Genomic DNA, 144179 nt, shown 5'->3' on the forward strand with positions numbered 1-144179 from the left:
CTGCCCCCTCCCAAAGTGACACACCTTAAGGTCGCTATCATAGATTAGGTAAACCCGTAAGGCAAGGTCACTCGGTCACAGCCGACCAAGAAGACCTTATCAAACGTAGCCTAATGGAGGAATTAGACAGCAATCTTGTCCAACTCCAACAGTCAAGCAAAAGCACCCACGTTTAAATCGTGGACCTATTCTGGTGAGATCATCAGAGTAGTATGTGGTGACGACTGAGTGGCTGGAAAAGGTTATAGATGACTTCAAACCGTGGGAGGAAGCATCACTAGCTGTTGTAAGTCAGGATAAGCTCCCGAAGCTTACCAAAGCCTCTCTATGGATCTCGGGGGATGTTACTACCACTTCCGATGTCTCAGAAAGAGTGCTGCAGAGGCTAACGGCGTAAAGTCCAGACATGTCAGTTACGAGATAGTGCACCTTCCACCACGAGGTAAAGACTGATCCGAACGGACACCTGTTCGTCTTTGGAATCGGAGACGAGGACATGGCTGTCGTTAAGAAAATACCAATGAGGCTGAGCTACGCGTCCACCTCATTGACTCTTAAAGCAAGCACCAAAAAAATGAAGGGCACCTCCTCGAAACCAGGGAGCTCAGCTACTCGGCAGCCGGAGATTGTCACTGAGCCTGAGACACCCATGGTCCACAGCAGGACGACGACCATCAGATGGTGGTCGACAAACTCTGCAGAGGAAGCGCAAAGTGACTAATACTGCCGCCTCCTTAATTGAGGAGGAAATGAGCGCCTAAAAGAATTAGTACGACACCTTCGCCATGGCCAAGGACATCGGGAAAAAGGTAATTATTATTCAATGCAATCTCCAACACAAAAAGGTGGCAACGGCGACAATCTGCCGTCACCTGGATGTAACGGAGAATACAATAGCATTAATCCGAGAACCTTGGAGAACTAAGACCAAAATAACTGGTTTTAGCAGTCTAAATCGTCAAATCTTCAGCTTACAAAACAACCGACAATAGAGAACAGCAATATATGTTCCCAGAAAAATCAAAGCCTTCCCCTCGTGAAGTTTTGCACCTCAGACATAACTGCGGTTAAAGTAAATTCCCATGGGCAAAAGGCAAAAATAGAGAGTTAATACTAGCATCGGTCTATCTACCCTCAGATGCAGCCACCGTACCACCAACAAAGGAGATGGAAGATCTGGTAGACCATTGTCTCAGCCAAAAGGTAGCACTTATGACCAGGAAAAACTTATGCTGGAGAGTTGGTTTTTTAACTGGCCATTGTAACTAAGCAAACACCTCCAGATACTGGGGCTAGTAGACACACCTCTGTGCAGGAAGTGTAAACGAGATGACGAAACTGTCGAGCATGATCTATATGAATGGCTGGAGTTTTCGTCAATACGAGAATATGCGTTCGGCGAGCCTTGACCTACACGTGCCGACATAGGGGAGATGTCCCCTGGTTATTTTTCCACGTTCCTGGAAATGGTAGAATGGACAATGAGCTAAGGAGGACAGCCCCCTGGGAGGATGCGCAATGGGTCAATTGTGGCCTAAGTGCTGTGGGCTTGACTCGCCCTTCTTACTCTAAAGATACAGAGATAGTACGGGACTTTTCCGGTGGGCCCGGTAGGCTAAAAAAGGCCGGCTTAGTAGAAAATTATCTAAAGATTTAGCCGATCGCCCCCCCCCCCTCTTAACACTGCTGGATCCGCCGCTGTAAGGGGATGGGTACGTATTTTTGGCTGCAATGCTATTCAAATGGGATTCATTTTTTTCGAATCCTGAGAAAACTAATAAGTATTTTTGAAAAATTTAAACGCAGAATGAAAGATTAAGTTATTAGCGAGGGCCGAAAGTCCCCGAGAGCTTCTATAATGTTTATTTTAATGTAAGTCAGACAGTGACAATCAGTGAAAATTTTAAATATTTGATATGACATCGGGAATATTTTGAGTTGTTGATTAAATAATATTGATATATAGTGTATTTGATAAGTAATTGATTTAAGACGTGAACTTATTAAATAGTTATTTTCCTAACAAGTGCAGAAAGTCATACTTTTCCGCACGCTACTGCAGTTTGCCGAACGACGCGAAGTGGGAGTTCGGCAAGCAGTCGAGTGCGGAAAAGAGACTTTCTGCAAGCGTTAGGAACAATATTTTTTCTACGAGTCTTTAAAAAATTACCAAATCTTAATCAATTAATTTAAGTAATATGAAAATACATACACAAATTAACTCTTTGACAAGGTTGTCAAAACCAAAGCTTATGTCAAAATTATTTTATTTCATCGAATTCTCGCGTTAATTTCATTCAAACATGAACACAATAAGATATATTTGAAATAAATTAGTAAATAATATCTAAATATTAGTTTATTGCATGTATTATAATTACTTTAAGGCCATATTAACAGATCTAAATTAAAAAGTTAAAAATTAAAAAAGTTATTTATTGTGTATTATTTGTGGAAAATCCAAGCAGAGAATACATCAGGATAATATATTCTGTGATCCAAGTATTTTGTTGTTAAAGATGTTCAAAATTGTAAGCGTTTCATAGTAACAATATATTATTAAAAAATCACTTTAACACTTTTCCTCGATTAAGTATTAGTTTTTGTTGTACATATAAATTATTACAATCACTGAATACATAGTTAGTGAAAAAATTATCACATTTATTAACTGAACTAATAATTTGCAATTATACAAATATGTAACAGTTATCCAAGAACATCCAAAAGCCATCTCTTTAAGTTAATGATGACATTTTCAAGTAGAATGACATTCTAGTAATGTTTACATTATATCCATACCAGTGTGAATTTTACTACACGTAATTTGCCGTGTAAAGATAGAAAAAGTAGGGATAACTATAAAATCGGTGCCGCCCAAAATCCCGACAGCCAAAATCACGACAGCCAAAATCCCGACGGCCAAAAAACCGACAGGCCAGAATCCCGACACGCCAGAATCCCGACAAGCCAGAATCCAGACAGGCCAAAATCCCGACATGCAACAATCCTCGCATAAGTAAAGATTCCGACTTTTGTTTAATACTTTTAATACAAAATACTTTTGTTTAGTAACAAAAAATAAAAAACAGATGTCCATAAACAGAAAACAAGAAATAAATGTAATTGTATGTTAAAAGAAACTTATCAAACCTGTCGGGATTCTGGTCTGTCGGGATTTTGGCCTGTCGGTATTCTGGCGTGTCGGGATTTTGGCTGTCGGGATTTTGGGGTAGACCCCTATAAAATATTTGCGAATTATGTACCGATGGCCTTAATGAAAATTAATTTTGTCTAACAATAAAACACTGAAAACTTTTGTTTTCACTATCTATCTTCGAGCCTTAATCTATCGATCTTTTGACATAGGCCTCCCCGTCTCTTTTCCACTGGTTTCTATCCAGAGCTGTTGTAATCCCTGCATCTCATCTGAGTCCTTCTTCTTCCTCTCTTATGTTTCCATGGTCTTCTTCTTCATGTAACATGTCCTTTCAGAACATTAGTTACCATCATAGCTATCCTAATTTTATTCACTGCCACCCTAAATAGCGTGCTTGTATCAACATCATACCAATCTCGCAAGTTCTTCAACCATGAGGTTCTTCTTGCATAATTTCCTTGCATAATATTTTGTAGCAACCTATATTTGGGACCTCCCATTACATGTCCGAAGTACTCCAGCTTTCTCTGCTTGATGCTTTTTATGATCTTAAATTCAGATACTAAAAATAAATAAAAGCTAGATAACACGGAATTGAACCAGGGACCTCTCGATCTCCGGTCGAACGCGCTACCACCGAGCTAAACTTCCTTTGCTTTGACAGCTTACAAGATTTCTCATACATACTGACAAATTTAAAGTAAATATACTTACTATTATTATAAAATATTTTATTCCCGACGAAGACAAATGCAAAGACACAAAAATTATAATAAATAATACATTTACTTAAAACACTAATATATTCTTTTAATGACTTATTTGCGCTGATATTTATATATATATATATAATTTGAAAGATTAGCAACGAACTACATAGTCTGTCTGCGCATGCGCCAGGCAAGTATAAAATTTCACCCTCGATCGTAAAGAAGTATAACTTCAAAAAGCTTTAATATAAAAAATATTAAAATTTTTCTAAAGAATATTTAAATGATACATCACTTTACATAATTTCAAAACTTTAAAAACCAGAATCCACATTTACAAGTTGTTTAACAAAACAATATTTTAGGTTAAGAATTGGAAGGAGTAAGAACAGAATGTCAAGAAATTAAGAAATTCTTCCCAATAATTTTGTGAGCCTGTGCGAACTTAAAATCCGAAACAAAATCCTCGAACGTCGAGAGGGTATCCCGGACACGTTCAGGATCTTCTTTCTGTACTGCGCGAACACCGAATTAAAAATCCGGAGGGTGTTCACAGGGAAAGAGTCGACCTCCGCGAACGCTCAATTTTGTAATGCGCAAGCGTTCTCTCTCTTGGTACATTCAGGGTATCCAGCGCGAGCAAAGCTAATGTTTAGCTAACGATCTTCTCCCTCTCCTATAGCGCTACAGCCCAAGTCGGGTCCTGGCCTCCCCCAGCATCCGCCTTCAAGTATGTCTGTCCCTAGCTGCTCTACACGTTATCCATCCTCCACAAAGTTAAAAAACTATAGGGTCTTTCAAGCTGTATTCGCGCGGCAATCCCGAACTTACCCAGAAGGAGAATACCTGCGCATTACAAAATTGGACGTTCAATAAGGTCAAATTTTTCCCTTTGAACACCTTAACGCACATCTAGTTGTGCGTTACCTTTTTCGCTTTCCGGTGACATAGCTATAATATAAATATCTGTTCGTTCTAACTCTGTTGCTTCACCAAAAACAAAGTTAGAAAAGTATAGGTTCTTCCAAGTTATGCATTACATTTTTCGCTTTCTAATGGCACAATTATAATAATATTATATATTATAGATATGTTATATTTTAAAATATAGCAGATATTTTATATCTGCTTGTTTCAACTCCGTTGCTACACCAGAAACAAAGTTAGAAAACTATAGGTTCTTACAAGTTGTGCGTTACCTTTTTTGCATTCCAATGACACAATTATTATAATTTCGACACCCCCATCGAACAAGGTTGTAACTCATTTTTAGCGACTTTAAAGGAGAGGCAAAAAACGAAAACATTAATTTTTAAAAAATTGTAGCGAAATTATTATACTATTTTACACTAATGGTAGGGGAGCAAAGTATGCTAAATGTGCAGTCACTCGAGCGCTTTGGAGACCTAGTGGGTTGTGAAAAGTAGGTCCTAAAACCAAAAAAAGTTAAGTAAAATTCTCCATTTTAGTGGGCGCTTGACATTTTTAAATTTAATTTTCCATTTCCAACAATCGTTTTTTCCGATTATAACGCCATCTATGCATAATTCGAAAAAATGTTTCCAATAAAAGTTACTTATTTTTTCGTGAGGAATCTAAATCTGCAATAAAAAATAGGGGCTCCTATTTAATATTTTAAAGTAACCCCCCACCCCACCTCCGTAGGGGGTCGTGTTTGGTGCCATTCGATAGATCTTTTAAAAATATTAAATAAGTTTATTTTATAGTTTTTCGATCTGATGTCTATTTCGCGAAATATCGCGGGATTCGTATTTAAAATATTAAATTTACCCCCCACCCCTCTCCGTGGGAAGTCGTGTTTGGTATCATTCGATAGATTTTTAAAAAATATTGAGCGCATATTTTTTAGATTTTCGATCTGTCATTCATTTCGCGAAATATTCGCTTTTCTCTTGTGAAACTTTGGGACTCACCCATTTCCTTACGCCCGGCTCATATCGTCAGATTTTTGAAATATACACTCTTTTGCATGTACTTAACTTACCTTATCTTAATCTGACAATTTCAAGCTTTTTTTAAGGATAGATTTTTTTTCGGGCCCCCCTTAACGAACTCCCCTGTGTTAAGAGCCAATATATGGTAGATGTACATCTGCAGGATACCAGGTTTCTCTCCATATGATAATCTGACGCGCTCGAGTAACTGCAAAAATCCCCGCTTGGGCTCCCCTACCATAATGTGAAATGATATTTATAACATAATAAAGAATTACTGTGAGATGTATGCTTTGTAATTTTATTAGCTATTGAAAATCTTGAGTTTGATTGAGATACAACCTTGAGATTAAACATGAGTATTAGTAGAAAAAGGTTGTAACTCGCCTAACAACCATTTTACCTTAGATTAACGAAATCGGATTAGTGAAAACGATTAACGAAATCGTCTTCGTTAATCTAAGCATTTTACACTCTCCGTGTTAATTATTTTTCCCGTTTAACTATAAAAAGGTTGTATGTTTTGAGTTATTTTGAATATAGCTAGGAGAAAATTAGTTTTTATGGTATATTTAAACAAAATATCAACTCACAGTTTACACAATTTTAATTGAAAATTATAAATTTTACAATAACAATAATATTTTATCACTATGAAAAAACATGGTATAAAATATCTCAAACTTTTTCATTTTATTGCGTATCTGTAAATATTTAATTTTAAACCATTTTACTTTATTACTTTACTCTTTTACTATTAATATCTACCTCAAAATTACCATGTGTGTCCCTAAATAGGTTAAAATTTAGAATTTGCTTCTGATTTATTTCAGTTACGGATTTAGGCTTGCCTGATGCTTTGGCATGTCGTATCATGGTTATCCATTGGTGTGGAACATAATATTATTATTATACGACTTAATGTTTTTTCCGTATTTCTATAAGGGCATGCATGAAATCACCCTGGTTTTGTGAATGTGTTATTTCAAAAAATACATGTGTATGTGTAATGTTAATATTAAACGTTTTCACTACATAGAAGTAGGTAGCACACACTATTCTATACTTATTTTGTCCACCACAACTATCAAAAAGGAAAAAAAGTCTGTAAATCCTTTTTTACTTACATTTCGATAAATTGAGTTGTGAGATGCACCATATGTTTGAATACTTTATAAATTAAACATACGTGCAACAAAGTTGTAACTCATTTACTTACAAACCCTGTTAATCATAAATAGGTCTGGATCCCGCGTATGAAAAAAAGTTGATTAATAGCAAGCTGAAAATTTGTTAATAGCTTAATGGTGTCTAGTCGGATAAACTTCAATATATGGGAACACTGTAACAGGGGCAGTTTTAATTGTGGAACAGGTTAAAAATTTGGAACGGTCAGACCACGAAAACGGCACATTTATTTTGTCCGACATAACAGACTTAAACTCTCCGAACAGAGATTAAACTTTCGTGCAAAAATCAGACTGATATTTATCACCTGTCATAATTCCTGTCATTTGACATATTATACATGTTCCACTCATTAAAACGCCTATTTGGAATCTTAAAAAAGGTGTAACTTGAGTTACAACCTTGTTCGATGAGGGTATCAATATATCTGCTTGTACCAACTGCGTTGTTTCACCAGAAACAAAGTTAGAAAACTATAGGTTTTCCAGTTATGCTTTACCTTTTTCGCTTTCCAGTAATCCACATTAAGTTCTATGATATCTCTTGCGGTTCTCCCTATCACCTAAATCCAATCTTCTAACCTAAATTACTTCGACCATGTAGCCAAAAGGACGAAGACTATGGGACTATTGGTAGTGCAAGAAAAGGTAGAAGACCGAAGAGCAAGATCGCCAACAAAATGGGCAGACCAAATAAAGACTCTGGGATTCACATATGAATGAGTCCATCTAGCACAGGATCACAGCAAGCTAACAATATTTAGAGTTTCACCACGCTCTAAAAAGAGCTCGTAGGGTTAAAGACAGCTGCTTTATAGTCCCATAAAAGGCACAGTGTACAACTCTTAAAGTATATGCATTTTCTACTCGTATGAATTACTTAGAATAATTATGAGATATCGTAATAAATAGAGATTATAGATTATTCTGCCAACTTTTAATTACAGAAAAAATGACAATCTATCTGTATCAACAAGCAGTTTATAAATAAAACAACCATGGGAATATTCTTCCATGAATGGAAAAAATTAAAAACGAAAAGAGAAAAGTTTCTTTACCTCATTCGGTACCGTAGCCAATTATTTTTAACCTGAATTATACAGTCAAACCAAATCAGCATTGCAATAGGTTCATAATGTTTAGCTAACGATCTTCAACTTCCTTATTTTTGTGTTACTGCTTTTTTACCAACTTTGGTCATTTTAATTGTGGGAAGTCTACTTTATTTACGTTTACGAGTTCGAATGTGTAACGCAACATTTATAAAGGTGGTGGTTTTATAATACAGGGTGATTGATTAGTGGGGTAAAGCTCAATAGATCCGCTATAGTGATAGATAGCAATAAAAGTTAATAACAAAAATTGTAGTCAACTGAGCTTCACATTACAAAATTAGTTAGAATGTTACAAGGTGTTCGATAACACAGTGGCAGACAAAACTTATGTTTTTTTAAATAGAACACCCTATGTTTTATTTTATATTCGAAATCTTGTTAACTTCTCCATCACAAAAATATAAAAGTTTGTTATGTTATACAGGGTATTTACAAAGTTATAACCAATTTTGTATGAAAATCATAACAAGTTCAACTCCCTGTATAAATAAAAATAAGCACAACAGCAATGGTTTATAAATGCCATATTTTTTATTTATTGTCAAAATTTTCAAAAATTATTGACATTGTTAATTTTCTTTATATCAAGTACAGGGTGAGTCAGAACGCAAGTACATTATTTTCTCAGTAATGTTAAATGGAACACCCTATATTTTATATCATTATTAAAAAGAAACATTACCGTACTTTAATGTTTATATAACATTCCCTACCTATGTCCAAATTTATTAGTTTTCGAGATATTTTCATTTGTCAGAGCAAATTATTTTAGGTGTCTAAATTTATCTAAATTTTAAGTAAGCCATGACTGAATTGACAATTGTTGATTACTGTTTATCAATCCGGTAATCAATGTAACAATGTAGCAAATAAAGAAATAAAAATAATGTATTAGTAAAAATTTTACGAAAAAAAAAACAACCACAACATGGAACAATTTTGAAACAATTAAAAACTACTTTTTTATGTAAATGGAAGAAACAAAGAAAGAAAATTAGTAATAAATTTTACAAAAAAAACACACAAACACAAAATAAAACATTTTGTGGAAACAATTAAATGCTACTTTTGTATGTAAATGTAACAATGTAACAATTAAAGTCGAAAAATAATTTATCAGTAATACATTTTCCAAAAAGAAACATGTTTGAAAAAATTAGAAGCTACTTGTAATAAAATATTTTTAATGTTTAATTACATAAGGTGTTCAAAATTACCTCCTAACAAATTTATGCACGCCTAAAAACGATCATTGAATGAGCTACTTACTCTACGAAGCATTTGTAAATTAACACATCGAAATACACTTTGTATTCTATTTTTCATCTCATCCCTTGTTGTTGGAGGTATTTTATAAACTTCATTATTAACGTAACCCCAAAAAAAATCAGTCCGCTTTATTAAATTCTGGTGATTCGGGTGGCCACGATACTGGTCCATTAAAAAATGAAAATATCTCGAAAACTAATAAATTTAGACATGGTGAATGTCATCTAAAAATTAAAGTACGGTAATGGTACTTTTCAATAGTGATATAAAATACAGGGTGTTCCATTTAAAATTACTGAGAAAATAATGTACCTACTTGCGTTTTGACTCACCCTGTATTTGTTACAAAGACAATTAGCAATATCAATAATTCTTGAAAATTTTGAAAATACGTTAAAAATATGACATTAATAAACCATTTCTGTTTTGCTTATTTTTATTTGTACAGGGAGTTGAACTTGTTACCATTTTCATATAAAATTGGTTATAACTTTGTAAATACCCTGTATAACATAAAAAACCTTTATATTTTTGTGATGCAGAAGTTAACAGGATTTCGAATTTAAAATAAAATATAGGGTGTTTTATTTAAAAAAAGTTTGGTCTGCCACTGTGTTATCGAACATTCTAACTAATTTTGTAATGTGAAGCTCAAAAGTGGCTAAAATTTTTGTTATTAACTTTTATTGCTATCTATTACTACAGTGGTGCACCCAGAATTTTCCTCTAGGGGGGGTTAACTTGGGGGGGGGGAGGTTGACTTGGGTGTGGTTCGGACAAATAATCCATGACAAAAAATCCCCACAAATTATAAAAAATCCCCACAAATTATAAAAAATCCCCAGACAGAAAATCACCGGACAAATAATCCCCGAGCAAAAAATCCCCACAAAAAATCCCGGACAAATAATACCCACAAATTTTTTTCGACAAAATATCCCCACAAAAAATCCTCATGAAATATTTGCTATCGAATAGTTCTCTAAAAGTTTTCCCGTGAACGCAATCGACTCTAATGTTTTTCAGCCTCAGTGCATAAGAGTTAAAGCAATGGCCATGAAACCGCTTTTCGGCACGACAATAATTATTAAGTAATTAAGATTAAGCATGAATTATTGTAATTTAGATTACCAAATTTCGAATTCCAATTATATGCCGAAAACTTCAAATTTTACATGACAAACGAGTGTGAGTTTTTTCAAAAATTGTGGAAGATATGGCGAATGAGCTCTGTGGGAATCATGTTGTAATTATTCGCTTAAATCTTTTGCTGACTCTGCCTTGAATAACTAAGTTCAAAACATTGTCTATTATCTGTGTGCATCCATGAAAATTTTTTGCGCTATAAGAATGTTTAGCTTTGTTATGAAAACGCAGAACACAGGTTTTTGACATAGCTTTTGAAAGCTTTTGAAGCAGGTTTCTGAAAGGTTGCTTGGAGTGAATTGAAACTGATGACTAAATATTTTTCGTTATGTATTACTAAAAAGATTACTACCATCCGCCGAAGAAATAGTTGGTGACTACCAGTGTGATTTCAGTCCCGGAAGATCGATTTTTGATCAAATATTTACTATTAGACAAATGCTTGAAAGGATTGGGACTATAATCAAGACGTGCATCAGTTCTTTGTAGATTTCAAACAGGCTTATGATTCAATTAATCATCTTACACCATGGAATGCAATGGTCGAGCTGGACGTACCCAAGAAACTAACTGCGGTAACGCAAATGTGTGTAAGTAACTTCTTTGCACAAGTTAGAAGAGGTGGGGAAATATCAAATGCTTTCTGCGTAAATTCTGGACTGAGGCAGGGAGATCCGTTTGTCCCCATTGTTGTTTAACCTGGCCTTAGAATATGCCATGCGAAAAATTTATCCAAAGATCAAACCAGACATAGCTACTCGGGGAGAGGTCAGATGGGAGAAAGTATGTAGGACGGACTAGAAAAAGGTGGAAAGATGCAGTCAGAGAAGATCTGGAGAAAATGGGAGTGAGACAATGGGAAATAGTGGCACAGGACCGACACATGGAAGGTAATAGTAAACTAGTAAACCACTCGCAAGGATACTCGAAAAGTTATAACGCCATTGATGATGATAATAACTAAATATGTTTGACGTTAAATTTACAAAAATTAACAGGTTTTTTGAATTACAATCAAGATTATCGTTTTCAGGACCAGGAGTTCTCATCACGAATAGGCAATGTTTTGTACATAGTTATTCAAAGCAGAGTGAGTAAAAGATTTAAGCGAATAATTACAACATGGTTTCCACAGTCTTAGCACATTTCCCATATCTTCCACGATTTTTGAAAAAACTCACTCGATTGTCATGTAAAATTTGAAGTTTTCGGCATGGAATTGAAATTCGAAATTTGGTGATCGAAATTACAATTCATGCTTAATCTTAATTGCTAATCATTATTTTCGTGCCAAAAAGCGGTTTCATGGCGATTGCTATAGCTCTCACGCATTGAGGCTGAAAAACATTTGAGTCGATTGCATTAACGGGAAAATTTTTAGAGAACTATTCGGCAGCAAATATTTCTTGGGAATTATTTGTCCTAGCTTCGCTTGGGCACCAAAATTTTTTTTGTATTGTTTCTGAAAGGCAAGTTACATTTTCATACTATTCTTTATATTTTTTTATGTCCCATGGGAGGGGTTTTAACCCCCAAAACCCCTCCCTGGGTGCGCCACTGTATTACTATAGCGGCTCTATTGAGCTTTACCCAACTAATCAATCACCCTGTATAGTGTACATCATATAGGTGTACAGGGTGCGGCATTAGTGGAAATTTATTATTCTAACTGGAAAATAAATCAAAACATAACTTAAAAAATGATTTTATTGACATTTCGACATTTCGAAAAAAAACATAGCATGTGATTTGTCTTTAAAATAAAAAGATAACATGCAATGGTGACAGTAAAGTTCTTGTGTTACATGTGATTTCATAGTAAATACCGAGAAAAAAGCAGGAAAAACCTCATGATACTATCCCGACATTGTAAGTATTTGGTCTTACATTCAGTTTACACTCAAAATAAAGTCGTCCCAGTAACGCAACTCATAAATATTGGCAATATCATTTTAACGTCTTCTACTTTAAAATGTATAATAATATATGCCTGAAATGTCGATATGAATGAGTCAGAATAAATTAAATTATTAGAAGGATTTTTTTACTAAGCAACAGCATATTGTTTTTTAGTTTAGTAATATTTTGTATTTTCATAACGACGTCCGAAGTCGAAACGACAATAAAATCATTTTTTAAGTTAAATTGTAGCTTATTTCCCAGTTCAAATAATAAATACAGGGTGTCCCAAAAGTAGCGGAACGGTCGAATATTTCTCGAAATGGACATCGGATCGAAAAACTGAAAAATAGTTTGAACATTTTTCCAAAATCTATCGAATAACATTAAACATAAACAAAAATCCCCACTCCACCCCCTGGAGGTGGGGTGAGGGCAACTTTAAAATCTTAAATAGAAACCCCATTTCTCTAATTTTTTTCAATTGTGAGCTATAATCAGTAAAAACGATTTATCGTGATACCATAGGCAAATTATAGAAACGATCTAATATCTCAAGAAATAAGTACACTTCCAAATGCAAAGCCAAAAAACACGTGTTTAATATTTGCCAAAAACCTATCGTATGACACCAAACACGACCCCCACTCCACACCCTGGAGGTGTGGTGGGGGGATCTCTAAAATCATAAATAGAGACCCCGTTTTCCCGTTTTCATTGCAATTTTGGATTCCCCATCAAAGAATAAGCAACATTTTTTTATTCGAAACATTTTTTAGAATTGTTGACAGATGGCGCTATAATCGAAAAATGCTACTTTTTAGCATATTAAAAATTTGCAATTTTTTTTTTCAATTAAAATGATATAATTGCATTTTAAAACATAGTTTTTCATTCCAACCAACTTTTCATAATAACAATTTTTGATGTTCTGAAATATAAAGGTACTTTATTTTGACATACCTACCGTGATACAGTCCGTCTAATTTACTTACCGTTGCACGTCATTATCTACGCCAGAGATCTAAGTTGACATAGTTGCCAAAGTATAAAAAAATCCTGAATCCATTTTAAATCAAATACATTACATAATTATTGTAAACGTGGATTATACAACAAAACAAATTAATATTCAACGTAAATAAGTAAAAACTTAAGAAATAGAGAACAAGAATTAAAGTTATAATCTTTTAAGATTTGCAGTGCAAGCGTTTTTGCACTGCATTGTTAATAATTAAAAAACGGCTCCAACTCTTGGCATGAAGCCGGTAGGTTTCTTTGTATATGTCTACAATAACCTAATATCACAATATCACATTATTGCAATCACAGAATCTTGGCTTCGGGATGGAGTACGCAGTAGTGAACTATTTCCTGAAGACACCTACACAGTTTATCGTAAAGATCGAAGTTTTGGCAAGTTTGGAGGAGGAGTGATTTTTGCTGTAAATAATAACGTGTGTCATTCAGAACAACATAGTGTAGTGTTTCCTATAGAAAAAATTGATGTTTTATGTGTTAAAGTTTTCAAAACCAATATCAAACCAATCTTCTTTATAACAGTTTATATTCCACCTAACGTGACATTTAGTGAGTATTCTGATTTTTTTGACTATATTGAAACTTTCCATGAAACTCATGAGGTCGTTTTGATTGGAGATTTTAATTTAACAGATCTTGCGGCATATTATGTTAATAATAGTCAAATAACTCCTTTAATTAATAGATTTGTTCAACTATTAAACTATACAGATTCTGTACAATGTAACAAAATAAAAAATATACATGGAAAGATATTAGATTTGATTGTAACACCGTCAGTTTTTAGTTGCGAAGTTACACCTGAAGTCAATGCCTTAGTTCCTATTGATTATCATCATCCTGCTTTAACTTGTTATTTTCCGTATGAAGTCAAAGAAGATGAATATTTTGTTCCGAATCAGAAACGTCTTAATTTTAGAAAATATAACGTAAATAAATTTAACAAACTTTTAACCGAAATGGACTGGAGTCATTTAAAACATTTTTCAGATGTAGATTCTGCTGTAGATTCGTTTAGTTTGTCTCTCCAAGAAATTATAGATAAATGTGTTCCACTTAGTTCAACTAGATCTCAAAAATATCCAGCATGGTTTACATCTGAAATAATCGCCAAAGTTAAACGTAAACATCATTATCTGAGAATGTATAGACGAAGTAAATATTGTTTTTACCTCCAACGAGCTAAAGATCTCAGGAGAACTATTAAATTAGAAATACAACTAGAATATAAAAAATTTATTGAAAGATCCCAAAATTCTTTTAAGTCAGATGCGAGACAATTTTGGAACTTTGTTAATGCCAAAAATAATAAATCACGGATACATGGTCTGATGAAATACGGTAGTGATAAGTTTACCACGAGTCAAGATATAGTAAACGCATTTGCAAACTTCTTTAAGAGTGTTTATATTTCTGATAGTAATAGCTCTCCTTCTGTTACATCTTATTTTAATTATAATCCAAGTTCTTACTTTAATATCGGTAAAATTACCAGTAACGATATTATAGAAGGTGCAAAGAAATTAAAAAATAAATTTTCCTGCGGTCCTGATAATTTTCCTGTTTCGATACTTAAATGTCACGTCGAGTCATTCATAGAACCACTTGTTGTAATTTTTAACCTCATTCTTAAGACAACAGCATGGAAAAATACAAGCTGCGTGGAAAAATACAAGAGTTTGTCCTATTTTTAAATCAGGTTCAAACTCTGATATATCTAACTATCGACCTATCGCTCTTATATCAGCATTCTCTAAATTGTTCGAAATTATCTTGACAGATTACTTGTATGCTCATGTGCGTTGTTTGATTACCAGCAGTCAACATGGTTTTGTGAAAGCTCGGAGTACGGCAACAAATCTTTGTATATTTACAGAATATGTTTCGTCAGCTTTAGATTCAAGACAACAGGTGGACGTCATATACACTGATTTCAGTAAAGCATTTGACCGAGTCTCACACAATAAATTGCTAACAAAATTAGATCAGTTTGGAATTTCCAATAACTTTCAAATATTACTGAAATCATATTTAACTGATAGGAGTTTGTTCGTAGAATATCAAGGCTTTCGATCTTTTCGTTTTGTTGCCACGTCTGGAGTACCTCAGGGGTCAAATCTGGGTCCCTTATTATTTCTCCTTTTTGTTAATGATATCTGCTCCATCGTAGACTCTGAAACACTGTTGTACGCGGACGATATGAAAATATTTCGCAAAATTAACCATATTTCCGACTGCGTTAAACTTCAACAGGATATCTCTGCCATTAATGAATGGTGTTTCGATAATCAACTATCCTTAAATATAAAGAAATGTAAAGTAATGTCCTATACCCGAAAGATCAATAACATATATTTCGATTATAAGGTCAACAACATTTTACTGTCTTTTACCTCAGAGTTTAAAGATCTTGGTGTTATATTTGACAGTAAATTAACATTCTCAACTCATATTAATACCGTGGTCTCTAAAGCAACCAAATCTTTAGGATATATTATTAGAAGCTGCAGAGATGTAACGTCTGTGGAAGCTTTGCGTAGTTTATATTTTGGACTAGTTAGTAGTAAACTTAATTACTGCAGCGTGGTATGGAATCCTAATCATGCAGAACTTGTCTCTAATCTTGAATCTGTTCAAAAAAGATTCTTAAGATATTGTTACCTCAAAAAATATAACAGATATCCGGTTAGAGGCTATAGCTATAATTTACTCCTTTCTGAGTTTGGATTCCATTCACTGCGTAAGCAGCGTGAAATAAACGGCCTAATATTCATCTTCAAAATTGTCAATTGCCTAATTAATAGCGATGTTTTGCTTAGTCTTGTAGACTTTAATGTACCACGAGCTGTGTCACGTTCAGGTGTAACTTTTCATATTTCGGTGCCTAATTCGCAACATAATTTCTATTGTGCGATAAAAAGTATGTGCAGAAGTGTCAATAACTTAAGATCTGTGGACATTTTTTTTCTTAGTTTTAACATCTTTAAACGCGAAATACGCAATAGCTTATCGAATTGATGTGCCATGAAAATGAGCCATGTTATTTTTCTTTATTAAGGTCTTTGTTTATTATTGTGTATGTGTATTAACAACAGAAACATTTTTGGTTATTCTTTATTTTATTTTATATTTTGTCATCAAGTGTTCAGTCAATGTATGTAGTTTTCTTATGTACACCTTTATGGGTTTATACCTGGTGGATGTATATTTCAATAAATAAATAAATAAATAAATAAACTAAAAAAGTTGTCAGATACCTCGATTATTCCAAAAGTCGTGATGAAATTAGGTGAAATTTATATTTTTATAGTAGAGGATCTTTTTATAGTAAAGTAAATAATAAAAACAGTAAATATAATAAAACAGATACTTATAGTAAAGAATATAAACAAATATGAAGTGTCATCCCCGCAACTGTCAAATAAATGTTACTAATTTATTCTAAAATGTCAACTTCGTTCGATTACAGTTACAGTGTGTTCCGAACAAACGTGCTTCATAAAAACGCTTTATACGCTGTGAGCTCGTACGTAGAGGGGATATTTATAAATTCGCGAGCGCCGGTAGTGGCAAGTCTGTAAACGTTTACCGGAAATTTGACATAAATGTCAAAGTGATTAATTTAAAATTAAAATTAAAAACATTAATTATAAAAAATCTTAGTTGGTCAAAGCTTTGGTATATATTTTTACCTTAAATATACTTACGTTTTAAATACTGAATTTACGTTTTTTTAATGTTCCGTAATACGTAATTATAAATTAATCTATTAATCTTAGCGACATCTACACGATAATTGTGAAAGTATCCGAAGTAAGAAATTAATATTTTATCAATAGAACGTCAAAATGATTAGCAAAATCTTAAAAAAATCTGTTACAATTTAATTACTTTTTAGCGTTTTAAATATTAAGTGATAACAATTAAATAATAAATTTAAAAATTACCGGTGAAAGTTGAACTAGCAGTCCGCTAGGAGCGACACCAGCGAAGCTCAGAGCGTATACGCTCTGAGCTTCGCTGGTGTCGCTCCTAGCGGTTACTAATTCAACTTTTACCGGTAATTTTTAAATTTATTATTTAATTGTTATCGCTTAATATTTACAACGCAAAAAAGTAATTAAATTGTAATCGATTTTTTTAAGATTTTTCTAATCATTTTGACGTTCTATTGATAAAATATCAATTTCTTACTTCGGATACTTTGACAATAATCGTGTAGATGGCGCTAAGATTATAATAGATTATTTATAATTAGATATTACGGAACATTAAAAAAACTTAAATTCAATATTTAAAACGTAAGTATATTTAAGGTAAAAATATATACCACAGCTTTGACCAACTAATATTGTTTATAATTAATGTTTTTAATTTTAATTTTAAATTAATCACTTTCGACATTTATGTCAAATTTCCAGTAAACGTTTACAAACTTGTCACTACTGGCGTTCGCGAATTTGTAAATATCCCCTCTACGTACGAGCTCACAGCGTATAAACCATTTATACAAATTAAATGAAATATATTATTGTGTATTTCTTTAGGTTAGTTCACATTAATAGAAATCTTCAAATATTATTTCTACGCGTATATAATAAAATATGTCTAGTGGCGCTGTAATTCCAGTGTACTCGACAAAGTGATCCTAAAAAAGAACACACCTACCGCCTAAATATTTCGTGTTGGTATCATGCGACGTCACAGCCTATGACGCGGATGACGCAATGACGTGCAACGGTTAGGCTACGGCTCTACGGGCTGGAAATTGACGCTAGCAGTAGCTGCAAAACGAACTTACGGTTCCGCAGAACGGAATAGGAATAGCCGAACTGTACCGACTACAGGACTTGTGCGTAGTCGGTTCAGTTCGGCTATTCCTATTCCGTTCCGTGGAACCTTAAGTTCGTTTTACGGCTACTGCTAGCGTGAATTTCTCGCCCGTGGAGCCTTAGCCTTAGTAAATTAGATAGTATACGCTGTGAGCTTCGCTGGTGTCGCTCCTAGCGGACTACTATTCAACTTTCACCGGTAATTTTTAAATTTATTATTTAATTGTTATCGCTTAATATTTACAACGCAAAAAAGTAATTAAATTGTAATGGATTTTTTTACGATTTTGCTAATCATTTTGACGTTCTATTGACAAAATATAAATTTCTTACTTCGGATACTTTCACGATTATTGTGTAGATGGCGCTAAGATTAATGGATTAATAGATTAATAGAACATTAAAAAAAGTTAAATTCAGTATTTAAAACGTAAGCATATTTAAGGTAAAAATATATACCACAGCTTTGACCAACTAATATTTTTTATAATTAATGTTTTTAATTTTAATTTTAAATTAATCACTTTGACATTTATGTCAAATTTCCGGTAAAGGTTTACAGACTTGCCACTACTGGCGTTCGCGAATTTGTAAATATCCCCTCTACGTACGAGCTCACAGCGTATACCTACCTATCTGGTATAAAATTGATAAAATAATAGCTGATGGTTGAGTTTTAGATTTTAGACTATGCAGAGATTTATGAAGAATAACTTTTTCCTAAAATTAACAATAAAAAAGTTTCCCATAAGTAGGGTCCTAGTTAGGTATAAGAGCTCAATTTTTTTTAAATAAACAATTATTAGCGACTAAATCTGTGAGTAGGTATAATTTTTACTTTGACTTGAAGGTACCTACCTATATAAACTAACAAAAAAGTTTTATAGAAATATAAGTTTGTTTGAATTTTTCCGAAACAAGAAACGTTGCATATTTTCGTTCTATATATTTCTTCCCTAATACCCAGATAGCACATGACATCCCGAGGAGGTCCGTTTCAGGTCCCAATTAAGTCCGAATGTACGGGGACCTCAATCGGACGTTCCCAGGAATTACAAATCCAGACGTCCCCAGGAAGTACGATTACGGACGTCCCCAGGACGTCTGTTTCAGGTCCGCTAAGTCAGAATGTAATGGGACCTTAATCGGACGTCCCCAGGAAGTACGATTACGGACGTCCCTAGGAATTACGAATCCAGACCAGTTCAGGAATGGATCTAATAACCTTCAGTTATTTGCCATTTGCAGTGTTGCCATACTTTAATTGTTTGATTCTTGTATAATTCCAATCAATGGTATAATATACAAGAATAGTAAGATTAATATATAGAGATAGATTTATAATCTAAACAAAACTTATACAGTTTATCCTCATTTATCAGTTGATCTTCCTTTTTATAACAGTGTTGGTTAACTTTGAATATAATACTGAATAATTTAAATTTCAATTAATGTCTTAATAGTAATCATTGATAAAAAGAATTTAAATTATCTTTTGATTTAAAAACATTTATACAGTTGATCTTTATTTATCTTTTTTTGTAACAATTTTAATGAACTTAAAATGCCTCTTTTGAGTTTTTTCTATCCAGTATTTACACTGATATTATACTATTTACTTTTCCAAACTTTATTTTTTTGGTGCTTCAAAACTATTGAAGCAGCTATTTTTAAATGTAACTTTATGTGACGTGGTTATGTTTGTGAAAAAATTGAGGATACGGCAACGGTGTCATATTATGTCAAGCTAGAACCCTGCCTGGCCAATCATAGGATAGGGATTAGATTAACCGTTAATAGGGCTTTTCATTCACAGTCATTTGTTTCGAGCTTCTGTCATATGTTGTATAATCTGTATATAATATTCGTATACACAGATTATACAACATATGACAGAAGCTCGAAACAAATGACAATCGATGAAAAGCCCTATAGAAGGAAATGTTAGGTTCTATTCATTCTATTCTACAAAAGATTAACAACTTTCTAATGCAAACAGAGAAACAGAGGAACAATTTGTACAGCTAGATACAATACTTCAGCAAAAACCCGATTTTAATCATGGCATAAGCGTTTTTATATAAGGTAGGAACTTAGGTATATTCTTTTATCTACGATTGTAGGTAAAAGAATTATCAAAATTTGGAGGAGAAGGAACATAAAAAGACGTCTTATTGTTTGTTAAATTTTAATAAAAAATTGTTTGATATATAGGTAATAGGTACCTATGTGTTTTTTCATTTTAAATGCAGATTTCATCTTTAAAAATTATGAGTAAATTTATATAAAATAATTTTAGACTTTTTTAACATTGTTTAATAGTAATTAAACGCCATGTTTAAAATTTCTGAAAACATTTTACATAATGCCCTAAAAAGGTTTGGTCGGAGGTTCCAAGGAGGTTTTGGACGACCGTCCCAAGGGTGTTTTAGTCGGACGTCCCCAGGAGAGTTCGGTCGGACGTCCTGGGCACGGATGATTTTGTAACATCGGACGTTCTCGGTACGTATCGAGGATTTCCCAGGACCTGAAATGTACGTCCTCAGGAGGTATGAATGTCCTAGTGGTACATCCCGGGTACGTCCCAGGGATGTACTTGTGCTGTTTGGGTAGGAGTCCTGTTTATCACAAACACCTATCGAAGCATCAATAACAATTTTTTTCAAGCAATCCATTAGTAAACTGTGCCACAATTGAAAATAGTTAAACAATTATTGTAATAGGCAATTTATAAAATTAATTCAAATTCCAGGGTGTCACTAATTTTATGCTGAGCAGTGTATTTTTAAAAGGATTAAAATTTATATAATTTATACAGTTTAGCATTCTGCCATCTATGGACATGTATCGTAACCGCCACAACTAAATACTTGTCACATTATAGATTGCTATAATACACGAGGGCATGGCTCAGACAGTTCCCAACATCGGAAGCAGATGTCTCTTGGAACTTGACAAGGCGCTCGCCTCACGCCATTTTGTTTTGTTTGCTTTTCTTCTTGATTTCTTGATAAAAAACTATAAAAAAATCATAACTTAACCTAAAAGTGGTGCATTTTGTAACCATCGTTTTTGTGTATTGTTTAAAGTTTTCAGTTGCAAAGTGTAGATCTCATAAATATAACACTCTATTTTGAAAATGGCAAACACAAACACAGACTTAACGGAAGAAGACGCAGCAGACCTACAGTTTCCAAAAGGTAAGACTTTTTCATTATAAAATACGGAGCTAGTTAGTGGAATTTTTCTATTCAAAATTTCAGACGATGACCTCTCAACATTTAGTAGCTGTAATATTTTTGACAGCAACGATTCAACCTATTGTACAAATTGTTTAAACGAAATACAAAGTAAGTACATTCTATGTGAGAAGTGTAAAGTGAATATCTGCCTCAGTTGTTTTTCCAATGGAGCTGAGTTTTCAGACCACAAAAATGACCACGATTATCGTGTTTTGTCTACAGACTTTATTTTATTTGAAAATTCTGACTGGACTGCTGAAGAAGAGCTTAAACTTCTGGATGGGATCAGCAACTATGGGAATTGGTACCATTTAGCACAAGAACTTCCAAATAGATCTGTGAACGAAATTATAGAGCATTATGATTATTACTATCTCCAAAGAAATGGCTGTGAGAGGTTTCCAAAAGCAAAAGTACCAGATGCCGCGTTATTTCCACAGTTAGTAGTTCCTTACAGATTCCAGCTTAATCATTCCGATGAACCTCCAAGATATTTATCAAACACTATTGGCAATAAGTCACTCGCAGGATATAATCCAGCTCGATCTGATTTTGAAATTGAATACGACAAAAACGCAGAGGATATTCTTTCAAATCTAGAAATAATAGACGAGGATGATCCAATGTATGACCTTCTTACGAAATTACAATGTTCTTTGGTTGAAGCTTATAATCGCAGGTTGAGAACGAGGTATCGATGGCATAGTTTAATCAGAGACCATGGACTTCTGTTGATCAGGAAAACTTACTCGTGGTTAAAGAGGTATGAATTTACCATTCACAAAAATGTTTATGAAAAGATGATCAGGTTTATGCAGTTCTGTGAACCTACGTATTTTGAATCGTTGATGGAAGGCCTGCACCGAAGTGGAGAATTGAAGCTTCAGATTGCAAGGTAACTATTTTTTTTATTAATCTGTTGTTATAGTCACATATTTTTTAGCTACAGGCTACATTCCCATTTATCACATTTTATTCTTATTGTAAAGTGTTTGTTGTTTTTTTTTTTTCGTTTTATATCAATTTGTTTTCTTAGTTTTATAGAGCAATAGTACTTTTATCAGTATATTATAGAAATATACATTATTTAACCCACATTCTTCAAGTGCCATCTCTGCAACGGAGGTCAGCAATCATCATAGCTATACATAATATATGTACCTACCATAAAAAGATAACAGAAAAAATAAATCTTTCATTATGAGTCTTCCTTTCGGCATATAGAGTTTTCGGTCGAGTGATTTCAGTGATGCTATTTTGATAAAACCTCAAAAATGCAATTTAAGTAATAGAAAATCATAGCACGGATAATTGGGGTTCTACTGTACATCTGTACATTCTCTTAGGTTGAGCAGCCACGATATTCTGCGTCTACTTAATGTAGTGGGAATTTATTAAATACAATATTGGTAGTTTTTTTAGGATGGTGCTTTATTCAGTGAAGTTTATAATAGAAAATGCAAATAGTTTTGAAAATCGACTTCTTATAAAAAGAATGGACTAACTTGGCCGGAGATAAACTTGGTACAAGAATGTGCAATAACAAACAAAAAGTTTAAACATTGTTTTAAAGTTGAACACTATAGAAAAACTTCGTGGTTATGCGGGTGTGATAAACTACATTCTTTTTTTGTTTTCCATGTTTAGTGTTTTCAAAGAATGAAACTATAATTTCAATCTCGGTCTTTGGATGCCATTAAAATAAACGGATTTTTAAACAGCTTTGACAAAGCGATTTCAATATTCGTAACTTCATCGTCCACCTTCACCACCGAAGAAGCGCCATCATTCAGTAGGTATCATATTCTGCACAAAACAAAAAGTGTGACATCCTGATTAATCGGGACAAAGATAGGTTTCATTTTACAGAACATCTTTTGGCGAGGCCCCCAAAAATTTTTCGCCTGCAAATTCTCTGCTGCCTATGTCTATAGAGTCTGTAAGCGGGTCATCTATTCTGACTTCCATTTTGTTGTTTTGGTAAATGTTTTCCGTAGTTTTTATGATATTTAGTGAAGCTTTTCTATTATACAGAAGATAGATTACATCTTTGAGTCTAACTCTGTCAAATGCTTTCTTCAAATTAGTCAGACACATAAATGCTGGTCTATTATACTCTAGGGACTCTAGTACCATATTCTTAATGGAAGTTTCTATACTGCAAGAATTTAAGCAATTAACATTGCAGTCGCAGTCGCATTGCAACTGAATAAAAATGGTATACATTTTTATTTTATAGTCGTACTACTCCGTAGAGTAACTAGGTGCATTTTTCCGTTGGAACTTTACCAGCTGCAGACGGGGGATGTGAATTGCATAGTGTAGAATTCCTTCCCTCTCGTCTTCACTGCAGCATCCATTTGACTTGCAAATTGTAGAAGTCTTGGAGGTGTCACCAGGAAAGTGTACCAATAAGTTTTCAATTTAAAAATCTTTTAGTAATATTTTTAATATTTTCAATATTAGTAATTTACTATTAGGATTGAAAACTACTTCGTCTTTCAATGCCAGATGGCGCTCGCCACCTACTATCATCACTTCAGTTGCAATGGGTGGGAAAACCTCTCGATGCGAATCAGTTAAAATATGGAGAACAGTGCCTACGTTCTTTCCGATGAAGGCTCCAATAAGAGCCGAAAATCGCGATTCAAGGGACTGGATTGCACTCCGTATTCTAATTGAAAAGTAAGATTGTTTTGCCTTCGCATTGCAACTGAATAAAAATGGTATACATTTTTATTTTAAGCAATTACCTTCAAGGGTTCTGTGTGTTATATAGTTTATCTTAAATCTTTTATTGTTTATTTATGTAGTTAAAATTCTGTTAAAAAATAATCTTAGTTGTGAACCACCATACTGATATAGACAGTATTTTACTTTACCCAAATTAAATTTTGAACATTACAATAAGCAAATAATCACTAAAATGTTTGTCATATACAGGTTTATATCTTAGATAGGATCTGGATTACTTAGTTTTCACTTTATGTAGTATTTTAAAGTTTTCTTCTAAATTTGCTACTAAGAAAAGGTACAACTATATCTACTATATGAAGTTATATTCTAAATTTTATTGAATTTAACGTTAATAATACAATCTTTAGTACATTTGCAATGTAGTTTTATCCGGTCTAAATAATTCCTGCTTTCTTCCTGAATTCTCGTAGTTCTTCTTCTGTAGGTTTCAGGAATTTGTCCTTCCATACTGGCAATATTATATGATATGTTAAAGTACATATTAGTAGTACAGCTACAGGAAGTCTACTTCTAAATTTGTGCAATAATTTGGTTTTTGTAGACAATGCCATATTTTTATCTGAATTGTCAACTTGAAGTAAGATGTAAAATGTTTGGAATTCTTCTATTTAATGTAAGTTTTATATGTTATTTTTATAGTGGATTAAACCACAATTATTGGTTGTAATGAATATTACATTTTTAAAAGAGAAGGGAAAATGATATAAAAAGTGGCAAGAAGTGGTTTTACCAGATCGGACATAGATCTTCAAAACTAGATGGTCGCCAGAAAGGAAGAGAAAGTAGCAGTAACAAAAGCTAAAGCAGAAGCGTATTCAAACCTATACGATCAACTTGATACCAGGGAAGAATACCAGGGCGAAGCAAAGATATATAAAATGGCCAAACAGAGAGCAAAGAAAGCAAGAGATTTTAATCAGATTAGATGTATCCGAGATGAAAATAATAAAATACTAATTCACGAAAAGGATGTCAAAAAGAGATGGAGAAAGTATTTTGACAGTTTATTAAATGAAGAATTTGACAGACAGCCTGTGGAGTTAACGGAGACAGTAACATCAATAGTTACCAGAATAACAAACGAGGAAGTGGCTCAAGCGCTTCAAAAAATAAAGAAAGGAAAAGCAGTCGGACCAGATGATATTCCTGGGGAAGTATGGAGAGCATTGGAAGAGACAGGAATAGGTTGGCTAGCAGGTCTATTTAATAGAATTATGGAAGTTAGACAAATGCCAGACAAATGGAGAAGCAGTATATTAGTACCTGTCTACAAAAACAAGGGAGACATACAACAATGTGCAAACTACTGGGCTATAAAACTACTTAGCCACACCATGAAAATATGGGAGAGAGTAATTGATAGACGGATACGTGCAGAAACCGAAATATCCGATAATCAATTTGGCTTTATGCAGGGCAGATCAACAACAGATGCAATTTTTATTGTAAGGCAACTGATGGAAAAATACAGAAATAAAGAGACCAACGCTCATATATGTTATTCATTGATCTTGAGAAAGCATATGATACAGTTCCTCGAGAGATTCTGTGGTGGGCACTCAATAAGAAAGGAGTCCCTGGCGAATATGTAAAGATTGTGAGAGATATGTATGAGGGAGTAACGACTAGTGTTAGGACAGGTGTGGGAGAGACTGATAAATTTCAGGTGAAAGTAGGATTGCACCAAGGCTCGGTGCTTAGTCCTTATTTATTCTCATTAGTTTTGGACCAGATAACAGCGAAACTACAGGGTAGCATTCCATGGTGCCTAATGTATGCTGATAATGTAGTGTTAATGGGAAATAGTGAAAGAGACTTAGCACAAAAACTGGAACAGTGGAGACAAGCTCTGGAGGAAAAAGGTTTAAAACTTAGTATGACAAAAACAGTATTTGGAATGTTCATTTAAAGATGGAGCTACTACAAATAAAATGGTATCTTTGGATGGTGAAATGATTGTGAAAAGCAATAGTTTTAAGTACCTAGGATCGGTATTACAGAGTAATGGAGAAATATATGGAGATGCATGCAGTAGAATTAGGGCTGGATGGATGAAGTGGAAAGAAGCGAGTGGTGTGTTGTGTGACAGAAAAATTCCAATGAAGCTGAAGGGAAAATTCTATAAAACAGCCATAAGACCGGCTATGATGTACGGAACTGAATGTTGGGCAGTGAAAAAGAAAGAGGAACAACGAATGCATGTGGCGGAAATGAGAATGCTTAGATGGATGAGTAGAGTGACAAAGAGGGATAAAATTAGAAATGAGTATATTAGGGAAAGTCTAGGTGTGGCACCAATCGATGCCAAAATGAGAGAGCATAGGTTTAGATGGTGTGGTCATGTTCAACGTCGAGACGTTAATATCCCATTACGAAGAATAGCTGAAGTGCAGATTCCTGGAAGGAGTAGGAGAGGAAGACCAAAGAAGACCTGGGGGAGACGATAAGGCAGGACATGATGGTAAAGGGGATTAACATTGATATGACCCAAGATAGAATTCTGTGGAGAAATGCAATTAGGGATGCCGACCCCGCATAGGGATAAGGCAAAGAGAATGATGATGATGATGATGAATGAATATTACATTTTTAACTAACTAATGTTTTGAAAATTCGATTTCCCCTCCAGAAATAATTCTAATAAAAGACTATTTAAAAAAAATCTGCAAAAATGTATAACCAAGTTGTTGTTTACTGGCTGTGTCGTTTCTGCAATTACATAATGGCCTCGATTTTGTAAACAAACACCATGCATATGGCTAAAAAAATGTGAGGGTGATATTTTTACCCTAAATATCAAATTGTGACTTGTGCGTGTTTTCTTTGTGTTATATGTTTCAGTAATCTGCATGGTATATGTCTATATGTGATGGTGAAATGTAAGTTTTGCAACATATATTTGCGTTTGGGTATTGTGTGTTGAGTATGTAGGTATTGTGTAAGATTTTAGATGGTATTTTTGTATTGTGTAAGATTTTAGATGATATTTTTCCAATTTTCTGTAACTCCACTACTGTTGGTATATTCTTACTGACTTCTTCTTTTTAGTATTGGCAACCAAAGCCTGCTACATTCTGTTGATAGGTTTGCTACACATTTTTCTTCGTTAAATATAATGAGACCTACTTCTTTGACTTTTCCCTTTTCCATGTCTGTTTCTTTCATTATCATTATTGCATCTTCCCATTGTACTCTGTGCTCGTTGTCCCAGGCATGTTTGGGATTGCACCGTGAATTGAGTTCCACTATGGAACAAGAAAACAATAAATTACTTCCTTTGGTGGCCCTAGCTACAAAAGAAGGCACAGGGTATGCAACCAAAGTTTACAGAAAATCAGCTCACATCAACAGATATTTAAATTACATCCACGCGCGTAATCCATCAAAAAAGGATTTACCTAATCTCTATATGATAAAGTACGAAGCACTTTCTTCAATGAAAATGCATTTTCAGGAAGAAGAAGACTTGCTAACAAAGGTTTTGGCTAAAAATTACTACCTGTTGTCATTTATAAAAAAAAAGAATGTGTGTGTACTTTGTACGCACGTAAGAAGTTATACTTCTACTACATATTATGTGATTTTTAAGGCAATACCAAAAATTTAAAAATATAAAAGAATAAAACGCACACAAACACATTGAAAAATGCCACAAAGAAAAAATGATTTCTGAACGATAATAATTGTTGGCAAAAATTTTAAATACGCATTTTCTGAAAAAAAAATATATAACAAATATACTTACAATCATAAAATGCATAAAAAAATAAACACTTGCATCGGGAATCGAACCCGTGACTTTCGGGACGCTTTGATTCGTAATCGAAGCCTAGACTCACTCGTCCAATTCCACATTATTTAAAATGTGGAAAAATAGGGTAACTGAACGTTTTACTGTTTGACAGTTGTTTTGAATATAATTAAATTATGTAGTTTAAATTTTGCGGAAGAAAATATTAAAATATAACAAAACAGTAAGAAAACAATATATTAGATGAAGATTGGTAGAACTTTTGTTGGTAATCAAATTAAGTATGTAAATCAAAGCATTACGTACCTACTAGATAAATAAATCTACGCCAAAAAATCATTATTTAAAAATAAAAATCGGACCTAGTTTGGGATTTCTCTCTAAAATCCCCATTCTTGAGAAAATAAATGTACAGTAGAGCGTCGATTATCCGAACGTCGATCAACCGAACGACCGCTTATTCGAACTATCGACTCACGCGTCCCGCACTCGAATACCGAGCAAGCGTTAGTAATTCACGCTTAAAATATCTTCATTTTTCTTCAATAGTGTATCCAAAAATAATTATGTTGTTGCAAAGACTGCACTTTTTTGTTTAGTTGCTAGTTGTCATTATTAAGATATAAATAAATATGTAGGTATATAAATATGGCTTTTATTCACTTGTGGATAAATATGTATGACTATAAATATATATCAATATATTGTAGTTCGATTATCCGAACAAATCGGTTTTCCGAACACCTATGTCCCCCAATTAGTTCGGATAATCGATGCTCTACTGTATTTCAACCTAATCCAAATGTATAATTACAATTAGGTCTGGATCCCGCGTATGAAAAAAAAATTGATTAATAGCAAGCTGAAAATGTGTTAATAGCTTAAGGGTGTCTAGTTGGATAAACTTTGATATATGGGAACACTGGAACAGGGGCAGTTTTAATTGTGGAACAGGTTAAAAATTTGGAACGGTCACACCACGAAAACGGCACATTTATTTTGTCCGACAGAACAGACTTAAACTCTCCGAACAGAGATTAAACTCTCATGCAAAAAATCAGACTGCTATTTATCACCTGTCATAATTCCTGGCATTTGACATATTCTACATGTTTCACTCATTCAAACGCCCATTTGGTGATAAAGAGCAGTCTGATTTTTGCATGAGAGTTTAATCTCTGTTCGAAGAGTTTAAGTCTGTTCTGTCGGACAAAATACATGTGTCGTTTTCGTGGTCTGACCGTTCCAAATTTTTAACCTGTTCCACAATTAAAACTTCCCCTGTTCCAGAGTTCCCATATATCAAAGTTTGTCCGACTAATCACCCTTAAGCTATTAACAAATTTTCAGCTTGCTATTAATCAACTTTTTTTTCATACGCGGAATCCAGACCTAAATATGATTATAATAAAAACTACTTACCAAATTAGAATGAGTTTTCCTTGTCCAAAATAGTCCAAAAATATAGGTATATGAAAACTATTTAAAAAGGCAGTATAACTATTAACTAACTTTTGTTTGTTGTTTCTTTTCACACAAATTTTAAAACGCAACAACCATAAATAATCAAACTACAGCTGTACCACAGCCGCCATATTGAATAATTTTTGACATGTCATTTGAACATCCAATCAGAACAAAGTTATAATGCGCATGCGCCGGGATCATAGGTTTTAACATATAAAAAATCACCCTCATATCGCCGGTAAAGAAGTACAACTTCAAAAAGAATTCCACACGATTGAAGAAAAGAAACAACAAAACACTACAAGCATTTCGTTGCTTAAGTTCTAACAGTGAATGTCTCATTTTTCGCAACTTTTGGGAGATCATTTTAACTGTTGCTCCGTATTCCCAAAAGTTATTCAATTCCTGTTTTTAGATCTTATTTATTGTAAATATTACTTTTATGTTACGAAATGATCATAAATACTGGAATTGAAAAGCTTTTGGGGTTACAGATCAACAGTTACAATGATCTCTTCAAAAGTTGCGAAAAATGAGATATTCACTGTAAGAACTTAGACATCGATTTTATGTGACGTATCTAGTGACAAATAGTGATGTAACGAAAATTCATATTAGTTAATTAAAAATTTAATTTGCAATACATCAGTAAATGTTGCTTAATCCCATATAAACATACTACCTAAAGTCTCCCTTGATTTTCGAGGTTCTACTGTATGTTGTTTTTTTCGAAATACCTGCCTAATAAAGACAATTAAGTACAATAATACTTATATATTAAAAAAAACAAATAATTAACATAGTGGATCTTGCTAGTCATATCTATATGTATTTTCATATTTCAATATTGTTTTTATGTTTCTAATAAATTTTCTACCTATTTTTTATTTTGTAGGTTAATAAATTTGAAAAGACTGGGCATTTGCACACTGGCCGATGGCAGATTATATTTCAAACTCAATAAGATCCGCGAAGCCAACAAAAAGTCTCTAAAACTCTTCAAACAACTTCCGGCTCTCAACTGGAAGCAGACCAAAGACGCGAATTTCACCACATTGGCAAAATTCAATCGCCGTCGTAGTGTGGCCCCAATAGAAATCGTTGGCATGCCAGGTTATTCGCAGCTATCTATCCAAGAAGCAGAACTGTGCAGTACTGCAAGACTGGTACCGATTGCTTACTTCCAGCTGAGAGAGACTTTGGTGGCTGAGAATAAAAGAAATGGTTCTGTTTCCTTACAAACTGCTAGAAGACTGTTGAAGATTGATGTGAATAAGACTAGAAAACTGTACGATTATTTGATACAGACAGGGTATATTTTAAAACCTCCTGCAGTTGCAGTATAATCTATGTGTAATATCCAAACAAAAGTATTTGAGTTATGTTTAAGTTTAATGTTTTTTTATTAGTAATTTTAATAAAAGTATAAATTTTATATAATTCTATTTAGTTAATTTAACGCCAACGCTAAAAACACAATTAATTTATAATATTTTTATTACTTGACACCAAAAATTTATATCTTAGACCAGTGGCGGAGCGTCCTTAGGGACCAGAGGGGCCTGGCCCCACCAAAAAATATGTAATATATGTAAATTTTATATATAAAAATAATATATTGCACAATCACGCACCGTACTAAGTAGAAGTTGGTGTTCTCTATTAATTTTGTCACCATGCGCTGCACTGGCCGCATAGAACCGTCCGTTGGGCCCGTTTACCCTGGCCCTTCCTCCAAACAATATTTCTTTGACTAGTCGTTGCAGTCACGTACAGTTGAGTCCGCGAGTCTTTACCCGTGCGTCATCATTTAAAGCATACGAAATAAGTCGGAAATTTACTGAACGCAACGGCAAATGGATATTATTCCGATCACGGATTATTATAAAATTTGACGTTATCAAATAAATAGAATGTCAAATTTAAGTTTTGCTTTAAAATTGTGGTGCATCATTACAGCTACATTTGAAGTAGCTTAATAAATTATTTTATTATCATTGATTAATAAATAAATAAACAATTTATAAAACAATTCAATAACATATTTTCTTTTTGTTATTTTATTCACTTTGGCGGAACCTTAAACACAAGCATTCAACTGTGTCAACAATGAGGTTAGCTTTGTACGTCGTCAAAATTTATCTTAAAATAACATAAACTTATCACAAAATTTCTAACTCCAATATAAAATTAGTTGTGAAAACAACTGTTTGTATACTATAAAAAAGTTCAAAATGCAAAAACTCAACAAAATAAGAGCAAAAATTTCAACAGCCACAAAAGAAAACAAACCAAAACGTCAGAAATTGTAGTTAAAATATGTGAAGACATCCCAATCGTCTTTCTTTGTACCTATCTCTTTTCAATATACTGAGTCTTAATCGTTCATAAAAATAACGTGTTTTTACTTAAATAACAGGCGGCACCTGGTTTGTCATTAATTACATGCGTGCAAGAGAATGATGCTAAATAAAAAGTATGTGTTTTATCGCACCAGGTATTAATGACGCACGGGTAAAGACTCGCGGACTCAACTGTAGGTACCGGCTGTATTGCATTGCATGTTTTTCGCTGTCGTCAATAATCCTAAGCAGGCCGTATAAGATGTTTAGGAGCCCGTTTTGTGTGGCCCTTCTGTGTAGTTAATACGCTGTTTCGGTGTGATAACGTTAATTTAAAATGAACAAAGTAGACTATTTGTTAAAATACATTATATTGCTTCAAAATATTTATTACAAAGCCCTTTTTATACGTTAGGGATAGAGGAAAAGAATGAAATTAAACGATAAGGTGTAATAAATAAACTAAGTCATTCGTTCTTGTTTTGCCCTTTAATTCGTCCAATTTTGAACCTAGGCTTCCCACAGGATCCTCCATTCGTTTCTGTTTAGTGCTTCTGTTTCCAGTGCGTTCCTCCTATCTTTTTAATGTCATCTATGGTCGTCCTCTTGCTCTCCTTCCTGCCCATGGCCTCCATTGTTGTATCGTGGTATTCCACCTATTGTCCGTTTGCCTGGCGTTATGACCTGCGAAGCTCCATTTTAGCCTGGCTATATGTTGTCCTGCGTCTTTGACTTTTGTTTTATTTCTTATCCAGTTGTTTTGCTTTTTGTCTGTATTTTACTCCGAACATTGCTCTCTCCATGGCTCTTTGTGTCTTCATTATTTTATCCATGTTTGCTTTGGTCAAAGTCCATGTTTGGCATGCCTATGTAAGAATTGGGAGTATGCACTGGTCAAACACTCTTGTTTTTAAGTATTGTTGTAATTCGAACAACAGCTAAGTCATTAATATGGAGAAAAACTTTTATAGCTATCCATAATGTCAGGTGGCTTAACCACATAAAGTAATAAGAGGATATCCCATTACTTAGGGCATCCAAAGTAACGTTCAGGAGTACGTTAGGGAGTACAAAGCCTCCCCATTAATTTGTTATGTCATTCGATGGGGAGAGGTGGTGGTATAGCTTGAGGGTCAGATAGGTACCACTTCATTACGGAGTATGACCGGTTTGATCTTCGGACATGTGGGTCCCACTGCTCCGTTCGAACACACATATCCCTCGAGGCCGGGGTTGTACGAGTGTGTGTGCGTGTTATTGGGTCAGTTCAGTACAGTACCTGTATATATTTTTTTTGAGCCATGTTTTTCATTCTTCATTTTTCTTATTGTAATTTTGTCAAATTTATATGCGGCCCAGGCCCCACCAACTGAAATTGTCACGAGCCGCCACTGTCTTAGACTAACCCTCTACCATTGTAATTTCTCGATATCGATGGCTTAGTGTGAAAACCTCGTATCTCATTTTTTTTCGAAAATGACATTTTGGTGGTTTTAGTTTGAAAACCTTGTATCTCACGATTTACAACTGTTAGAAAAAATCCAAATACACCAGACTATTTTCTACAGCCGAAAAAAGAAACCACGTATATCAATTGCTCTCTTGATTTAGTGTGAATACCACGTATATTTATAACCAAGAATTTTGTACTTAATTTGGACTGTTTGTTTAAGAAATTAGACTTGGAGAAATGTTTTTTTGTGAACAACAAAAGGTAGTCCGGCATATAGAAACATTTTAGGAACCTTAAATCAAAAGATTTGTACTGTATCAACCTAGTATTTGGAGGTGTGCAATAAGCTATGAAAAATGAAAACCTCGTAAATAATCATAAGCATAACCTCATTTTAGATGAAAAACACGTATAATCAAGATATACGAGGTTATCATAGTTACTTGGGAAAAGGCTCTATATACTGCAAGGATATTTACATGTTTTTTCATAGTTAATATTTGTATTTTCAATTTAATAGCAACATTTAACACTTTCAGCTCTGGGCCAAGATCAGATATTTGTCTCAATGTGCTCAAATTAAAATACGTAACAGTAGTTTTTGTTTTTAGATTATATTATGCAGAAAATCAGTTTTTTGCCTCTTCTGTAAAATTGTAATTTAATGAGATACGAGGTTTTCACACTAAGCCATCGATATATATATTTGTCTGGTTTTCTGGAATTCCATCGCAGGTTCTCAATAGACCCTCAACTCGTTCGCGGCTATCGTAACAATATTCATTAATTTCTATCGCAATTACAATATTTAGCTCTCTAGATTTCATACAAACCTAAGAATAACACATGTTATACTGGTTTGGGGATGGCTTTCTGATATTCTTAGTTTGTGATCAGGTATCTTACTGTCCTCCTCTTTTCTCTTTGCTGTTTTTTAATTATATCACTGGATGCCTGTATAATTAGAAGTATTTAACTCACTTTTTCCCAGTGGTGTGTTTTCCAACCACTTACTTTGTAATTTTTCCTTAACAACAGTATTTTGAAATATCACATTTTGCCTTAATGAAAATGAAAAAAATTAAGTCATAATTTCGTTTGTTTGCATACGAAATACAGCGGAATGCAAATATTCTTTACTATTTTGTGACAATCATAATCTAAAATAGCCACACATTGTCTGTAGGTACATAATGCTTTTTAAATATCTTTGATTTTCCTCTGATTACGATTTAAATTTACTGGATCGATTTTGCACCACTGTAGAAAGCCTTGTACCTGGTACGGGTTTACCGGAGGTCTGTAGTCCCTTTCGTCTTCGGAAATAATAATCTTAATCTGGTTTGTGTTCCATTCAGTTGTCAGTTCTAGATTTTAGATGCCTACATATTTTCGTGAAATTTACAATTGAATCGAGGACGAACCTTTTGTCAAGGTGTAAACAAATAAATATTTCTAAGCCTTCATATAAATAAATCCTCACAAGTTTGTGGAAAAAAATTTCTACCTAATTTCTCCGAATTTGAAGTTTTGCGTCAACAAGTTTTAGTTAGTGACAATGGTTTTCAAGAGCTTCTTAAGCCAGCAAGAGTTGGAAGAAGTTGTCGATGAAATTCAAAACAATGTGAATGGTAAATATATATTTTTTCTATACGAGTATATCATCATTTGTCACATACATTCATGATAATTATGTTGTAGTTCTATACTTATCTATATTTGACTTCTCTTCTAGATATAATTGATGCTGTATACATCCCTCCTGAAATAGACGAAATTACCGATGAAGAGGACTTCGACGGGGTAGCAATCTTGAAGGGGCCAGAGCTTCGTTTGATATTGCAGGAACTTTTAAAGTATACAAATCCTTCAACATCACACGAAGAGTTTTTGGAAACGAAAAAACAGCATCTTTTATTTAAAACTAGAAACAACTCATGACATCCGAGACGACAGGTACAGTGGACAATAGGAGCAATTGAATGTACTCATGCACCGATTTGGGATGGGGCTAAAAATGAGAAAACAATATGATCTTGCGGGAAAACACCACCGCAATTTTGTTAATAATGAGGTACGCTCATGACATAACATGACATAAAATACGCTCATGACAATAATCGTCAAGATTTTCAAATTACCAAAGAACTTTTGAAATTCGTGGAAATTATTTTATTTTCCGCATACTATAAGTTACCACAAACAAATTTGTACTGGAGTGACCAAGAAGATAAAGGTGTAAAAATAGTAAAAAACTGTATGAAATTTTACAAAATCAAACACAATTGACATCTTTCTGTTAACTGAAATCTAAATAAAACTGATAAATATGCCAAAATCACACCTTTTATAAAAATAAACGAATGACACATACAGTAGGAAATTTGTGCACACAATCTATCAATTAATGAACATAATGGTCTCCTATTTTGGAAGACATTCCTGTAAGATGTGCACAAAAGGAAAGCCTGTGAGATTTGGCTTCAAACTTTGCTGTCTTTGTTCTTCAAATGGTTATTTATTTTAGAGCATACCGTGTGGAGCGTGAACGTGAACGGAACGTGATTTTACTGGCAACGTAAAAATATTCTTCTGGGAAAGTAAACGGCCCAAAGTGGTCAGACAGTGCTGTCCGCGTGACCGTACCGTATAGACAGAGATGTTGATTAAATTAGTGCGTAAAAATGCTGTTCTTTTTGATTTGCCAAAGTCCCGGGACGCGGAATATAAAAATGGTATATGAAACAAAATCGGCATAGAAATTAAATCGAAAGATATTTTTTTGAGTTAGATATATTTCTGGTTTACTCAGCAACGGCATGAACGAATTCTGAGACATTCTGATATATTCAAAAGACGTTTCATTTTTCAAAAGTGAAACAGTCGCAATCACGGTTCGGCGAAGCACTGATACGGCACTGTCACGCCACATATGTGTAGGAATCGATCTTTAGAGTCATCAAAAATAGAAAAGCCGAGCAATCATTTTTTTTCAGGATTTTTTATTATTTTCTATATTTACTTATGCATCTAAAATCTAAAGGGTCTTTTGCTAATGGTACAATAAATTGTCGATGTTAAGTCACAATGACGGACCTCTCGTGAATTTCGGCGAAACTAAAATTGAGGGCTTTTTTCTTTTTATTGCCCTGCTATAATGGGGGTTTTAATGTCAAATCGTTGTCAGTACTTTCGAAAATCAATATAATTATTAAATTTTAATACATTAATCAAAAGCTTACAAACCTTTTATCAAAAGTGTTCTTATTTGTATGTTGTGTTGCAGAATATTTGGAGTAAATTTAGGACGAACACGCTCTTTTTGATTCTACTGATGCTGGTAGATTAATGGATGGGACTACTAAATTTTTCACTTTATTGATTTTCGAAAATACTGACGATTTGACATTAAAAACACCCATTATAGCAGGGCAATAAAAAGAAAAAAGGCCTCAATTTTAGTTCCGCCGAAATCCACGAGAGGTCGTCATTGTGACAACATCGCCAATCCGCAAAAACAAAACAAATTATTGTGCACTTGAAAATGGTAGAAGTAACGGTAAAAAGGAACGAGGTGCATACAATGCAGTGTTTGATAGAGAATCAAAAATTTCATTATTACATAAATTATAAGCTAATACAATTATAATTAAACATAAATGAAAGGGCGCGACCGCTAGAAGGTTAATATGGTTTTCTCAAATAGTAGGTTTACATATTTTAAAAAAAAACTGGTTTGATGTGCCACTATAGTAAATTTTTCTCCACTATTTCGCACTATAGAACAACGTCGACTCAAACTGAGTTTAGGTTAGAACTGTAAAATTAAAAAATTTAATACTATCTATGTGTTATCAGATATTTTATTGAGAGGTCATCGGTATAAATTATAAAACGGAAATTGGGTGCTACTATAGTATGCGATCTACTTGTGCACATCTATTATAGTGTGTAGAATAAGCCAATGTGGTGGCTTATTCACAACTAAAATGGTAAATTGATTTGAAGAAGTATTAATTTGTAGAATTACAATAATAATTCTTCTGATTTATGCGTTTTATTCACTTTATAAAGATCTTTTGCCGACACTCTATACATGTCCGGATAAACACCATAATCTTTTTAGAAGGGTTTGCAACAATAATGAAAATTTTAACAAAGTGAATAAAACGCATAAATCAGAAGAATAGTTATTTTAATTTTACAAATTAATACTTTGTCATATCAGTTTACTATTTTCGATGCCTTTTATTAAATTTGTCAAGATTTTGTTGCCGACACTAATAAATTTAATAAGAGTTATTCACCGCTTGCGGTATACCGCAAGCTATAGCAATAACGCGACGGTAGACCGCATACTATAGTGGCACCGGAACTTGTTAGATATGTATTTCAATTTTTAGAATTTGAAAATGCAGAAACTTTATTAATATCGGAGGTTCACATGTTATTAGAACATAGAAAGGATCAAAATGAATCTGCGGAGGACGAGCAAGAATTTTCGGATGTATTTATGAAAACATTAACGTATACAGATCGATTTAGGAAATTTAAAAACAAAGAAACCATATCAGCTGTAAGAAAGTAAGTACATTTAACCCTTAAGAGGCCACATCAGCGCGCCATCAATATTAATTCGGGAGATAGTAGCACATACTTTTTCGAAAGTTCTGCGAAATTTTGGCAACAGTGCGTCGGCAGTATTTGACGTTTATCTAAGATGAAGGCTCAATATTGTGACAATATACTCATAGGCGCGCTAAATGGTAGTAATAGAAAACAATTTGATTATCAGTAAATAAATAATTATAAAAATACCTAAAGCAAAAGTGGTGAAAATTTTATTAAAAGCATGTATTTTGATTTTTTTTTATTTAAATTTAAAGTTTAAACTATTAATGATATTTCTTGAATCAAAAATACTCCTAAAACTTTATAAACTCACATTAGAATTCGAAATATTTTTACGTACTTAACTTACCTATAAAACTCACAATAATTAATAATAATCTATTAGTTGTATTATACAAAAATAAAATAAATTAATTATAAACAAACACTACTTCCCTATGGATGGATCAACACTAACGAATTCCAATATCTTTGAAAATAACACACTACTGCACTGAACAGATATCGATGCAGATAAAAGAACAAATAAGAGAATCGTGCACTTAGAAAACTGACGCAGTTTGTCAAAATGACAGTGACTATTTCTCTGTGTTGCCTAATCAGTTATTAGTTATAATATTTTCGATTTCTTGTTATAGATAATCAATTTTAGTAGTTTCAATGTGACACAAAATCTAGGCATGGGATAAAAAAGTTTAATTGAAGAAAGTGTATTCTTTTGTTCTTCTTAATGGCGGTACATGCTCGTTTTTGTAATATTTTATTTAATTATAGAATAATTTCCAAGGATACCAAATGGGAGAAAAACAGCTTAAAATAATCTGCTATGCGGACGATGCAATACTAATCTCTCAAAGTGAAGATGATTTACAACGTATGCTGCACCAATTCAACATAATCGCCAGAAAATTTAACATGTTAATTTCCTCAAAAAAGACAAAATGCATGTTATAACAGTAGATCCAATAAGATGTAAATTGGAGCTGGAAGGTCAGATAATAGAACAAGTGATGGAGTTAAAATACCTAGGCATCACACTATATAGCTACGGAAGGCTCGAAACAGAAGTGGAAGATCAAGTGAATAGAGCAAACAGAGTCGCAGGTTGCCTGAATGACACAGTATGGATAAATAAAAATATCTGAAAAGAAATGAAAGGCAGAATTTACAACGCAGTGATCAGACCAGTAATGACATACGAGGCAGAAACACGACACAGAGAGGACAAAAGATTGGATGGTAAAACTCTATGGGACAGAGCTAGAAGTACAGATATACGACGGAGATGCAAGGTGTATAACATTAATAACTGGGTAAGAAACAGAAGAATAGAATGGAATGACCACATAAGCCGAATGACAAGAAATAGAGTAGTAAGGACAGCGAGAGACGGTTCACCAATAGGAGGACGATCAGTGGGAAGACCACGAAAACGATGGAACGACAACTTACTAGAGGCACACTGAAAAAACGGACAGAGTCCAGATACTAACATATTTCTCATATTGGGCTTTGTACCACCATTCTTTACTATATAACGAATATGTGTGGCAAATATCTCAACAAAATATTCAAAATTATGGAATGCGTTTTACGTTTTGATGACGCGCTGATGTAGCCATTTAAACAACCATATGTTTTATACACCATAAGGTGTTTGGATAACCCTTAATGAAGTCAATATTTTTCCTCCACGATATACTCCAGCCCGTATATGACCCCAAACGGCTGAAATTCTTGTATCCAGAGCGAGTTTTATGTATGGAACGCCTCAATTGTCTCGGAAACGGTTCATAGAAACTTGTTCATGGAGGTCGGGATAGGTTGAAGACTGGAACCGCCAGAAAATACGCAAATATAGCAATAATTGATTTGATCATTACTTTAATACCAATGTGTGAAACCTGGCAACGGAAGAAGAGTAAAAATATAAAAGCGGAGAGGGGTCTTGTGTCGAAACCTATACATATTGCATTCAGAAATGAATAATAGCTGTCAGGTAAATTTGATCGATATGCAATCACAAGAGGATCACAGCTACAAGTTTATTATGGTTGTTCAGGAGTTGAGATCGGAAAATAAAGAATCTGGTGTTGAAGAGACCGGTCTTATTGGAGAACATCAAATTTTGTTAGCCAGAAAGGAAGCTTCAGTTGGGACTTCCTCCCACACCAGCCTTACTGTTCTTTGGTCAGAATGTCTTCTGAGGTGTCCTGCCCATTGGAGTCTTGTGGACTTTATTTCTTTTATGATGTTGGCGTCTGGGTAAAGTTCTTCGAGCATTTTACTGTGTGTCTACACTTTAAATGAATAAGTTCATAAGGAGTAGTGGTTTGACTCAGGTTGGTCATTCAAAATTACATCTGTATTTTTTAATTTATCAATTTCCATAGATTGTACATAAACCTTTCTCATAAAATAATATTTAATAGTGTCGTTATCTTCTTTCAGTCAATGACTTTTATACATTAATCCGTCTCGTTATTGTGTCATATGCTGCCGTTAAGTATATAAATACAGCGCAGTCCTTTGCCCCTCATAATCATCTTTCATATAATATGTAGTTGGGACCAGTACTTAATCCTCGCAACGGTTTGGTGAATATGAAGGATAGTTAATTAAAAAAACCATGAATAACTCTGTCTTCTATTAAAATGCACCCTTTTCGAATAAGTCTTTCTAGGCGCCTTGTATAAAGTCAATACTAAGCTGATGATGTTGATTAACCAAACTTAATTTAACTAAAACAATATAACAAGAATGAAAAGACATTATCTGTAATCTTTCTGTTAAGTATAAAACGTGCTTTCAAAAAGTATTCCATCACTGAAAAATCGGGAGTTTGTTTTATACTTTAACCTTTCTTTGGGATACTTCTTCTATAGGAACTCCTCGAAGTTGGCTTATGAAGTTTTCATAACTTCCGAATACTCTCCTAATCTTGTTTGAAGTTTGTTACAAAATAAAAAATGAAATGTCTTGGTTGTTGCTTACACTTTAGGCTCTTACGAAACAATACCGGAGAATTAAATGATTTGTAATAAAAATGCTACGCATTAAGTAAAAAATAAAACTGCTTCTGTAGATTTATATATTAATATTTAACTTAATTTGGATTACTCTTTCTTTTTGGATTAGAAATTGTTTTTTTTGTCTTTTAATATTGTGTATCTGGGATCATTGATCACAAACACAGGGGCGCTACAGGAAGAAATAAACCGTAGATATGATCTAGTAATCTAGTAAGTGTAAATGTTTAAATAATGAAAGTCAAAGTTTTCATCCTAATAAAAATATTTAAAAATATTTTTAAAAGATATTTAATTGAAAACTTATTGGACCATTTTCCTTCGTAACACCTCCATGGCTTCTAAAAATTGCAAGCCAGATGGATGCTGAAACGAAGAAGGCGAGAGGGACTTCTAAAACTTGCAATTCACGACTCCGTCTGTTCAGCGTGGTAAATTCCAACGGAAAATGGACCTACGTTACTCAAAAGAGTAATACTAATATAAAATAAAAATGTATACCATTTTTATTCAGTTGCAATGGGAAGCCAAAACTGTCTTAATTTTTACTTAGTTCAGAGAGCGAAACCAGCACTCTTATCGACGATTTCAGCACTTTTTAGTGGTTCTTCAGAGAATGCATAGGTTGCTATCTCTATCCCAAGTAGAAATTTTCGACTCTATTAGTCCACGCATTGCAACTGACGAGATGGTAGTAGGTGCGTAGCGGCATCTGCTAAATAAAAGTCAAAGTTTTCATCCTAATAAATCCTAATAAAAATATTTATAAATTAGGATAAAAAATTATTAAATTTTATTAAAAATATTAATAAATATTGGGATGAAAACTTTGACTTTTATTTAGCAGATACCGCTACGCACCTACTACCATCTCGTCAGTTGCAATTGCGTGGACTAATAGAGTCGAAAATTTCTACTTGAGACAGAGATAGCAACCTATGCATTCTCTGAAGAACCACTAAAAAGTGGTGAAATCGTCGATAAGAGTGCTGGTTGCGCTCTCTGAACTTAGTAAAAATTAAGACAGTTTTGGCTTCGCATTACAACTGAATAAAAATGGTATACATTTTTATTTTGTATTAGTATTACTCCTTTGAGTAACATAGGTCCATTTTCCGTTGGAATTTACCACGCTGAACAAACGGGGTCGTGAATTGCAAGTTTTAGAATTATCTCTTGTCTTCTTCGCTTCAGCATCTATCTGGCTTGCAATTTCTAGAAGCCATGGGGGTGTTACCAGGAAAATGGTCCAAAATGTTTTCAATTAAATATCTTTTAAAAATATTTTTAAATATTTTTATTGGGATGAAAACTTTGACTTTTATTTAGCAGATGCCGCTACGCACCTACTACCATCTCGTCAGTTGCACCGCGTGGACTAATAGAGTCGAAAATTTCTACTTGGGACAGACATAGCATTCTCTGAAGAACCACCAAAAAGTGGTGAAATCATCGATAAGAGTGCTGGTTTCGCTCTCTGAACTAAGTAAAAATTAAGACAGTTTTGGCTTCGCATTGCAACTGAATAAAAAGGGTATACATTTTTATTTTAAATAATGGTCTCCCTTTGTTTTTTACTTTTTGAAATTTTTGTCTATGAGCTATGAACGGTTTTGTCTTCTACAGCAGCGGTTCTCAACCTTTTTGAGTGATGTACCACCTACAGTTATTTTTATTATTTTTGGTACCACCTATATTTTTAAATTGTATTATCAATACTTAGTAAGTACTACTATTTTAATTTTTTCTGTGTTTTGTGTACCACCGCCAATAATGATATGTGCCACCAGTGGTACATGTACCACAGATTGAGAAACTGTGTTCTACAGTATTGTGAAAATATCTACATTTTCGTTATAAGTAAAATGCCAATTGCCCAGAAGAAGGTCAAATCTGTTTTTTCATTGAAGTATACGTCATTAGTAGACCAATGAGAACATAGTTTGGACATTTGAACAAGTCCAATCCAAGTATCTTTCCACTTTCTTATTCGAGCTTTAGATATAAGTGCTTTCTCAGTTCTGAGAAGCATACTCGTTGACTATCGCAGTAAGAAGACTTTTCATCTACAAAAAAAAATAAAAAAATTTCTTGAACGCTATCCTCGTATCTCGTCTGACTAAGAATCGGAAGTTCTTTATACTTGTAATGTCCTCAATGATTTCATCAATGTGAGAGGAATGACTTGAACTTGGACCTAACTCCTCGTCTTGCTTGATGCTTTCATTTACCAACCACTGGTAGTCGGAACAAGACATTAAAGTTAGAACAAGACATTGGACAAACTAAGTTTGGATTTAGAAATGCTCAAGGAAACAGAGAAGCGTTATTTGCAGTAAATGTGCTAATACAGAGATGTTTAGATGTAAACCAGGACATCTATGTCTGCTTCCTAGATTATAGCAAGGCATTCGATATGATGGAACATAATCCGTTAATAAAACTACTGAGAACAAAGAACACCGATACACTGGATATAAGAATAATAAATAATCTGTATTATAAACAAGAAGCTGTCATAAAAATAAATAATTTAAACACCAATAAAATAAAAATCAAAAGAGGCGTTAGACAGGGCTGTATCTTGTCGCCATCACTGTTTAATGCATACTCGGAAGAAATGATCTAAAAAGCATTAGAAGATAAAGTAGCAGGCATAAAAATAAATGGCCGACCCATCCATATCTGAAATTAGATACGCTGACGACACAATACTAATAGCAGAAACTATTACAGATCTACAAAGAATTTTAGATAAGGTTGTCGCAACGAGTGAAGAATTTGGTCTGTCACTAAACATAAAGAAAACAAAAATCATGATTATATCAAAGAAAAATATTAGAAGCACCAATCTACACGTAAATAATAAGACAATAGAACGAGTTCAGAATTATAACTATTTAGGGACAAACAGTGAAACAAACGATTATACCAAAGAAATCAGAATTAGAATAGAAAAGGCTCTAAGTGCATTCACTAATATGAAACAAAAAATATTATGTAGTAGAGACCTCGGCCTAAATCTTAGAAAGCGAGTAAATACTAAAATGTTATGTATTTTCTTTTGTATGGTGTGGAGACATAGACTCTTAATAAACAATGTCTCAATAGATTGGGAGCATTTGAAATGTGGACATATCGAAGAATGCTGAGAATCTCCAGGACAGACAGAATAACCAATAAGGAAATACTAACAAGAATACAGAACAGCAGAGAGATACTGGATTGCAACAAAATAAGAAAACTTCAAGGGTCCTATACAGTGGTGTTACAAAGTCCTGCATCACCTACGCGCCTTATAGTTTTTGAGGTTTAACACAAGTTTTTTGTATATTTTCGCTAATTCATTTTAAGTTTGTGCTTGTAATTAGCATTATCGGTATACTTACTAATGTTTTTTTAATTACTAGCTCAAATTTCTACAGAAAAGATTAAAATAATCTGATTGAAGGGATTTCCTATAATCCGAGAAAATTATGAGGTGATTATTAAGTCGTTAAAGTACTATTAGATTGAATCTTAATGTTGTTCTGAAGCTATTTTCTTGTGGCATTTTTATAATCAACTATTATTTTCAACGGAAAATAAGCCACAATTTTACAAAAAAAAAGTGATTTTATTAACGTTTCGACGTTTAAGTCGGGTGTCGTTGTCAAAATACAAAATAATACTAAATAAACAAAAATGTTGTTGCTTAGTAAAAAATTCTTTTAATAATTTATTTAATCTGAATTATTTATATCGGCAATTCAATTAATGTATTATACATTTTAAAGTAGAAGACTTTAAAATGATATTGCCAATATTGATGAGTTGCGTTCCTGGGACGACTTTACTAAAAGATACATTATACAAAAGATTACATGAAATAAACCCAACTTAAGAATATCACCGTTAATAAAATAATTTTTTTGGTAAAATTGTGGCTTATTTCCCATTGAAAATAGTTGATTGAATCTTAATGACAAATTTGCCACATATTTTGACTATATAAACACTGTAGTTACCCAAAAACACATTTATTCGCTCTTTGAATTTTTGATAAAAAGGTCAAAATGTCATCCCAGACCAAACGAACTAAATTATCGAACGAAAAGCATTTTGAAATTATTTTTCACCATAAAAACGACAAATCTATGTTATAAGGTGATGGTCACGTAAATAAGAAGAAGGTAGTCAGATATTTTCGGGGTTAAACAAATATATAAATGAAATGAGTGTCGATAACGATTCTTTCCCGTTAGAGGTCGTGCTAACCATACTCCGGTGTAAATATTTCCGTAAAGCCTATTTGATAACGGGTAAACCTAGAAACACGTGTCAGGGGATGGCAAGAGACTCGACTTGAATCAAAAACGAAACCGTTTATTTTTATTTTAAATATAAATAACAGGTAAAAGGGGGAGAAGTGTACTTTTGAAGTGTGTAAAATTAATAATTCTTAGCTGAGCGCTTTCGGCTTATAAAGCCATCTTCGGAGCTGTGCTACAATAAAAGATCTCTAATGAATAATTGATCTTAGAATTCAAAGTTTAACTTACGTCAAAAGGTCAAAATACCACTATGAAGAGAGATGGGTTCCATTTATGATATGAAATACTTCTGTTTCTTATGTAGTTTTTTATTTTATTGGTTGGAAAAAACCTTGTCTGTCTGTTTAAAAAATTGTTCAATTTGCTGCTGATTAATTTTGTATCCAGAAAAGTTAAACATCAAGAACGAGCACAAAGGACTTTCACACTTATAATGTAATTTTCGTGTGAAAGTCCTTTGTGCTCGTTCTTGATGTTTAACTTTTCTGGATACAAAATTAATCAGCAGCAAATTGAACAATTTTTTAAACAGACAGACAAGGTTTTTTCCAACCAATAAAATAAAAAACTACATAAGAAACAGAAGTATTTCATATCATAAATGGAACCCATCTCTCTTCATAGTGGTATTTTGACCTTTTTGACGTAAGTTAAACTTTGAATTCTAAGATCAATTATTCATTAGAGATCTTTTATTGTAGCATAGCTCCGAAGATGGCTTTATAAGCCGAAAGCGCTCAGCTAAGTATTATTAATTTTACACACTTCAAAAGTACACTTCTCCCCCTTTTACCTGTTGTCATAAGTGTGTACAAAACTTTTTCAGTCTTTACATTTATTAAATATAAATGTCTTTCTTTGTACGACGTAGTTTTTTCTTCTTCCTTGCAAGCGTACAATAGCCAGAAGAAGGTATCACTATGTACAAGGTTATTCATTATATTTTGGCCCCCCTGTAAACTGCTTTATTTACAGAATTAGAAAAAAGTGTAAAATACAAAAGTTATTCCATTTTTAAATTATGATTTTTTGACATATATAATACCAGTGACATCATCAATCTGGGTGTGATGACGTAATCGACTATTTTTTTAATGAGAATAGGAGTCGTATGCTAGCTCATTTGAAAGGTTATTCAATTCTTTATTCAGTAATATAAACATTAAGATCATTATTTAGGGTCAAAGGGTGTCACAACAATTTTTTTTAATTATTAATTACTTGACACAACAAGAAGAATGTATGTAATTTATTTAATTCAAAATATGTTCTAGTGCTGTTAGAAGACAGAAAACTAATAAAAGTTTATTGTACAAATAAACATTGCTTTTTGCTTAAATTCATTGTTCAAACTGCCAAGAGGCAGATGGGTGGCAGCTTAAACATTAAATTTAGGTGAAAAGTAATGTTTATTTGTTCAATAAACATTTATTTCTGTTTTCTGACAGCAGTAGAATGTTTTTTAAATGAAATGAATTACATACATTCTTCTTTTTGTGTCAATTAATTTAATTTAAAAAATAAATTTGGACACCCTGTATTAATAATCATGTTAATGTTTTAATTACTGAATAGGGAATTGAATAACCTTTGAAATGAGTTAGCACACGACCCCCATTCTCATTAAAAAAATAGTCGATTACGTCATCACGCCCAGATGGATGACGTCACTAGTACGATGTATAAATCGAATAACTTTTGTATTTTACATTTTTTTTCTAATTCTGTAAATAAATTAGTTACAGGGGCGTCAAAATATAGTGAATAACCCTGTACATCATTTTCAGATGAATATCCGAACTTTTATTAATCTGACAAAATTTCGTTTTATTATTTTTTCAAGTTGAAGTTGTTTTTTATTTTTGGTATTCGCCCATTTTAGAAGCACAATTTGTTGCAGTTAATGTACTTCATAATCGACTATGTGTGAATCGAGAGATTGATTCTAGTTGAATTAAACGTTGATTCTTAAATAGTGGTTTGGTCTTGCATTCCCTTGATGCATATTTGCTTCGTGATTCAGAGTACGATTTGGAAAAAAAAAATAATGTAACATGTTGTGTACGGAACATTTATCATCATCATCGGGCGTTTTGAGTCCACTGCTGAACATAGGCCTCCCGTAGATAATTCCATTGCATCGGATCTTGAGCACCCTGAAACTAGTTGTGTTTAATGCGCTTGATGTCGTCTGATCACCTTGTGGGAGGACGTCCTTGATTACCATAAGCATCCTGTCTAGGGATCCATTCTAAAAATGTTTTTGTCCATCTTCCATCTTTGAATCTGGCAACATGTCCCGCCCGGTTCCATTTCAACGTTGTAATTATTTGAACTAAGCCCGCGACACCAGTTTTTTCCCTAATTATTTTATTTGGAACTCTGTCTCTGAGGGATATATTCAACATTGGCCTCTCCGTTGCTTTCTGTGCCAATAGTATTTTATTGATTACTTTTTCAGTAAGGGTCAATGTTTCTGCTCCATAAGTTAGAATTGGGAGTACACATTCATCAAAGACCTTCCTTTTCAAGCACATGGGAATATCTGATATAAAGACTGATACAGACAGTTTTGATATATTCTGATAAATTCTGATATAAGACATATCTGATATAAGACAGTTTTCATGCCAGTCCTATTTTCCTATTTAACTCTGTTGTTTGATTATCACTTTCTAATTTAATCTCGTGTCCCAAATATTTATAGCTATAAGTACACTTGTTCAATTATTTGGCTGCCATTACTTGAGATGTTTTTGAACAGTACAAGGTTGGTCATGTATTGTGTTTCGGAAAAGTTAATTTTAATTCCAACTCGTGTACAAGTGCTCTGAAGGTGTTGAAGCAGTTGCCAGGCATGACCTGCAAGGTCTAAAATAAGGACTACGTCGTCTGCAAATCTCAAGTTCAGAAACTCCCAATTTATGTTGACTCCCATATTTTCCCATAGCACTCTGTAATAAAGCAGGGAATAGTTTAGGAGAGATGGTGTCTCCTTGCCTAATACCTTTCTCCAATGTAGTTGTTTCGCCCTAATACATTCTCACTGCAGCCCTTGCGCTAATATAAATATATTCCGAAGTAGACTGTTGTACCTATCTGATCAATACTGCACTCTGTAAGAGCTCAACATAGAGGTATAATGGACTGAGTCAAACGGTTTCTAAAAGTCTACAAATGTTAGTATCAATGGCTTGTTGTATTCTGTAAGATTCTTTATTAAGGGCATAAGGGCTATCCCTACTTTTTCTCTCTTTACACGGCAAATTACGTGTAGTAAAATTCTCAGTGGTATGGATATGTAAACATTACTTGACAAATATCAACATTAACTTTATAGAGATGTTTTTGGAATGTTCTTGGATAACTGTTACTTGTATAATTACATCATTAATTCAGTTAATTAATATGATAATTTTTTCACTAACTATGTATTCAGTGATTGTAACAATCTATACTGTACAACAAAAACTAATACTCAATCAAATACACTATCAGTATTGTTTAATCAACAACTCAAAATATTTCCGATGCCATGTCAAATATTTAAAATTGTCACTGATTGGTCACTGTCTGACTGACAATATGCCGACAATATTCTGTTCGACTTAGTGCATTGTATGACAACGATAGCAAATGTTTGATTTGGAAAATATCACCACGGACATGGTGTCCATTTTTTTCGAATCCTGAAAAAACTAATAAATATTTTTAGAAAATTTAAACGCAGAATGAAAGAATAAATTATTATTGTACGAATTTTATACATAAGAAATGTTTTTAGAATAAGAAAACTTTTAATGAATTTAAATATAAATAAAGTTTACAAATTGTACATGTTATGTATTTGAATGTTGAATGAAGAATTTCCTCGGATTGTCTTCTCGGGGTGTTCGGGGTTGGCAGATGTGGGTAACCAGGTACAAGCCGGTACGGCCGCGCGGGGTGAAGAAATGGTTTACCGTTGCATCTTAAATATTTGTACTACGGGGGTGATCGAACAGTTAAACATACCGGCCCCCTTGACAGCTGGTAGGCTTCAACAAGCAACTCATGATTGGGAAGATCCTCTGGAAGTACACAGATCTTCATGGCGGGTCGTTTGTATACGGCGGAGCCAGTTCTAATGGTAACAGCTCTGGCTATACCATCAACACCAGGATGAATGAGTTCAATTATGCCAATTTTCCATTTCATTGGCGGGATGCCATCTTCTTTAACCAAGACGAGGAGTCCAGGTTTCAAAATTGTGGGGTAGGTCTATTTCCATTTAGACCGTTGCTGGAGTTCGGAAATATATTCCTTTGACCATCGCTTCCAGAAACTTTGGATGATTCTTTGAAGACGTTGAAACTTGCTGAGCGAATTTTCTTTGAATGTAGAATAGTCATGGTCAGGTAAGGCAGTAATGCGTTCTTCAATTAGGAAATGTGCAGGTGTCAAAGACTGTGGATCATTGGAAATCTGGGATAAAGGTCGGGAATTTAAACACGCTTCGACTTGATGAAGAACAGTTACGAAGTCTTCGTAAGAAAGTGGGATTTGACCGAGTACCCTCTTTAAATGAAATTTAGTGGATTTGACTCCCGCTTCCCAGATACCACCAAAATGAGGAGCATGAGGAGGTATAAAATGCCATTTGACGTTTTCAGAATTTAAAATAGATTTGACTTCATTTTCACTCGTGCGTAGAAATTTATAAATCTCATTTTTAGCGCCAACAAAGTTGGTGCCATGTTCGGAATATATATTTGCGCTTAAACCTCTTCTAGCGAAAAATCTACGAAGAGTAGCAATAAGAGCGTCTGTAGTAAGACTGCTTACAAGTTCCAAATGCATCGCTCTCGTTGAGAGACACACAAAAACACACACGTAAGCTTTAATTGTTTTGTAATTTCTAGTTTGTCGATCCTTTAATAAAAAGGGTCCGCAAAAATCTGTACCTGTATTATAGAAAGGCCGTTGAGGCGTTACTCGTTGCTCTGGTAAATCTCCCATCAAATATGGAGTGGGAGAAGCACTAAAGCGAAAACAAGGTAAGCATTGCCTCACAACTTGTTTGATTAAGTTTCTGCCAGAAGTAGGCCAAAACCGTTCTCGTATTGAGGCTAGTAATAGTTGTGGTCCTGCATGAAGAAGGCGCAAATGTTCTTGGTTTACAATTAATTTAGAAAGTACATGTTTATCGGGTATTATTGCAGGATGTTTCTTTTGAAAATCAAATTTGGAATGTTTAAGTCTGCCACCAACTCTAATTATGCCCTTGTCATCTAAAAATGGGGCTAATCGTAAAATCTTACTTTTAGAGTTAATAGGTTTAGATTTTGATAAGTCAAGATATTCATTCGGAAATTCTTGCCTTTGAACAATTCTATTAAGAGTATTTAGAGCATGATTAAGTTCTTGAGCATCAAGTGCTCCGGATTTTATATTTGCCTTAGGTACACGGCAATTATCAAAGAATCGATAACAATAAGCAGTGACTCGTTGAAGCTTGTTAAGACTAGAGAATCTGTTGATAAGATCTAGTCCTTCAGTAACTGTAGACTGAAAGGAAATTAATTTTTCTTTGCGCCTCTCAGGTATATCAGAATTACCTATAGTGTTTGAAACACCAGTGGACCATTGTTCTTCAGGATACAGCAACTACTTAGGGCCATTCCACCATAGAGAATGATCAATTAAAGACGTAGGGCTAAGACCCCGAGAGAGCAAGTCTGCTGGATTTTCATGAGTATTGACGTATCTCCAAGAATCCGACTTTGTTAATGATTGTATTTGTGTCACTCTATTAGCGACAAAAATTTTACATTGAGTAGAAGGAGATTTGATCCATGATAAGACTATAGTTGTCACACCAGTAGAAGATTTGAGTAATAGAAAGATCTAAAGAGATTATGACCTTTTGAGTCAACTCTGCCAGCAACAAGGCTGCGCACAATTCGAGCCTAGGAATCGTAATTGTTTTGAGGGGAGCCACTCTTGTTTTAGAGCAAAGTAAGTGGCAATGATAAGTACCCTCTGAATCTAAGGATCGAATGTATATACAAGCACCGTATGCCATTTCACTGGCGTCAGAGAAGCCATGGATTTCTAATAGAAGTGGATTGCTAGGTAGAACATGCCTAGGTATTTTTAATGTATTTAAATCTTGAAGTTGATTATGGAATTTAATCCAGCTAGTATAAAGGTCTTGTGGGATTGATTCATCCCAATCAAGTTTGTGTTGCCACAATTTTTGAATAATGCATTTTGCTATGATTATTGCAGGTTGAACTAATCCTAATGGGTCGAATATTTGAGAGACACAAGATAGTATTTTTCGTTTTGTTGGACATGAATTGTAAGGAGACTTTATTGAAAATTGTAGTGTGTCAGATTGAGAGTTCCAGAGAAGACCTAAAGTTTTGTTATTGCAATCCTCACCGAAATTTAATATGATATTATCTCCTTCAGATTGTTCACAAAGTACTTCTGGTGCATTGCACATGAATTTACGGAGTGGAAAGCCACCAGAAATGAAAATTTCAGAAAGCTTTTGTTTAAGATATATTGCCTCATCAACTGATGAACACCCTGTGCAAAGATCATCAACGTAAAAGTCCTTTGCGATTATTCTTCTAATGTCTGGATGTGTATCTTTACATTGTATTGACAGTTCCTTTAAGCATCTCGTAGACAGAAAGGCTGCAGGTGCTGTGCCGTATGTAAGTGTATTTAATTGATACGTATGTATTTCTGAATCAGGATTAGGCCTCCAAAGAATAAGTTGTAGCGAGCGTTGTGATGAATCTACCGACACTTGCCGGTACATTTTAGTTATGTCTCCGATCAGCATAATATTATGTTTTCTTGCCCGTAAAACTATAGAAAATAGATCATCTTGAATAGTTGGACCGGCTACTAAAATGTCATTAAGTGATAAGCCACTAGTTGTTGTAGCTGATCCATTGAAAACGACTCTCAACTTAGTAGTAGTACTTGACTCCTTTACCACGCCGTGGTGGGGTAAATAATAGCAAGGTTTATCTGATAATTCAGAGTCATTTATCTTGGTCATGTGACCAAGGGCTTCGTATTCGCTTAAGAAATCTGTATAGTTAGACTTTAGTTCAGGATTTCTTTGTAATCGTTTCTCTAAATTGAATAAGAATTTGGTTGCTACTTCTTTTGAATCGCCAAGAGAGCAAACCTGTTTCTGAAACGGTAGTTGGACGCTAAATTGACCCAACGAGTTTCTAATTGTAGTAGTTTTGAAGAGTTCTTCACAGAGAATGTCATCTGAAGATGAGGATTTAGGAACATTGATTTGTTCAATTTCCCAGAATTTAGCTATTTGTGAATGAATAGCCTGATCAGAAGTGCTTAGATTGCATGAGATAGAAATGTTAGAAGGTTGTATGAACTGGGGTGAATGTATAGTGCCCGAGACGATCCAACCAAAAAATTGAGTTTTTTGCAATGTAGGCAAATGCTTGCCAAGTTTTACCTGACCTACCATGAGCAGATCCCAGAAGTTATCAGCACCAATCAAAATGTCGATTGGACCGGGTTCCTTGAATGTTGGGTCTGCTAGTATCAGATTATGAGGAATTTTTAGGCTTGACGTATTAATAAAGTTTGAGGGTATTCTGCTTGTGATTTTAGGAATAACTAAACATTTGAAACTTGTTTTAAACGGAACTTGACGTGCTTGAACCGACACAACAGTTTGTTTTAGAATATTTGTTGTTTTTTGCCCAACCCCTGTAATAGAACATTGTATTGGAGTTGCATTTACGTTTAACTTGTTACACATTTCCTCAGAGATAAAACTTGACTCACTGCCGCTATCAAGAAGTATACGACAAGAAAATACATTTCCATGATTATCAAAAATGTCTACCAGGGCAGTTGACAATAAAACAATGCTTGGGGAATTATTACCTGCAATTAAACAATTTGAGCTAATTTCACTAGAATCAGAAGTTTCAGTGGAATGGTTAGCATTAAAATTGGAGTTATGATTATTTTGCGAGGTATTTCTTCTAGATGTACCAGGATTATTCGAGTTGAAATTTTGATTGTTATCTTGATTATTGACACCAAAGTGTAACAGGGTGTTGTGTTTACTGTCACATTTTTGACAATGCCGACACTGGTTAGTTGAATGATTATTTCGCAAACAATTGACACAAAGTTTCAATTTTTTGACCTCAGCTAGTCTAGACTTTGGACTTAACTCGATAAATGATTTACAGTTATAAATTGTATGCTCTTTGTTGAAAAAATAACAAGTTGGAGAATTACTTGAAAAAAGGCTTTTTACATTTTGTTTGACTTTATTACCTTGAATATTTAAAGTTTCCAAAATTCTGCATTTTTCAGAGAGAAAATTGCAAAATATTTCTCTAGTTACCTTGTCATGTTTCGCATATTCACTCTCCCATTCACGACGAGTTGTTGAGTCCAGCTTTATGGAGAATAAATGAATTATCAATGCGTCCCAGGAATCTACAAGTTCTTCTAGGACTTTTAAGGCTCTTAAATGCCGATTCATGTCATCTAGAATGTTTCTTAATTCTACATGGCATTCTTTTGTAGCAGGTTTTGTCTCGAATAAGGTTTTTATATGGTTCTTTTTTAATAGAGGTTTGTTTTCATAGCGTTGACTAGTAGATTCCATGCGACACTGTAATTATTTGCTGATATTTCAAGCGATTTCAATAAATCCGCTGCTTGACCTTTTAACGATAAGCGCAAGTAATGGAATTTATTGATATCAGGTATGGATTTGTCATTATGAATTAATGCTTGAAAGGTATCTTTATAGAACAAGAATTGATCGAAACTTCCATCGAAATACGGTAAACTTATGGAAGGCAGCTTAACGTGGTGTGTTGGTGCATTAGAACTATTAGGATTGCTAGAGATTGATGCATTTGCTACCTGTTGATCAGTAGACTTATTTAAGATTGCTTGACCCTCAGAAACGACACTAAAATAGCTATCTTCAAATTCTAGACGCTCGTTTTGATTTGCTACATCATTGCTAGTCTCTAAACATTCTATTTGAATCTGAATGTCATCGAAAGCTTGAAAAAGAGGTTCAATTTTTGATAGTCTAATTTCAAGCTGAGCAAAATCAGGATTATTTTTTGATTTTTATTTATCTAGATAGGTTTTGAATTTTGTTATTTGAGATTTACAATTTCCACGCATAATGTGGAGCCTTTTGAGCTCAGAAGCAAGCTCATCGTTTTTTTTTGGGATGGAACATTTTGTTCCTGCGACATTTTGAATAATAATAGTGTTAATAAAAGTGTTATGTACTGTTAAATGTAAACCTACCTTAATATGTGTAAATGTAAATAACAAAAATGTATAATGTGATGTAAAATGACAAGAATAAGCCACTAAGTAGACAACGTAAGGTTTAAAATGGTTTAAATGCTTGTTATAATCGATAGAATTAAAAAAAAGGCTAAATATACGAAATGACGCAATATAGTGTAAGTATGAGTTTAAAATAATGTGAAAAATGTATGTAAATTCAGAAAGAAATAATGTTATATTTTATAAAAGTAATGCAACGTTTGAGAAAGAATAAAGTGAATAAATCAAGTCGAAACGAGGATAAAATCGTAAAGGAATTGGTAGAATAGAATATAGAACGCTTACACTGACCTTTTGATTCTCGTTCCGGATGATCTGCTTCTCGTCTGCTTATCGTCGAAAAATGCGGCCTGGATTGTCACAGCGATTTTTCGGAATTTTGCACAATAACTAACTAATAATTATAATTGCACTGATTAATGATGGCTTGAAGGACCAATTTAATTATGTACGAATTTTATACATAAGAAATGTTTTTAGAATAAGAAAACTTTTAATGAATTTAAATATAAATAAAGTTTACAAATTGTACATGTTATGTATTTGAATGTTGAATGAAGAATTTCCTCGGATTGTCTTCTCGGGGTGTTCGGGGTTGGCAGATGTGGGTAACCAGGTACGGCCGCGCAGGGTGAAGAAATGGTTTACCGTTGCATTTTAATATTTGTATGCATCTTAAATATTTGTACTACGGGGGTGATCGAACAGTTAAACAATTATCGACGGCCGAGAGTCCCTTATAATAAATAAAAAGTTTCTTTTGAATGAGATATTTAAAATAAAAATCACACTGCATGTTCTCTTAGTTTTTCACCCCTGTAACTTATTAAAATAAACATTGCAGAAGTTTTCAGGCACTTTCGGCCCTCGGTAAGAACGTAATCTTTCATTCTGCGTTTAAATTTTTTAAAAATACTTATTAGTTTTCTCAGGACTCGAAAAAAATCAATCCCATTTAAATACCATTGGAACCGAAACTACGTACCCATCCCCTTGAGGATTTTATTACCAGTAGGGGGTCATTCGTTCGTCGGAAACTTTAATATTATATTCGTTACGGCGTCCAACGTGTTAAAATCACGTAATTTTACAGAAGGAGTGTTATACTAATTAAATATTATATATTTTCAGTTTACTAATGCAGACCAAAAAGCTTCATAAATTTGAGTTGGCTGCTATCGCAAACTTGTGTCCAGAAACCACAGAGGAGGCGAAATCTCTAATCCCTTCCCTGGAAGGGCGATTTGAAGACGAGGAACTTCAGGCAATCCTGGATGATATTCAAACTAAAAGAAGTATCCAGTACTAGAGAAAAAAGTCAATAGTCATATTTAATTTCAGATTTTTTCTTTTTATATTTTGGAACAATTTAATTATTTATATTATTTGAAAATGCAACAACTTTTTCACGATGTAATGTTAGTGTTTACGGTGGTGTAAAAAAATTATTTTCAATGTTTTTTAATTTTGATTAAATATATCATGAAACAAAAAAATTTATAATTTCATATAACCTCTAAGATACTTTTACATTTCCGAAATTGAAAATGGTTATGGTACATTCCATGTCAAATCACTCAGGCAAAAAATTTTGGATCTCCGATTTGTCTGAAAATTGGTATATAGCTTCTGCGGGACGTAAAAATAAGATATTTAAGGTCAAAAAATCTTCTTCTTCTTTTTTTCTCAAAATGTGGTTTTATGCGATGTTACAGTGATTTGGTGTTTATTTAAACAAATTTGCCTGTCGTAAAGTATCAATGAAAAACATAATATTTTAATAAAAAGGACTCAAAAATGTCATTATATGGCATTATAACAAGTTATTTTGAACGAAAACAAGTTTTTGATCAAATTTTATAGTGTAAAAAACGTTAAAATACCATTTTTTACATTTTCCTCCATTCCCAAAATACATCATCATCGATTTGGCTGAAAATTTGCCCACAGATATCCAAAAGATAGAACTTTAAGTGGTTAGAAGGATTTGAATTATATTACAATACCAAAAAAGTTAGATGCAGTAATATCAGACTCAAAAGTATATATTAGTCCAGTCGGGATAGCATTTGACCTTGAATACCGAGCTGCCCAAAATTTTATTTTTCTGATCTTTAAGGGAGTCAATAGTAGCCTAAATTTAAAATCACGAATGAATTTCTCCGTTACGTTAGCCGCCATCTTGATTTTAAAGGAGAACCTGTTTGGCTTGTTTTAAAGGCTCAATATCTCCGCCATTTTTAACTTTTCGACAAAAATGGTAGGAACTGAAATTGTTCCAAATAAATCGTATTTACAATTATTACAATTTCTTTTTAACAATTTTTGTCGTGAGGTCGATATTTTCGAACCCTTATACATTTTTGTTTTACATTTCCCTTTGTTGGAAAATATAATATACAATAGCACTAAAGGCCTAGAGGTTCATGGCTAAAAAAAGAATGTGTGTGTACTTTGTACGCACGTAAGAAGTTATACTTCTAAATATGATTTCAATGAAATAAATATACTTTCGGACAGTTTATTTGTATTTTATTTAAAGATTAAATTAATTTTTACTTACTACTTTTCAAAAATTTTTATTAAAACAATACCAAAAATTAAAAAAGATTAGAAAACACCAGGATTTGAACCTCTTGACCTCTTGACCTCCAACACTCTACCACTGAGCTATACCCTTTTGTTTATACGGGCTACAAGATTTCTCAGACATAGTTACAAACATACGAAGTGATTTATAAAATACTTTAAATATTACTTATTATCTTATTCCCGAGGTAGATAAGTCCAAATACACAAAAATTATAATAATAGTTATTTATGATATAAATGTTAAAAGCACAATTTTAAGGCACGTATGTGAAAGATTCGCTTCGCTCATTCTGCAATTCACATGAGTGCCTTAAAAATGTACTTTTTAACACCTATATCATGCAATATTTTTTCTACAAACGTCTTATATATCAACAATTATAATACTATGGTATAGTTAGACCCAAACCCAGACATCCAAAGTGAAAGTTATCCTCCAACACCAAATTGTTCTATTTAGTCCACATAATGTTCAGAAAAAAGTCACACCATTTAGAGCGTCGGGTTTGGGGGGTAGAGTGGGGAGAAATCTGCAAATTCGTAGTTTTTTAAGTTTGTCGTTAATATTTCTAAAACTAAGCGGTTTAGCATGAACAACCCTCTACACAAAATTGTTCTACATTAAATTTGAAATAAAAAAGGCCCGATACATAACCCTTCTAAAATGAGCGGTTAAAAAGTTACGGAGGTAGTATAGTATAATTGGTCCAAAAAAAGGCCTAACCCAGACATCCAAAGTAAAAGTTTTCCTTCAACACCACATTGTTCTATATGGTCCACATATTGTTCAGTAAAGAGTTACACCATTTTGAGCGTCCGGTTTGGGGGGAGATGGGGGAGAAGTCGGTAAATTAGTAGTTTTTTTTACGTTTTTCGTCAATATTTCTAAAACTATGCTTTAGCGTAAGGAATGTTCTATAGAAAAATGTTCTACATAAAATTTAAAATAAAAAAGGTTCTATACATAATTGTTATAAAATCAACGGTTCCAGAGTTACGGAGGGTGAAAAGTGGAGGTTTTCGATACTTTTTATATTTACCGATTTCTCCCCCCTCTCCCCCCCAAACCCGACGCTCAAAATGGTGTGACTTTTTTCTGAACATTATGTGGACCATGTAGAACAATTTGGTGTTGGAGGATAACTTTCCCTTTGGATGTCTGGGTTTTTGGTATAGTTATATCATAAATATTGCCCAAAAAATATAAAAAGTATGGAAAACCTCGACTTTTCACCCTCCGTAACTCTGGAACCGTTGATTTTATAACAATTATGTATAGAACAATTTTTGTTTTTAATTTCATGTAGAACATTTTTGTATATAACATTGTTTACGCTAAAGCATAGTTTTAGAAATATTGACGAAAAACTACTAATTTACCGGCTTCTCTCCCATCTCCCTCCCAAACCAGACGCTCAAAATGGTGTAACTTTTTACTGAACAATATGTGGACCATATAGAACATTTTGGTGTTGGAGGAAAACTTTTACTTTTCATGTTTGGGTTAGGTCTTTTTTTGGACCAGTTATACTATACTACCTCCGTAACTTTGGAACCATTCATTTTAGAAAGATTATGCATAGGCCCTTTTTTATTTCAAATTTAATGTAGAACAATTTTGTATAGAAGGTTGTTCATGCTAAACCGCATAGTTTTAGAAATATTGGCGAAAAACTTAAAAAACTACGAATTTACCGATTTCTCCCCCCTCTCCCCCCCAAACCCGACGCTCAAAATGGTGTGACTTTTTTCTGGCCATTGTGTGGACCATATAGAACAATTTGGTGTTGAAGGATAACTTTCACTTTGGATGTCTGGGTTATGCCATCTTTTGGATCAACTATACTATACTATAATTATTGATTCATTCTCAATTACAGGAATTACATTCCATTTTTATATTTTTCTTGACATTACATCAAAACTGCCTATACCGTCAATACGTAAACCATAACAACTATAGAATAACATCTACTTTTATTTTTGTATATTCTAACAAATAATTTTAATAGTTTTTTTCTACAAACGTGTTAAAAATGCAATAATACAGTTTAAATTAAATTTAAAAAAACCTTTTAAACCACCTTTTTCAAATTGCGCTAGTTGTATTATTAATATTAATGTTAATAAATGAAATATAAATATTTTGACGTTTCACAATTTGACAATTCAGTTTTAACTGCAGTGCCTTAAAATTTTTAAAGCACTGGTGCTTTAAAGTAGCATTTTTAACGCTCCTATGGAGTGCTATAAATTGCATTTTTAACACGTTTATAGAAAAATATATTTAAAAACACTAATATATCCTTTCCACACCCTTTCTGGACTGATACATACATAAATTAAAACATTTAGTAACGAACTCCATACTGTCTGTGTGCGCATGCGCGCAGATTAATAAAATTTCACCCTCAATCGCGCCTAAAGAAGTATAACTTCAAAAAGTTTGTTCTTTCTTTGTTGTCACTGTTCTTTATGTACCTACTAAGATCTTCTGTGGCTTGATATGTGATTTTTCTCCACTCCTTCCTGTTATTTATCATTCTTTTCTGACCTCGTCCCATTCTCTCCATGTATTTTTCGACATCTTGCTTCCATCTATTTTTTCCTTTTGAGGCTATGGTATAGTTTAGTACCCTTTTTCGAGTCTTCGTGTTCGGCGTCCTTTCTAAGTGACCTTGACATCTGTGTCTGTATCACTCCTATTACATTAGGTTGGTTGTATAATTCCTTTAACTCATCCATTGATCTTCTTATCCATCAACTGTCCTTTATTATTCCTCCATATTTATACTTCCTCAGGGTTTTGCTTTCCCAGATCTCTAGTAAATGTTTATTTTTTTGTCATTGTCTACGTCACTGCAGTATGTTAGTATTGGTTGTATAATTGTGTTGTATAACTGTACTTTTGCCTTTCTTGATAAAAACTTATTCCATTAAGCGCATGTACACTTCTATTGCCTGCCTATCTATTACTTTAATGTTCGGTTTACGTGATATTATAGCTCCTAGGTACGTAAATCTTTCCACCTTTTCGAAATCGTGTAATTTTCGTTCTACTCCTTTAAACTTTTTTCCATTTCTGAAGTGACCACCTATCCAGTTCGTGCATTTTGTTTTAGTTTCATTTATGTATAGTCCCATTTTCTTCGTTGCTCTATTCTCTGTACTATCTCCTGATGTTGTTTTTCTTCTTGCCAGCAACACCATATTATCTTAATGCAAAAACTTGCTGTCTTTTTTAATACAAATCTTAGTACCCATATTTGAGTACTAAGGATGCAGAATTCTGTTGGAATTTTATCTAGATAAGCGGACAGGTGATGAATGCATATTGTAGATTCTCCCATTGTCCGCTATTTATCGGGCTGTATACTTTATGCATTTGTAAAAAGCTCAGGCAATAGATAGTCACCAAAGATTCTGGATTCCGACCTAAAGAGAATTTTCTCGTTCTCTAGATAGATGTCGCTAACGCGTCCGTACGCATATATTTTATTATTTTACCTAGTGGGACAGCTAGAATTAGTTCGCTTCGGGATACACCCGCGGCTCTTAAGACACTGAAAAGTAGAAACCTAGATCAGCCGATGGTGGTGTCCCCCGAATCGAATTAAATCTAAAGCTGTCTTTCCTTAAATAAAATTAATTAAAATTAGATAAAATAATAGTTATTTATGTACCAAGTCAGTAAAGTGACTCTTTATCGAACGAGTCTGATATTATGAGTACTGACGTGGTGCATACAAAATTTTATCGCCAATCAGAAAAAACATTAACACTTACTTAATAATTACATCCTTCTAATGAAAAAAGAGTGGGTGTACTTTGTATGCACGTAAGAAGTACTTAAAATAACAGCCTTTCGAAGTTGCTTTTTCCTTGTTTAATCGTAGAAAATCTAACTAAATAGTCATATTTTGTGTAATCTTTTTAATGTACAATGAACATACATACAATCTCCGGGTAGAAGGGTAGCCACTTCAGGACACTTTCACCTTTGGACCCTTGCGATACAGCATCGCGCGTGACTGCCTCTCGATACAACAGCCCGCGTGACTCCGACTTGTCGGGGTGACGTCATTGGGGTAACATGTCGGGTGACGTCATTGGGCAACAGCCGGATTAATTATTTTTAATCATTTTTTACGTCCTTATAATAGTCTAAGTATGTCAATAACCATTAATATTAAACAATATCTATTTGTATAACAAGGGAGGAAAGTGCTACTTTTCCTCCCGAGAATGAACTTTACTGCCCGACGCGTAGCGGAGGGCAGTAATCAATCAAGGGAGGGAAAAGCACTTTATTCCCATGTTATACATATGGTTTTTCCACCTTCCTCAAATTAGTAACAAGTCATTTTTCATTTTTACTTAAGTTATTTATGTAACTAACCAACAAAATTTATTAAAACTAAAACTAACAAGTAGGTAGAATATAACTCAACTGTTAAATACCTATAAGTCAAATTATTAATGTAAACATTGTTAAATCAAAATAACAATTTACTGTTTTTTACCATTCTGCAAAATACTGGGTGTTTTATAAATAAACGTTAAAATGTATAGATACTTACGTAATAGAAAATAGATATTGTACAGGGCGTCAATAAGTTATATTTCATGAATGACGTCATTTTTACTTTTCCTCCCTAGGGACGAAAAATATTTTCCTCCCTAGAGAGGAAAAGTACAACTTTGCTCCCTACAATCAGGTCCGGAAAAGTATACTTTCGGTAGAGGTAGGTAGAAAATAAGTTTTCCTCACGGGGGATTCGAACCAAGTACTGACACGTCCCAAACTAGATACACATACCGCTAGCCCACGCAACCACTTGCTAGACACGGCCGATATTGGCTATAAAAAGAACAAATAGGCAAGTAAAAAAATGTAAAGAAAATAATTGACATCAAATGAAGAGACATTATACATAAATCATGGTACATTCAAGGATATGAAAAAGAACTTTACGTACAATATAATATTATATAATAGTAATTTTATTTTTGTTGGGTTATATTAAAAATTAATGAATAATTTGAAATATTGTTAAAGTTAATTCCTGAAGTGGAAGGTGCTTTTATTGAAAACGTTTTATCAACATTAACGTTTATATCGGTATGAACACTTCCAACTTCCCCTAAAATTGTTTTCGCAATTTTAGTTTTATTATGTACATATTATTCAACATAATTTTCTGCGATCGTGTCGCTGCTCCACCCTCCATGTTTTTTTAAATATTCTTTGCTGCCACCTGCATTCGCAAAGAGAGTAGCAGAAGTCCTGCGCAGGCAATGTCCTGTATATAGATGTGGTGTTGGCAATTGCAAATATGTAGCAATTTTGCTAGGAATACTTCCAAACGTATGTATTCCAACAGGCTGTACTGTGCACTTACCATTTCTATAAGTTATAAAAAATCGATTATGAGGAGTATGTTTAGGATGCAGAGATAAATATTTATTAAATAATTCTATGGATTTCACTTTTCCTTCAAACTCCGAAGTAACCACAAACATTCTAGGCTTATTAGTTTTTGTTTTAGGAATATGAACAACCAGAATATTATCCTTGTTTTCTACATCCGATATTTTTAAATTTAGAAGTTCTTCACTTCTTAAAGCACCAGCAATGCCCAATATAACACAAACCTAAAATAAATACAATTTTAGTAAAAGGGTTTTAACAAATTTTTACCTATAAATTACCTTCATCATTAAATAATCGTTATCAGGTGCATTTAATAAGAAATTTAGCACTTCTACTTGCGGCAGGGTTTTTGATTTTTTGGGAATGTAATTCCTTCCTTTTTCTTTCAAAAAAGCTGTAAGTTTTTTATAATTGCTTATATCTGTGTCTTTATTTGTGGTCAAAGTCCAAAGTTGCCTTTAACATTGAATAATAGGACCACATAGTCGATGGAGAATACTCTTTAGACAATTCAGAGAAATATGCTAGTAAAACACTTTCACTATAATTTGTAATACTATTTTTTTCACGCCATGCTTCAAATATGTCATATTGCCTATTGTATTTTTCGATGGATTTTGCTGGGAGAAGCTCTGAAACTGCGTCGTAACGATTTCTTGCGTATTTCAGGTGGCGTACATGTAATTTCTTCCATTTCCAAAGCAGCACCACTGTACTATAATTTGATATTCGTTTTAACACTTTTATTACAATAAATACCTACAATTTTCAATTTAAAATTTTTAAATATGACAGTGATGACAGATGACTTCTGCATGCCGCTTTCAATTTTTAATCGATGGATAGTTATCAATATTGAATAATTACTAAATCGGTAAAATTTTGATTAATTTTATATGAATATAATTGCAAAATACTACAGAATTTCACTTTTTGGCATAAATTTATTTAACAATAACGTAAATTGTGTACAATATTTTCAATAATTAAAGTAAATAAATTTTACGTTCACTCAAATAAATAATCGATTACTGCCATCGACCACTTACATTCAATCTCGGTTAATTTGATTAATCGCAGCAGGTAAAGTAAAATTCTTCTTTCAGTACAATAAAGTGTTACTTTACTGCCGCAAATGGCGTCAAATGAGTACAATAATGAATGACTTTAGTGACGGTTGGCGATAAAATTAAGTACTTACTTATTTAATCAATAGACCCATTGATACCTTTCGGTGTTGGGTCATTCATTCAATCTTAATAAGGTGTCGCGAGTTGCGTCTAGCTGTTAATACACTTTCTCCATTCTATCCTATTCGTTGCTCTCTGTGTTGCTTCTTGAAAAGTTTTCCCCCTACTTTTGTAGTATCTGGGGGATGTCACTATTCCATTCTCCTTCAGTCCTCTTCTGTTCTTCCTTATTGGTTTTGCTTCCCACACTCTTCACCTGTCTTGTATTGTCCATCCGTGTTAGATGTCCGAACCATGCCAATTTTTTCTCCTTAATTGTGTCGAGTATCGGTTTGATTTTGAGTCTTTCTCCTATTTCCTTATTTCTTACTCTATCTGTTTTTCTTACTCCGATAGTTCTTCTATAAGGTATTTCATCTCTGGTGTCTTTTGTTTAAGATCCAGTTTTCTGCTCCGTATGTCACCGTAGGTCTTATATTGTTTTGTATATTTTCATGTTTTGGTCTTTGTTGATATTTCTTTATTATTAAAGAATCCTCTATTTAGTGCTTGGAATAGTTTTCCTGTATTTTCCATTCTGTTGTTAAGATCGTCCTCGATGTCTCCTTTGTTGTTGATTACTGTTCCCAAGTATTTGTATGAATTTGTCTGTATTATTTTTTGTTGATCTACCATTACTTCTATTTGATCTTCCGTCCCTTGTTTCCTTGTTATTTTCATTATCTGAGTCTTCTCTTTGTTTACATTTAAGTCGTATTTGCTTGCTTCTATGTTCCATCTCTCTAAGTTATATTTCAGTTTTTCTTCCGTTTCCGCAATTAGTACTATGTCGTCTACAGATATGCACATCTCAGCGTTTATCATTTGCATTATATTCCAACCGATGCAGTATTTTTTAAAGGTTGTCTTACATTCTTTCACTATCTCATTTATTACATTTATGAACAGCACTGGGCTGAGACTTTCCCCTTGTCTAGCTCCTTGAGTTGTTTCAAATGGTTCTGACTGCATATTTAGCATTCTTATTGAATTTGTTGTTTTCATTTATATACTTTTTGTTGCTTCTATCAGTTCTTCACTTACTTGTTTGTTCTTTAGGCTTTCCCATATATTTTTTCTTTTGATTGAGTCGAAAGCTCTTTCCATATCTATAAAGCTCAGATATATTTCTCTGTTTTTCTTATAAAATTAATTAAATTACATAAAATTGAATAAAATATAAATAACACTGAATAAAAGTATATAAAATCAAAGAAAAGTAAATAAAATCGCACAAAATTAAATAGAATTAAATAGAACTTATAGAAAATTACATTAAATTAGATAAAATCAAATAAAATTTAAAACAAAATAATGAGAAACCAATTGAATCGAAAGTATTCATTTCGGTTGGCACTACGCAAATGCCACCATCTTCTTTTTTATCTTAGATTCTTGGTAAATATCTAAATCGATATTTTCCGTTTTTCCTTACCGGAGAGGTTTTAGGGGGAAGCCCGGGGGTAGAGTGGTAAACTTTTTTACATCATTTTTTGAGGCCCCAAAATTTATATTCTCAACAAAATTTAGCTTGTTGTCGTGTTTTTAGAGGTCTAAACTCTGGCGACTGGACTATTTGTTGGAAAATACGTACCATTAAACTTATATGACCCGGACTCCGTCTACTACAAAATGCAGTGTGTGACGAAATGTTTAGGGATTACCTGCATATTGTAATATTAAATATTCAATTTGGATAACGTGTAATCCTATCTATGGCGGAAAATTGGTTAACTACTATGTAATTCCCTTGTACACAGTTTAACGTATTTAAATCTGTAATAAATAGAGAGAAGGACGGTTTATTCTACACAAAACGTGCTAATAAATATTTTTGTTCAAAATTAGCTCAGCTACATTTCTTATTTATACAGGGTGTCCAGAAACTCTACCGACAAACGAAGACAGGAGATTCCTCAGATAATTTTAAGACAATTTAACCAAATTTACCTAGTCCGAAAATGCTTCCTAAGGGAGCTAGAGCTCTTTGAAGATGGCGTCTTGTAATTAGTTTTTCTTAAATACCTCCAGAACGCATCTAGTTAGAAAAACGAAAGTTGGTACACATATTTATTTTCTAGAGATAAATCGATTCCATTCATTGCGAATTTCTAGTACCAATCATAGGCCCCCGTTTTGGGTGGGGCAACGGCTGTTTTATCGCATAACTTTTTTGTCTTTAACTGTTAAGCATTTTTGATACTGGATTATTAAATTGTGAGGTATTTTCGTACTAAAAGGTACTCTTGCTTTAAGTCGGTAGGACACACCGTTTTCTAGAAAAATCGATTTGAAAATTTTTCGTTTCCTGAATTTGAAGAAAATTTTTTAAAAATTTGCAAAAAGAAAACGGTGTATTTTACCAACTTAAAGCAAGACTAACTTTTAGTGCTAGAATAACTCATAATTTAATAATCAAATGTCAACATTTTTTAAGAATTAAACACAAAAAAGTTATGCGATAATATAACCCTTGACCTAGTATGACCGGGACCGGACGCATACGACCAGTACTAGAAATTCGCAATTAATGAAATCGATTCATCTCTGGAATATAAATAAACGTACCAGTTTTCGTTTTTTTTAATGTTTTTTTTAAATTTTTTTTTTTTGGAAATTCAATAAACGAAGAATTTTCAATTCAATTTTTCTAGAAAACGGTGTGTTCTACCGACTTACAGCAAGAGTAACTTTTAGTACTATCATACCTCATAATTTAATAATCCAGTGTCAAAAATGCTTGAAAGTTAAAGACATAAAAGTTATGCGATAAAATAACCGTTGCCCTACCCAAAACGGACGCCTATGACGGGTACTAGAAATTCTCAATAAATGTAATCGATTTATCTCTGGAAGATAAATATGCGTACCAATTTTCATTTTACCATAAGGGAGCTCTAGCTCCCTTAGGAAGCATTTTCGGACTAGAAGAATTAGGTTAAAATATCTTAAATTTATCTGAGGAATCTTCTGTGTTCGTTTGTCGGTAGAGTTTCTGGACACCCTGTATATCTAATTAATTAAATTACATAAAATTTAATGAAATATAGATAACACTGAATAAAAGTATATAGAATGAAATAAAATTAAAGAGAAGTAAATAAAATCGCATAAAATTAAATAATTTTCTTGTTTGAAAAATTATTTCTACGGCGCGGCGTACAGAGACTTGTTAAATCGATATTTTCCGTTTCCCCCCTGATAGGGGGGCTTCTAGGGGGAAATCCGGAAGTAGGAGTGGCAATTTTTGGGCTCGCAAAGTTGACATTCTCAGGAAAATTTAGCTTTAAAGGTGGGTTGACACGATTCAAGTGTACTTGGTTATTCGCAGTGTGCAAGTACTTGGAGGGGGTACGAGAAACGATCGTGCGCGAATAGCGGAGAAATCTGGCAACTTTCTTAAATAATTCATATTGTCAATTGAAATTGTCAAATTGACGTATATTTCATACCTACTGTCATTGAAGAAGAAAAATTATATGTTGCTTACAATATTGATATGATATGCAATTTATTATATAAAAGTATATTTAATTAATTGTACTTTGCTTGCAGTACTGCATTTTAATAACTAATTTTATTTACTACATACAATTGTTTACCTTTTAATAACATAACCTAAATCTTACTTTTTCTTCTTATAATTTTTTTTTGGGCTACGGCCTTGATAATTATCCAGCAACCAAGACCAATATGATTGGCCAATATAATTAAAAGTGCGAAAAAAGTTGCCGAGCTATGAAACCAGGTGTCGCTTTTCCGAACTTACACGGTCCCAATAATCTGCTTGGACGCTGTGCGCGTACACTTGGAAGCTACTTTGATTGTGTCACCTAATCTTCCAAGTACACTTGTATCAACAGGTGCTATCCAAGTTAAGTAGGACGCTGGCCAACTTTCTTGGATCCAAGTAGTGTCGAATTGTAAAATTACGTCGGTCTCGAAAAATCGAAAACGACACGAAACACAAGTATAAAGAAAATGGTCTGCAGGGAGAGCGTTAGGTTCATGGGGATTTACGAAGCTGAGGAAACATCCATCATCATCAGCCCATAGTCGTCCACTGCTGAACATAGGCCTCCTCGAAAAACTTCCATTTAGATCTATCTTGCGCTGCTGCAATCCAGTTGGTACAAATCCACTTTATGTCGTCAGTCCATCTTGTGGGTGTTCCTCCCTGGTTTCGTCTATCTGCTCTCGGTCTCCACTCAAGATTTATTTGGTCCACCTATCATCTTTTATTCTAGCGACGTGTCCTGCCCACTTCCATTTAATTTTGACTATGTGTTCTATAATGTCTTCTACACCACTTCTACGAATTTCTTCGTTTCTTACCCTATCTCTTAACGTTATGCCCAAGAATGATCTTTCCATTCTACGTTGCGTCACTTGTAGTTTTCGTGCAGATGTCCTTGTTAGAGTAAGTGTCTCTGCGCCATATTATGTAAGAATAGGCAGGACATACTGGTTAAAGGCTCTTCTTTTTAAGCTGATACGTATAATATCACCTTTAAAAACATCACGCAGTCTTCCATATGCTGAGGAAACATTATGATCAAATAATTATGAAATTTTATATCGAAATCGGTCAAAATTTAATACAAGTTACGTAAAAATTTTCCGAGCGCGCGGATTTGAAGCGAGCCGGGCGATTTGCAAAATTCGGCCGCTCGCAAAAGGACCGATTTTAAAAATAATTTTTAATAATTAAATGTAACTATATTTTATAATAATTTTAATTTTAAGATAATATAAGTCTTTCTTTAGTCAATGACTGTAAAATAATTTCTTAATTGTTATAAATAAAGGCATTACGATTCAAGAAAAAAGAAACAATTATCTCGACTTCAGTTGGTTGTAGAAAATTTTTATTTTTTATAAATCTTCGTTTCGTCTTCAGCAACAATAATTCGTAAGTTAGAAACTCATAGGATGTACAGGGCCGCTTCAGCTCTAAATGTTTATAACGAAATTGCCCCCTTATTTTCAAACCCAACATTTAGCTCAGCTTCAGTTGGTCGTAGAAATTTTTTATTTTTTTATAAATCTTCGTTTTGTCTTCAGCAACAATAATCTGTAAGTTTAAAACTCATAGGATTACAGGGCCGCTTCAGCTCTAAATGTTTATAACGAAATTTGCCCCCTTATTTTCAAACCCAAAAATTAGAGGTTTAAAAATGTTTTACGCATTTATTTACATCAGAATATGAAAATATAACTCTTTATAAGGAGATTTGATGTTTCACGAACTCTCTAAGATTTTTGTTCAAAAAGTTATAGCCTTCGACATTTGACCTCTTGGGATAAACAATTTATAATATCTAAGCAACAAATTCGTTAATCTGGCCTTACAATTTTTTTATGTTTGGAATTGAAAGATCTTCATTTTAAAGCTTTAAAAAATAAAAAAAAATATTAGTACAATAAATAACGCAATTGTAAAAAACGGCCATTTTGGTCCTTTCGGAGGCTGTTTTGCAATAACCAATAAACGAAATTAAACTTGCAATAGCTCAAATTATAGGTTTTTTAATTTACTACAACTTTCTATTAAAAAGTTTTTCTCTAGAATCAATATCCTAAGCTGCAAAATTAAAAATCTTTGAAAATTGCAAATTTAACAAATGAAAATCGCAATAAAAAAAGCTCACAATATTTTTGGTCACATTTTAGTAGAAGTTATTCCTGGCCTCGTTCTTTACAACACCTGATATGTTTCAAAAATTCCTGAATTATATCCTGAAATCGACCTATTTTTCACCCACAGCCTGGAGTATTTCTGAAACCTGCTTGTTCAACTGGCTGATAACTGTCCATTTTATTTGTTAGTCTATTGGTTATAATTCTAATAAAGAGTTTGTACATTTGTGAGAGTAGTGAGATAGGTCTGTAGTTTTTTAAGTCTCTTTTGTCTCCTTTTTTGAATAGCAGTATTGTAATACTCTCATTCCAGTCGTGAGGTATTTCTGCCTTGTGTAGACATAGATTAAATAGGAGTTCTAGCTCCTTTATAATAGCTTGGTTACCTTCCTTAAGCATTTTAGCAAGGATACCATCTGGACCGGCAGCTTTGTTATTTTTCATTTGAGATAGGGCGGTTTCGATTTCATGGACGTCTATATCGGGTAGAATTTCAGAGTTGACATTTTTAATTCTTCTTTTTAGACTTTCTTTTGAGTTATTTTTAGGCCCCTGTTTTGTGTCATATAATTTGCTATAGAAGGATTGTACTATATTTGTTATTTTCCTTGAGTCGCTTTGCTCCTCTCCATTTTTGTTTTTAAGTGATATTATGACGTTTTTTTCCTAGTGATGGGTTTAGACATTTTACTCCGCGATACCTTTCTATTACTTTCTCTACTCTGTTTCATTATATTTTCTGATGTCTTCCGTTACCTTTGTTTTAATGGTTTTGTTTAATTCTTTATATTCTGTGCTGTATCTACTGTTTGTTGCTAGAAGTTGTTGTCTTTTTTCCATAAGTTTTCTCGTTTCTCTGCTTATTTTGTTGTCCCTTTGTTTTGTTTTCTTAGCAACCTTTATTCCTGCTTGTATAAGGTTATTCTTTAATGTAGTGTTAATCGCATTAATGTCTGTTGTATCATTTAATATTAGGTTTTCCTTAATGATTTCTCTGAACGCTTCGCCATTTTTTTTTAATTTTCGTTGGTCTATTATTGGTTGTTTCTTAAATCTTCTATTTCTTTTTCTTTTCTGGTCAATGCATATTCGTGCTCTTAAGAGTCGATGGTCACTTCCCGTGGTAAAAGAGTTCAACGCTGTGATGTATTCGATGATATGTTTTTTATTTGATAGGAAGTAGTCTATCTCATTTTTTGTTCTACCATCTGGTGATGCCCACGTCCATTTCGGATTTGCCTTCTTCTTAAAAAAAGAGTTTATGGCATACAAATTTTGTTCTTCTAAATATTCAGCTAGTTTACGACCTCGTCCATTTCTTAAACCAAATCCATAGTCTCCGATTTTTATTTCCATTTCATCCATTTTTTGACCTAGTTTTGCATTAAATTCACCTAATATATGATAGTGTACTTCACGTTTTGATCCTCTATGGCTTTTGTTATTTCGTCGTAGAATGTTTCTACTTCTTCGTCTTCGTGCTGTGTGGTAGGCGCATATGTTTGCACAAGTTTTATTTTGAATCTTTCGTTTATTTCCAGAATTAGGTAGGCTACTCTATCTGAGATACTTTTAATTGCTGTTACGGATTCCTTCAAGTTCTGATTTATTATAAAACCTACTCCTCCGTATGTTTGGTCGTCTCTTCCTATGTAATATAGTCGATGACCAGAGTTCAAATTTATGCAGTTTTCTCCTCTTCTTTTTACTTCAGATGGTCAGACTATGTCCCATTTAATTTTACCTAGTTCTTCCTCTAATTCTACTACTTTATCGTCATTTGCCATGGATCTGATATTGTAGGTACCGATGTAATATGTAAGTTTCTGTTTCTTCAATTTTGTATATGTCAGCTTTTTGCCTCCCCCAGAATCCTTGAGGCGGACTAACGCGTTGGTGTGGGACTCTGGACACTTAGTCCTACCCACCTGGGGTACTATCCTTCGTTTTGTAGTTGACTTTTGGGGAGTTTTGGCAATTGAAACACCACGCCTGCCAGGCGGGTTGGTGAGTAATTTTCTGTTGGGGTTTATTCCCTTAGCCAGTGTGTTCCAGTTTTTTGGCGCCGGAAGTTCGCCTTCGCCCTCTTCCGTCAGCTACATGACGTACACCCATTGCACGCCAAGCATTGTCCAGGGATTACGACGTGGACGTGGAAGTAGGATTTGCCATATTGCTTGGTTAAGCTGTGGGCATTTCACCTTCAGCTACCTTCGAGCCCTAAATTTGGCTTTAAACCCCCAATAATATATAATAATAATATATGCCATAACCTTGCCAATCGACAATTACTCCACGCTTTGGAGTCGGTTCACCGCGTGCAGGCCACTCGGCAGACTGTCGATTGGACTCCGATGTGGAATGATTGAGCCATATTTCATCCATTGTAATATATCGATGCAAAAATTCGGTTTTATTACGATTAAAAAGCTTCGAACACTTCTCAGAATCATCAATTATTCGTTGTTGTTTTTGACCGATTGTGAGCTCTTGCAGCACCCACTTTGCATAGAGCTGTCGCATACCCAAATATTCATTCACTCTGATGAGTGTGCTCCCACTGCTATTATCATATTTATGCATTTTTATACATATATTTTGTTCTTTAGTGTAGATCCCTGGTATGCATTTGATGGAAGTAGCATTTGCATTATGTATCATTATCTCTCTCTTTATTAACTTATTGGTTAAGTCTTTTATGACTAGTTTTATGCAGTTTTTTCAAACCCTTTGGTGTAAAACTTTGTCTTATTTGGCTTTCCATATAGTTGGTACTTATTTTTTTTAATGGTTTATCTATAGTTGCAATTGCATTTCTTTTTATCATATTATATTTATATTATCTTTATCTACTTATATGCTTTTACTCACCTTATCATATTGATTATTATATTATTACCTTACTTTAGGTACTTGTTATCCGAGTACTTGTTATTTTGTTCGAGATTCAGTTGTTGTTAGTAGCTCCAATAGCTATTTATTTATTTTATATAGGATGTGATATCCCTTATATTTACTTAAATTTGGTTATATGCCTTTTATTTTATATAAATACCAGAATATTTGCAATGCAATTCATTTTTAATATGTCTACATTATTTGACTATGGTTACTTACTTACTTTTGGATTATTCGTTAAATTTGATTATTACTTACACTTTATACTATAAATCTTTATAATTTTAAATTGATTTCATACTTTTTAAAGTACATTTATTTTTTTCCAGAGATAGATATTCTCTGATGTCATTTATTTATAATGAATAAATATTTTACAGTGTGATGAATACTACAATTCATTGGGTAATATTTTTATTTTCCCCAGAGTAACATCTGAAAATTATTTTGGTACTTTAAAATTTTTTATGATTAATAATTTAAATTAACTATATACATTGACTTAATGATTACTTTATTATGAGTATTTATTTTTGATTTGTTTTGAACGATTACTACTGCATATATTTATTTCTGGTTAGAACTTTGTCTTCTTATTTTCTTTGAGAAAAATTTCTCACCTGTGTTCGAAATTTTTCTTATGAGTGGAGGGAGTGTGTAACATTCCTGTTTTCTTTGAGAAAAATTTCTCACGTGTGTTCAAAATTTTTCTGATGGGTGAGAGGAGTGTGTAACGTTACAAACGTCACATCTTTGATATTTTATTTTTAAATAATTATTTTACCTTATTTCCTTTAATATTTCATTAATCATTATCTTCTTCTATTTGGTTTACCCATTTTCCCATTTAAAAATCGGTTGGCGCTCTCTTTTATTACCCTCTTTTATTATCTTCTATTTAATATATCTCTTTCATTTAAATCATCATACTGAACATACCTCGTATATTCATACTCTCCAAATATCTGTATTTTCAATACGGAACATGCCGCTACTTCATAGTACTTGGTTGTCATTTTAAATGTCGTTTTCAATGACAGTGTCACTTCATCGACTTGACCCCCTACTCCCTGACATACACTGGAAGGGAAAAATTAATCCTTAAAAAGGCATGTAATTCGAAAAATAAATCATTTCTATTTCATCAAATCATCTCTTGGGGTAAGGATAACATTATATTGTGATTATATTTCTCCGTCTAACAGTTTTTCTAATTGTTAGACGGAGAAATATAATCACAATATAATGTTATCCTTACCCCAAGAGATGATTTGATGAAATAGAAATGATTTATTTTTCGAATTACATGCCTTTTTAAGGATTAATTTTTTCCTTCCAGTGTATGTCAGGGAGTAGGGGGTCAAGTCGATGAAGTGACACTGTCATTGAAAACGACATTTAAAATGACAACCAAGTACTATGAAGTAGCGGCATGTTCCGTGTTGAAAATACAGATATTTGGAGAGTATGAATATACGAGGTATGTTCAGTATGATGATTTAAATGAAAGAGATATATTAAATAGAAGATAATAAAAGAGGGTAATAAAAGAGAGCGCCAACCGATTTTTAAATGGGAAAATGGGTAAACCAAATAGAAGAAGATAATGATTAATGAAATATTAAAGGAAATAAGGTAAAATAATTATTTAAAAATAAAATATCAAAGATGTGACGTTTGTAACGTTACACACTCCTCTCACCCATCAGAAAAATTTTGAACACACGTGAGAAATTTTTCTCAAAGAAAACAGGAATGTTACACACTCCCTCCACTCATCAGAATGAATGCCCCAATGAATAGCGGCCCCACGTTGGGCGCCAGTGTAACGAAAAAAGCGATGGACTACCCCGCTAATTGAAATAATATTCGAAAATATTACCTCAACTAACCAAGATAGCCATCGTTACACCCTTAGCTTAGCTCAGTCACTCAGGTGTGTGTTCGTCTTGCCCTAACCTCAGATATGAACTATGAAAATTGGAATGGAAGCAAACAAAACATAGTTTTTAACTAATCATGTTTATTGTTCATAAAGATATAATAAATAAAATGACTTAGTAAATTGCATTAACAAATGTATTTAAATTCTTGCCAAAAACTAACAATTCTGGATTATACTTATGGCTTTTGGTAGCTGATGGTATCTTCTTGATGTCGTATGGTACTGCTGCTGGTTCTGCAACGGGCTCTGGGGTTGTAGGTGTTGTATTCCACCAGGCCTACGGATGTTGGTCGTTGCAGTCTTGGTTATGTGGTTGCAGAACTGATGACATGGTCCTCGTTGTTGTATCGCCGGCGATTTGAGGGTTGTTGAAACTCCCGGAGGGAGAAAAGTGGTTTCTTTCCAAAAAACTATAAAATAGAGACACATATCAATCATCAAGAAGAAAAACCAACGTGTGCCATCTGCCGTTCTAATCGTCAGAAAGAGTAGCAGATGACAAGAATAAATTAAATGAAATTTAGATGAGAATAGTTAAAATTCTGATTACTAAACGTGCATACATGTAAATTAAAAGATAATTATATTTGAAACTAAAATATCAGAACACATGGTCTGACATTGGAAGTTAGGTTAGATAAAAAACAATTAGAAAAACTGTTAGACGGAGAAATATAATCACAATATAATGTTATCCTTACCCCAAGAGATGATTTGATGAAATAGAAATGATTTATTTTTCGAATTACATGCCTTTTTAAGGATTAATTTTTCCCTTCCAGTGTATGTCAGGGAGTAGGGGGTCAAGTCGATGAAGTGACACTGTCATTGAAAACGACATTTAAAATGACAACCAAGTACTATGAAGTAGCGGCATGTTCCGTATTGAAAATACAGATATTTGGAGAGTATGAATATACGAGGTATGTTCAGTATGATGATTTAAATGAAAGAGATATATTAAATAGAAGATAATAAAAGAGGGTAATAAAAGAGAGCGCCAACCGATTTTTAAATGGGAAAATGGGTAAACCAAATAGAAGAAGATAATGATTAATGAAATATTAAAGGAAATAAGGTAAAATAATTATTTAAAAATAAAATATCAAAGATGTGACGTTTGTAACGTTACAATGCACAATATATCCAATACGTTCCTTTGATACCTTTAGAGTCTCAGCAATCTCGAACAACTTCACTTTAAGGTCATCCAAAATTATTTTATAGACTTTTTGGTTTTTATCCGTAACAGCCTCTTTTAGTCCAATCAACAGCCATTTTCTCGCGGAGATTTGGAGTGGAATTTTGAGAACCAAGGTCGATTTCCTTGAAAATTTGGATTTAGGTAGTAATTATAACCTTTGTCAAAATCTACCCTATGCCGAACTGCGGTTTTGCCCTGGGGGTGAAAGCAACCCCATCAAGGGGATGAACATTTTTTAATCAAAATAACTATGGAAATCGATAGAGTGACCAATTCTTAGTAAATTTTTTTGCAAGATTGACACTTTCCTAGTTATTTGCGGTTGAAACTATGCATTTTTCATTGAAAAAACTCACGTTTTATAACCGTTTTTTATGAATAACTTAAAAAAAATTAATTTTATAGAAAAAATCATTAAGAACAAAATTGTAGCTAATAAAAACAAAACCAAAAGATTCGCATCTGAAAGATCTATGTAAACCCAATAACGACTGAGTTATTGCTCTTTTAAGGATGGTTATTTTCGAAGAACATCGAAATGGAGAACCTTTAATCTCAAATAACTCGAACGTGGTGCAATTGTTTGGGAAAACTTAGAGACATATTTTAAAGTTATTTAAAAAAACCTTTCAAATAAGCTCTAAAAAAAGTTTTTTGCATAAGAACTGACTGACTTATGGCAAAAATAAAGTCGCTCTTTGCTTTTTTCTTTTTGATATGTAAAAATTAAACCCTCGTCGTTACAATCCTAATGTAAATGTAATATTATCCATGTAATTTGAACGGTTTGGAATGCTTAGTTTAGAAAAAATAGTTGATTAAATCACAAATGACATTTTTAAATTTTTTTTAAAAAGTTCATTTTTCTTAAGTAAATCTAAAAGTATTCATAATATGAAAAAATGTTTCAGATATTAATTGTAGAATTTCTTTTACTGAAAATTTTGATTTTTTTTTGGTATCATGAATACTTTTAGTTTTATTTAAGAAAAATACACTTTTTTATATTATAATAATGTCATTTTCGATGTAATCACATTTTTTTCTAAACTAGGCATTCCAAACCGGTGGAATCACATGGATCGTATCAATTATATCTAAATAAAGTTAATTTCAAGTGGGAAACTATTCATTTCTATTAGGATTGTAACGACGAGGGTTTAATTTTACATTGCATCTTCCATCTACTTACCGATAACATGCTTCAGATCGTCAGCCCATCTGTTTGGTGGTAGTCCTCTGCTCCGTAGTGCTTCTCCTCGTGGCCACCACTCGATAATACGTTTTGTTTATCGGTTAACTGACAATTTGGCGACATGTCCTACCCAATTCCACTTTAGCGACGCGATTTTTTCGACATTATCATTAAAGTAGTCACATTATCATTAAAAGTGAATATTTAAATTGTTTGCGACAGATAAAAATTATGTAACAATTTTAAAGATTTATACCAACATATACTTATACAAAATGTTGGAGATTTAGTGAAGTTGGTGGATAAAAGGCTTAGAGCAAATTAATCCATCAACAAATTAAATGCATTTTGATGTGTAGGTGCTATGTTAATACTAAAAGCCGGTCGAAAACATATCATCAATCATGTGAATAGCTGCCTTGTATTTAATCACAAGCTGTAAATCCGTTTATTTCAAAGTACAACTTTAAATATTAGCACTACAAAAACAAGTTTGCAAACACATAAACTGCTAAAACCGTTAACACGAACATTTTTGGAAACATTAATCATTTATTTTGTGCATAACTCTGTTTCACAGTGAAAATTTAAAACAATTTTTTGCTAGAAACTGAAAAATAAAATGAAGGGCACAAATAATAGAACAAGGAATGTTTATAATAGTCCGGAAGGTAGCGTCAAGTTTGACCGGAGCATTTTAGCATGGCTGTTTTTTTATATAGTCAGTTGTTCCAAAGCTTATTAACAAATGATATGTGTCAGCTGGTCCAAAACCGGGGCTTTTAGGCAAGAAAAGATAGAATATGAAAGTAGATAGAAAAATCCTATAACTTATATATGTCAAATATTTATCTCAGTGTCTTACATCCATAATGGCCTAGTAGTTAGAATACTCCTGGCTTTCACTTAGGCGAGTCGGGTTCGATTCCCGGTGTCGGAAATCCTTTTTGATTTTAAAATTGACATTTTGATTTAAAAAATAATTGTTTTTATAATCCTTTTTTATATTGTGTCGTATAAATAATAAAAACGGTGGTATTATAAAAACAATTATTTTTCAAATCAAGTACTATGTACCAAAGTAAATTCAAAGAATTCGTGGCAAAATCACCGTAAAAATTTAACCCTACCTCCCAGACTATAATACACTACGCGTCAGAGGAAACGGGCCACCCATAAAATTTTGTATCTTATTTTTTTTCATATTTATACAGGGTGTCCCGAAAAGATTGGTCATAAATTATACCACACATTCTGGGGTCAAAAATATTTCGATTTACCTAACTACCTTAGTACAAATGTGCTCATAAAATAGTTACAGCCCTTTGAAGTTACAAAATGAAAATCGATTTTTTTCACTATATCGAAAACTATTAGAGATTTTTTATTGAAAATGGACATGTATCATTCTTATGGCAGGAAAATCTTAAAACAAATTTATAGTGAAGTTTGTTCACCCCATAAAATTTTATGGGGGTTTTGTTCCCTTAAACCCCCCAAACTTTTGTGTAAGTTCCGATTAATTCATTATTGTGGTACCATTCGTTAAACATAACGTTTTTAAAACTTTTTTGCTTCTTAGTATTTTTTCGATAAGCCAGTTTTTATCGAGATGCGGCTTCTTTTTTAATATATTTACATAAAATTGGGATTTTGTTCCTTTAAACTCCCAAATGTTTGTGTACGTTCCACTTAAACTAATAGTGTGGTACGATTAGTTACAGCGTTTTTAAAACTTAAACACAGTGTTTTTAAAACTTTTTTGTCTCTTAGTCTTTTTTTGACAAGTCACCTTTTATCGAGATGTGGCTTCTTTTTCAAAATATACCTAAAAATGTAAATTATAAATAAATTTTCAGATTATTAACATAATCGTCAATATACAAATATGTGGTGGATTCGACAAATATTCAAAATATGTCGACTGGCTTATCGAAAAAGTACTAAGAGGCAAAAAAAGTTTTTAAAAACATTGTGTTTAACTAATGGTGCCACAATAATAATTTAATTGGAAAGTACACAAAAGTTTGGGGGGGGGGGGTTAAAGGAACAAAACCCCCATAAAATTTTTATGGGGTGCACAAATTTCACTTTAATTTTTTTAAGATGTTGCTGCCATAAGAATGCCACATGTCCATTTTCAATAAAAATTCTCTGAGAGTTTTCGATATATGAGAAAAAAAAATCGATTTTAATTTTGTAACTTCTAAGGACTGTAACTTTTTTTGTGTGCACTATTGTATATAGGTAAGTGAGGTTCAATGAACCTATTTTTGACCCCTGAATATGTGGTATAATTTACGACCAATCTTTTCAGGATACCCTGTATATCAAATTAAATCTATTGTTTATTCAGTCAGTTACTTTTGTAGCACATAATGCGATATTCCTGTTAGTAACAAATGGAAAACAGACAGAAAGACAAAATAGTAAATGTATTGTAAATTTCGATGTACCATTACAGTTAGTTATAGCAGTAATTAAATTATAGAGTCAAGAAAGGACAAGTATCACTCGTTTCAAATGTGTGTTGCCACCACGAATCGGGAGAGAACACGTTTTCGATGTTCCTTCGGGGGAAAGTGGGTCCATTCTGTAACGGGTGCAAAGGTTATTAGTATTTTCTAATCACTGACTTTCGCTACGCACTGTATGTTGGATTCGTTAAATTCATATTTGTTTATCGAAGAATCGTAAGTTCTCACAAATCTTTCGTATTACGTAATTCATTCTTGATTCTCATGAACGTCGAATGTATAATCTGTTTCTACGCAGAATGTCACATAGTTGTTTATGAGTGTGTCAGTTTCGTTCGTTGGTAAGCTTGCCGTCAAAGAAATCGGGATTATAAATTCTTTTATAATGAGTTTTGACGACGATTAGACTCTAGAATGTTGATAAGTGCCTCTGAGTTGTTTATCTTATAACGATAAGAGCTATGAGAGCGTTCAGCAAGTCGCACGTGTCTTTTTTCTGAGTAAGCATTTTTGATGGGAAAAGTAGGTGGAACGAAATATTGAGATCTGCTTGTTTGTTTTTTTGAGATTGGTTGAGTTGTTTTGGTATGCGTTAGAGGGCTTAACCCAGAGCGTGATTTGCAATTTTTTATTGGCCAAAAGTTTGATTGATTGAGTGTCAAGTCGGTTAATTGGTCGTTGAATTGTTGGCAGGAAGATTGAATTATTTCTGGAGAGGGCGTTGAATTTTGGAGATTAGAGTTTGTGGAGATCGGTAGAGTAAGTTGTGTTGGGGCCGTCATCAAGTAAAGTTCTGTTATAGTCGTCATGAAGTGGAGTTCTGTTAAGGCCGTCATCAAGTGAAGTTTAGTTTTGAGTTGCAGTTAGTTTCCAGTGAAGTTAAAATGTAGTTACAAGTTTCTCCGGCCGGCTGGCTAAAGCTGTGAGAGTTTGGCTCAGCTCGGCACACATGGCGGAGAGAGTACGTGAACTCCGGCAATTTTAGCTGCTATTAGGCGACTGTCGATATTGTTTACCACTTTTGGTATCATTTTTTACATGCAGTCAGATCCAGGAATTATGCAGAGGAAGTTTTTTTTGTGTTACTAGTTTCAACACCTTAGTTAAAGCATGAAGTTTGCTTTAATTTTAGTATTTTTTGATTCCGTTTAATGAACTATAAAACAAATCACTTTTAATATTTTTATTCGAGTATAACTAATTTGTTTTTGAGAATGCAGAATGCATACAATGCTGAATTTTTCTATAACAATCTTTCCATGAACTATGAAGTTTTTTTAATGAACTATGGGTAACCTGATGTACTTTTATTGTATCAATTTATTTGTAAAGTGACTTTAGTGAAGTGAATTTGTGCCTTGGACTTACAACAACCACCAAGAAAATTCAGGACTGATAAACAAGGTATTTTTTGTAATTTTTTTATTTTTTTTTTTGGGTAATCTCGATCTCTATTTGTACACCGTAAGAGATCACCAATTTAATTCCTTTTTGTTTTAATAAACAATGTTTAATTTGTTAAATACAACTTTATTATTATTTCTCTTCTCATTCTCTCTTGTATCGTAAGAACAATAAAGAATTGGCTGAGTATAGTATAGAGTGGACAAGGTAAGCCACGCCATATTTGCTGTAAATTTAAAGTATTTTATATATTTTTTATTTGACTATGTTTTTGTTTTATTTTGATTTAGCTATCTTTCCTTTAATATTTCTATATTTTGTATAATTTTTGGTTGACTTAAGGTAACCAGTGGCGCCCAATATTTTATTTTTTTAATTGACATCCTTATTTTGATTTTTCTAATATTTTTTTCTAAGCTAATAAGAGTATACTATTAACATCCTTTAAAAATCCACATCCCTAGATCTCTGGAGACTTGAGCCACCGTGGACAATTGTTCTTCATTGTGTAACATCCCCTTATATGACATATCAACATCTTGTCAAAATTTTATTTTCCATCAATATTTCCCTGGCATTTGACGTGTTAATGTTATACAAATATCGCCCACCATCGAGGTTTGGGTATTTGCCATTAATGTTATACAAATAGCGCCCTTTCGTGGGACTGTTATAATTCTTCGGTAAGAGCCATTCGAAACTCTTTACATGTTGTTGGAGCAGGTATACGACGTCTTACACGGCCAATACATTTTTGAAATACCAACATCTTCAAGATATACTGTGTCATAATCCTTACAGTCCAGAAAACCATTACCAATAAACCCAGCATGTGGCATCACATGATGTTGTAGGATCTCCGTTTTGTATGGGTGTGCTGTTAATGAGACCCTCTCAATCAAGACGAGATCCGTGTGAGCTTTAAAAAATCCCTACCCAAAACATTACTGAGCCACCACCAAAAACAACCCGGTGTGGCCGAGTGCAGGTAGCATAACGTTGTCAAGCCCTTCTGTGGGCCTTACTTCGACCATATTTACCATAAATTGTTTTATACTCAGTTACTTTTTTCCAATCGTCTATTGTACAATTGATGTGTTCACGGGCAAATATACGTAATGGCCTCATTGCTGTGTTGCAAGCCATCAAACCCTATTCTGTTAACCTTTGCCTAACAGTGGAAAAACTGATTACTGGTCCTAGGACTTTTTGAATATGGCTTTGGAGCATTTTAGCAGTTTGTATCCGGTTTCGCAATGTATCAATAGTGATACCGTGATGTTTTATGACTGTTGTCTTCCTTTTTGCACTCGTGCCGGGCCGCCGTTGATGAGACTCGGTCTCAAGAGATCGTTGGTAAGTTGTCTGCGTACAATTGGACTACCAACATTGTCGTGCGACATCCCTTTGGCTGCTTCCCTTTTTTAACAATGTAACAATCTGAGCAGACGTTGGATATTTTTCCATGGTTATTAAGCAATTAACGAAAAGACAATATTAATTTAGAAACCGTAATGGGCAAACATGACCTGGGAGTGATGAATGAAAACGGAGAGCGCTTTACAAATTTTGGTTCTAATCACAATTTAGTTATTCGTGGAACCATCTTCCCACGTAAAAATATTCACAAGGTAACATGGACATTGGACTGCATAGGGTCACATAAGAGAAAATCAAATAGACCACATCGTCATAACAAAAAATGGGGTACACGACAATTAGACTGAAATCATTAGACCGAAAGCAGTAGACCGAACTCATTTGACCGAAAAGCACTTTATCGAAACCTCATTAGACCGAACAGCATTAGACCGAAATGGTAAATAAATTCAAAAAGTTTGCAGTAAATTATGCTAAGATTTTGTATGTCTGTCTTTTTGTTTATTGTATTTTTTTGTATTATTTTATATATAGACTGTGTAAATTGTTACTCTGTACCTACAGTCTGATATGAAATAATTTTCATCCGTTAAACAAATTAGTGAAGGTAAAAATAAATTAAGGGAAGATGACTTTAACAACATTTTAACTGTTTATAATAACCATCCAAATAACATTTAGTTGTAATTACATTAGTTTATCTCTTTTACTGCGACAAGTAAAAAGAACTGCTTTTCGGTCTTCTGCTGTTCGGTCTAGCGAAGTTTCGGTAAAGTGCTTTTCGGTCTAATGAGTTCGGTCTACTGCTTTCGGTCTAATGATTTCGGTCTCTTTACAGTAAACCAAAAATGGAGATCATCTTTTCTTGATGTACGTAATAAGAGAGGAGCAGACATCGCAAATGACCATCATCTCGTAATTGGTACCATTAAAATCAAGATGGCAAAAAATAAAATCACACGAAACACCAACATACAATCTAGATAAATTAAAAACTACCCCAGGAAGACACATGTTTAGGGAGGAGCTTCAACTAAAAACAGGAGAACGTGAAGTAAATAGCTGGGAAGATTTAGCAGATGTTTTGACACAAATAGCTGAAGACAAACTGGGTAAAAAAGACAACGATTGTAACGAATGGATATCAGGTGAAACTTCGAGTCTTACAGAGGAAAGAAAACAACGAAAAAAAGATAACTTGCAAGCAGGAACTGTAGAAGGAAGAGCGAACCGACAATAAGAATATGTAAATAAAGCAGTTAAAAGGAATGCCAGAGGAGACAAAAGAAGGTGGTCTGAAGAACTGGCAAAACAAGCAGAAACAGCTGCACAACAATCCAGTACTAGAGAGCTATAACAATTTACTGACGACTAACAAAAAACGGACCAAACTGTTCAAAAATTGTAAGATCCAAGACAGGCGAATTACTTACTACAACAGATGACCAAGTAGAGAGGTGGAAAGAGAAATTTTTAGGAGATGCTAGGCACGCCCAGGAATAGCGCGGATGAAATTGTCGAAAACCCGCAGAATATAGACTTGAATATTATAAATCTTGCGAGGGTCCTTTCAAAATGGAGATACTAACAGCTATCAAATCTCTGAGAAATAACAGGTCCCCAGGAATAGGAATCGTTAACATTGCTGCCGAGATACTGAAAAGTGATCCACACTTAACTGCTGAACTTTTGCTCCCCATAATCCAAGAGGTGTGGGAAGCAAACCACATTCCAGCGGGCTGGAAAAAAGGTATATATGTACCCAACATATCAATAAACGGACTAATGAACACAATATTTTCCTATCCATACTATTTTAATTAAACATTGGCTTAAAAATCAAATATACCAACCCCGATTTTCTCGTTATACAGGTAAGACTAGTCTTAGAATCTAGTTTAGTGTTCTCGGAAAAACTTTTAAAGAAAAACTCAACAGGGTGACACAAACTTATGTTTTTTTAAATGGAACACCCTGTATATTTTTACCTTTTTGGATACTACTTGATGTTTTTCTTTTCACATATAGGGTTTTGTAATATTATACGCGGTAGTTTAAAAGATAATTAACTTTTTTTGTTAATTTCGTAGCAAAATTCACACCCTGTAGAATTGTAGTGATTTGACATCAAAATTTCTATTTATGTTCAAATGATTTTTAATATAGTCTATTATTGTCAAACATTAATCGTATAGCGAAATGCTTAATTTTAGTATACAGGGTTGGCCAAAACTCGGAATGAGTATTTTCTGAGTTTTCTTAAATGAAACACCCTGTATTTTAGTATTGTATTGAAATGACATTTTATAGTACATTTTTATTTCTTAAGCTTTTCCTATACCTAAGTGCTTTAATTTGTGTGTTATTCGTGATTCTTTAAGCCAAACATTAATTTAAACAAAACTTAAGTGAAATTTTACTAGGTGGCAGTGAAAATATTATTTTTACGTCTCATTATAAAAAAATTTACAAAAAAATTAATGTTAATCTAGACCAATCCTTATTTTATTAAAATTCGATGAGATATCCAAATGCATTCGTAGTTAAGATTGTTGGTGCCTAAAATATGAAAATATACAATATTCTCCCTAGTTGGCTATGACACAAAATTTGCTTAAACCTTTTACATTATACTATTTTTATAGTTCCAGTTACGTTGTTACCACTACTAACATGAATTTTGCTAACGAGAAACTGATTAAAATTATTGGTTTTTTGCTAGGAAATTATAACAAAAATGTCCTGCTAGTTATAAGAATTTTTCATCAGCAATTCCGTGATAGACGACAACCAAGAAGAGAAGCTTTTGAAAATATACTAGAACGGTTTCAACAGACTAGATACATAGATTATTAGAACCGTCGTACTTATATGCAGATCCTCAGTAACACTAAGGATTACATTAATTTCTTTCTTTTTTTTTTCATTTACAGTAGTTTTTGTTCGATCAGATTATCGTAATCTAAGTGACCAGTCCGTTGAAACCGTCCTAGTATATTTTCAAAAGTTTCTCTTATAGGTTGTCGTCTATCAGGGAATTGCTGATGAAAAATGCTTATTACTAGTAGCACATTTTTGTTATACTCCACTAGCACAAAAACCATATTAATCAGTTTCTCATTAGAAAAATTCATATTAGTAATAGTAACAAGGCAACTAAGTAACTATAAGGCAAGTAACTATAAAAATAATATAATGTCAATTTTTTAAGTAAATTTAGTGTCATAGCCAACTAAGTAGAATGTTGTATGTTTTTATTAATATTTTAGGCACCAACAATTTTAACTACGTAGGAATTTGGATATCTCATTCAATTATAATAAATTAAGGATTAGTCTAGATTATTATGTATTTTTTTTTTCGAAAAATTATTTAACATTGAATATTTTCACCGAAAATACCGGAATATTTTCACCAAAAAATATTGAATACCGGACTCTTCAGGGCTCTCTCTCTTCAATCCTGACCCCCCGGAGGGAGTGTAGTGGTCGACGTGATGCCGTGTATTGTCCGTCTCCAAAGATCTCTGTCTCTGGTCATTTCTTTTAATTCATGCATAGGTCTTTTACATATTCCTGCAATCTGATCGATCCATCTTGTTGGGGATCTTCCTCGTGATCTTTGGCCTTCCACCTTTCCTTATATAATGAGTCTTTCCATGTTTTCTGTGTTGGCTCTCATAACATGTCCAAAGTATTTTAATTGTTGGAGATGGACTTTACTGGAGAGCCGTTGGCTAACTTTTAGCTCTCTTAAAATCGAATTATTTGTTCTGTAGTCGGTACAAGGAATTCGTAGCATTCGTTTCCAACAGAACATTTCAGTGGCGTCTATCTTTCTTCTTTCCGAATTTCTTAGGGTCCAAGATTCACATCCGTAAGTCAGTATTGGGAATATTAAGCAGTTGATCAACCTCATCTTTAACGCTCTTGAAATTTGACAGTCCTTCCATATTGTGGTCATTTTTGCTGTGGCGACTTTTGCTAGATCACATCTACGTTTTATTTCCTCCTGCAGTGACCCTGTGTTTGTGATTAATGATCCCAGATATAAGTATGAGTTCACAACCTCAAACCGATCAATTGTGGTTATATGTGGATGATTGTTATGTAGTCTATCCACTATCATGATCTTTGTCTTTGATATGTTTAATTGCAGACCAAATATTTGACTTTCGTTTTTAACCAGTCGTATAAGATCAATCAGCTCTGCTGGACTATTTGCAAGAAGTGCTGTGTCATCTACGAAACGTAGGTTGTTTATTTTATGACCATTTATTGAGATGCCTTTTTCCCATCCTTCAAGTGCTCTTCTCATAATATGCTCTCCATATATATTGAATAATTGTGGCGATAGTATACATCCCTGTCTGACACCCCGTTCTGGATGAAATTCATTTGAAAGTGTGTCAAACACTTTAACTGATCCAGTAGTGTGTTCGTATAGTTCAGTTATAAGCGAAATAAGGCGTTAAGGACTTGGGGTACGCCCACTTCTTTTAGTATTTGCCATAAGTTTCCACTTGACCCTGTCGAACGCCTTACGGTAATCTATAAAGCATATGTACAGTGGATTATTGAATTCCCTAGATTTTTCGATTATCTGTCTTATATTTAACAGGTGTTCTCTAGTACCCCTACCTTTGGTAAATCCAGTTTGCTCTTGTGGAATTTCTCTTTGAAGGAATGTTTTTAGTCTCTCGTTGAGTATATGTAGCATTATTTTACTGGCATGTGATATAAGAGAAATAGTTCTATAATTGTCGCATTTATGGAAGCTGCCTTTTTTATGAATTGTGGTTATTGTAGATTTTGTCCAGTCTTCAGGCCATTGTTTTGAATGCCATATTTGGTTACAGAGTAGATGAAGTAGTTTTACGCCAGTTTCTTCTGTGGCTTTGAGCATTTCTGCTGTTATCATATCTTTGCCTGGTGCTTTATTATATTTGAGCTTACTGATCGCGAGTCTTACTTCATTTTCAAGTATATCAGGTTCTTCTTCCACCTCGTCAGAGATTTGGTTAACAGGTTCTTGGCGTTGAGCATCTTTATATAAGTCCCTGCAATACGATCTCCGTGTCTCTGCTATACCTTCTCTGTTTGTTCTCAGAGTTCCAGTGTTGTCTTCAATGGCCCAAGTTCTGGCTTTAAAGTCTCTTGTTAAGTAGCGTATTTTTCTAAATAGATCTCTCGGCTGATTATTCTGATCATGTCTCTATATTTCTTTGCATATACCCTGGTAGTACTGGTTTTTGTCTGTCTTGCATCTTCGTTTTATTTCTCTATTGAGGTTTCTTAAACTAGCTTTTTCCCTTTCACTATGCACGCCACTTTGACAAAGATTTCTTCTATTCTCAATGATTTGAAAGGTTTCTTCTGTTATCCAGTGTTTCCGTTCCACAGGATTATTTATCTTTGGATGATCAATTGGTGTTGTTACACAATGTTTAAAAGTCTTTCATATTTCTTGTGATGTTCCGTTTCAGGGCAGCAGTCAACAAAGTCAGAATAGCCATGTTAGTGTCCAACATCCGTAACGGATAGGCACCATAAGAAGAAGAAGAATATTTTCACGGCCACATAAAACTTCACGTAATTTTTGTTGTAATTAATGTTTGGCTTAAAGAATCACGAATAACTCACAAATTAAAGCACTTAGATATAGGGAATGCTTAAGAAATAAAAACGTACCATAAAATATTATTTTATTACAATACTAAAATACAGGGTGTTATATTTAAGAAAACTCAGAAATTACTCATTCCGAGTTTCGACCAACCCTGTATACTATAATTAAGCATTTCGAAATACTATTAGTGTTTAACAATATTAAATATCGGTTTGAACATGAATAGAAATTTTGATGTCAAATCAGTACAATTCTACAGGATGTGAAATATTGCTACGAAATTAACAAAAACGTAATTATCTTTGTCTTCATTTTGTCCCCACTAATATTTAACATCTATTCTGAGGTTGTTTTCAATAAAGCATTGGAAGCTCAATGTGGTATCAAAATGAATGGCGTCAATATTAATAATTTGTGATACGCGGATGACACGGTGTTTATTGCAATTATGAAGAAATTCAACATCTGATTAATAGGATTACCACAACATGTGATAAATATGGACTCAAGCTAAACACCGCAAAGACCAAGGTGATGGTTGTCAGTAAGACGCCAATACAACCGGAAGTAGTATAACAGCAAGCTTATGGTGAACAATTAGAGAGAACTAACAGTATCACTTACCTTGGTTGTAATCTAAATGAGAACTGGGACATGAACAAAGAAATTAGAATACGTATAGAGAAGACCAGAGCTGCATTCTTTAAGAAAAAGAAACTTTTATGTGGAAACAACTAACATTACTTTGAATCTTAAAATTAGATTAGTGAGATGTTATGTGTTCTTTATTTTTTTCTACGGTGTCGAAGGCTGGACTTTACCAGATACTCTTCTCAAGAAATTGGAAGCCTTTGAAAACTGGGTATACCGGAGAATACTACGAATAAGTTGGGTGGATAGAGTTCGTAACGAAGTTGTTTTGCACCAGATGAGAAAAGTCACGAAAGTCGTCAGAACAGTTAAAAATCGAAAACTTGAATATTTTGGCCATGTTATGCGACACCCAGAGAGATACATAATATACTCCATTTAATAATACAAGGCAAGGCAGACGGAAGAAGCGGGCCATGTCGAAGAAGAACGTCATGGCTTAAAAACCTTAGAGAATGGTTTAACAGATCTTCTGCATCCATTTTCCGAGCTGCTGTTATCAAAATTACTATAGCCAATTTGATAGCCAACGCTCGATAATCGAGCACGGCAAAAAAGAAGTAATTATCTTTTAAACTACCTCGTATAATATTACAAAACTCTATATTTTATGAAATACGGCATCGAGGAGAATCCAAAAATGTAAAAATATACAGGGTATTCCATTTAAAAAACATACGTATTGTTATGATCTGCTTTCTATTACTTTTATATTAATTATTATTTATTTGATCAATTATTTAATTAACGCAAATCATACATTAAGCAAAAATCTCAGAGTGCCTTTTGTCAAAAAAAATTTAATTAAATTCTCTTAGGTTATACTTATCCTTTCTCGTGGCTTCAGTATCTCTTAGTTGATCCTTATCGGGATAAAATTGGAAAAGGAAACAAATAGAAAAATCATAAATAAACACATACAAATACCTTTATTATCAAAAGCAATGCTCTATAAATTTATCAATTAAATCCTGTGGGCATAACTGTCCAAAAGAAACTTTTACCATATGAATTAATCTAATTCAAACAAATATTTATCGCTTTGTTCTTGATACCCTTAATAAAAAACAAGCTAAACAAACAAATTTGGTATTCGCAAATTACTTATACTTCCTATTAAATTTTTGAAATGTTGGAATCTTAAATGCATATGCTTTTACGTAAAAAAATTTAACTTCTAATTATAAAGAAAATCTATAACATAGGTTATTGACTGACCTTTTTGATTCACACACAATGATGTCTCCTCTTGACCCAAACAGCTCCTCCTTGTTGATTATGTTAGGCTACCAATCAAAGCCCTCTCCATTCTCAGCAAACAATCCAGCAGGATACCAGCTACTATTGCTCCAAAACACAAGCCAGGCCTCTTTTTGCCAGTACTCGTTCAATAACTCCAAAACTCTCTCCTCTCTTTCTCTCAACAATAATCTCCTGAGACCCAAGTATCTTTGTTTACTTTGTGTCACAAATAATTTTAATAACGATAATTCTTGTAATTTACTCTCTTGGACTTTACAGAATCAAAGAGGTATTTCTTCTCGATTTGATTTGTCTCTCGTTCCACTTTTCAGCTACTCTCACTATCAAAACCACCACTAGTACTTGCTTCTGAACTACTCACGAAAACTTTTGACTGCTCTTCTCGAATGCCGGTAACACAATAATTTATCTTTCCAAAACCATCTGAAAATTCAACCTTCTCTCCTTCCCATTCCAAATTGCCAAACCAATCAGAGACATTTCTTCTTCCCCACTCTTTTTTTCATTCGAAAAATCCACTCATACTTTCAAAAATATTCCTACCATCATAATAATTACTTTCGGGAAATTCTACAAAATTTACTCGGATTTAAACAAAAAAAAAAAAATTAAAATTCCAAACTTTCTTTACCTTAATTTTCTAAGAACTAATTACCTATGGCTTCTACCTTTCCCGTAATAAACAATCGGTTTAAAATAATAATCCTAAATAACTTTCTCTTCACTTTTATTTTACAAAAATGTTTTTAATTCTTCCTGGAAAAATTCATTAAGGAGAAACCACCTTGCGTGAAAGCTAACTTCTAATAAATATTTACAAATCAATATACAGGATGTATCAAATTTATTTGCCGGCGTTATATTAAAAAATAAAAAATTTTATTCTATCTTTGATTGATAAATTGAAACACAATAGTATATTTAAAAATATTTTTAAGTCATGGTCCTATACGTGCCTTGACTTTTATCTAAATAAGTTTTTTTTTGTATCTCTTACGACAAACGAGTAATTGGTCTTTGTCACACTAATGCCCCACCCTGTATGTATATTGAAACATGCAGAATAAAAATTAATGTTTCATGTAACTTTGATATTGCATCTGACAGGTTATATTAAACTTAGGAATAAAAGTACATTAAATATTTATTCCTGTGCATTTATGTGACATGCACTAGACATTTTATCACTTTTGGTTTCCGTGTTTTTAGGAAAATTGTTTCTGATGGTCAACTTGCTTATTTACCCGTTATCAAATTATTTACAACGTTTTATATAATATAAAAATAAACTAGATCATGATGTCCCTTATTCCACAGCTAAAATTATGTAAAATATAGGAATCTAGTTTGTGTGCGCTAAATGAATAATTAATTAAGCCGCAGTTATACCAGATTCACAATAATTATAGTGCCTAGACTTATATGCATAATTGTGGTAAACCAAGTAATAAACACAGCGGGCTGGCTAATTGGTCTTTACCAAAGCCATCAAATTAAATAAAAAAAAACATAGCGGGGGTTTAAGAAACTTTGAACTTTTAAGAGAACCAAGGCAAGGGCAGTACGAATTGTAGGTATACGAGATATCCTAATATATTTAAATTTAGAGTTATACAATCATTACCAATTTTTATAAAAAAAAAGTTAGGCACATGAACATATAGGCCTGGATCCTGCGCACCAAAAAAAATAATAATATTAATAATAATATTTATTGCTTCTTGGAATACAATAAGTCCATAGCAAGAGGTTTGTTCGACAATACTATAATAAAATTTTTTGAACAAATACGTATAGTGACATGGAGAGATAGTATGACAAAATAAATAGGTAATAAATAAGTAATACACACATGACAAAATTACATTACAAAGAGACGAATAATAGTGATACAAAAATTACAAACAAAAAAAATGTAAACATATATATAAATAAACGGTAAATATAGAATTGCACAATGGAATTTATATGAGAAAAATTATTCATTCAAGATAAACGCTCTGAGTTTTAAAATGTTCCGTATGTACCCTGCAATGATTTTAGCGTTGTTGGGAGTGAGATTATCAAGAGCATTTAATAGTGAATCCATGCTTTGAAAACAAATAACTACTGGTTTCATAGTGCTATAGATAGGACAGTTAAATAGAAGGTGATCAATAGTTTCGAGTTGTCTTGTGTTACAGGCAGTGCAAATATTATCTGGATCGATAGAATAGTAACATCCCTTATAGGTGAATGAAATTCGAAATTTATTACACAGTCTCAGTTGGGTTATAGTCCGCGTGTCCTGTATTGGCAGTTTAAGTAATAGGTAAGGGTTTGGGGTTCTATATATTTAAATGTAGGGTAGAAAGACAGAAAAGAAGACCTCTGAAATAAAGTTATGTCCATTTCATGCAATTGGTTATAAAATTTTAGCAGTAACATTTTTTTATTTTTACTAAGCGAAGTAAGACTGAGATTAATCCATATATCTGTACAATCAATGAAATCAAACATACCTTTAACCTGTGCTGCCCAATTATATGCTTCATCTGCTAAACCTACTAATCGTAGTTGTTGATTGTAACAAAATTTGGGATAACGTTTATCGTCCATAAGCAAAATTTTTTGTAACCAACTCAAAGTCATTTTAAAAAGATTATACGAATATTTTACACGTCCCGTTTCTAACCGCGTTGCATAATCAGGGGTGTTTTTTGGGAGTAACAGAATTCGTTTTAAATAAGTAGTTTGTACGTTTTCGAGAGCTTCAGTGTATCTAAGCGCCCAAACGGGAGCGCAGTTTGACATCACACTCAATACCAGTGACTCAAAGAGTTTGATTCTTGGTGACCACGAGTATATTTTACTAGATGTTAAAATTGGAAGAATTGATCCAACTGCTTGCTTGGCTTTATCGATGGTTGTATACGACATTTCGCGAAAAAGTGATGATTTAGTAAATGTCACTCCCAAATAGTTGTATGCATTGGTTGAAATCACTGGATTATTGTTGTAAAAAAAATTAATGTTGTTTGTGGTGTGGCCACCTTTTGAAAATATGAGTATTTTTGTTTTTGTGGTATTAACAGTGAGATCGTTGGATTTAGTGTAGGATTCAAGTAATTTTAGTTTTCTTCCAACATCCGCTTCAGAGTCAGCTAATATAACTAGGTCATCAGCATACAGGAGTAGCAGAATTTCATTTTTTGAATCAATGCTTACACCTCGAGCACCATTTCCGTAGAAGAATGTTTCAATATCCGCAATAAATAAGGAAACAAGTAATGGGCTTAAAGTTTCACCCTGTAGTACACCAGCTGTAACATCAAATGACCTAGACAAACCATTTGAAGCATTTACTTTAAAATAAGCAGTTTGATATAAATTTTTAACGATTTGTAGGATCCTAGATGTCACACCAGAACGGTATAATTTTTGCCAGAGTAATGCGTGGTTTATTGAGTCAAATGCTCTTTTAAAGTCAATAAAGATGGAGAATAGCTTACTTTTTTATGCCTTATGTGAAACTGAATAACAGAGCTCAAGGTGTAAACATTGTCAATACAACCGCGGTCTGGTCTGAAACCCGCTTGAGATTCAGGTAGAATATGGTATTCCTCGCACCAAGATGAAAGTCTAGACTGAAGTATGTTGGTAAAAATTTTAAGTGAGCAATTTAATAGTGCCAGACCTCTATAATTTGTGGGTTCATCAGGAGGTCCACTTTTCAAGAGGAGATCCAAAAAAAAGTACCAAAAAAAAGTTTATTAATAGCAACTTGAAAATTGGTTAATAGCTGAACGGTGTCTAGTCGGACAAACTTTGATGTATGGGAACACTGGAACAGGAGAAGTTTTAATTGTGGAACAGGTTGGAACAATTTGGAATGTTAGACTACGAAAACGTCCCATGTATTTTGTCGGACAGAACTTCCAATTGATTTGTTACCGGTTCATTAAACTCTCATGCAAAAACGAGACTGATATTTATCACCAATTGGGCATTTTAATAAGTCCGATACGTAGAACATGTCAAATAACAGGAATTATGACAGGTGATAAATAGCAGTCTGATTTTTGAATGAGAGTTTAATTAAATAGGAAGTTCTGTCTGACAAAATACATGGGACGTTTTCGTAAAGTCTGACGTTCCAAATTTTTAACCTGTTCCACAATTATTAAAACTTCCCCTTTTCCAGTGTTCCCGGAATTCAAAGTTTGTAAGACTAGGTAATCAACTTTTTTGGTACGCAGGATCCAGGCCTAATACAAAATTGAAGAAGTAGTGCGTATAAAATAAGTATTGATTTAAATATAAAATAAAAATTCCATTTTTATCCAGTTGCAATGCGAAGGCAAAATAATCTTATTTTTCACTTAGGATACGGAGCGCAGTACAGCACTCTGAATCGTCGATTTTCGACTCTTGTTGGAGTATCATCGGAGAGAATGTAGGCCTGCTACTCCATACTCTAAGTGACCAACACCGACAGTTTATCCCCCACACCGCAACTGACGTGAATGGACTAGGTGATCTAGTCATCTGGCAATTGAAAGATGAAGTAGTTTTTAATCCTAATAGCAATATTAATAATAATTAAAAATATTAAAATATTACTAAAAGATTTTTAAATTGAAAACTTATTGGTCCATTTCCTTGGTAACACCTCCATGGCTTCTAAAATTTGCAAGCCAGATGGATGCTGAAGCGAAGAAGACAAGAGGGAATTCAAAAAGTTACAATTCACGACCCCGTCTGTTCAGCTGGTAAATTCCAACAGAAAATGGACCTAGTTACTCAAAGAAGTAACGACCAATATAAAAATAAAATAAAAATTCCATTTTTATGCGATAAGACTCCAACAAGAGTCGAAAATCGTCGATTCAGAGTGCTGGACTGCGCTCCGTATTCTAAGTGAAAAATAAGATTGTTTTGCTTTCGCATTGCAACTGAATAAAAATGGAATTTTTATTTTATTTTTATATTGGTCGTTACTTCTTTGAGTAACTAGGTCCATTTTCTGTTGGAATTTACCAGCTGACAGACGGGGTCGTGAATTGTAACTTTTTGAATTCCCTCTTGTCTTCTTCGCTTCAGCATCCATCTGGCTTGCAAATTTTAGAAGCCATGGAGGTGTTACCAAGGAAATGGACCAATAAGTTTTCAATTTAAAAATCTTTTAGTAATATTTTAATATTTTTAAATATTATTAACATTGCTATTAGGATTGAAAACTACTTCATCTAACTATTTATTTGTTAAATATTTACTTTTAAACTTATGATGCAGCAATCCAAAAATATTAATGTTTGATGTTGGTGTCATTAACACTATCATACGTTAAATTAATTAAAATACTTTGAAAATTATCTACTTGCAAATATAGACCTTGAGCTCACTCTTAAAAAAATATGACCTCCCTCATGAGACTAACTTTATTCAGTTAGTCATGTCGAGTCGCACAACTTTTCTAATACCTACGGAAAATTTTCGGGAGGGGGGTGTTTCGTAAATATAGAGGTTTCTAAACTATGGTGTGCCTGACAACTGGAGTACCTACTCTTAAAAATTTGTCGGACAATATTACCAGTAGGTAAATTGTAAGTATTTTAACACTAGAAAGTCTGACTTAGTATACCTACCTAGAAAGTCGGAAGGGATCATTTTGGCCCCACGTTCTTTAATCAATTAAAACTCAGTTTAAAGAAATTAAATCTACTCTAGACGATAAAATCTGATTTTATTTTTTATTTTCATTGTTTAACACATTCGCTGCCTATCAAAAACATTCGGAACACCATACAGTTTGCAGCTTTTGATATTTGCCACACATTGCCTTGTTACAGCCGTGGCAATGATTGGAAGTATGATTTCCTTTACAAAATATTTTCAGCTGATATTTTTTTTATTTTTGGAGGGTAACAGTGATAGTTGTTGGTAGACTTGATGTTGCTAGGCGTAGTTCCAGATTTCGGGAGGCAAGGTATGGGGCCCATAATTCTTCACACAGCCGAAGAATAAACTTACGAAGACTGAGTCTACTTCCAGTTATTTCTTTATAAATAATCCATGCATTTATTGCTTCCAAGTCAAGAGTATTATAAAAACACGTACATAGGTCATGGTCTTGAAGTTACTTTTGTAGTATAAAGACGCGTCATTTGGTCCTCTACACCAACAATTTTATCTTTGTGTTCACCAACAATTGTATCTTTATTACATAGATGATCAGTACCAGTATAAGGGTAACCATTTACAATAAACATACATAAATATAATGTTACCCATCCGACAGGAATTTGAAAGAAAGGCTCGAAATAATAACTCACACATGACTTAGACTTCTATGGTAGATTTGTTAGAAAAACCGTTTAATAAATTTAGTAAACAATATTTTTTGTGTTAAATAAGGCTTTGTATCAAACTATTAAAAGTCACAAAATATGAAATTATTATTGTCTCAAATAAAAAAACTACAATAACTTCAAATCGCAACAGGGGCCAAATTGGCCCCTCCGACTTTCTAGTGTTAATCAAACAATCCTGCAAACAATCATCATTTATGATTCCATAGAGCGCCTTCCATATGGGAGGCGCATGCATCACAAAAGTCACAAAATTTATACCCTCACAGCTTTTTGTGCTTTTTAAATATGACGCATATCGACTTGCTTTTTTATCTGATTTTGGAAATAAGTCTAAGGAACACTAAAATATAAGTGCAAGAAACAATTTACCGTAACGAGCATCAATACATGACCTACGACGATGACCTTACGCTGCTAGCAAAACCAAATAACGAATTAAGGAAAATCATGAAAAGATTAGTGAGAAAAGCAAAAAAATTTGGGCTGGAAATAAATGAAGAAAAAACGAAATATATGGTACTAGGAAACACAGAAAGAAAAACGGAAGACATCCTTAAGTTAACAGCGTTTGATGGAAAAGAGAATACAGTATACATACACACAACAAAACTTATATTGAATCGATTTTATTATTTCGTGGGAATTAAAAAAACGAACACACGAAGTCAAACAATATTTATTTTAAAGCAATTTAATAACAAATACATGTCAAATAAATAAAACAATAAAGTATTTTGTTTAACATTTTGTTGTGGTAGGTTGCTTCATTCTTCAAGAGCAGCTTGTATTAGCCGTGCGGTGTTTTGTGGATTACCCCGGCGAGCTCTAATTTTTTTTAAGCATATCCCGCAAATGAAGAGTACAGGGGAAAAACAAGAAATGTTACTTTTTCTTGAATGTTGGCTTTTCTCGCCATGTGGTAGCAAAACTGACTACTATCGACTGGACTATCGATTCAGAACAATAAAAAGAAAGATAAGTCAATATACATTTTCTAAGAATTTGTATCCAGGCGAAGGACCAGGATTGACCGCACTCCACTGAACAAAAATATGGATGTCGGCAGTTTTTTGGTGCATTATTAAATTAATAAATTGATATAGATTAATATTATATGAAGATTATAGCATAAGAATTGCTAGAATTCTGCTAAGAATCTCCTAAGTGGTTTTTAGATATCATACGAATTAAACCTTTATTGGTTTGGGTCCCGGTGAATTCGTAACTATTTTAATCCCCCATCCTAATTACAGGCCAACTGGTAACTCTTGCGCGCAGAAAATTTTGCGGTAACCCATCAAGTACCGGTGAATTTGTAACTTACTTTTCTAAGTAATTACTAACGATGTTGATAATCTAATACCGGTATTCCAGGTATGTACCTGTATAAATTACCCTCTTTGAAGGTGGTGTAAAAGTTATTCATCATTTATGTATTATCTCTTGGACGAGTTACATGAGAAAGTCGAAATAAATTTTGTTAAAATTGCTGAAATACTTGTAGCAGATTTCGTAATGAGTGAACGTGGATAAAGTTAGGTGACAATTTCAATAATTATAATCGACTTATGATCCTTCACAAATATGCTCGGAACATTAATAAAAAAATTAAAATATTAAAAAAATTTGAAAAACATCGATTTTTTTCTACTTTCATTGCTTATAACTTTAAAACGATTCATTTTGGAACAAAGTCGTAGTGAAATAAAATAAAGAAAATTGAATTTTGTATGATATACGACTGGTTAAAAATGTCTTAAATTATTGCCCTTCCTGCAAAATAGCAATAAATACAAAGTAAGGGGGTAAAATAAGCCTATTTTTATTCAGTGTTTTTCAACAACTTTGGTTGCATTTAGAACCTTCTTAATTATATTATAAAATCCTTACAATATACTTAAATTGTCCACCAAATTTAATTAAAATGGACCTGAGAGATTTTGCTTAATAATTTTGCAATCTAATTTTTTTTTTAAAGTTCAAATTTTTTAAAACTTTCTGAACAAAAAGTAGACCATTTAGAGGTTTGCTAATTTTTTTACATAGGGAGCGTCCAAGTATTACGTAGCGCGATTTTGAAGATTTTTGACCCCCTTCCCCCTGCGTAACGCACTGTAATGGGCGTTTAACTATTACGTAACGCAATTTTTTAAGATTTTTGACCCACCTCCCCAACCTGCGTTACGTAATACTTGAACGCTCCCATATAAAGAGGTACCTAATAAACTTTACATAATTAAAATCGGATTATCTAAGCGGCTTCAGCACTGTTTTAAAGTTATAAACAATTCTTTGGCTTATAAACAAATACAGTGAGGACGCTTGAGACGGAATAAATTCATTTTTTCGAGAATGGGCAAGTCTGGAAATAAATCCGAAACAGGTCGATTTTTCTTTTTTTTAATTATAAATTTTTTGGCATATATATCAAACTAGTGACGTCATCCATCTGGGTATGATGACGTAATCCAGTGGTTCCCAACCTGTTATGTCTGACGACCACCTTCTGATGTTTTTTCATATTCGCAACCCATCCCTCACCCATGATGATATATAATGTACGCTACTCAGCTACTGTAAGAGCCATGCCGGGACCCACCTGAAATCTGCCCGCGACCCACTAGTGGGTCACGACCACGACCCACCGGTTGGGAAACGCTGACTTTATCTATGATTTTTTTAAATGAGAATAGGGGTCGTATGATAACTCATTGGAAAGGATATGCAATTCTCTATTTCCTAATATAAACCTTAACATATAATTATTTATACAGGGTGCCCAATTTTTATTTAATTAAATTGAGACAAAAGAAGAATGTATTTATATAATTTATTTAATTCGAAATACATTTTACTGTTGTCCTAAAACAGAAAAAAATGTTATATTTGATAAACAACTAATGTTTTTTACTTAATTTAATATTAGTTGCCACTCACCAGCCTCTTAGCAGTTTTAACACTTAATTTAAGCGAAAAGCAATGTTTATTTTTCAAATTCACATTTTTTTCTGTTTTCTGACTGCAGTAAAATGTATTTTGCATTAAATTGATTACCGTCCTACATTCTTTTTTTGTCTTAATTAATTTGAATCAAAAACTTTTTTTGGGCACCCTGTATAAATAATTATGTTAATGTTTATATCAGTGAATACAAAATTGAATAGCCTTTCGAATGAGCTATCACACGGCCACTATTCTCATTTAAAAAAATCATCAATTGCGTCATCACGCCCAGATGGATGACGTCACTAGTATGATATACCAAAATGATATATATCTATACCAAAAAATAAGAATTTAAAAATAAAAATTGACCTATTTCGGGATTTATCTCCAGAGACACCCATTCTCCAGAAAATGAATTAATTCCAACTCAAACGTCCTCACTGTATTTGTTTATAAGCCAAAAAATTGGTTATAACTTTAAAACAGTGTTGAGGCCACTTAGATAATCCGATTTTAATTCTGTAAAGTGTATTAGTGTATGTAAAGATTTTAAAAAATTTGAACTTTTTTTAAAAAATTTAGATTGCAAAATTATTATGCAAAATCTATCAGGTCGATTTTAATGAAATTTGGTGGACGATTTAAGTATGTTATGAGGATTTTCTGTGCGAATTACGAAGGTTCTAAGTGCAACCAAAGTTGTCGAAAAACACTAAATAAAAAGAGGCTTATTTTGCCCCCTTATTTTGTAGTTATTGCTATTTTACAGAAAGGGTAATAATTTAAGACATTTTTAACTAGTTGTATATCATACAAAATTCAATTATCTTTATTTTACTTTCCTACGACTTTGCTCCAAAATGAACCGTTTTAAAGTTATAAGCAAAGAAAGTAGAAAAAAATCAATGTTTATCGAAATATTTTAATTTTTTTAATAATGTTCCGGGCATATTTGAGAAGGAGCATAAGTGAATTATTATTATTGAAGTTGTCACCTTCAACTTTATCTGCAAAAATCCGAATGACAACTCGCACATCCGCAAATAGACGTTTTTTTACAGATCCGCCCTTGTCTATACATATATTATTGTTTCAATTATTTTATTAAGGGATTTAAATTTTTATTTTTTTATAGGTACATATTATAATACACAACATGTTTTTAAGCAAACCAAGAACCATTCGCTTACATAATAATACTATATGCCCCGTGTTGGCTTAATCCGGTACTGTTCAAATTTATTTCTTACCTTTTAAATTAACTAATTGGTTTATTAGAATTAAACAATGGTTTCGAATTCACCTGTATAAGTTGCGAGTTGGGAGGGTCAGGTAGTAAAAAAGTTACGAATTGGCCGGTGTACATTTTGATTTGAAAAAGTTTGTCATTAAGAGTTACGAGTTGGCGCGTGTCCATTGGTTTTTGTCTCAATATGTATAAAATGTGACAGTCCTTGGTTTCCCCTGTACTCTTCAAATACTCTATACAGTTAAGTTCGGGTGAGCAAGCAGGCCACTCCAAACAAGGGATACCTTCTGCTTCAATGATGTCTCTAATCACGCTAATGGTATGTGGAGGTCCATTATCATGCACGAAAATTAAATGTACTCCCGTTGCACCTCTCCAGAGCCTAACTACAGTTTATCAACATACCTGTGGGCAGTTAAAGTTGACTGGATGAAAATTAAAGGAGTTTTTTTACGGATCACAATTCGTCTTTTATATTTGTGAACAGATCTGACAGATTTCATTCTTGCTTGCCTTCCTCGACCTCTGAGTACACGATTTCGTAAGTCATCTGATTTTACACAAGTACTGGCTTTTTCTGGAAATATCACATTTTGTCAATTCCCAATGTTCCAGTTTTGGTGGTGAACACACCAATTTAGGCGATCGATCTTGTACTGTCTGGATAACTCGGGAACCCATAACTGTCTCCTGCTGTATACTTCTTGACACGAACTCTTCTTCTTATCGTTTCAACTGAAACAGTTACACCTATAGCTTCCAAAAGCTGCCTTTGGAGCAGCAAGAGATAAATGGTTGTGTGTCTTCCAGCTGATTGGAAAATTAAACGATCGTGGCGAGCCGTTATTATTTTTTGGCGACTTTCCCTTGCTTTATTTTTGAGCTTTCCTGGTTCCTGTTACCTAACATAGGTTTTGAACATAACGCTCTGTGTTACGCCTAGCTCTACAGCTATGTACTGTTACGGTTTTTTTTGTTAAACCTCCACAATTCATTTATATGTGTTGGACTGAAAGATATTTAAATGTTTTAAAACCCCCTGGTTACGCCTATGGTAGATCTTTTAAAACAGTTGCTTCGTTCGCAACAGGTTGTGTTCTGTTGAGTTGTTTTAGGAATGTCTGAGAACATAGAACTGTGTGTGTCTTTTTCTGGCTCACGGTCTTTGTGTAGGTTCTTGTCTCGTAACTGAGTCAACCATGGGGTACTTTGATGTTCGTTTGGGGATCGAATGATATTGAGGTAAGACGGATGACATTCGGTCTGTCCATCTTGGTTTTTGGTCTTGACGACAGTGCTCGGTATGTTGACTAATTCTTTTTCCATCGGTTAGAAAATACGGTACAAGTTTGTGAAAACTTAGCGTCTGGAAGAGTTTTGCCTGTTACGAGCATAACCTCAACAACCTTCTCTTTTGGCCGCATAACAACCTCAGGTAAATAACTTTAAAGCTATATTAGGCTTATAGCCTCTAGTATTTCTACTGTCTGGTACAGTCCCTGCTGACAGTGTATTTTCTCTCCTGGGTAGGCCAACTTCCTGGGGACACACTTGGGGGACCAGTGGCTGTCCGCTATCCAAGTACCAGTACCCAGCATCAGTAACCAGCGCCAGTAATCAGCACCAGTAGCCAGCCCTAGTAACCGACATCGACATAGTACCAGAGTAAGCAAGGACAGAGAAAGTCAGTACCCTTACAATATCTTTTTTTTTTATATTACACCATATTTTTTTTTAGCTACAAAGATTTATTTAACATAAACTATAAAATACAACAGAAAATGGAGAATTGATTCAGAAATATATGAAAAATGTATTGACTATTGAAACTAAATATTAAATATAAAATATGGCTATGACTTAAAAAAAGAAACCCTAACTTATCACATACAATATAACCTGATTAACGAAATCTACCCACGTTCAGCAAGAATCAGATATGTACCGTACCATACTATATTTATATTCTTATACCAAAATAATGTAAATAATAATTTATACCCTCTAGTGTTAAATACCTACTTCTGTAGGTCTACCCGTAGAATTAACTAAGTACACTTCAATATACACCCTGTAATTACTTGGTTACTTAGTTAATTCTACGGGTAGACCTACAAAAGTAGGTATTTGACACTAGAGGGTATAAATTATTATTCATATTATTTTGGTATAAGAATATAAATATAGTATGGTACGATACATATCTGATTCTGGCTGAACGTGGGTAGATTTCATTAATTAGGATATATTGTATGTGATAAGTTAGGGTTTCTTTTTTTAAGTCATAGCCATATTTTATATTTAATATTTAGTTTCAATAGTCAATACATTTTTCATATATTTCTGAGTCAATTCTCCATTTTCTGTTGTATTTTATAGTTTATGTTAAATAAATCTTTGTAGCTATTAGGTAGTTTTAATGCTCAGAAATAACCGGGTCACCTTCTACTAACCCATAATAAATCCCTGAGATGAGATAGAGCGAGTAACTGAATTTTGTATTATATATGGTGGAATATATTGATATTCATTTTACTTATTCAGTAACATTTCTCGATCTTTATTTTCCGTAACAAACTTGCGCTTTCTTTTCTTTTGGGAAGAAAAACAACGTGGTAGAAGTTGGTCTGTGGGATTTTTGAGTATTTCTGAATTTCAATTTTTTCTTTTCTCTATTAAAAATACAACAGTTACTACTTTTTACGATAGTTACCTAACTTATTACAGCATACGAACCCAATATATACAATCTTATTTACAATATTTACTTTCCTTTTGTTTTTTATAAAAAAAAATATGGTATAATAAAAAAAAAGATATTGTAAGGGTACTGACTTTCTCTGTCTTTGCTTACTCTGGTACTATGTCAATGTCGGTTACTAGGGCTGGCTACTGGTGCTGATTACTGGCGCTGGTTACTGATGCTGGGTACTGGTACTTGGACAGCGGACAGCCACTGGTCCCCCAAGTGTGTCCCCAGGAAGTTGGCCTACCCAGGAGAGAAAATACACTGTCAGCAGGGACTGTACCAGACAGTAGAAATACTAGAGGCTATAAGCCTAATATAGCTTTAAAGTTATTTACCTGAGGTTGTTATGCGGCCAACAGAGAAGGTTGTTAAGGTTATGCTCGTAACAGGTCACAATTTCCACCGGCACTACAAAATATACGGTCCCAAATCCGTCACTGGCAAAACTCTTCCAGACGCTAAGTTTTCACAAATTTGGACCGTATTTTCTAACCGATGGAAAAATAATTAACCAACACACCGAGCACTGTCGTCAAGACCAAAAACCAAGATGGACAGACCGAATGTCATCCGTCTTACCTCAATGTCATTCGATCCCCAAACGAACATCGAAGTACCCCATGGTTGACTCAGTTACGAGACAAGAACCTACACAAAGACCGTGAGCCAGAAAAAGACACACACTGTTCTATGTTCTCAGACATTCCTAAAACAACTCAACAGAACACAACCTGTTGCGAACGAAGCAACTGTTTTAAAAGATCTACCATAGGCGTAACCAGGGGGTTTTAAAGCATTTAAATATCTTCCAGTCCAACACATATAAATGAATTGTGAAGGTTTAACAAAAAAAACCGTAACAGTCCCTCTGAGAAGATTACTTGCTCCACAAGACCAATAATCTTTCCCCGTTGTAAGTTCTATAACCTCACATGCGGCATATTTTCGTTTTTGGGCGCAAAAGTTAGTTTATTTATTTTCGTTCAATTTGCAACTCAAGCAAATAACCTGTACCGTAGCGAACTGTACTATCTGATTGTTTTATCGATTTGTTTATTTTCAATAAAAACCTTTATTTTTCGCAACAATAACAAGTTTTTCCAAAAGAAATAAATATTGCTTTGAAATACATGGTGATTCTATATAAGTTTGGTTGTGTGTACATTTAAAAGAGTAAAAGAGTAAAGCACTTTACATATCTAAGTGCCATAATGGACGAAAAGAGACACGAGCAAAATGAACTAAAGCACAGGATAGCAACAGGTAACCGAAAGGTCGACAGTTTAAGAAAATTATTAAAATTAAAGGACGTATCGAGAAAGACGAAAACCAGGATATGCGAAACCGTAATAAAAACAACAGTCACCTATGGATGTGACACCTGGGTGCTAAGTAAAACAGAAGAAGAAATCATAGAGAAGTGGGAACGGAAGGTACTAATAGCAATTTTCGGAGGTAAAAACACGGAAGACGTTGGCAAAGAAGAACCAATCAGGAATTAAGGATGCTTTACTAGTCGAGCTTTTATGAACAGTTAGAGCATCTGCTCTACCAAATACCATCATACGACACAAAAATAATTGTAGGAGATTTCAATGCCAAGATTGGCAGAGAGGACGTATACAAACAAATAACAGGGCGGAAAAGTAAACACAGGGAGAGTAACCTGAATGGAAAAAGAGTAATAGAATTTGCTTTCGAACACAATATGCGAATTATGAGCACTTATTTCGACCACAAAGAAATCCATAAAGGTACCTGGGTATCACCAGATGGACAAACAGTAAATCAAATAGATCATTTGCTAATAGAAGCCAAACATGCAAGAGCCATACAAGATAGCCGAAGTTATAGAGGTGCAGATGCAAATTCTGATCACTTTTTGGTCAAAGTCAAAATGGAGCAAATAATTCCCACAATCCCTAAGACTAGTTGCACAAAAATGAAAAGATATAACGGTGCACTACTTCAGAATGAAGAGGTTAAGAAAAAATTCAAGCAGAAAATTGAAGAGAAAATAGAAAGCCAGACAACAGTAGATGATATAGAAAGCAGATGGGTACAGCTAAGGGGAAACATTCAAGAGGCAGCCGACTTAGTATTACTAAGAAAAAGACAAAGTAAACAAACAGACTGGTACGATGAAGATTGTAAGAAAGCAATTAGGGACCGAAATAAAGCCAGAATAAACAGCATAATGAGAAATAATGAAGAAAGTAAACAAGCCTATGCTCAAAAAAGACAGGAAGCAAAGAAGATCTGTAGAAGAAAGAAACGGTTAAATCTAGAGCAGAAATTAGACCGAATTGAAGAAGATTTTTTAAATAAACAAGTCAGGAATTTCTACCAAGAAATAAAACGCGACCGAACCCAGTACAAAACCGCATCAAGATATTATAAAGATGAAGAGGGAAATCTGATAGGTGGAATAGATGAAAAATTAAGAAGATGGGCCAATTATTTCCAGAATATATTATGCACAGACGATCAAGACGAAATAGAGCAAATGCAACTACCACATGAAGAAGAAAGAGACCCAAATGTGAATGAAGAAGTACCTACCTAGGAAGAAATTATAGATATCATAGAAAACTTAAAAAACAACAAAGCACCGGGAGAAAACGGTATCATTGCAGAGTTTTTAAAAGATGGTGGCGAAGGGCTTCAAGAAGAAATCACCGAGTTAATATGCGAAGTGTGGATCAAAGAAAATATACCCAATCAGTGGAAAGAAGCTATCCTATGTCCTGTACATAAAAAAGGAGACGTTACAGATTGTAGAAATTACAGGGGAATAGCTCTACAAGATACAGTATATAAGATTCTGGCCATATTAATTAGAAATAAAATTAAAACAAAAGTGGAAAATTGTCTAGGTGAATATCAAGCGGGTTTTAGAGCACAAAGATCGGTAATAGACCAAATTTTTGCAATGAAACAAATTTTATCTAGCTCATATGAATTCAACCTAACATTAAATATGTTAATTATTGATTTTAAACAGGCATACGATACCATAAAAAGAAGTAAAGTATATGAAACGCTAGAATATTTTGAATTTCCACCAAAAATAGTAAGATTGACTAAATGCATACTTAGTGACACTAAAAGTAAAGTTATGATAGAAGGACGGGTTTTGGATAGCTTTATCACCAATAGAGGCCTGCGACAAGGTGACCCGTTATCAACAGATTTCTTCAATTTAATTTTAGAGAAGATTATACGAGAATGCAAAATCTATACTAAAGGCACAGTTTATCATCACAGGCATCAATGTGTAGCATACGCAGATGATATTACCTTAATAACAAGGAGACCTGCAGAATTAAGAGAAATCTTCAATAGACTAGAAAGAACAGCCAAGGAATATGGTTTAGAAATAAACGAAGAGAAAACGAAATATATGGTGATGAAGGGAAATGAAAATCATCTGGGACAGTCCTTTAAGATACAAAGCCCAAGTAAAGAATATAACTTCGAAATTGTCGGCCAATTCGATTACTTGGGAGTAACACTAACAAATAGGAACGAAGAGAACCAAGAAATAGCAAAAAGAATGGCGAAAGGTAGTAAGAGTGCTGGAAGTCTAAATAAGATACTGAGGTCGAAGATAATATCCAGAAAAGCAAAAAAACGAATATATACAACAGTTATCCGACCTACGGTACTCTATGCTAGCGAGACCTGGACATTAAATAAAGATATGGAAGTAAAATTAGATAGATGGGAACGAAAGATCCTCAGAAGGATATATGGAGGTTTAAAAGAGGGGAATATCTGGCGAAGAAGAACGAATGAAGAAATAATGCAAATATATGGACAACCAAAAATAACAACACTCGCCAAAATTCAAAGATTAAGATGGCTTGGGCATATAGCAAGAATGGAAGAAGGAAGAGTTCCCAATCAACTAATAAACACGGAGGCTGGTACAAAAAGAAAAAGAGGACGCCCCCGAAGAAGATGGTTGGAGTCTGCAAAAGAAGATCTGAAGTCGCTGAGGGTACAAGATTGGAAAAACCTAGCACAAGACAGAAAGAAATGGAAGAAAACAATTGAAGCCTTGGGCCCCTAAGGCCTGTTGAGCTGAACTATATATATACTAGTCGAGCCAAGTAAAGGGTGATTCATTAAGAAGTACTTTTTTGGTGGGTAATTGATGGGAGACCGTGCACGAATCGTATCACTTGACGTTGCGTTTTATTCAGTATTGTTTGACATTTTTTGATCTTGGAAAGACTGCCCGGCACAGCGCCTAGAGATTATTCAGCTGTATTACGTAAATAGGCGTTCTATGAGGAATATGTTTTGTGCGCTAAGAGCACCTTATGGTGTACATAATTGGCCTACTATTTGCACAATTCGATATAAAATCAGTAAGTTTTAATCAGTCAGTTAACCCAGTTTTCATTATTGGATAGCACGTCACCTAATACACCACGTTGAGCACGTACTGAAGAAAATATAATGGCGGTAGCGGATAGTGTACAAGGAAGGTAGTGGAGGGTATAGTGCATCCACATATAAGAACATCCACTGTTTCGGAAAAAATTATTTTCCAATGAGGCCCATTTTTGTCTTAATGGAGACGTTAATAAACAAAATTCCCACACTTAAGGTTATAAACAAGCAAAAGAGGTTCTACAGTTGCAATTACATCCAGAAAAAACAACTGGATTGTGTGGTTTATGGGCCGGTCGACTCTTCAGTCGATATTTCTTTAAAACAGAGGCCGACTAGAATGTTACTGTCAATGGAGGCCGTTATCTTGCTATGATAACTGACTATTTGGCCCTAAAATTAAATGTCTCAACGACATTTGGCTCGAACATGATGGCGCTACTTGCCATACAGCATACAGCTCGTGAAAGCAAGACTTTTCTGCGAGAATGATTCGGTGAGCATTTATTTAATGCTTCACATCAGTGAATTGGCTGCCTATATTCTGTCACATTAAATCTCTAGATTTTTCCTTTGGGCCTACCTAAAGTCTAAAGTCTACATGAATAAACCGGTTACGATTAAGTCACTGGAGGCCAGTATTATTCGAGTCATGGGTCACATACCAATCAAAATGCTCAAAAGCTTTATCTAGAATTGGAACTTCAGAATGGAACATCTTAATTGCAGTCAGGGCCATATTTAAAGGAAATTATTTTTAAGGACTAATTTTAGAGAATGGTTATTTTGTATAATAATAAACATTTTCAGATAAAATTCTTTTTTTATTGTTTTTTCTTTTTAAAATAGTACCTCTAAATAAATAACCCATTACAAAAAATTAGCTATGAAAAATTAGAACTAATTTCAAAGATCTAATATGAAAATCATTTATAATAAATAGGAAAAGTTGCCTTATTTTGGATCTGGTTAATTTCCTTTCACTTCCGGTTCAGTTATTTTTCTGCTGTACCGCTTCATCTTTACCACATTAATATTATATTATCTGGCAAAATCGATGAAGCCACTCTAGTCGAGAGAAATTGGTTTAACATTTGGAAATATACTTAAGCAGACATTGAGGAGTAGATATAAATATATTACATTTACATTTCAAGAAATTTTAGAAGAATTTAAATATATTACATTTACATTTCAAGAAAAAGCGTATTTTCATACAGACGTTTAACAAAAGTAGGTACCTATAGTATGCGGCAAAATAAACAGTGTTGAAATGAATATTGAAGTTCTGAAGTTATTTTCTTGTGGCATTTTTATAATATTTGAATATACTTGAATATTGAAGTGTTTATGATTATTTATGTATTTAGTATACACGATATAGTCTTGTAAACATTATTCACGATGACGTTCATGATAAAACAGATGTCAAAATTCTCTCTGGCGCGAAAAAATCTTTACTTCTAGTCCGAAATTCCGGAATGTCAAATTGTGGATCTGTCTGCCTCCTTCAGCATTCCTTATAAATATGTACGCATTAGATCTGGCGATTGGCGATCTCCCAAAATTATCACGTAGTATTCGAAGAGACTCCCTGGCCGTGTAACAGGTTGCCTCGTCCTGCTGAAACCATTATTGATTTTAAGCTTGGATCGTTTTCGATTTTCGCGACCTTTTTCGTATGACCGAAAATAGCACTCCACGATAAAATCTTTTTATGCAAAACTGAGAACCATCCTTAAGCTTCTAACATTAACACTACATTCACATACGTTATAACGACGGACGTCGCGTCGGGAAACCACTCAGTACGTTTCTGCTCATGACATACGCATTTGAGGCATACACATTTCAGTACTGTTCATTTTGCCGCATATCTTATACGAATATACACTAAGATCCCACAGCAGACACTGCAGAAGCATTACGTTCATTTATGTTAGTTAATTAAAATCATATTTTTATCTAAATTTAAGAATATATGAATACATTCATAACAGGTTGTCACTCAAAAAGTGGCCGCAAATATGTAATTTTAATTAAACTAATAATTATTCATTAAAAAAATGGTTCTTGACGTACTTAGCCCAAGAAATGACCGTTTTGTAGTGTAATTTTCAGGGGCAACTGCGAATTGCATGAAAATTTGGATTTAGGTTCTACTTACCCTCCACTTCAAAGTTGAATTTGTGCCGTTGGTTGCTTTTACTTGGGGGGGGGTGATAGTCACCCCTTCACGGGGGGTGAAAAACGCGTGTTTAAAATAAGCTTGGAAATGGATAAATTCATAGATTATAAGCAACTTTCGTTCTATAAAGCTTTTTAAATAAAGTCAATACTTTTTGAGTTATTCGCGATTGAAAATGTTGACTTTTCGACAAGAAAACCACGTTTTCAGACCGTTTCTCGCAAATAACTCAAAAAGTATAAATTTAATCGAAAAAAATATTCTTAGCAAAAATGTAGCATATAAAAAAGCGAAAAAAAGGTATATCAGTAAAATCTATAAATTGAGTAAAAGCAAAGATGTTGCTCATGAAAAATACGTTTTTATTCGTCTAATTCGGGAACAGCTGATTAACATTTTAAAAGTATAAGCTTTATACTTGTTTTTAAAAAGCTTTATACTTGTTTTTTACAAAAGTTTCAAGCATTAAAAATAAACGAGTTACATTGAAAAAAAAAAGTTGGCCCCTTTTTTTGGTAAAAAAAAAATCGTGAAAACCTCCCTCTATTAAGCACACTAAATAAAATAATTAATCGTTTCCGCTTTACCATTTTATTTGGGCGGGCCAACTATATGTGTATTGTTTATATGATATGTAAGTTTTATTGGTTTGAAGGGCTTATTTAAAAAAAAAATTGTTTTATAGTAAAAAAAATTTTCTAAAAATTTTTGAAAAATTTCCTTTTTCAAAATAATTTAAAAAGTATTAGTGATAAGAAAAATCTTAAAGAGTAAAAAAATATAGGTTTTGCCATTATAAATATGCTAGTTTCATTTTGTTTTTCCGTAAGAAAAAAATTGGTTAAGATATGGCTGTTCAAAATTTGCATACACTCGTGATTAGTGACCCGTTCAAACTTTTTCAACTATTACCCTTTCAAAAATAAGCACTTTAAACCGGTGAGAATGACAGACCATAATTAGTATGGTATAGTTAGACCCAAACCCAGATATCCAAAGTGAAAGTTATCCTCCAACACCAAATTGTTCTATATGGTCCACATAATGTTCAGAAAAAAGTCACACCATTTTGAGCGTCGGGTTTGGGGGGGCAGAGTGGGGAGAAATCTGCAAATTCGTAGTTTTTTAGGTTTTTCGTCAATATTTCTAAAACTAAGCGGTTTAGCATGAACAACCTTCTACACAAAAGTATTCTACATTAAATTTGAAATAAAAAAGGCCCTATGCATAACCCTTCTAAAATGAACGGTTCCAAAGTTACGGAGGTAGTATAGTATAATTGGTCCAAAAAAGGCCTAACCCAGACATCCAAAGTAAAAGTGTTCCTTCAACACCAAATTGTTCTATATGGTCCACATATTGTTCAGTAAAAAGTTACACCATTTTGAGCGTCCGGTTTTGGGTGTAGATGGGGGAGAATTCGGTAAAATAGTAGTTTTTTTAAGTTTTTCGTCAATATTTCTAAAACTGTGCTTTAGCGTAAGGAATGTTCTATAGAAAAATGTTCTACATAAAATTTAAAACAAAAAAGGTTCTATACATAAATGTTATAAAATCAACGGTTCCAGAGTTACGGAGGGTAAAAAGTGGAGGTTTTCGATACTTTTTGTATATACTGATTTCTCCCCCCTCTCCCCCCAAACCCGACACGCTCAAAATGGTGTGACTTTTTTATGAACATTATGTGGACCATATAGAACAATTTGGTGTTGAAGGATAACTTTCACTTTGGATGTCTGGGTTTTTGGTATAGTTATATCATAAATATTGCCCAAAAAATATAAAAAGTATCGAAAACCTCGACATTTCACCCTCCGTAACTCTGGAACCGTTGATTTTATAACAATTATGTATAGAACATTTTTTGTTTTAAATTTTATGTAGAACATTCTTGTATATAACATTGTTTACGCTAAAGCATAGTTTTAGAAATATTGACGAAAAACTTAAAAAAACTACTAATTTACCGGCTTCTTTCCCATCTCCCTCCCAAACCGGACGCTCAAAATGGTGTAACTTTTTACTGAACAATATGTGAACCATATAGAACATTTTGGTGTTGGAGGAAAACTTTTACTTTGGATGTTTGGGTTAGGCCTTTTTTGGAGCAGTTATACTATACTACCTCCGTAACTTTGGAACCGTTCATTTTAGAAGGGTTATGCATAGGGCCTTTTTTATTTCAAATTTAATATAGAATAATTTTGTGTAGAGGGTTGTTCATGCTAAGCCGCTTAGTTTTAGAAATATTGACGAAAAACGTAAAAAGCTACGAATTTGCAGATTTCTCCCCCCTCTCCCCCCAAACCCGACGCTCAAAGTGGTGTGACTTTTTTCTGGACATTGTGTGGACCATATAGAAAAATTTGGTGTTGAAGGATAACTTTCACTTTGGATGTCTGGGTTATGCCATCTTTTGGATCAACTGTACTATACTAAATATAAAAAATAGATTAGGTACATATTAAGTAAATTGTTTGTAAAGCGGTAGCGATTAATTTCATTTGGGGAGCTAAAGACGGGGAGTCATGATTTTTTTCCAAAAAAAAAGAGGGTCAACTTTATTTTGAGCGTATCTCGTTTATTTTTAATGCTAGAAATTGTTATAAACAATTAAAATAAAGCTTTTTATAAACATTTTAAAAAGTTTGAATGGGGTTTTCCCGAAAGGTGTTTAGTTTTTCGGTGATTTCACCTTGAAATATTCGATTTGGAATTAGACGAATATGAACGAATTTTTCACGGAATGGGAGTTTCATCGCCGCCGGTTCATCGCCGCCGTTTCGATGCCGCCGGTTCATCGCCAGTCCATTTCATCGCCGGCCGTTTCATCGCCGGCCGTTTGATCGCCAGTTAGTCAGTTGATCTTGTATTATGGGAGATGACACGACACGACCTTAAATTCAGTTCAAAACTTATGACAAATAAATAGATAAAAAATATTATTATATTAATTTACTGTTCTATTTCTACTTCCCCTAAATTTGATACTAAACAGTATTAGATTTGTAGTGTTAAATTATATTTTATATTATATAAGTTTAAAAGTCTATTAAAAGATTAAGTATGGCAACGGGAATGGTCATATCTCGCATTTCCTAGAATTCCTAATTAATACTAAAAATAAATAATAAATGTAACTATTGAAAATTGGTCGAAAATTCGGAAATATATCAGTTAGCGATTAACTGACTGGCGATGAACCGGCGGCATCGAAACGGCGGCGATTAACTGTCGGCGACGAAACGTCCTAGACCCAATTTTTCATGAGCTACAACTTTGTTTTTGCTCGATTGATAGACTTTACTGATACACCATTTTTTTTTGGTTTTTTCTAAGATACACTTTTGCTAAGGATATTTTTTTTGATCAGATATTTATTTTTTGAGTTATTTGCGAAAAACCGTCTGAAAACGTAGTTTTTTTTGTCGAAAAATAAACATTTTCAATCGCAAATATCTCGAAAAGTATTGCGTTACGTAAAAAACTCTATAGAACAAAAGTTGCTTAAAATCAGTCAATTTATCCATTCCGGTCTTATCTTGAACGTATGTTTTTTCACCCTCGAGAAGGGGTAACTGTCACCCCAAAAGTAAAAGCAACCAACGGCACAATTTCAACTTTGAAGTGGAGAGTAAGTAGAACCTAAATCCAAATTTTCATGCAATTCGGAGTTGCCCCTGAAAATTACACGGTATCGCCGTATTTCCTGTTCATTTACTGGGCTAACTACGTAGATGCATGTTTTTATATCAAATTTTAGACTTTTTTGAAAAAATGGCCTTAAATTAGGGTTGCCAGCTTTTAAAAATGCGAGGTGTCAGAATGAATCTAAAAACAGAATCTTAAGAAAACCTGAGGCAATAGTTGGGTTTTAATCTCAGTATTTTATAAATGCTAGAATATTTCACAGGGTGATGTAAACTTTGAGAAAAAAACACAGTTTGATTCGTACACCCGGTATACAATGACAGTTTACATGTCTAGCAACAATATTATTACAGCGATATTGCTAATGAACAAGGTTATAACATGGTAAAAAAATCACTTAAATCGGAAAACAGGTTTAGGAAATTCGAGACATCAAAATTGATCAAATTTTAAAGTGGATCGATTTTTTGCACCTGAGTGTATTAGTTAAATTAAAGCTATCTGCGGTCTCTTTTTACCTAACTGTTTACATTATAAAATTTATGTAAAAATGTGATTTTAATTAACTAATAAAATAATTATGAATATAGTCATTCTGCAGTGGAATCTCGTACTAATATGAATACACTATTAGTCCGTTCACTGACAATAAAATATTGCAAAACCTATAAATTACCTAGGATGATGGCGAATAGCTATTTTCAATTCATTCATAGGATTGAGATCTGGGCTCATGCGGGCCATCCCAATCTTATCAATCCAACTTCTATTTAAGACATTCATGTTTATGAGTCAATCAGTGTTTTATTTACATACAATTCTGCAGATCTTACAAGAAAAGAGATATCCGGATAATTAAAAAAAAGAATTATGAAAAAAAAATCAGCCCTTCAATTTTTCCTCAGAATGTAGGAGAAAATACAACGCCTCTAATTACGCCCGTATAATGCTATCTAAGCAAATATTTTATTGCTAGAATAATAACAAACGATGTCAATACATGCACATACAAACTGATGCGAGGATCTTAATAATCGAAATACAAATAAAAGTTATAAATTGTCAAACTTAATCAAAGATATTCAGTGGTGTAATTTTGTGCCGGTGTACATTTGTCATATGTGTTGAGGGCTGAAAGACAGAATCTACTCCGAATCGTATCGGAAGGCATAGTACAAGGAAAAAGATCACTAGGAATCATAGATATAATAACACATAGATTAGGCCAGGTCCGAAAAATAGCGTAACGCGGAGCAGTTCGGGTCGGTGGTCTATCTATCTCTCTCTACCGGCGCTTAACTTTCTCTCTCTAGCATATGGTGGCCGCCTCCTCTGTATCTGTGTCGTTCCATTACTCCCACCTCTTGGTAGATACGCTCACACTCTCACGACAGACAAAGACAGCTATACCACTGTACTTGATATTGGCGTTACACCCTGATGCATTGAGTGGCATATTCCTAGACTGGTCTATTGTTAACATGTCTCAGGTAGGAATACGCCAGGACTTATATCTGAAAGACATGAGATGGTTTGACCGCTCATATTCATTTGGTTTGCACACTTTCGAAAGGAGACGCCGCAGTCTTCACCATCATCATTCTCTTTGCCTTATCCCTATGCGGGGTCGGCTTCCCTAATTGCATTTCTCCACACAATTCTATCTTGGGTCATATCAATGTTAATCCCCTTTACCAACATGTCCTGCCTTATCGTCTCCCCCCAGGTCTTCTTTGGTCTTCCTCTCCTACTCCTTCCAGGAATCTGCACTTCAGCTATTCTTCGTATTGGGTGATTAACGTCTCGACGTTGAACATGACCAAACCATCTTACCCTATGCTCTCTCATTTTGGCATCAATTGGTGCCACACCTAGACTTCCCCTAATATACTCATTTCTAATTTTATCCTTCTTTGTCACTCCACTCATCCATCTAAGCATTCTCATTTCCGCCACATGCATTCGTTGTTCCTCTTTCTTTTTCACTGCCCAACATTCAGTTCCGTGCATCATAGCCGGTCTTATGGCTGTTTTATAGAATTTTCCCTTCAGCTTCATTGGAATTTTTCTCTCACACAACACACCACTCGCTTCTTTCCACTTCATCCATCAAGCCCTAATTCTACTGCATGCACCTCCATCTATTTCTCCATTACTCTGTAATACCGATCCTAGGTACTTAAAACTATTGCTTTTCACAATCATTTCACCATCCAAAGATACCATTTTATTTGTAGTAACTGCATCTTTAAATGAACATTCCAAATACTCTGTTTTTGTCCTACCTTTTTCCTTTTTTTTAAAAGGTTTTAAACCTTTTTCCTCCAGAGCTTGTCTCCACTGTTCCAGTTTTTGTTCTAAGTCTCTTTCACTATTTCCTATTAACACTACATCATCAGCATACATTAGGCACCATGGAATACTACCCTGTAGTTTCGCTGTTATCTGGTCCAAAACTAATGAGAATATATAAGGACTAAGCACCGAGCCTTGGTGCAATCCTACTTTCACCTGAAATTTATCAGTCTCTCCCACACCTGTTCTAACACTAGTCGTTACTCCCTCATACATATCTCTCACAATCTTTACATATTCGCCAGGGACTCCTTTCTTATTGAGTGCTCATCACAGAATATTTTGAGGAACTCTATCATATGCTTTCTCAAGATCAATGAATACCATATGAGCGTTGGTCTCTTTATTCCTGTATTTTTCCATCAGTTGCCTTACAATGAAAATTGCATCTGTTGTTGATCTGCCCTGCATAAAGCCAAATTGTTTATCGGATATTTCGGTTTCTTCACGTATCCGTCTATCAATTACTCTCTCCCATATTTTCATGGTGTGGCTAAGTAGTTTTATAGCCCTGTAGTTTGTGCATTGTTGTATGTCTCCCTTGTTTATGTAGACAGGTACTAATATACTGCTTCTCCATTCGTCTGGCATTTGTCCAACTTCCATAATTCTATTAAAAATACCTGCTAGCCAACTTATTCCTGTCTCTCCCAATGCTTTCCATACTTCCCCAGGTATATCATCTGGTCCAACTGCTTTTCCTTTCTTTATTTTTTGAAGCGCTCGAGCCACTTCCTCGTTTTTTATTCTGGTAACCATTGCTGTTACGTCTCCGTTAACTCCACAGGCTGTCTGTCAAATTCTTCATTTAATAAATTGTCAACATACTTTCTCCATCTCTTTTTGACATCCTTTTCGTGAATTAGTATTTTATTATTTTCATCTCGGATACATCTAATCTGCTTAAAATCTCTTGCTTTCTTTGATCTCTGTTTGGCTATTTTATATATCTTTGTTTCGCCTTCCCTGGTATCCAGTTGATCGTATAGGTTTGAATACGCTTCTGCTTTAGCTTTTGCTACTGCTACTTTCGCTTCCTTTTTGGCGACCATATAGTTTTGAATATCTATGTCCGATCTGGTTTCTTGCCACTTTTTATATAATTTTCTCTTCTCTTTTATTTTCCCTTGTACTTCATTTGACCACCACCAAGTCTCTTTATCCTCACACTTCTTTCCTGACGTTTTCCTAAGTATTTCAATAGCTCTCTAATAATATTGGCCATTTTTCTCCAAATTGTGTTAGGGCTTCCTTTCATGTTCCAACATATTTTTTCTACTATTCTTTCCCTGAATAGACCTTCCTTCTCATCTTTTAGCATCCACCATTTGATTTTTCGTGGTCCTCTCCGACATTTTTGTTTAGTTTCTCTTTTTACTTCGATGTCCAGAACAAGCAGCTTATGTTGTTGGCTTACTGTCTCTCTAACTATTACCTTGCAGTCCTTGCATTAACGTATGTCTTCTTTCCTTGTCATGAAGTAGTCTATTTGGGATTGATATTGTCCACTTTTGTAGGTAATAAGTTGAGTTTCTCCCTTTTTAAAGAATGTGTTAACAATCGCCATATCCAATATTGTTGCTTATTCTAGCATATCATCTCCAGCTTCATTTCTAGTTCCAAAGCCTAATCCCCCATGTATTGTTTCATATCCTGTCTTGGCTTGGCCCACATGTGCATTGAATTCACCTCCTATTATAACTTCCTCCTCTGCTGGAATATCACTCAGTACGTCTCCTAATTTATCTTAGAAAGCTCTTCTTTCATTCTCAGCCAGACCTGTTTGAGGAGCATACACACACATGACATTCAATACCTCTTTATCAATTACAAATTTCACTGACATCATTCTATCACTCGTTCTTTCAACTTCTACTACGTTATCTTTCATTTCACTATCAGCAATTATACCAACTCCATTTCTAGTGTTACTACTCCCTACATACCACAATTTATATCCATCACCTAGTTCTTTCGCCCTTTGTCCTTTCCACCTAGTTTCTTGAATACAAGCAATTTGAACTCTTCTTCGTTTGAGCGCATCCACTAACTCCAGACTCTTACCTGTAAGACTACCAAGATTCCAAAACCCTATCCTGATTTTTCTTACCTGTGGTGCAATGGTGTTCCCCCTGAGATAGTCCTTACCCGGAGATCCGAACGGAGGCTCATTTTACTTCCGGAATATTTTACCTCAGGAGATGTCATCATTTCAGTATAAGTTTTTATTGCGTTTGTAGAAGGTATTTTCATTATTATGGCCTGAAAAGATTTTTGGATATTTGATGCCTGAATACCTTTTCCTTCAGCCCCATACCCTGCCCTGCACGTTTAGCCAATACACCACCAATGCAACCAAAGTGCAGTATTACCCCACACCCGCCTGCATTTTTCTGTATAGGCCAGGATCTCTACTGTAAGGACTGCCCTATAAGCCAATGTATTGTTGCCCGTATCCCGCCACTAGGAGGCACGTACTTCATTCGGGATACCTAAAAGGAGACGCCGCAGTAAGAAGAAGAAATGCTTTAAAGTGGCATAAAGAACAAAATATTCCGGGATGAAAAACATAATAGATTAAAAAGGTAGAAAATGTATTATTTAGGACCTATCTTATATAAGAAATCTTCTAAAAATAAAAAACTCAAGCAACAATTTTTCACAGCAAACATATCTTATATAAAATCAATTCGTTAAATTAATAATTCTCGTCATTTCCCCGTATATGAAATAAACCGAATATAAACTGAGTAAATATTATTTCCATAGCTAAAAATAAAATTTGCTTCAAGTTAAGTGCAGAAAATAAACTCTTTGGGCACAGTTGTCAAAGCAATAACTGTTTTCTTAATTAAAATATAAAAACTTTTTCTCATATTTATTTATTTTGGAAAGTTTAAAACCACTTGTTTGGGTAGCTAAATAAAGTTGAGCCAAATAATACCAAGAGCATGGAATGGAAATTTTCTAATAATTATTATACATAAGAAATGGAGAAATTTATAGGATAATTTACAAGAATTCTTCTTATTCAGGAGCCTCATCTTCTAAATACATTTGCGATTATCATGGCATATTGTACTCTGTCTGTAGTAGTATGTTATAACTAGACCCAAACCCAGACATCCAAAGTGAAAGTTATCCTTCAACACCAAATTTTGTTCTATATGGTCCACATAATGCTCAGCAAAAAGTTTCTATACAAAAATGTTCTATATTAAATTTGAAATAAAAAAGGCCCTATGCACAATCCTTCTAAAATGAACAGTTCCAAAGTTACGGAGGTAGTATAGTATATTTAAAACAAAAAAGGTCCTACTTGAGAAGGTGGTGAGGTTGATGTTTCTTCAAGGGCTTATCACTAACATACCATCGGTCACTGAAATAGCTAATTTTATGTACAAAACATAATCATATTAAAGAAAATGTTTTTTAACAGTAATAATATAATAAATTGCCAAAAAAATATAAAAAGTATCGAAAACCTCCGCTTTTCATCCTCCGTAACTCTGGAACCGTTGATTTTATAACAATTATGTATTGGACCTTTTTTTGTTTTAAATTTTATGTAGAACATTTTTGTATAGAACATTGATTACGCTAAAGCGTAGTTTTAGAAATATTGACAAAAAACGCAAAAAAGACTACTAATTTACCGGCTTCTCCTCCATCTCACTCCCAAACCGGGCGCTCAAAATACTGTAACTTTTTACTGAACAATATGTGGACCATATAGAACAATTAAGTGTTGGAGGAAAACTTTGACTGTGGATGTCTGGGTTAGGCCTTTTTTGGACCAATTATACTATACTACCTCCGTAACTTTGGAACCGTTCATTTTAGAAGGATTATGCATAGGGCCTTTTTTGATTTCAAATTGAATTTCACCGCATAGTTTCAGAAATATTGACGAAAAACGTAAAAAACTACGAATTTACCGATTTCTCCCCCCCCCCTCTTCCCCCTCTCCCCCTCTCGCACCCACCCCAAACCTGACGCTCAAAATGGTGTGACTGTTTTCTGAACAGTATGTGGACCGTATAGAACAATTTGGTGTTAAAGGATAACTTTCACTTTGGATGTCTATGCCATCTTTTGGATTAATTGAGGGATTAATTTTGGATAAATACTTTTAGTGTGTGGCTCATCAATGCTATAGTTCTGTGGTCTGAACACTCTCTGGCGTTATTCGTCCCCGGGATTGTGACAAAAGTAGAGGAGAGCCATTTCTTTGCCATGATGCCTGTTCTATAAATTGTGTTAAAGCGTTTCACCATTATTTCAAGTGTATCGTCTATAAGTTTCAACAATTCTACAAGAATTTCATCTGGTCCTGCAGCTTTACCCCCTTTTGTGTTCCTTATAGCATATTCTATCTCGCTTTTTAGGATTTCAGGCCCTGTTGTGTCGTCTGTAGGTTCTGCCACTGCTATTTCTGGTCTTTCCTCTGCAAAAAGTTCTTCAATGTATTCTGTTTATCTTGCCAGTTTTTCATTTAAATCTGTAATTATTTTTCTTTTTTGTCCTTTACGATGGATGCTGTTTCACTTTTTTACCTGTTATTTCCTTGATCTTTTTATGCATGTTAAACCGCTGTGGACAAGGGCTTTCCAACCATGTGAATGACGCGGCCATCAAACTCCTAGACAACGCCAACCAGATAAGAAGACTTAAGAGAACAAAGCCGTTCGAGTTAGTGCTATAAGTTAAATAAATGCGTTAAGTGAAAAAGCAGGGTAAAGTGCGGCTAAAGTATTCGCGGTGTGCAAGTACTTGGAAGGGAAACGAGAAAAGACCGTGCGCGAGTCGCGGAGAAATATTGCAACTATCTTAAATAATTCATATTGTCAATTGAAATTGTTAAATTGACGTATATTTCATACCTTCTGTCATTGAAGATAGAAAAATTTTATATTGCTCCACAATATCAATATGATATGCAATTATTATATAAAGGTAAATTTAATTAATTGTATTTTGCTTGCAGTACTGCATTTTAATAACTAATTTTGTTTACTACATATAATTGTTTACTTTTGCATAACATAACCTGCATCTTATTTTTTCTTCTCATTATTTTTTTGGACTATGGCCTTGACAATTATCCAGCAACCAGGACTAATATAATTGGCCAATATAATTAAAAGTGCGAATAAAAGTACAGAGCGTAGAAATAGGGGTCGCTTTGCCGAACTTGCACGGTCCCAATACACGTTGGTTAGTAGTACTATTATGTATTAAAGCCTAAGGATTATTGGTGAAAATGACCTTAGATTAGTTTTTTGTAGTATTTTCTACATATAAATAACTTGGTTATTTTTGCTATCTTACAAGATTCCTGATGGAGATTTTACAAATTCCATGTTGATTCAAAACCGATTTTTAGGTAGATATATACTGATCAATCAGAGGTATAACAACCCACAAAAAACTTTATCAACTACGCTCATGATGTATTATAGGTACATCATGAATTATAATATAAGCAAATATCAACTAAGCTAAAAATCCCTCATATATTTGTTCAACTTTACGCAATAAAAAAGTAATCTAATGTGGTTTTCACGCAGTCAATAAAACAGTATTAGCAAGATTTCGGCCCCCTGTTAGTTTTAATTATCACAAATCTATTCTCATTCCGACGCCATATGGAAAAGAAAATACAAGGATGGCAAAATTAATGCAACACTTTGTATACGGTTATTTATTTGGATCAAAAGTTTTTTTTATCTAAAAATGAATATGTCACAAAGTTTTTACCTCACTATCTCTTCTTTAACTCAAGTTTCTTTCTTTTTCTTCGCAAAAACAAAAAAGATAAAGTTTATTTCTGTCGGTTCGCTAAACTCAGACACAACTGGCTAGTGATTTTAGCGAGTAATTTTGCCGATTTGGTAAAATTGGCAAAAAAAATAATTACTATATAGTTAATAATTACTAAATAGTTGGTAATTTTGCCAATTTTGTCAAAATTAGCAAAAAACAAAAAAATTACATACTAAAATCATTAGCCAGCTGTGTCTGAGTTTAGCGAACCGACATATGTATTTCACTTTATAGACGGGGATGTACCGTCACAACTTTACTCAATAACAGGCCTTTATAACAAATCCACAGGGTGCCAGGCGGTGCCGTGGTCGAAAAATTGTTTAAACAATTTTTTTTAAACAAATTCATAAAATTTTTTTTCGTTTCTAACAAAATTGTTTTAGATAATATGGGTCATTCCGAGCAAAAAAGATCTGTTGTCATTTTTCTCTAAAATTGATTGTTGTCGAGTTATACACGATTTAAAATTTGAAAAATGCAAAAATCGCCATTTCCAAGGCTCAAAACTCGATAGATAAAAAATTATATTGTGAAAGTCAAAAAGTGATAAAATCAAACCTTAAACTCCCTTCTTCAAGATCCTGAAGAAATTTTTGTCATTATTTTATTAAAAAGCTGTTATTTTTAATTATTAACAATTAGTGCTATGGTCCAAGCTGTATCGTCGCCCCTGTTGGGTAAATTATTCCGATTCGTTTTTTGCACAAGCTTACTCAAAAAGAGGTTCTTATAACAAATTCGCAGGGTGCCGGGAGGTGCCGCGGTTGTTTAAACACCTTTTTTTAAACAAATTAAAAAAATTAATTTTTTCAGTTCGTACAAATTTTTTTAGATTATGTGGGTCATTTTGGGCAAAAAATATCTCTTGTAATTTTTCTGTAAAATTGATTATTGTCGAGTTATACGCGATTTAAAATTTGAAAAATACGAAAATGGTTTTCAAGGATTAAACTCGATTAAAAATTATAAAATTATTTGAAAAATGCGAAAATGGCAATTTTCAAGGCTTAATAACTCAATTAAAAATTATTATTATAAGAGTCAAAAGGTGACCAGATCAAAGATTAAAGCCCCTCCTTCAATAGGCTATTGATTATATACTATAGAAAGGAACTACAACGTTAATGGGGTTTTATTATTTCATATGGTCAATTAATCTCTATATATGAAAAAACCGCGGAGTGCTACCATTTAAATGGGTGCGTTTTTGAGAAATGGGTGAATTAGTCCCTGCGCACAAGTTACATTAGGGTGAGTTCTATGCACTTTTGGTACAAACACGTCTACATAAAAATTTTTCCTGGTTAAATTTCCTATATAAATATAACTTTTTAAAGTCAAAGATGCTTTTTTTTTACAAAAATATATTCAAAAGAAAAAGCACAAAGAGACCAAAAAGAAAGAAATTTTGTTTTTTGTCCCATAACTTTTGTCCACGGGGATATAGGTATAGATATTGCTTCACAGAAAAAAAACTTACATATTTTGTCTTTAAAATTATGTTCGGTAAAGGTCATTAGGATTTACAGTTTTCGAAATATGATTTTTCAAAATTCACCACTCACAGCAATTTTGGGCAGTTTTCCTTGTTATTTCGCAAATATTGTTCTGTAACTTTTTTCTACGTAACTTTAGGCATATACAATGGTACATGTAAGAGGAATAGAAATCAATTACATTTAAAATGTTCTACTGTATAATGTTCTACGACTTCTTTTAAAGAGGTTATCTTTTTCAAGACTTTATACACTTTTAACGAGTTTTTATATTTTTTACGATTATTTTTTAAATTTCCCATTATAACTTTTTTTTTCTACATTTAGGTGTATATTATATAATAAAAAAGAAAACTTATTCTGTTTACTTTAAAATGGTGTATTACAAAAAATTCTAGGATTTTTTTTTGAATAAGATATTTTTTCAAAATGTAATAAGTACTTGCAACGATTTTTGATTTTAGGATTATTTTTTAAATTTCTCATTATACCTTTTTTATGTGATTGTGTGTTATGATTGACTCTCATTTTTTATAGGCAATACTTTGGATCCACTTGACTCGGCCGGGCAAACTTCAAAATATGGATAATTCCAATATTTACTGTCAAAGCTCCTACACCACAAGCATTGCTTGAGAAAATAGCATGTAAATGTACCAAATGATGTTCAAAAAACTGCGGTTGTAGGAAGATAGGAATTAGTTGTTCAACATTCTGCAAAGGGTGCATGTGCATGGGTACTAATTGTGGGAACTCTAAGATAACAAGTGTCAGAGGAAGATATTGAAGCTAATGCTAACGAAGAGATGGACTTAACGAAGAGATGGAATTTTGAAATTTTTTTAAATGTCAACGTTTAAATAATTTTAACTAAAGTTATGTTTTCTAAGACTAATGTTTATGTAATTTTTGTAAAAAAATAATTTTAAATAATACAGGTAAAAATTATCAAAGAATCACTCGGTTTCCATTACATATTTAAATATAGATGATACACCATTTTAAAGAATAGAAAGTAAGCCCTCTTTATTGAGCACCATTTAGTATATTCATGTACAAGGAAGAAAAGTTATAATGAGAAATTTCAAAAATAATCGTAAAAAATATAAAAAAAATTTTATATTAGGTATTATATAATATATAATATAATATTATATATACTATATATAATATAATATTATATAATATATAATATATTATATAATAATATTATTTTATTTTTATATTATATCATAAAAAATCGTTAAAAGTATAAAACCTTGAAAAACCACAATCTCTTTAAAAAAAGTCGTACAACGTTATACAGTAGACCATTTTAAAGGTAATTGATTTCTATTCATATTACGTGTACCATTGCATATACCTAAAGTTATGTAGAAAAAAGTTACAGAATAATATTTGCGAAATAACAAGGAAAATTGCCCAAAATTGCTGTGAGTGGCGAACTTTGAAAAATTATATTTCGAAAACTATAAATCCTAATTACCTCTACTAAACAACATTTTAAAGAAAAAATATGTAGATTTTTTTTCTGTAAAGCAATGTCTATACCTATATCCTTGTGGACAAAAGTTATGGGACGAAAAACAAAATTTCTTTCTTTTGGGTTTCTTTGTGCTTTTTCTTTTGAATATATTTTTGTAAAAAAATGTATCATTAACTTTGAAGAGCAATATTTAGATAGGAAATTTAACCAGGAACAATTTTTATGTAAATATGTTTGTACCAAAAGTGCATAGAAATCACCCTAATGTAACCTGTGCCCAGGGACTAATTCACCCATTTCTCAAAAACGCACCCCTTTTTTCATATATAGATGTCCATTGATCATATGAAATAATAAAACCCCGTTAACGTTGTAGTTCCTTTTAGCTATCTTATCTTGAATATAATCAATAGCCTACAAGATCATGAATAAATTTTTGTCATTATTTTATTACAAAGCTCTTATTTTTAATTAAATTTTAAAACGAGTATAACTCGACAACAATCAATTTTAGAGAAAAATGACAAGAGACCTTTTTGCTCAAAATGATCCAAGTTTTCTAAAAAAAATTGTTCAAAATGAACAAATTATTTTTGTGAATTTGTTTGAACAAATGATTTAAACAATTTTTCGGCCACGGCACCGCCTGTCGATTTGCTACAAGGACTTTTTTTGAGTAGGTTTGTGCAAAAAAATCGAATCGGAATAATTTCGCTAACGGGGACGACGATTGAGCCCCGTCTCTTAGTTTATTTGTAATTTTTACTTATTTTAGATTCTTTCTGATTTACTCAAAAAAATTAAAATGCTAATAGTTCGCGGTCGTCGGCAATTTTTTGGTCATTTAAGCAACTTTTTGAAAAAGGACTTGAAAAAGGAAAAACATGGCATTGTAGCCATGAAAGAGATTGGTTTTGGTTTACCGGAAATTTCACGAAGAGTTGAAGCTGTTGAACTATCAAGGGTGTTTTAGGCCCAAACCAGACGGGCCACTCTGCAGCGCTACTCTGTGGATCCACAGAGTGGCTGAAACAGGCGATTTTCTAGCGCGCGCCGGCGACTACGCTGCGAAGTGGATCGTTTGGAAGGGGGCGGCGTTTAATGTAATGGGTGAGAAAAAACAGTAAGTTTAATCAAATGATTAAAAACTTGCCGACTAATATTTTTTTAAAAAGTGTGTTCGTCAAAATCAGTGTTTATAATGTCCATAGTTTTAAATATTTTATAAAATTTCAACGCTTTTGAAAAAATCCAATAAACTCCATAAATGGAATTAAGAAGAACCAGACAAAAACAGCTATATCAAAGAAAGAAGCCCATAAAAAATCAACCAGTACATCTGGTATCCTACAGGCGTAAAATAGTTTGATACAACCTGACAACTGAGTGAAAGTGAAAAACATGTTAGCTTGCAACCCCCTTTTAACTGATAGCTTATCGTTTTTTTTAACAACAAACAATAAAACCTTTTTTGACCTAGGATGGGACCTCACTATTTAACATAAATAAACAAACAAGATTGTGAGTACTTATTTGTTTTGTTCAGTTCAAATGCATCCAATGTATAATAATAGTCTAAGAGCTAGTGAACCCTCCGACTAACGGTCTTCCTGTAAGGCTTGAAATTTGTAGAGTGATAATTCATAGCACACAAAGGCTAAAAACCATGACCTGGCAGACATCAGCCCTGCACGTGTATTTACCAGGTGAATCGAAAAGTGCATAGTTTAGGGGGAAAATAAACTTTCTCCTGTAAAGTTTAAATTTAAGTATGCGTTTGAGTAAGTCATTTAGAAGAAATGTGTACAATGCCAGGCGATCCTGAACAGCATAAGACCGTGCCAAGCGAGGGGAAAGATTAGGGGTTTTTCCTAAAATTATTTTTTTTGCATCGAACAAAGTTTTTTTGAATCATTGCAAAAAAAGGTCTTTAGTATCTTTTCTTTTAAGTTAATAGTTTTTGTTATATAAGCGATTAAAAATTTTGAAAATTGCGAAATCGGCCATTTTTAACCCTAAATCGGACATTTAACTAAAAATTTCAATGTTGCCAAGGTAGGTAGTGTAGATATTCTTTAAACATTGATTGATGAAATCCCGAAGAGTTTTTGCAATATAATATCGAAAACCGCTTTGTTTTTTAATTGCTAATCAAGCGGGCGCGACACTGTATAAGTGAGGACGTTTGAGTTTGCATAAATTCATTATCTCGAAAACGGGCAGATTTGAAGAGAAATCCTCAGACACGTCGATTTTTATTCTTAAATTAGGACTTTTTGGCATATATATAATACTAGTTACGTCATCCATCTGGGCGTGATGACGTAATCGATGATTTTTTTAAATAAGAGTAGGGGTTGTGTGATAGCCCATTTGAAAGGTTATTTAATTTGCTATTCAGTAATATAAACATTATAATAATTATTTATACAGGGTGTACTCTCATTTAAAAAAAATCATCGATTACGTCATCACGCCCAGATGAATGACGTCACTAGTATTATATATATGCCAAAAAGTCCTAATTTAAGAATAAAAATCGACCTGTCTGAGGATCTCTCTTCAAATTTGCCGATTCTCGAGATAGTGAATTTATGCAAGCTCAAACGTCCTCACTTATACTACAGTGTCGCGCCCGCTTGATTAGCAATTAAAAAACAAAGGGGTTTTCGATATTGTATTGCGAAAAACTCTTCGGGATTTTATCAATTAATGTTTAAAGAATATCTACCTACCTTGGCAACATTGAAATTTTTAGTTAAATGTCCGATTTAGATTTAAAAATGGCCGATTTCGCAATTTTCAAAATTTTTAATCGCTTATATAACAAAAACTATTAACCTAAGAGAAAAATCACTAAAGACCTTTTCTGTTTGGAATAATTCAAAAAACCTAAAAAACCTTGTTCGATGCAAAAAAAATAATTTTAGGAAAAACCCCTAATCTTTCCCCTCGCCTGGCAAGGTCTTATGCTGTTCAGAATCGCCTGTCATTGTATACATTTCTTCTAAATCACCTACTCAAACACATACTTAAATTTAAACTTTACAGGAGAAAGTTTATTTTTCTCCTAAACTATGCACTTTTCGATTCACCTGGTAGATACACGTGCAGGGCTGATGCCTGCCAGGTGATGGTTTTTAGCCTTGATGTGCTATGAAATATCACTATACAAATCTCTAGTCTTACAGGAAGTTTGTTAGTCGGAGGGTTCACTAGCTCTTAGACTATAAAATGTAAATAGTAAATAGAGAAAACATTGCTTATGGGATTTATTCTTTTCGATAGGGCTACATTCTTTAAAATCAGAAACAAATAATTCAAAGATGACGTCCCACGGTTTTCCTTTTAACGCCCTATAAATATGCCTTCGGGTTCTTGTATCACATATTATATCCGGTCTGTTTTGCACTTCAATCAATAACCGTTCCGAATCGAAATTCCTTTGGAAAAGGTCCGAAAAGGTCCGGAAAGTGGTCCGTCTAAATGGCTTTTGCCACTAGTGGACGCCACTAGCAGTGAAGCTCGGCGACTGTGGCCGGTTACACTCGCTCGTCTGGGGTTCACGGCCACTCTACATAAGAACCCACGGTAAATCATCGGAAGCTGCTTTGTGTATCCACAGAGTAGCACTGCAGAGTGACCCGTCTGGTTTGGGCCTAAAAAGAGTTTGTAGGATGTGACCCAATGGTGAGACTTATCGTCGTCGTGAAGGGTCTGGACGTCCTCGAATATTGTAAGGTCGAGATTTGCACCATTTTAGACTTCTTGATCTCAGACATGGCCGCCGCTACCATGTGTGCAAAGTGTCCATCGCACACGGACGGCCGATTATAGGGGCGGCCAAAAGCAAGCCGCTGATAATAATACTTCTTTTAAAACGCAAATAAATTCAAAAAATTAAATAGTAATGATTCAGATATTTCTATAAACTCTAATATTACAAACAATCTAAACAAAAATTCCAGAAAATGTTATTTGTTATATATGAACTGACCTTTTGCAGCTGTAGTCATAAAGTAGTTCCCGGAATACTTTTTAATTCAAAGTGGCTGGCGGCTTTCGGACTTGTGAGATATGTTTATCTACTTGGTCCATATGCGATTTTTTCAAATTCTGAACATTTGATTTGTTAAGAGAGTACGATAAGTGCCTGTTGCTCTCATTGAGTAATAAAAAATATGTTTTTTATTACTCGGGCTATAATATTGTTCCTTTATGCTTATGTATGGTTAAAGATGGGTTATAGTTCAGTCTAAGTTGAGAATTTGATGATTTTAGACACGCTTTTGATAAACGATTTTGTTTGTAATACAGTGGAACCCCGTTAAGTCGGCCTCCGATAACCCGGAAGTCCGACTAACCCGGACCGATTTTCATCAGACGAACATTTCAACAGTAAAAACGTAATATTGACAACCGAAACTGACTGAAATTTTTACCAAGGAGTGAACAATACTGTATATAACTTTACGTAATTCACATGTACTGTGCATATTGTATTTCATGTTTTTGGAGCTATAATGGAGCTTATCTCTAAGGATACCGTATTTTGTTAATTTTTATTTTTCTACGGCTAACCCGGATTTTCGATAACCCGGATCTGCCGCGGTCACGATTAATCCGACTTATCGAGGTTCCACTGTATTTACATAGTAGTGTGACCGTTTCTTTTGCACACTACTGTATTTCAAATAGGCCTGGATCCCGCGTACCAAAAAAAAGTTGATTAATAGCAAGTTGAAAATTTGTTAGCTTAACGGTGTCTAGTCGGGCAAACTTTTATGTACGGGAACACTGGAACAGGGGAAGTTTTAATTGTGCAACAGTTTAAAAATTTGGAACGTCAGATTACGAAAACGTCCCATGTATCTTGTCAAACAATATCTAATTAATTTGTTACCCTTTCATTATTTCACATTAAACGTTTTTTATTTCATACGGGAGACCATCGCATCGTATCCTACCCCAGAGCAAAGTATTGTACTCTTCATTTTCGTGAACGCCAGCATTTAAAATAATGTATTTTATTTTAGCTGGCCATCGATAATATGGTACGAGTAGTACGAGCAATACTAGGAAGCGAGGGTTGGCACCTCGTAGTGAGCGCACACTGACATTCCAAATTTTTAACCTTTTCCACAATTAAAACTTCCCCTATTCCAGTGTTCCCATACATCAAAGTTTGTCCGACTAGACACCGTTAAGCTATTAACAAATTTTCAACTTGCTATTAATCAACTTTTTTTTGGTACCCGGGATCCAGGCCTATATATTTAAATATATTAGTAAACAATTAAGCATTCCGAATGTTGTAAATAGTCTTATAAACATAACTTACACATGTACGTTAGTGCAAGATTGCATTTCTGCATATTATTATTGACATGATAATAATAACTTTTTTTGGTACGCGGGATCCAGGTCTAAAAGTAACGTCGAGATCAGAGCAATTATTATTTATATACGCGTTACGGTCTCTTGAACATTTCTTTAAATACTAGTACTTATGTTGAAACGACCAAAGTGTTGGAAGGGGGCGGCAAATATTAAGTTGCACACGGGCGGCCAACATTTTAGCGGCGGCCCTGATCTCAGCAATAGACGGGGCAGTGTATATCAAGCAAGAGATGATTTAGTTGCAGCTACAAGAAGGGTAGTCTCAAGAAGAACCCTTAATTAAAGATTACTTAGAATAATACTGAGAGCTTATTGTCCGCTTTTGGTGTTACCTTTGATACCACAGTATAAGGCTCGGCGCTTAGAATGGTGCAGAGCTCGGAAAAATTGGAATGGCCAATAGACTTTTGCCTGCTTCAGTGATAAACCTAGGTTTTGTTTGGGCCTCTCTGATGGGCGCATAAGGGTAAGAAGTTTTCGAAGTGAGAGGGGAAATATAGACTTGGCTGTTGAAGGTCATACAGCACAACTAAGCTTTATGGTGTGGATTGCTATATTTTTGGGAAACAGATCACCTCTGGTTCTTCCTAACGGCACACTGACAGCTCGACGATATACTGTTGAAGTACTACAGCCGGTTTTAGATACCTATAGGGGAATAGGTGTCGTGTGGTAGCTCATTTGAAAGGTTATACTCAATTGTATATTCACTCAATTGTATAAGGGATGCAAGGGATAGTGATGCCCAACGTATAGCCTCTCCTATCCAAATGTCAACCTCACCTGCCCGTGTAATGGTCTTAATCCTGACCTTTCGGTGCATCTTGCCAGATAACAAACGAGGCTCTGACGTCCGAGCAATTGCCGGTATAAGCAATCCCCCCAATTACTGGCCAACGGCTCCGGGCGAATGAGCTGATAAGTGGAAAGGCACCTTTTTGTCCTGATATTGATAAATCGGTCTCGAAGGCGGATGAACCTATTAACAACATAACGGTCAACGGCATAAAGATGCAGAAGGCAACGGGGAACCACTGCATTAAACACTCCGAGAGTACCCCTAGTACAACAATTAGCATGACTACGACAAATCATAGAAACGATATTACTGATCATGGAACTCGGATACCAAGATCCGGCAAAGAAGGAAAATCACAAGACGACAAGGCCTTCTCAGTCGCCAGTAGAAGAAATCCTTGCCAATATAGTGTAAAGATAAACCTCACGATCTGCACATGGAACGTTAAAACATTATACGAGGCAGGTAATACTCATAATGCAATTAAGGAGATGGATAGACTGTCAGTAGACATAATGGGAATAGGTGAAATGAGATGGACGAACTCTGGGCAATGTAAAATTGATGATCATCATATATATTATTCAGGTAACCCTAATGTAAGACACGAAAATGTGGTAGGTATAATCTTAAATCAAGAAACTGCCAGACATGTTAAAAATTTTTGTACCTAAATCGGAAAGAATACTTCTCCTTCAACTTAATACCTACCCAATTACAACTAACATTATCCAGGTATATGCCCCTACAGCTGACAAACCGGACGAGATAATTGAAGCATTTTATAATGAACTATCCAACACCTTAAAATGCCTCCCCAAAAAGGATTTAACTTTGATTATGGGTGATCTAAATGCCAAGATTGGTAGGGGACAATCGGGAGAATTCATAGAGCAATTTGGACTTGGAGAAAGAAATGAGCGAGGAGACCGACTGGGTAAATTTGTGGCAGAAGAAGAGTTTGTGATTACTAACACTTCTTCAAACTCCCTTACAGAAGATTATATATATGGAAATCACCTCAAGACACTCCAGGCCGCATAGCGAGAAATCAAGTAGATTACATCATGATTAATAAAAGATTCAGTAACAGCATAACGTCAGTCAAAACATACCCAGGAGCTGATATCAAGTCAGACCATAACCCATTGATTGGCAAAATTGAGCTCAGGCTAAAGAAGGTTAGACGTAGTGTCAATCCAAAATTCGACATCAGGCTATTAAAAGACCAAAACACAGAACAGAATGTAAAACGGTATATACAGAACAACTTGAATACCGTTATTCAATCGGATGTAATGGACCAGGAGATAGAAAAGTTGCATACAGTTTCACAAGACATACGTGAGAAATTCCTCAAACCAACAAAAATAAAGAAGAAATCGTGGATGACAAACGAGATTTTAGATATGATGGAACAGAGGCAAAAGTCCAAAGATCAGGACATGTCATTATACAGAAGAATAGATAGAGAGATCAAAAAAGCAATTAGAATAGCTAAGGATACACGACTAAGAGAACAGTGTGCGGAAATCCAGCAATTGCAACATAAACCAGATTCATTCAATATGCACAAAAAAGTTAGGGAAGCTGCAGGCTTATACAAACCTAGAAGAGTTGGGTGTTTGGCAGATAACCAAGGCAAACCACTGTTAAGTGTGGAAGAAAAACTAGACACGTGGAAGAAATATGTGGAAGTAACTTTTGCAGATGAAAGGCAGAATACCATTGAAGAGCCCCCAGCCAAACAGGACCCCCGATTACCATTGAAGAAATCACGTCAGCTATTAAAACAACTAAAGGTGGTAAAGCTGTAGGGCCTGATCAGTTTTATGTAGAATTCCTAAAACTTATGGATGAACAAGGAATAAAATGGATAACTGTATTCAACAAAATATACGTAACTGGAAAAATACCCCAAAGCTGGTTAAAGTCGACCTTCGTAACTTTACCCAAAAAAGTAAATGCCAAAACATATGAAGACTACAGAACAATTAGCCTAATGAGCCACTTACTCAAAACGTTTCTGAAAGTGATACACGGCAGAATATATAAAAAATGCGAAGAGCAGGTCGTATCATGGACGCCGTTTGGATTCCGCGATGCCTTAGGCACCCGAGAGGCTCTATTTGCTGTCCAAGTGCATATGCAAAGATGCAGGTATGTTAACTGTGACGTGTATATTTGTTTTATCGACTACAAAAAGGCGTTTGTTAGAGTAAAACGCGGGAGATAGGCAAGGAATGCGAGATTATTAACACAATCAAAGAGCACAAACTGGAATATCTTGGCCATGTTATGAGGAATGAACAGAGGTATGGCCTGTTGCAACTCATTCTTTAGGGCAAGGTATTTGGAAAGAGATGACTGAGAAAGTGGTTTAATACATCGACAACCGGACTGTTCAGAATAGCAGCAAGCAAAGTTAGGATAGCCATGCTGATCGCCAACATCCGGAACGGATCGGTACCTTAAGAAGAAGAAGTATATTCAGTAATATAAGCATTAACATCATTATGTACACAGGGTGGCCAAAAAATAATTTTTGAAATAAATTAATTTACGCAAAAAGAAGAATCTATGTAATTTATTCAAACAAAAATACATTTTGTTGCTGTCAGAAAATATGAAAAAAATGTGTATTTAATAAATAATGAACATTGCTTTTCGCTTAAATTAAATGTCAAACAGCCACCCACCTGCCTCTTGGCAGATTGAACATTTAATTTAAGAGATAAGCAATATTTGTTTGTTAAATAAACATTTTTTTCTATGTTCTGACAGTAGTAAAATGTATTTTGAGTTAAATCAATTACATAAATTCTTCTTTTTGCGTCAATTAATTTAATTCAAAAAATTTTGGTCACCATGTATAAATAATGTTGTAAACGTTTAGATTACTGAATAGTGAATTGAATAACCTTTCAAATGAGATACTACACGACCCCTATTACCATTTAAAAAAGTTTCGGTTACGTCATCACGCCCAAATAGATGACGTTACTATTTGGCATATATTATATCAAAAAATCATAATTTAAAAATAAAAATCGACCTGTCTCGGTATTTATCTCCAAAGTGGCCTATTTTCGAAAAAATTAATTTACTCCATAATTTTGAACATCTCTGTATAAGCAAATATCAACAAATCCAAAAATCCCCCCACATATTTGTTCTATTTTACGCAATAAAAAAGTAATCTACTCTACTATGGTTTTCAGGCAGTCAATAAAACAGTACTAACAATATTTCGACGCACTTTTTCTCTGTTTTAATAATTTAACGCACAAAATCTATTCTCATTCCGACGCCATATGGAAAGGAAAATATATATAAATGAATGGAAAATCGTTTGCCGTCATCATTTAATTCAACAAACATTATTTTCTAAATCCTCTCTCCAAGGTGACAATATTTTATTTTGTGAAGCAGGATAGATAGTAAATCTTCATTTGTTTTTATTCCGATATAGAGATGTCCAATGACGATGGTAAAGGCGGGCGATATAAAGCGAGAAGCACCGATCGGCGTCGACGTTCAACGTCGGCGGTGTTGCCACGTAGTGGAAAATTTACTTAATGCTGATTTAATTTTTAACAACTAAAATTTTCGTAGTATTTTGGGATAATTTGGGGTAATGTTAATTGGTTATTGATTAACGTATATTTGGAAATATCATGTGACATAATTTGTATTATGTGATTTTGCATCTATTCTGTACTCATTCATCTTAGGTAACATTTATCTCATTTCTTCACTATAATATTATTACTGTACTGTAACTCTGCCTGCATGATATTGGGTTGATTGAGTAGCTCAGTGTCATGTTGTTGGTCCCAAGCCCGAATAAAAGAGAAGGGGCCTCCAGGTTAGGTTAGCCTCCTGTAAACGGAGAGCTAGAGCTAAAAAATCACCCTCATAAGTAATATGGAGTTTAGCATGTGAAATGTGTCTATTGTATATTGATAATTATGACCCCTTTCAGGCTGACACCTCAGTGGATACAGGAAGTAGCAATAGGGGATGAAAGGGGAAAGTTAGTGTAGTCATTAAAGGTTTTCACCTCCTATTTTGTTAAACCTCCATCGAATGGCATGAAAATTGGTGAGTAGTTAGAGCATACCTCAACAAATAAAAATGATTTGGTGCCAACTTGCACTTTTACCCTGGGGGTGGATACCACCCCTTCTCGGGGGTGAAAACTATTTTATTAAAAATAACCCCACAAATCGATAGAGGGACAAATTTTAAGTAAAATTTGTTATATTATGTTATTAAAATAAATCAATACTTTTTGAGTTACTAAAGACCAAAGATTTGTCTATTTAAGAGCACATGCATGAAGTTACGGATGATAAAAAGAACATATTAATTAATTGTATGTTAGTAAAATATTATTTTTATATTATTTCGATGTTTAATTGAATTTTTTCTATCAATATAAACTGAATATGTTCAGAAACTGGGGGTGTCCAATAATGGGTACTTTGACATATTCGAATACACTTTTGCTAAATTTATAATATCGAAATAATATTAAAATAATATTTTAGTCACATACAATTAATTAATCATAAAATCCTTCAAAAAAGGTATATTTGTTAAAATCCCTATACAGGGCTACATCAAAGACAGAAGTAGTTTTCGATCGGTTGACCGATGATCATCAGTGCAATCTTAGAATCTACATGCAAGCCACCAAAGTAAAAATAACAGGGTAAAAACCCTTTACAATTGATCCGTCATCGGAGCATATGACAATGATGTGAATTATAACATGGATGATTAAGATATCCAATGTTTTTCGCCCGAAGTACCAATGAGCTCTATCTGACAAGTCCACATCATGACTGTACGGAAGCAAGTGGTCCACTTGCTTCCGTACAGTCATGATGTGAACTTGCCAGATAGAGGTCATTGGTACCTCGGGCGAAAAACATTGGATATATTAATCATCCATGTTATAATTCACATCTTTGTCATATGTTCCGATGACGGATCAATTGTAAAGGGTTTTTACCCTGTTATTTTTACTTTGGTGGCTGGCAGGTAGATTCTAAGATTGCACTGATGATGATCGGTTAGCCGATCGAAAACTAGTTCTGTCTTTGATGTAGCCCTCTATAGGGATTTTAACAAATATACCTTTTATAAAGGATTTTATGTTTTTGTAATGGTATACAGCCAACTACAGGAAATTTTTCCTCGTGGATTAATTAATTAATATGTTCTTTTTATCATCCGTAACTTCACGCATGTGCTCTTAAACAGACAAATCTTTTATCTTTAATAACTCAAAAGGTAATGATTTATTTTAATAACATGATATAACTAATTTTACTTAAAATTTTTCCCTCTATCGATTTGTGGGGTTATTTTTAATAAAATAGTTTTTACCCACGAGAAGGGGTGGTATCCACCCCCAGGGTAAAAGTGTAAGTTGGCACCAAATCAGTTTAATTTCTTGAGGTATGCTTTAATTAGTCACCAATTTTTATGCAAATCGATGAAGGTTTAACAAAATAGGAGGTGAAAACCTTTAATGACTACACTAATTTTTCCCTTTCATCCCTTATTGCTATTTCCTGTATCCACTGAGGTGTCAGCCTGAAAGGGGTCATAATTATCAATATACAATAGACATATTTCACATTCCAAACTCCATATTACTTATGACGAGGATTTTTCTGCTCTAGCTCTTAGACTACTGCCTGAAGGAAGACATATTTTGGCTCGGTGAACCAAAATTGAGTCGGAACCATGACGAATTAAATTTAAGACGATCAAGGCAATGACAATGGATAAACGAAAATGGAAAAAAACGATTAAATGTAACTAGACTAGCCTGCTGGAACGTAAAACCTTGGAACGGGAGGGAAGACACAATTATTGAATTGAAAAAAACATAAAATCGACAAATATGCGGTCTGTCAGACACCAAAAAAAAGGCAAAGGAACAACTCGCTATGCCCAATCATCATCATAATCATCAATCCATAGTCGTCCAATGCTGAACATAGGCCTCCTCGAAAAACTTCTATTCAGATCTATCTTGCGCTGCTGCAATCCCGTTGGTACAAATCCTCTTTATGTCGTCAGTCCATCCTGTGGGTGGTCTTCCCGGGTTTCGTCTATCCGCTCTCGGTCTCCACTCCATGATTTTTTTAGTCCACCTATTATCCTTCATTCTAGCGACGTGTGCTGCCCACTTCCATTTAATTTTGGCTATGTGTTTTATAATGTCTTCTACGCTACTTCTTCTACGAATTTCTTCATTTCTTATCCTATCACTTAACATTATGCCCAACAATGATCTTTCCATTCTACGTTGCGTCACTTGTAGTTTTCTTGCAGATGTCCTTGTTAAAGTAAGAAGTGTCTCTGGTGCCATATATAAGAACAGGCAGGACACATTGATTAAAGGCTATATTTTTTAAACTGATACGTATATCACCTTTACAAATATCACGCAGTCTTCCATATGCTGTCCATCCCAGAGTTATTCTTCTTAGCAGCTCAGCAGTTTGATTGTCTCTGCTAATTTTTACCGCATGTCCAAGGTATATGTAGCTGTCAACAACTTCAATTTCAACGTCTTCTACCTTTAAAGGATGGCTCGGAACTAAATTCGTCATCATTTTCGTCTTTTGGTAATTAATATTTAGACCTACTTTACGTGCTGCATCGCTAAGTTCATTCAACATATCATTGGCAGTTTTTAGGTCATCTGAAATCAGAACAATATTTATTCCTTTATTTTCCCATTCCAATGTCTTCAAAGCATGTTCAAGTAAAGTAATGAGGCGACATAGTATCTCCGTGTCGAATACCTCTCCTGATGCACAATACATAGCGGTAAACCTATACAAGACAGAGCACACTGAGGCGTAGGCATCCTACTACAAGAAAAATGCATGAACAGTATGAAACAAATATAATACGTAAGTGACAGAATTCTACACCTATCACTAAAGCTTAATCATACTACTAACCTGAACCTAATAATCACCTAAGTACCAGACATCCCTAAACCCATCGAAGAAACAAAAATGTTTTACGATACACTACAAGAAACAATTGACAAGAATAAAGACAATCAAAAAGTAGTCATTTTCGGCGACCTCAATGCCAGGATAGGTAATGATATCCTGCCAGTCGTAAAACAAAAATTCAACGAAGACACCATCAACGAGAACGGAGAGTTCCTGATTGATTTTTGTGCCAGAAATGAGATGAGGATTAACAACACGAACTTTCCACATGCAAAACAATACAAATACACGTTTTGCAAGAGATGAGGCCAAAAATCAATCATAAAGTACATAATTTCTAACAACGTTCACCCCATCACAGATACTATATGTTAGAGACCTAACCTCAGCTATCACTGAAACAAATCATAACTTGGTTTATGTAAAATACAGATAGAACGACCAATTAATATCAAAAAATTCCCCACATACATCGGTAGATACAATATAGAATCAATGACCTTAGACAAGCCGCACATCAAAGAAACATGAAACGAAAAACATGAAACATAAAACGAAAAACATGTTTCATGAAAAGAAAACACTGCTAAACAAATCTCAAAGTCCGCCTATCAATGAAACGAGTGTGATTCATGTTCATGATACATTTTTATTTTCGGAGAGTCTCATAAATGGTCGGACGTATATTTGTTTAGCAGTGGTTTATTTCCATGAAACGTAATTTACGTTTCATGTTTCTTTGATGTGCGGCCTGCCTAGAAAGCACAAAAAGATTGTATGAAAGCAGGCTGACAAGCAAATTGGAAAACATTTACATGCACAACTGTGAAGTAGAAGAATGCTGGAATGAAATCAAAAGCTTCATCCACCAAGCTGCGGAAGAGTCTATTGGAAAAAGGAAAACAAACACCAGCGCAATCAGAAACAACAAACCTTGGTTTTGTCAAGAAGTCAAGGAAACCGCAGAACAAAAGAGAAAATGCTATCTGTGTTACAAAAGCACCGGAACGCAAGAACAACGCGCCTTCTATATAGGAACCAGAAAGAGAATAAATTCGCGAATAAAAACAATAAAAAGAGCGCATTGGATCAAGTTCACCAGTGACATGGATCACGACATCTATGGCGCACAGAGGAAAGTTTTAAAAATGCTAAAAAGCAGAAAAAAAAACAGTAAATGAATTTGTACAGACAAAGGAGATATCGACTGAGACATGGGAAAATACTTCAGAGAACTCTACAAAGGTGAAGAAGCCAATGACGAACACGATTACAAAACAGAAGACAGGCATAAAACTAAAGAAACTGAAATAGAAGCGAGAATGAAGATCTTATAGAATAGACGATCGCCAAGTACTGATGGAATACGTGCATAATGCACAAGTCAAAACATGTTTACGGTGTACAATTAAACTAGGTTTCAAAACTACAGAAGCCTTTCCGAACATGTTATGTAGAGCGTTTGGTTTAAAAAGGGTGCCAGTCATGAACTGAGCTCTACATGTTCATACCCCCGTTCAATTTTAATGGGTAAAAACGAGATTTCAAAGCAGAAAACTCAAAAAAAACGCGAAGGATACAGCAACAGAATCTTTTGGGAGTAATATAAACATCAAATGATGCATTAATCAGTTGAGAAACCTTTTTGTCGTCTACTATAATTGGGTGTACCGGTACCATTTGGTGCATACCTTAATGTAAGAGTGTTTAAGTAGAATATTTTCCAAGTAAACTGTACATAAAAAATATGTTAGTAATATAAAACCCCCGACTCATTCCCTACTCACCGCTCACATTGTACCATTTGTAGGCAATGCAAAAGAAACCAAATAACATTAATTTTACTCTTTGGGCATTTAATAATTATGTTTTAATAAAAAAAAAGTGAAAAAACGCAAACTTGAAGACAACGCACAATCAAATTAAATGAACCGTTGAAAACCAGTCAAAATATTATCATTTTTCTATAATATGTTATCATTATTATACAGTATGGTGTAAATGTTTGGAATGAATTCGGTATTTCCCAAGTTAACGACTTTCAAGGAAAATCCTGAAACAAGTCCATTTTTATTTTTGAATTATAATTTTTTGACATATATATCATACTATTGACTTCATCGATCTGGCCGTTATGACCTAATTGATGATTTTTCTAAATAAGAATAGGGGTCGCGTGCTAGCTCATTTGAAAGGTAATTCAATCCTCTATTCAGTAACATAAACACTGACATAATTAAAGGGCTCGGGGCAATAAGGGACCTAAGCCACATTTTGTAAAATTTGAAGATTTTAGTAAAACTGGCTCTGTAACAATGATTTCAAGCCACCAGCGAAGTTTTACGGCTATTGCACAATATATGTGGCCACCAGGCTATAACGACCTTGTTGCCGACTTGCAAAATCATGGACAAATTTTAAGCAAGAACGTCATAAGCCACAGTAAAATCAACATGGCGACACGTGATCAAAGAGTGTTGAAAGAAAAACAATTATTTTATAAGGAAAAATACAGTAGTTCAGGTTCGGATTTTGACTCTGACGATTCTGTAAAGGACAGAGAATATTCTCCGCATACGAGTTCCAGTGAAAGTGATGAATCTTCTCCGAAAAAGGTAAGTGAACATTTTAGTGGCTTGAGACCTTCTTGCTGTAGGATATGTGGCTTGTGTCTTAATAAGTTATAATAACATTAAATTTACTTTTTTTAGTAAAACGTAACCATAAATAACCTGTTTTAAATTTTTTATTGATAAAGAGCCATTAAGACTAATAATTCGTTTGTCAATAACACGGTTTAAGACCAAAAAAGTATTTTATTTAGTAGGTGGCTTGGTCCCTTCTTGGTTCGATAGCGAACACCCAAATTACATATTCATTAAACACACCCTAAATGGACCGTTTGATGAAGTAAATGTTGGTAAGAATGTTGTAAAGTTTGGTGACAACAAAAAGCTTAAAAAATATATATATGGAGGACCAATAGTACTAAGCATAAAAAAATCAGGATATAAAGAAACTTTTACAATATATTCCTCTCATAAACCAGCAGTTTTATCTCAGTATTATTATAATCAGTACACGTAACATTGAACAAGACTATAACCAAGTTGATGAAGCATAGAAAGTAGACAGGGATGATGAAACTGATTTTTTTTTAATAAAAAATAATATTGTAGGTATATTCTTGATTTTAGAATGATTCATTTTGTTATTTTCAAAAAGGTCATAAGCCACATTTATTTGTTTAATAAATGTTTTCCTAACAAATGCAGTTTAATTTTGTATCTTTCTTTAAAAAAATATATTTAATAATGTATTATTCATGTAAGGAATTAAGGTAAACATTATAAAATATAAAAATATGATTTCAGGATTTAGTCAAAACCTTTAAGTTGATTTACTCAAAACTTTTCAAATGAGGCTTAGGTCCCTTATTGCCCCGAGCCCTTCAATTATTTATACAGGGTGTCCGAGAAAAATTGTTATGAATTAAATTAGTTGACAAAAAGAAGAACATATCGCACCCTCAGTAATAAAAGGGCTCAACTCAAAATTTAGGTTAACTGTGATTTTGAATGATATGAGCACAAATGAAATTCTCTACCAGTTAGCGTTGAGAGAGGGAGAAAAGGAACATTTATGCCCCTCTCTCACTCTCCCCCGCCACCTCTGATTTTTACTGCTACAAGGGAGCAATTAGTAACATGTCTTTCTATGACGAAAATCCTGGTTAGTTTGTGTTACATTTTGTATTATAGAGAATAGGTTTTAGTTTAGCCGTTATATTTTGCAAAATATAATAAATAAATGGGTCTAATTCATAATATTCATAATTCATAATCGTTATTTTCTATAAACAGTGACAGGACATTAATATTATTACTGTTCTGTAATAAGCGATCAAAATTAAACAGTTCCTTATTTCCGTTATGTTTTTTTGTACTATATGGGACTAACTTAAAAGTATTTTTTTAATTACATGTAATTAATGGAATTTATTTAAGATTAATTTTTTTTCTCATCGCTATTCATAGGGCAATTATCAAATAACAAATCTAGACCAGGGCTGATCTGTGAAAAAACGTCTATTTTTGGATGTGAGAGGTAGCATTCGGATTTTTGCAGATCAAGTTAGGTGACAACTTCAATAATTATAATTGACTTATGCTCCTTCTCAAATATGCCCGGAACATTAATATATTTAAAAATTTCGATAAACATCGAATTTTTTCTATTTTCATTGCTTATAACTTTAAAACGATTCATTTTGGAACAAAGTCGTAGGGAAATAAAATAAAGATAATTAAATTTTGTATAATATACGACTGGTTAAAAGTGTCTAAAATTATTACCCTTTCTGCAATATAGCAATAAATACAAAATAAGGGGGCAAAATAAGCCTGTTGTTATTAAATGTTTTCTAACCACTTCGGTGGCACTTAGAACCTTAGTAATTAGCTTAGAAAATTCTTATAACATACTTAAGTTGTCTACCAAATTTCATTAAAATCGACTTAATGGATTTTGCAGAATAAATTTGCAATCTGTTTTTTTTTAAATCAATTTTTTTTTACTTTCTGAAGAAAAAGTAGACCATTTAGAAGTTGGCTATTTTTTTTTTCATATAAAGAGGAGCTCTACCTATCTAATACACTTTACATAATTAAAGTCGGATTATTTAAGCGGCCTCAGGAATGTTTTAAAGACATAAATAATTTTTTGGCTTATAAACAAATAGCTTTGTTTAACAATAAAAAAATTAATGCTTAGCAATGCAAATAATCAAAACCGGTATAATTTGACTTATAATTTCAAATGTTGTAAGCAGAATTGCTGTTTTATTTTTTATTCAAAATTTATTCGGGTTCAAAAATTGCAATTTTTCGATATTTTTGAAAGTTCAACCGCGTTTTTCTCGAAAACTATGCATCCCACGAAAAAACTCGTAGGAACATTTATTGCTTAAAAGTACCCAAGAAATACAAAAAAATATTTTATTTTGCGAAAAATTGCTGTTATATAATTCCTCAAGTTCTTTGTTTATAACAATCATCGACATCTGGATCAACTGTTACCCAAAAAATTCGTGTTGTGCGGGTCAAAATACATCAAACTTGGGCAAGTCCATCTAAATAAAGGACGCCGTTGCATCCCCAACCACCCTGGCGACAGCGCTAATTTGGTTATAAGCCAAAAAATTATTTATAATTTTAAAACATTGCTGAGTCTGCTTAAATAATCAAATTTTAATTCTGTAAGGTGTATTAGATAGGTAGAGCGCCTGTTTATCTGTAAAAAAATTAGCAAATTAATTGGTCTACTTTTTGTTCAAAAAGTTTTTAAAAAAATTGAACTTTTTTAAAAAAATTTAGGTTGCAAAATTATTATGCAAAATCTATAAAGTCCATTTTAATGGAATTTGATGGACGGACGGTTTAACTTTATTTATAAGAATTTTTTTTGCGAATTACGAAGGTTCTACGTGCAACCAAAGTTGTTGAAAAACATTGAACAAAAACACGCTTATTTTGCCCCCTAATTTTGTATTTATTGCTATTTTGCAGAAGGGGTAATAATTTAAGACATTTTTAACCAGTCAGGTATCATACAAAATTTAATTGTCTTTATTTTATTTCTATATAACTTTGTTTCAAAATGAATCGTTTTAAAGTTATAAGCAAAGAAAATAGAAAACATTCGATGTTTTCGAAATTTTTAAATATTTGAATTTTTTTATTAATGTTCCGGACATATTTGAAAAGGAGTCAATTATAATTATTGAAGTTGTCACCTAACATTATCTGCAAAAAGCCGAAAGCCACCTCTCACATCCACCTCAAAACAGATCCGTCCTAGTCTAATCTGACTAATTTCACATTTATAACTTAAATAATAAGCATGTTATTTAAAAAAAAATAGCTGTAATTTTGGAAAAAAGGAACTTTAAACGCGGTTTCCCAAAAATCTACATTTAATTGTGCCTCTATATTACTTAGGGTGTAATATATGTAATTTGTTTAATTCAAGATACATTCTACTGCTGTCAGAAAACAGAAAAAATGTTTCTTTGATAAATAAACATTGCTGTTCGCCTAAGTTCAATGGTCAAACTGCCAGGAGGCAGCTGGGTGGCAACTTGAGCATTGAAATTAAACGAAAAGCAATGTTTATTTATCAAAAAACATTTTTCTCTGTTTTCTGACAACAGTATTTTGTATTTTTAATTAAATAAACTACACACATTCTTCTTTTTGTGTCAATTAATTTAATCCAAAAAAGTTTTTCTTGAGCACCCTGTACAAATAATTATATTATTGTTTATATTACTTGATAGAGAATTAAATAAACTTTCAAATGAGCTATTAGGTCACCCCTAGTCTCATTTAAAAAATCATCGATTACGTCATCACGCCCAGATGGGTGACGTCACTAGTATGATTATATGCCAAAAAATCCTAATTTAAAAATAAAAATCGACTTGTTTCAGGATGTTTGCTTAAAGTCACTGTTGTACGAAATAACGAAATTATTCCAAATATTTTTACCATACTGTATAATATTAAAATATATTACAGTAGCTTCGTCTGTGTGCGTGGATGCACTAATATTTTTCAAATTTTTTAGCAAAGAAGAAAATTGTTAAACAAAATAAAATTCATGACCTAAA

At 33.7% G+C, this 144179-nt stretch overlaps 2 protein-coding genes and 1 long non-coding RNA gene across 4 annotated transcripts; 2 read left to right on the forward strand and 1 right to left on the reverse strand.

Moving 5' to 3' along the window:
• Positions 1-1360: 1360 nt before the first annotated feature.
• On the forward strand, positions 1361-15176 carry LOC126890136 (uncharacterized). The gene is made up of 2 exons (XM_050658986.1): positions 1361-1610; positions 13774-15176. Exons 1-2 carry the CDS (start codon positions 1361-1363, stop codon positions 15174-15176), a joined length of 1653 nt encoding a protein of 550 aa, XP_050514943.1.
• A 6057-nt stretch (positions 15177-21233) lies between these two features.
• LOC114334950 (DNA-directed RNA polymerase II subunit Rpb4) lies at positions 21234-56171 on the forward strand. 2 transcript variants are annotated; one of them, XM_050659940.1, is made up of 3 exons: positions 21234-21514; positions 21578-22451; positions 30427-30971. In XM_050659940.1, exons 1-3 carry the CDS (start codon positions 21454-21456, stop codon positions 30875-30877), a joined length of 1386 nt encoding a protein of 461 aa, XP_050515897.1. In that variant the 5' UTR covers positions 21234-21453; the 3' UTR covers positions 30878-30971. The 2 variants fall into 2 exon arrangements, with proteins under 2 accessions (XP_050515897.1, XP_028140889.1); XM_028285088.2 differs by lacking the exons at positions 21578-22451; positions 30427-30971 and adding exons at positions 37730-37910; positions 55807-56171 and having other exon boundaries at positions 21246-21514.
• Positions 56172-74471: 18300 nt separating this feature from the next.
• On the reverse strand, positions 74472-75535 carry LOC126889347 (uncharacterized). Its single transcript, XR_007700002.1, has 2 exons — positions 75115-75535; positions 74472-74823 (listed from the first exon to the last, which is right to left on the reverse strand). It is a non-coding gene; the product is annotated as an uncharacterized LOC126889347 (long non-coding RNA).
• Positions 75536-144179: the final 68644 nt, after the last annotated feature.

This window comes from Diabrotica virgifera, chromosome 8, assembly GCF_917563875.1.
Source record: "Diabrotica virgifera virgifera chromosome 8, PGI_DIABVI_V3a".
Lineage (NCBI taxonomy): Eukaryota > Metazoa > Arthropoda > Insecta > Coleoptera > Chrysomelidae > Diabrotica > Diabrotica virgifera.

What these genes read in the sequence shown, in the direction of transcription:
- LOC114334950 (XM_050659940.1), top strand. Translation starts at nt 21,454, where the DNA reads ATGGCAAACACAAACACAGACTTAACGGAAGAAGACGCAGCAGACCTA. An exon ending in AGACCTACAGTTTCCAAAAG is followed by an intron (nt 21,515 to 21,577) that starts GTAAGACTTTTT and finishes TCAAAATTTCAG; the next exon opens with ACGATGACCTCTCAACATTT. An exon ending in TTGAAGCTTCAGATTGCAAG is followed by an intron (nt 22,452 to 30,426) that starts GTAACTATTTTT and finishes TTTATTTTGTAG; the next exon opens with GTTAATAAATTTGAAAAGAC.
- LOC126890136 (XM_050658986.1), top strand. Translation starts at nt 1,361, where the DNA reads ATGGCTGGAGTTTTCGTCAATACGAGAATATGCGTTCGGCGAGCCTTG. An exon ending in GGACTTTTCCGGTGGGCCCG is followed by an intron (nt 1,611 to 13,773) that starts GTAGGCTAAAAA and finishes TTGCAATCACAG; the next exon opens with AATCTTGGCTTCGGGATGGA.